This window comes from Lolium rigidum, chromosome 1, assembly GCF_022539505.1.
Source record: "Lolium rigidum isolate FL_2022 chromosome 1, APGP_CSIRO_Lrig_0.1, whole genome shotgun sequence".
Classification (NCBI taxonomy): Eukaryota; Viridiplantae; Streptophyta; class Magnoliopsida; order Poales; family Poaceae; genus Lolium; species Lolium rigidum.
Window position 1 is genome coordinate 235,063,593 of NC_061508.1, and position 138,629 is coordinate 235,202,221.

Below are 138,629 nucleotides of genomic sequence, written 5' to 3' on the forward strand. Positions count from 1 at the left end.
CAAGAAGAAAACCAACTCTGATGTGAAGCATGATTAGTACAAGCAGCAGGGATTATGGTGTGATTAGTGGGGTGTTAGGGTGTGTGAATCAGTTTCAGTATTTGTGTGAATTAGTGTCCTGGGTTGTGTATGGCCATATCAAACTGGTACTGAAAAGCTTTTGCCTTGCTATTTGTGTTCTTTTGGATGTGGATGTGGACAGTGATAAATGTTCTTCTATGTTAGTTATGGATGGTGTGGTCAGTACTGATGAAGGAAACTGGTCTATGTGTTGGTTACTGCTTTTGGCTGATATTATATGTCAGTTATTGTCTTCTGTCTTTGTTATACTGTTTAATTATGAGTACATTCCATAAAAGAAAGTGGCGTATACTTTGTTGGAATGTTAGAGGAATTAATGCTGATAATAGACAAAGGCAAGTAAGATCAAAAATTGAGGAAGGTGAATGTGATATCATCTGTCTGCAAGAAACAAAGTGTGAGAGTTTTGATTGGCGTGCTATTCGAAAATTTTGTCCTAAAAGATTTGATTGCTTTGCCTGTGCTCCCTCAGTAGGTGCATCGGGGGGTATTTTGGTGCTCTGGAATTCAGCTATTTTCTTAGGAGTCTTGGTGCAAACTGAAAAATATGGCATAATCATTAAATTCACTTCCTTGCATAACAATGAAACTTGGACTCTGGTGTGTGTTTATGGGCCTTGTCAGGGTGTGGAACGAGATAATTTTGTCACTTGGTTATTTAATCTGCATGTCCCTTCTGATGAAAACTGGTTATTTCTTGGTGATTTCAATTTCATGCGCTCACAAGATAATAGAAATAAACCTGGTGGGGACATCAATGATATGTTTTTATTTAATGAAATCATTGGACACTTGGGGCTTCTGGAACTTACTATTAAAGGGAGAGCATATACTTGGTCAAACATGCAGAAAGATCCATTGCTAGAACAATTGGATTGGTTTCTCACTAGTGCAAATTGGATCACTACTTTTCCTAATACTATGGTTCTTCCATTGGCCAAAAATGGATCTGATCATGTGCCATGCATTGTTAACATTGATACAGATATACCCAAGGCTAAGATTTTCAGGTTTGATAATTATTGGGTCAGTATGCCTGGGTTCTTGGAGTGTGTTTCTAATTCATGGGAAAAAGGTTCACATAAATCCTATAGTTCAGCTATAGTGGCAGATAAGATGAAAAGGCTAAGATATGAGCTGAAAAAATGGCATGTTAGCTTGGCAAAATTAAAAGCTCTGATACAAAAATGCACTGAAGTGATCTTGGTCTTGGATACATTGGAGGAAAAGTGACCTCTTTTCAGAGTTGAATTTAACTTCAGAAATATTGTCAAAATACATTTGGATGAATTATTGTTGGCAGAATGTAACTACTGGAGGAAAAGATGCACCATCAGATGGATCAAGCAAGGAGAGGATAATACCAAGTTTTTCCATGCGATGGCAACTGAAAGATATAGGAGGAACACAATTGCTATGTTGATAGATGAGGAGGGCAATGAAGTAAATGATCATGAAACCATGGCAGGGATGTTATGGGCAGAATATAAAGGAAGAATGGGATGTTCTGAGGGTATTTCCATGCAATTTGATCTAGGCAGAATTCTTCAGAGGGTGGATGATCTAGATGATCTTACAAAACCTTTTGATCAAAAAGAAATGGATGAAGTAATTAAAGAAATGCCAGTTGATAGGGCACCTGGACCTGATGGTTTTAATGGCCTATTTCTTAAGAAATGTTGGCACATAGTGAAGCATGACTTTTATAAGTTGGCTGCAGATTTCCATGTTGAAAACATACAATTAGAAAATATCAATGGGTCATACATTACATTAGTACCCAAGAAGCAAGTGCCTGCCAGGGTGAATGATTTTCGTCCCATTTCTTTGACTAATGTATGTGTAAAATTCTTGACAAAGTTGGCAGCTAACCGTTTGCAAGGGAAAATTTTGAGATGCATTCATAAAAATCAGTATGGCTTTCTCAGGTCCAGATCTATCCAGGATTGCTTAGCTTGGTCCTTTGAATATCTCTATCTTTGTCAGCTCTCAAAAAGACCAATTGTCATATTGAAATTGGACTTTGCTAAGGCCTTTGATACAATTGAGCATGAAGCCATTCTTAAAGTGATGGAGTTTAAAGGGTTTAATAAAAAATGGATTAATTGGGCTAAGACTATAATGTCTACTGGGACATCTGCTATTTTGTTAAATGGAATACCAGGGAAACAGTTTCACTGTAAACGTGGTGTTCGTCAAGGTGATCCAATTTCACCTTTGTTCTACATTTTTGGCTCTGATCTGCTTCAGTCTATAGTTAATGATATGGTGCAGCTAGGCACTTTGTGTAGACCCATTGAAACTAATGATGATGATTTTCCCATAGTACAGTATGCTGATGACACTTTGTTGATCTTGCCTGCTGATGAGAAGCAGTTGTTAGCTCTTAAGGAAACACTGCAGAAGTTTTCACTTTCTACAGGTTTAAAGATAAATTATGAAAAGTCTTATATGCTGCCCATCAATGTGTCTGAAGATAGAATTCAACATTTGTCTCGGGCATTTGGGTGTCAAGTGGGTAAAATGCCTTTCACATATCTAGGTTTACCCCTGGGTACAACGAAGCCGACGATCACAGAATTGTCACCTCTAGTATGTAGGCTGGAAAGGAAATTGACAGCAAGCTCTTGCTTTTTATCTCAAGGTGCTCGTTTACAGCTGATAAACTCTGCTCTGGCCTCCATGCCATTACATTTCTTATGTACCCTGCAACTGCCAGTGGGTCTATGATACGTCTCCGATGTATCGATAATTTCTTATGTTCCATGCCACATTATTGATGTTATCTACATGTTTTATGCACACTTTATGTCATATTCGTGCATTTTCTGGAACTAACCTATTAACAAGATGCCGAAGTGCCGATTCGTTGTTTTCTGCTGTTTTTGGTTTCGAAATCCTAGTAACGAAATATTCTCGGAATTGGACGAAATCAACGCCCGTGGTCCTATTTTGCCACGAAGCTTCCAGAAGACCGAAGAGGAGACGAAGTGGGGCCACGAGGTGGCCAAACCCTAGGGCGGCGCGGCCTGGCCCTTGGCCACGCCGACCTGTGGTGTGGGGCCCTCGTGCCCCCTCCTGACCTGCCCTTCCGCCTACTTAAAGCCTCCGTCGCGAAACCCCCAGTACCGAGAGCCACGATACGGAAAACCTATGCGAGACGCCGCCGCCGCCAATCCCATCTCGGGGGATTCAGGAGATCACCTCCGGCACCTCGCCGGAGAGGGGATTCATCTCCCGGAGGACTCTACGCCGCCATGGTCGCCTCCGGAGTGATGTGTGAGTAGTCTACCCCTGGACTATGGGTCCATAGCAGTAGCTAGATGGTTGTCTTCTCCCCATTGTGCTTAATTGTCGGATCTTGTGAGCTGCCTAACATGATCAAGATCATCTATCCGTAATTCTATATGTTGCGTTTGTTGGGATCCGATGAATAGAGAATACTTGTTATGTTGATTATCAAAGTTATGTCTATGTGTTGTTTATGATCTTGCATGCTCTCCGTTACTAGTAGATGCTCCGGCCAAGTAGATGCTTGTAACTCCAAGAGGGAGTATTTATGCTCGATAGTGGGTTCATGTCTCCGTGAATGCTGGGAAGTGACGAAATCTCTAAGATTATGGATGTCTTGTTGCCACTAGGGATAAAACATTGGTGCTATATTCGAGGATGTAGTCACCGATTACATTACGCGCAATACTTAATGCAATTGTCTGTTGTTAGCAACTTAATACCGGAGGGGGTTCGGATGATAACCTCGAAGGTGGACTTTTTAGGCATAGATGCATGCTGGATAGCGGTCTATGTACTTTGTCGTAATGCCCAATTAAATCTCACAATACTCATCATAATATGTATGTGCATGGTCATGCCCTCATTATTTGTCAATTGCCCAACTGTAATTTGTTCACCCAACATGCTGTTTATCTTATGGGAGAGACACCTCTAGTGAACTGTGGACCCCGGTCCAATTCTCTATACTTGAAATACAATCTACTGCAATACTGTTTTACTGTTTTCTGCAAACAATCATCATCCACACTATACATCTAATCCTTTGTTACAGCAAGCCGGTGAGATTGATAACCTCGCTGTTTCGTTGGGGCAAAGTACTTTGGTTGTGTTGTGCAGGTTCCACGTTGGCGCCGGAATCCCTGGTGTTGCGCCGCACTATATCCCGCCGCCATCAACCTTCAACGTGCTTCTTGGCTCCTACTAGTTCGGTAAACCTTGGTTTCATACTGAGGGAAAACTTGCCGCTGTACGCATCACACCTTCCTCTTGGGGTTCCCAACGGACGCGTGCTGTACGCGTATCAAGCACTTTTTCTGGCGCCGTTGCCGGGGAGATCAAGACACGCTGCAAGGGGAGTCTCCACTTCCCAATCTCTTTACTTTGTTTTTGTCTTGCTTAGTTTTACTTACTACTTTGTTTGCTGCACTAAATCAAAATACAAAAAAAAATTAGTTGCTAGTTTTACTTGCTATCTTGTTTACTATATCAAAAACACAAAAAAATTAGTTACTTGCATTTACTTTATCTAGTTTGCTTTATTTACTGTTGCTAAAATGGCCACTCCTGAAAATACTAAGTTGTGTGACTTCACAACCACAAATAATAATGATTTCTTATGCACACCTATTGCTCCATCTGCTACTACAGCAGAATTCTTTGAAATTAAACCTGCTTTACTGAATCTTGTTATGCGAGAGCAATTTTCTCGGTGTTAGTTCCGATGATGCTTGCTGCCCATCTTAATAATTTTGTTGAATTATGTGAAATGCAAAAATATAAAGATGTAGATGGTGACATTATAAAATTAAAATTGTTCCCTTTCTCATTAAGAGGAAGAGCTAAAGATTGGTTGCTATCTCTGCCTAAGAATAGTATTGATTCATGGACTAAATGCAAGGATGCTTTTATTGGTAGATATTATCCCCCTGCTAAAATTATATCTTTGAGGAGTAGCATAATGAATTTTAAACAATTAGATACTGAACATGTTGCTCAAGCTTGGGAAAGAATGAAATCTTTGGTTAAAAATTGCCCAACACATGGACCGACTACTTGGATGATCATCCAAACCTTCTATGCAGGACTAAATTTTTCTTCGCGGAATTTATTGGATTCAGCTGCTGGAGGTACCTTTATGTCCATCACTCTTGGTGAAGCAACAAAGCTTCTTGATAATATGATGATCAACTACTCTGAATGGCACACGGAAAGATATCCACAAGGTAAGAAGGTAAATTCTGTCGAAGAAACCTCTTCCTTGAGTGATAAAATTGATGCTATTATGTCTATGCTTGTGAATGATAGGACTAATATTGATCCTAATAATGTTCCGTTAGCTTCATTGGTTGCCCAAGAAGAACATGTTGATGTAAACTTCATTAAAAATAATAATTTCAACAACAATGCTTACCGGAACAATTCTAGCAACAACTATAGGCCATATCCTTATAATAATGGCAACGGCTATGGTAATTCTTATGGGAATTCTTACAACAATAATAGGAGTGTACCCCCTGGACTTGAAGCTATGCTTAGAGAATTTATTAGTACACAAACTGCCTTTAACAAATCTGTTGAAGAAAAGCTTGGGAAAATTGATATACTTGCTTCTAAAGTCGATAGTCTTGCCTTTGATGTTGATCTTTTGAAATCGAAAGTTATGCCTAGTAGGGATATTGAAAATAAAATTGTTACTACAGCAAATGCCATCCAAGTTAGAATTAATGAGAATATAAGATTGATGGCCGAATTGCGTGCTCGGTGGGATAGAGAAGAAAATGAAAAACTAGCTAAAGAAAAGAATGTAGCTAAAGTTTGGACTATTACCACCACTAGTAATGCTAATGTTACACAAGTTGCTGCACCTCCTACTATTATTAATAAAAGAATTGGTGTTAGCAATGTTTCCACTTCTAATGCAAAGCGCGAGAAACCGCTCGAAATTGCTAAAACTGCTGAAACTGCCTGTGATAAAACTGCTGAAATTTTTTTCAACATTGGGGATGATGATCCCATTGATTTAGATTATAATGGTTTGAATTTTGATGATTGCCACATCTCTGAAGTTATAAAGTTCTTGCAAAAATTTGCTAAAAGTCCTAATGCTAGTGCTATAAATTTGGCTTTCACACAACATATTACAAATGCTCTCATAAAAGCTAGAGAAGAGAAACTAGAGCGCGAAGCCTCTATTCCTAGAAAGCTAGAGGATGGTTAGGAGCCCATCATTAAGATGAAGGTTAAAGATTTTGATTGTAATGCTTTATGTGATCTTGGTGCAAGTATTTCCGTTATGCCTAAGAAAATTTATAATATGCTTGACTTGCCACCGCTCGAAAAATTGTTATTTGGATGTTAATCTTGCTGATCATTCTACAAAGAAACCTTTGGGGAAAGTTGATAATGTTCGCATTACCGTTAACAATAACCTTGTCCCCGTTGATTTTGTTGTCTTGGATATTGAATGCAATGCATCTTGTCCCATTATATTGGGAAGACCTTTTCTTGAACTCGTTGGTGCTACTATTGATATGAAGGAAGGTAATATTAAATATCAATTTCCTCTCAAGAAAAGTATGGAACACTTCCATAGAAAGAGAATGAAGTTACCTTATGATTCTATTATTAGAACAAATTATGATGTTGACACTTCGTCTCTTGCTGATACTTGATACACACTTTCTGCGCCTAGCTGAAAGGCGTTAAAGAAAAGCGCTTATGGGAGACAACCCATGTTTTTACTACAGTACTTTGTTTTTATTTTGTGTCTTGGAAGTTGTTTACTACTGTAGCAACCTCTCCTTATCTTAGTTTAGTGTTTTGTTGTGCCAAGTAAAGTCTTTGATAGTAAAGTTCATACTAGATTTGGATTACTGCACAGTTTCAGATTTCTTTGCTGTCACGAATCTGGGCAAAATTCTCTGTAGGTAACTCAGAAAATTATGCCAATTTACGTGAGTGATCCTCAGATATGTACGCAACTTTCATTCAATTTGAGCATTTTCATTTGAGCAAGTCTGGTGCCATTTTAAAATTCGTCAATATGAACTGTTCTGTTTTGACAGATTCTGCCTTTTATTTCGCATTGCCTCTTTTGCTATGTTGGATGAATTTCTTTGATCCATTAATGTCCAGTAGCTTTATGCAATGTCCAGAAGTGTTAAGAATGATTATGTCACCTCTGAACATGTTAATTTTTATTGTGCACTAACCCTCTAATGAGTTGTTCTAAGTTTGGTGTGGAGGAAGTTTTCAAGGATCAAGAGAGGAGTATGATGCAACATGATCAAGGAGAGTGAAAGCTCTAAGCTTGGGGATGCCCCGGTGGTTCACCCCTGCATATTCTAAGAAGACTCAAGCGTCTAAGCTTGGGGATGCCCAAGGCATCCCCTTCTTCATCGACAACATTATCAGGTTCCTCCCCTGAAACTATATTTTTATTCCATCACATCTTATGTGCTTTTCTTGGAGCGTCGGTTTGTTTTTGTTTTTGTTTTGTTTGAATAAAATGGATCCTAGCATTCACTTTGTGGGAGAGAGACATGCTCCGCTGTAGCATATGGACAAGTATGTCCTTAGTTTCTACTCATAGTATTCATGGCGAACTTTCTTCTTCGTTAAATCGTTATATGGTTGGAATTGGAAAATGATAAATGTAGTAATTGCTATAATGTCTTGGATAATGTGATACTTGGCAATTGTTGTGCTCATGTTTAAGCTCTTGCATCATATACTTTGCACCCATTAATGAAGAAAATACATAGAGCATGCTAAAATTTGGTTTGCATATTTGGTCTCTCTAAGGTCTAGATAATTTCTAGTATTGAGTTTTGAACAACAAGGAAGATGGTGTAGATTCTTATAATGTTTACAATATGTCTTTTATGTGAGTTTTGCTGCACCGGTTCATCCTTGTGTTTGTTTCAAATAAGCCTTGCTAGCCTAAACCTTGTATCGAGAGGGAATACTTCTCATGCATCCAAAATACTTGAGCCAACCACTATGCCATTTGTGTCCACCATACCTACCTACTACATGGTATTTCTCCACCATTCCAAAGTAAATTGCTTGAGTGCTACCTTTAAAATTCCATCATTCACCTTTGCAATATATAGTTCATGGGACAAATAGCTTAAAAACTATTGTGGTATTGAATATGTACTTATGCACTTTATCTCTTATTAAGTTGCTTGTTGTGCGATAACCATGTTTCTGGGGACGCCATCAACTATTCTTTGTTGAATATCATGTGAGTTGCTATGCATGTCCGTCTTGTCTGAAGTAAGAGAGATCTACCACCTTATGGTTAAGCATGCATATTGTTAGAGAAGAACATTGGGCCGCTAACTAAAGCCATGATCCATGGTGGAAGTTTCAGTTTTGGACAAATATCCTCAATCTCATATGAGAAAATTAATTGTTGTTACATGCTTATGCATAAAAGAGGAGTCCATTATCTGTTGTCTATGTTGTCCCGGTATGGATGTCTAAGTTGAGAATAATCAATAGCGAGAAATCCGATGAGAGCTTTCTCCTTAGACCTTTGTACAGGCGGCATAGAGGTACCCCTTTGTGACACTTGGTTAAAACATGTGTATTGCGATGATCCGGTAGTCCAAGCTAATTAGGACAAGGTGCGGGCACTATTAGTATACTATGCATGAGGCTTGCAACTTGTAAGATATAATTTACATGATACATATGCTTTATTACTACCGTTGACAAAATTGTTTCATGTTTTCAAAATCAAAGCTCTAGCACAAATATAGCAATCGATGCTTTTCCTCTATGGAGGACCATTCTTTTACTTTCATTGTTGAGTCAGTTCACCTATTTCTCTCCACCTCAAGAAGCAAACACTTGTGTGAACTGTGCATTGATTCCTACATACTTGCATATTGCACTTATTATATTACTCTATGTTGACAATATCCATGAGATATACATGTTACAAGTTGAAAGCAACCGCTGAAACTTAATCTTCCTTTGTGTTGCTTCAATACCTTTACTTTGATTTATTGCTTTATGAGTTAACTCTTATGCAAGACTTATTGATGCTTGTCTTGAAGTGCTATTCATGAAAAGTCTTTGCTATATGATTCACTTGTTTACTCATGTCATATACATTGTTTTGATCGCTGCATTCACTACATATGCTTTACAAATAGTATGATCAAGATTATGATGGCATGTCACTCCAGAAATTATCTTTGTTATCGTTTTACCTGCTCGGGACGAGCAGAACTAAGCTTGGGGATGCTGATACGTCTCCGACGTATTGATAATTTCTTATGTTCCATGCCACATTATTGATGTTATCTACATGTTTTATGCACACTTTATGTCATATTCGTGCATTTTCTGGAACTAACCTATTAACAAGATGCCGAAGTGCCGATTGTCATGTTTCTGCTGTTTTTGGTTTCAGAAATCCTAGTAACGAAATATTCTTGGAATTGGACGAAATTAACGCCCAGGGTCCTATTTTGCCACGAAGCTTCCAGAAGACCGAAGAGGAGACGAAGTGGGGCCACGAGGTGGCCAAACCCTAGGGCGGCGCGGCCTGGCCCTTGGCCGCGCCGACCTGTGGTGTGGGGCCCTCGTGCCCCCTCCTGACCTGCCCTTCCGCCTACTTAAAGCCTCCGTCGCGAAACCCCCAGTACCGAGAGCCACGATACGGAAAACCTTACTGAGACGCCGCCGCCGCCAATCCCATCTCGGGGGTTCGGGAGATTGCCTCCGGCACCCGCCGGAGAGGGGATTCATCTCCCGGAGGACTCTACGCCGCCATGGTCGCCTCCGGAGTGATGTGTGAGTAGTCTACCCCTGGACTATGGGTCCATAGCGGTAGCTAGATGGTTGTCTTCTCCCCATTGTGCTTAATTGTCGGATCTTGTGAGCTGCCTAACATGATCAAGATCATCTATCCGTAATTCTATATGTTGCGTTTGTTGGGATCCGATGAATAGAGAATACTTGTTATGTTGATTATCAAAGTTATGTCTATGTGTTGTTTATGATCTTGCATGCTCTCCGTTACTAGTAGATGCTCTGGCCAAGTAGATGCTTGTAACTCCAAGAGGGAGTATTTATGCTCGATAGTGGGTTCATGTCTCCGTGAATCCGGGAAGTGACGAAATCTCTAAGATTATGGATGTCTTGTTGCCACTAGGGATAAAACATTGGTGCTATATTCGAGGATGTAGTCACCGATTACATTACGCGCAATACTTAATGCAATTGTCCGTTGTTAGCAACTTAATACCGGAGGGGGTTCGGATGATAACTCGAAGGTGGACTTTTTAGGCATAGATGCATGCTCGGATAGCGGTCTATGTACTTTGTCGTAATGCCCAATTAAATCTCACAATACTCATCATAATATGTATGTGCATGGTCATGCCCTCTTTATTTGTCAATTGCCCAACTGTAATTTGTTCACCCAACATGCTCGTTTATCTTATGGGAGAGACACCTCTAGTGAACCGTGGACCCCGGTCCAATTCTCTATACTGAAATACAATCTACTCGCAATACTTGTTTTATTGTTTTCTGCAAACAATCATCATCCACACTATACATCTAATCCTTTGTTACAGCAAGCCGGTGAGATTGACAACCTCGCTGTTTCGTTGGGGCAAAGTACTTTGGTTGTGTTGTGCAGGTTCCACGTTGGCGCCGGAATCCCTGGTGTTGCGCCGCACTACATCCCGCCGCCATCAACCTTCAACGTGCTTCTTGGCTCCTACTGGTTCGATAAACCTTGGTTTCATACTGAGGAAAAACTTGCCGCTATACGCATCACACCTTCCTCTTGGGGTTCCCAACAGACACGTGCTGTACGCGTATTAGTCTAACTAAACAGTTGGATAGAATTATTAGACAATGTCTATGGAGAGATAAGGATGGAGAACCAAAACAGTCACTGGCAGCCTGGGAAATGGTGTGTAAACCGAAACTTAAAGGTGGTCTGGGGATTGTGGACTTCCAGAAGCAAAATGCTGCACTGCTGATTAAATTTCTTGATAAATTTTACAATAAGCAAGATTTGCCATGGGTGAATCTGGTGTGGGATGCTTATTATCAGGACAAAATTCCACATGCTGAGAATATTTGTGGATCATTTTGGTGGAAAGATGTGATTAAGCAAGTGGATAATTTTAGAGGGGTGGCTAGGGTGCATCATGGCAAAGGGGATACCTTACTTTTCTGGTCTGATAATTGGGTGTTACAGAATTCCTCTAGGCCAATGTATAGAAGATTTCCAAGATTATATTCTTTTGTGATTAATGAAAATTGTTCAGTGGCTCATATGTATCAAGCCCAAGACTTGGGGAATCTGTTTCATACACCTCTCTCAACACAGGCTTATCAAGAGCTTTTGGAGCTGCAAATCATTATGCAAAATAATCCATTAAATGAGAATAAGGATGTTTGGAACTACTGTTGGGGTGAGAAATATACTTCTAGAAGCTTCTATGAGCATATACATTCACATATACAAGTGCCCAGGGTATATAAGTGGTTGTGGAAGTCTGGTTGTATGATGAAGACAAAGGTTTTTGCATGGTTGCTACTGGTGGACAGGCTGAATACCAGGGATTTGTTGCAAAGAAGGAATTGGAAGGTGACAGATGATACCCACTGTGTATTATGCCCAGGAAGGATCTATGAGGATAGAATACACCTGTTTTTTGAGTGTAACTTCAGTGTGAGAATATGGAATTATTTGCAGATAGAATGGCATCCCCATGATCAGATGCAAGAGGTGTTAGACCAGGCAAGGAGAAGCTTTGGACATCCTTTCTTTATGGAAGTCATGATGGTTGCCTCATTGGAACATTTGGATAATCAGGAATGAAATTTTTTTCAGAAGTGAGAGGAGCTCTTTCACTAAGTGGAGAAGCAAGTTTATTCATGAAATCACTTTGTTACAATATAGGATTAAAGTCAAGCACAGGGATAGTTTTTTTTCTTGGTTAAAGTCTCTACCTTAGAGGCCTAGTACATTGTTTGGTAGTTTTTTTTTTGGTAGTTTTAGCTTCCTTTCTTTTTTGTATATATTGCAGACTTTTTTTGCTTTTTAAATAAAGAAAATATACTGTGAGGCTTTGCCTCACAGTCCAGGGTCAAAAAAAAAGACTTAGAGGAGTCAACTCCTGTCAACAGCCCCCGTGCCCCTTCGCCGAAGAGAGCGAGAATTGAACTTGGTGTTGACCAAAACCTCTTGGCCGGGAGTTTGGCGACTCCTTCCTTGGATGATGTAAGAATTCTTACCACTATTTTGTCTTCTGTCGAGTTTTTCCCTTGTTGACCTTGATCACTTTCTTTTTTGAGCCTCTGATGAAAGAATTCATTCGTCTTGGTACTCAATTTATTGGGTACCGTGATACTGTTGATACTTTGAAAGGTACTCCTCTTCTATCATCCCTTTTATCGAGTAAAATTCTTCTTGCTATTTTTATCTTAACACTGCTGCCCTTTCCTTTGTTAGAGGCTCTCGCCAAAGCCAACAAGCGTGCCGATGACCTTGCTCTCAAGCTGGAGCAAAGTGAAAAAGCTCGCGAAAAGGCTGAACTGGATGCTGCTTCTGCCGAAAGTCTTCGAAAGAGGCTCCATGAAGCTGAAACTGCCTTGAGCGACAAAACAACTCAACAAATCGCTCGTGAGGAAGATGTCATCGCTCGATTGGAGTCGCAGAATCGGCGTTTTGTCAGTAAGTTCGCCAATCACTTTGATCAAGTTGCCTCCAACATTGTTTTTCCCTTATATTTGTTGATAACCCGAAATTTGTTTCAGCAGGGAAGATGAGCCAGGATTTTGAACTTGCGAAGCCTGCAGATGACCGCCTTCTCGACGCTCTTTCCCTCCTCGAGATTGATGGGGATTTGGTGTGCCGCACTATCTCGGATGCAAAGATGGCTTTTTCGCGCCTTTTCCCCTACTTCTTCCCGAAGAAAGAGCAGCCAGACACCTTCGCTGCCGTTACCAAGCATTTTATTCCCGAAGAAGATCTTGGTCTGACTCTCCGGCATGAGAACTTGAAGATTGGCGTTGAAGGCACCATAGCTTTGGTGTCCGAGAGCCAGCAAAACATCGACTGGGCGAAAGCTGGTGAGGTGAAGAGGATGAAGACAGAGAAGTGGCAATCCTTGATTAGGGTGCAGCCTCTACAGGCTCGCAAAAACCCTATGTGGATGTATGCTGGCGAGAAAGACATCGACCGCCTATCCAAAGATCTCTCTGTGAAGGATTTGGAGAAGCTTGTTCGACGTGTTTCGTCGTTAAACAAAAAGGACTCGGTGCCAACTTCCTGCCGCGTGGAACCATACAGTGGTGCCCATGCTCTCCCCAAAGTAAGTAACCTGACTCTCGAGTGTTTTGATTCTTATCCGGATTAACTTGCTTTTTCTCGAATCTGATTCAAATTTCGACTGCTATTTTGCTTCCAGCTTCCGTCGTCAAGTATACCTTGCTATTGTTTTTCCTCTTACAGAACCACCAAGTCACCTCTTCTCTGCCCCCTTACCTGAAGGTGGGGAGGTTGAGGATCGAGCCATCGTAGCCGACGATGCGCAGGGCACTTCTCGCCTTGAGAGTGAAACCGCAGCATCTCACAAATCCGCGGCTTCCTCTGAAAGAGAAACTGAATCTGAGGCTTCCGAGTCAATACATTCTCTTGCTTCCGCTGCTTCCCCCAGGAACAAAAGGAAGAGGGGAAATGTCGAAGACTCCGGCACCTCCAAAGCCGGTGAATCACCTGCCAAAGAAACTTCCCCCGAGGAAGAGGACGCCTTCAACCCTTACACTGATGCTCTTGTTAGCTCGTAAGTTACTATGTCCCCTCTTTCATTATATGTTGTTTTTTGAATATTCTCATGCTATCTTTTGTACATAGTGGCGACGAAGAAGAAGAACCCACTGTTAATGTGATTGCTCCTACGAGCACATCACAAACTTTAGTTCTTTCAGAAACTCGCCGTGCAACGGAGGAAACCTCGCCTCCTCAGCAAGACTTAGAGGAGTCGACTCCTGTCGGCAGCCCCCGTGCCCCTTCACCGAAGAGAGCGAGAATTGAACTTGGTGTTGACCAAAACCTCTTGGCCGGGAGTTCGGCGACTCCTTCCTTGGACGATGTAAGAATTCTTACCACTATTTTGTCTTCTGTCAAGTTTTTCCCTTGTTGACCTTGATCACTTTCTTTTTTCAGCCTCTGATGAAAGAATGCATTCGTCTTGGTACTCAATTTATTGGGTACCGTGATACTGTTGATACTTTGAAAGGTACTCCTCTTCTATCATCCCTTTTATCGAGTAAACTTCTTCTTGCTATTTTTATCTTAACACTGCTGCCCTTTCCTTTGTTAGAGGCTCTCTCCAAAGCCAACAAGCGTGCCGATGACCTTGCTCTCAAGCTGGAGCAAAGTGAAAAAGCTCGCGAAAAGGCTGAACTGGATGCTGCTTCTGTCGAAAGTCTTCGAACGAGGCTCCATGAAGCTGAAACTGCCTTGAGCGACAAAACAGCTCAACAAATCGCTCGTGAGGAAGATGTCATCGCTCGATTGGAGTCGCAGAATCGGCGTTTTGTCAGTAAGTTCGCCAATCACTTTGATCAAGTTGCATCCAACATTGTTTTTCCCTTATACTTGTTGATAACCCGAAATTTGTTTCACCAGGGAAGATGAGCCAGGATTTTGAACTTGCGAAGCCTACAGATGACCGCCTTCTCGACGCTCTTTCCCTCCTCGAGATTGATGGGGATTTGGTGTGCCGCACTATCTCTGATGCAAAGATGGATTTTTCGCGCCTTTTCCCCTACTTCTTCCCGAAGAAAGAGCAGCCAGACACCTTCGCTTCCCTTAACAAGCATTTTATTCCCGAAGAAGATCTTGGTCTGACTCTCCGGCAGGAGAACTTGAAGATTGGCGTTGAAGGCACCATAGCTTTGGTTGCCGAGAGCCAGCAAAACGTCGACTGGGCGAAAGCTAGTGAGGTGAAGAGGATGAAGATAGAGAAGTGGTAATCCTTGAATAGGGCTGCCAAACCGCACTCGAAGAAAATCCTCTCCTTCCTCGGATACAAGCCAGCTCCTTCTCCCAGTTCTGCGAAGCCGGAGGTCAAGTAGACAATCCTGTCCTTGTTTTTCTCTTCCCTTCTTCTTTTGTTGTTGTGGCCTTAGTAGTCTTTTGCGACAGCCTGCCATTGGTTTACTAGGAACCACCTCTTGTAATGGCCATGTAAATATCCAAATGAATGAATGAAATGCTATTTTGCGAAATGATTGATGTCGGGATTTTCTTTCCAGTTGGTTTTTGACAACTATACCGCGGCTCCTCGTTCCTCGGATGCCTCGCCCGCTTCCTCCTACTCGAGGAAAACTTCCGCTGACAATTTCATCGAAGATTCTTTGAACGCTGATCCAGTACAAGATTTGAACGAACTTCGACAACAACTCCAGTCAATGAAGAAGCAAGCAATTGTAATAATGGAACAATCCCGAAAATCATCCGAGAAGGAGAAAATTGCCCTTCAGCAGGCCCAGGAAGCCTTAGCTTTAAAAGAGGCTACAGTCGCTGAAGCTGCACAGGCTGCTTCCCGAGAAAATTATATGCTTGAGTTGATGACTGACGCCAGTCTGTGGCGGGTACGCTTCCTATCTTTGAAATTCCTCTCCTCTATTTACTTGTTTTTCATCTCTCACTATGATACTTCTGTCGAATAGGTTCGTTTTTGGATGCTGCTGCCGAAGACCAACGAGTGGACGCGAGATCAAATCTTCTTGTCAAGCTTGCTCTGGATCATGGTTCCAGCTTTTGGGCTACACCAGATCGTACCCGAGGAATCGTCAGATTTCAAGATCGCGCAGGTCAAGTCCGTGATTACCTTGATTTCTGCACTAGGACATTGGCCCTGGTTTACAACACCATGTTTCCTCAAAACTCCCCGCCGAAGACCCTTCCTGATTTGATGAATAAATTCAGAGATGCTCCTCGAATTCATGACTTTGTGAAGGCCCAATTGACTGCTGGAGCTAGGTTTGCTATGATCATGTTGCAAATCGTCTACCCGAAATTGGATCTGACCAAAATCGTTGAACTTTGCCATGCCAAACTGAAGAAACAAAGGAGGAATATCGACAAAATCAACGAAGTTGTTACTCCCGTGGCCGAGGAAATGATGGACGGTTTACTTCGGATGGATGCTGAGTTTTTTGTGAAGGGTAACTATGCTGATCACATGAGTGTCGCTGTTGACGATGAAAGAGTGAACATAGATGACCTGCTGGGTCGTGAATAAAAGTATGCTTCTTCTGTCGAATTTTTTCTTTATAAAAGGACCCTGTATATTGTAAGCACTATGTATATTGTAAAACAACTTGTATGTTTTTCCTTCCTTTTAGCCCCCGAGTGTTTCGGTGGCTAGTGTTTTTTTATTTTTATTGGTTTGCGAGGTGTTATAGACCAAGGCAAATAACTTTGTAGTTTGTATATTGTAGAGACTTGTGTATGTATATTGTATTTGCGGGTTGCAAACCCCCGGGCCTGTCGAAGAAAAAGATGTATATCACCAATATCTTTACTATATTGCAGCACCGCGAGTCGCCTCATTAAAAACCTTCCAGCACCACTCGGTGCCCTGAAAGGAAAAGAATGCGTCTGAAAACTCGCAGGCGTTTCAGTACATTGTATGTTTACATAAAGGACTATATTTCGACTTAAGCGTAGAAACGCCTAAGCTGCGCCACGTTCCAGGGATTTGGCTCGGCGATCCCTGTCTTCTTGTCCTTTATCCTGTATGCTCCTCCTTCAATTACTTCGGTGACGATGTACGGGCCTATCCATGGCGACTCGAATTTCTCGTGGCTATCTTGCGTAATCCGAAGAACTAGGTCACCTACCTGGAAAGATCTTGGTCGCAAACGTCGACTGTGGTAATTTTTCATATCTTGCTGGTACTTGGTGACCCTTGACAATACCTCATCTCGAGCTTCGTCGAGTGCATCCACATCATCTTCCAGTGCCTTTCTCGAGGTTTCTTCATTAAATTCCGCCACTCTCGGGGAATTGTGTTCTATTTCTATCGGCAGCACTGCTTTAGCTCCGTGGACCAAAAAGAACGGAGTTTCTTGTGTCGTTGTATTGGTTGTTGTTCGTATGCTCCATACAACGCTAGGCAACTCCTCTGGCCACGTGTGTCGGGCTTTTTCCAGTGGTGTTAACAGGCGCTTCTTGATGCTATTGGAGATGATACCATTTGCTTTTTCGACTTGACCATTAGTTTGCGGGTGCGCAACTGAGGCAAATTGTAACTTGATGCCTACCTCTGCACGGTATCGCTTAAATTCCTTGGAAGTGAAATTGCTACCGTTGTCTGTGACGATGCTATGAGGAACTCCAAACCGAAAAACGATACTCTTGATAAACTTGACCGCCGATGCTGCATCTGGTGAGTTTATCGGCTTCGCCTCAATCCAGTTTGTGAACTTATCGACATCTACGAGCATATACTCGTATCCTCCTAGCCACGCTTTGTGTAATTTTCCCACCATATCAAGACCCCATTGAGCAAAGGGCCATGACAATGGTATTGGCATTAACTCCGCGGCCGGAGAATGAGGTTTTGCGGCAAAACTTTGACACGCATCGCAGGTACGCACTATGTCCTTTGCATCTTCGATTGCTGTTAGCCAGTAGAATCTTGCTCTGAAAACCTTGGCTGCTATAGCTCGACTACTTGCATGGTGTCCGCACACTCCTTCGTGCACATCTTTTAAGAGTAATCGACCTTCTTCGGGTGTAAAGCACCGCTGCAATACTCCCGATATACTTCGCTTATACAGCTCGCCCTTAACCACGGTGAAGGCCTTAGATCGTCAAATAACTTGCCTTGCTTCTACTGGATCTTCAGGTATTTCTTTATTTAAGATATATGCGATGTAAACTTGCATCCAAGGAACCTGGACCACCATCACCTCATGCGATTCCTCTTCATCGCCTGATGTACTTGCTTCCGATATTGCCGGAGCCTCCGAGCTTTTCTCGACCTTCTCTTTTTTCTTTGTCTGTTTCTTTGCCTTAGTCGACCTTTCGCTTATCTCTTCCCAAAATACGCCGGGTGGTATTGCTAAACATTGCGACCCGATGTTTGCCAGAACATCGGCTTCATCATTGTTGAGTCTGCTGATATGATTCACTTCGCACCCGTCGAAGAGTTTCTCGAGTTCGTTGTATACCTCCTTATATGCTATCATACTATCGTTGACTGCATCACATTGGTTCATCACCTGTTGAGCTACCAATTGGGAGTCGCCCAAGATTTTTAACCGTGTTGCACCACAGGCTTTTGCCATCTTCATCCCATGTATCAATGCTTCATACTCTGCTTCATTGTTAGACGCGTTGGGGAACGTCATCCGTAGTACATATTTCAGTTTATCTCCTTGAGGTGATACTAATATCACGTCTGCCCCAGCTCCTTCTAACCTTTTGGACCCGTCAAAGTTCATAGTCCAGGTTCTCGATAGGTCTAGGGGTCCTGTATTTTGCAGCTTCATCCACTCTGCGACGAAGTCCGGTAAGATCTGCGACTTGATTGCTTTCCATTTTTCATACGTGATGTCCCGAGGGGAAAGCTCTATTCCCCAAAGGGAGACACAACCCGTAGCTTCCGGGTTATTTAATATATTGGACAAAGGCGCCTCATTGACTACTATTATCGGATGTGCCGAGAAATAATGTCGCAGTTTTCTTGCGGTTGTGAATACTCCGTATGCCAACTTTTGGTACTGCGGGTACCGCTGTTTTGAGGGCGATAAAACTTCGCTGATGAAGTATACCGGCCGCTGGACTCCATGGAGTTTTCCTTCTTCTTCTCGCTCAACCACAAGTACTGTGCTGACCACCTGGAGTGTGGCCGCGATATACAACAGGAGAGGTTCCTTTTCCTTGGGTGCCACCAATATAGGAGGTGTCGAGATTGTGCGTTTAAGATCTTCAAAGGCTCTGTCTGCTTCTTCATTCCACTCGAACTTTTCTCCCTGTTTGATCAAAGCATAGAACGGCAACGCCTTTTGTCCCAACCTGGCGACGAATCTGCTCAAAGCCGCGACTCGCCCAGTTAGCTGTTGTATTTCCTTTAGCTTTGTTGGCTTCCGCATTGTCACGATGGCTTGGATTTTCTCCGGGTTAGCTTCGGTTCCTCTTGCTGACACCAGAAACCCGAGAAGTTCTCCCGCAGGAACGCCGAAAGAGCATTTCGTCGGGTTCAGCTTGAGGCAGAATTTATCGAGGTTGTCGAAAGTTTCCTTGAGATCATCAATCAGGGTTGACCCTTTCTTTGTTGTTATGACGACATCGTCGATGTACACTTGAACATTTTTGCCAATCTATGTGGCAAGACATTTCTGCATCATCCGCTGATATGTTGCTCCTGCGTTTTTCAACCTGAAGGGCATTGTTCTATAGCAGAACACGCCATATGGTGTTATAAAAGTTGTTTTGACCTCATCTTCTTGTTTTAAGCGGATCTGGTTGTAACCAGAATACGCGTCCAGGAAGGCAAGACGTTCACAGCCTGCCGTGGAGTCGATAATTTGATCGATCCTTGGGAGGGGAAAGTGATCCTTTGGACAATGTTTATTGAGACAAGTGAAGTCGACGCACATGCGAATGACCTCTGTGTTTTTCTTCAGGACCAGCACTGGGTTAGCTACCCACGTGGCCTCTGTATGTAGTTCTTTGATAAATCCAACTTCTCGAAGTCGATTAATTTCTGATAGCATAGCTTTGCGGTTTGGTTCCGAAAAACGCCTCAAAGGTTGTCTGATTGGCCTGGCCAATGGATCCAAGTTAAGGGGGTGCTCGGCAAGTTCCCTGGGTACTCCTGGCATGTCTGCTGGACACCATGCGAAGATTTCCCAGCGCTCACGAAGGAACTCGATGAGCGCGCTTTCCTATGCGAGGTCCATATTTGTGGCGATAGCTGTCGTCTTCTTGGGATCCGTCGGGTGGATCTGCACCTCCTTTGAATTTTTGGTTGTGTTGAAGGTTGGCTCCTTTAGCGACCTCCCTTTATCAGGCAACACGTCATAGTCAGTTGTTAACTTGGACGCCATATACTCCGCTTGCATCCCAAAGGTTTCTGATAGTCGATGAAAATCCTTGTCGCACTTATACGCTAGCGTGAAACTGCCTTTTACTGTGATTGGGCCTCTGGGTCCAAGGAGTCTCAGTAACAAGTATGTGTAACGTGGTACCGCCATAAACCTGGCATACGCGGGTCGTTCCAGTAGAGCATGGTACTGTGATGGAAAATCCACGACTTCAAACTCCAGCCTTTCTATCCTGTAATTCTCTCGGGTTCCAAACTGAACGTCGAGATTGATCTTTCCCAGCGGATAACTTGGCTTGTCTGGTGTGATACCATGGAAATGTGTGTCGGTTGGTTTTAAGTTCGCCAGGGATATGTTCATCTTCCTCAATGTATCTGCGTACATGAGGTTTAAGTTGTTGCCTCCATCTATGAATACTCGTGAAACGTCGAATCCTGCGATCACCGCTGGTAAGATCAAAGCTGATTGCCCTGGTCGAGGAACTTTCTGTGGATGGTCCGCTATGGTGAAGCCAATGTCCTATCCCGACCAATTCAAGTACTCGATTGTTGGTGGAGGCATCTTCTCTGCCATGAAGACTTGTCGCGAAATTACTTTCTGAGCCCTGTCCGATGGCCTGGCCTTCTGAATCATCGAGACTGCGCCATTGGTGTCGATATAAGGAGGCGGGTGCGGAGCTGCCGCTATTTGTAACTGATGTCGATTTTCGTCCGTGATCGCGGGAGGAGGTGGAAGGTGGATCTCACTCCTTGGCCCCTGAGGGTTTCTATGTGCTGCCTGTGCGTTGGCATGTCCCACGTATCTGTTCAACGCCTGGAAAGTTCGGCAATCCTTCTGCAAATGCCCTGACTGCCTCTTCCCGTTGTTGTCGAGATAGAAGTGCATTTGACATGGTCCGTTCATCATATCTTCGGGAGATATGTATGGCCTCTGGAACCTTGGACCATTATTTTGCCTGTTAGGATGTGGACTATCCATGTAGTCGCTACGTTGTTCACCACTCTTTTGATAATCATCTCGATTGTTATTTCCGCTATTTCCTCGGAAGCCAGCCGATATTTGGCCAGGACCATCATAGTCGGAGAACTGGCGAGAGCATCGTCGTCTATTTTGCATATTTCGATGTCGATCATCCTCAGGCGACCTATGCCGCTTATTGTGAACAACATCTTCTCCATCTGCCCAGCGATTCGCTATTTCCATCAGTGCTGCTATTGTTTTTGGATTAGTCCTTCCCAAATCCTCGACTAGATCCTTCCTTCGGATTCTGGCGACAAACGCATCTATCGCTCATTCATCGGATATGTTTTCTGCCGAGTTTTTGATGATGTTCCACCTCTGGATGTACGTCCCCATCGATTCATCATACTTTTGTTCACAGGCTCGCAGCTGCTCTATTGACGCAGGTTTCTTGCGTGTAGACAAGAAATTTTTCACGAACATATCCTCGAACGTTTCCCAGCTGTCGATGGATCCAGGTGGTAACTTTTTGATCCATGACAGCTCTGCTCCACTTAAGTGCACTTGGATGCTCTGCATGGCAGTTGCTTTGGTTCCTCCCGTCAATTTCACCATTTCCAGATAATCGACTAGCCAATCCTCTGGATCTTTGATACGTTTCAAACGTATCTATAATTTATTATGTTCCATGCTACTTTTATGATGATACTCACATGTTTTATACACATTATATGTCATTATTATGCATTTTCCGGCACTAACCTATTGACGAGATGCCGAAGAGCCGATTCTTTGTTTTCGCTGTTTTTGGTTTCAGAAATCCTAGTAAGGAAATATTCTCGGAATTGGACGAAATCAACGCCCAGGGGCCTATTTTTCCATGAAGCTTCCAGAAGTCCGAAGAGGAAACGAAGTGGGGCCACGAGGCGACGCCACACTAGGGCGGCACGGCCCAAGCCCTGGCCACGCCGGCCTGTTGTGTGGGCCCCTCGTGACGCCCCCTGACCTACCCTTCCGCCTACATATAGTCTTCGTCGCGAAACCCCCAGTACCGAGAGCCACGATACGGAAAACCTTCCAGAGACGCAGCCGCCGCCAATCCCATCTCGGGGGATTCGGGAGATCGCCTCCGGCACCCTGCCGGAGAGGGGAATCATCTCCCGGAGGTCTCTTCATCGCCATGATCGCCTCCGGATCGATGTGTGAGTAGTTCACCCCTGGACCATGGGTCCATAGCAGTAGCTAGATGGTCGTCTTCTGCTCATTGTGCTATCATGTTCGATCTTGTGAGCTGCCTATCATGATCAAGATCGTTTATTTGTAATCCTACATGTTGTGTTTGTTGGGATCCGATGGATATTGAATACTATGTCAAGTTGATTATCAATCTATCATATATGAGTTGTTTATGTTCTTGCATGCTCTCCGTTGCTAGTAGAGGCTCCGGCCAAGTTGATACTTGTAACTCCAAGAGGGTGTATTTATGCTCGATAGTGGGTTCATGCCTCCATTAAATGCGGGACGAGTGACGAAAGTTCTAAGGTTGTGGATGTCTTGTTGCCACTAGGGATAAAACATCGATGCTATGTCTAAGGATATTTGTGTTGATTACATTACGCGCCATACTTAATGCAATTGTCTCGTTGCTTGCAACTTAATACCGGAAGGGGTTCGGATGATAACCTGAAAGTGGACTTTTTAGGCATAGATGCATGCTTGGATAGCGGTCTATGTACTTTGTCGTAATGCTCTGATTAAATCTCATAGTACTCATCATGATATATGTATGTGCATTGTTATGCCTTCTTTATTTGTCAATTGCCCAACTGTAATTCGTTCACCCAACATGCTATTTATCTTATGGGAGAGACACCACTAGTGAAGCTGTGGACCCCGGTCCTATTCTTTACATCTGAAATACAATCTACTGCAATTGTTCTTTACTGTTCTTCGCAAACAATCATCATCTTCCACACAATACGTTTAATCCTTTGTTTTCAGCAAGCCGGTGAGATTGACAACCTCACTGTTACGTTGGGGCAAAGTACTTTGGTTGTGTTGTGCAGGTTCCACGTTGGCGCCGGAATCCCTGGTGTTGCGCCGCACTACACTCCGCCACCAACAACCTTCAACGTGCTTCTTGGCTCCTACTGGTTCGATAAACCTTGGTTTCTTTCTGAGGGAAAACTTACTGCTGTGCACATCACACCTTCCTCTTGGGGTTCCCAACGGACGTGTGTCTCACACGCATCAATCTTGTAGGCCATCGAACTTCTTGTAATTATCGGGTAACTTGAAACCAGATGGGACTCGCGTTTTGCGAACTCTTCGAGTAAAACAGGGGAGCCCGCACATCTCCTCTTCGTCGACTTCTGGTGACTGCCGACGTTCCCTCCTTTCTTGCCGTGCCCTAACAACTCGCGCCTGTGTCGATGTATTTCTTGCCACACTTGTTCTTGGCGGGTCCTGTACTACCACTGTTGGTCGTGGACTATTTTGCCTTGGAGCACCTTCAGGAGGTGTGCCTGTGTTTGCGAACGCTGTTCCCATGACTCCAACTCCTGCCATAGCCATGTTATACAATGCTTCCCTCGGATCACCGGGAGGTGGTCTATTTGCCAGTATGAAGGCCTGAGTCACCATATATCCAGCTTCCAGTGTTTTGGGAATAATGTTCCCTCTTGTGTCTATTGACATAAAGGACATGTCGAGATTCTGGATCAAATTTTCCCTCTCGGCTTCAGGTATGTTCTGCAGCCTGGATCTTCCCCTATTACGGGCTGCTCCGTGATTGGATTCCGAAGTTCCTGAATGTCGGCTGAGCTCTGCCCTTCTTCGGCTTGATGCAGAAGCTGCGGCTTTCCTCCTATTAAGCTCAGCTGTTTGCTTTTCGAGTTCTCGTCCATCACGGGCAAGTCTATATTGGTATGCTTGCAATTCTTTGACTCTAGCGGTTGTATTCATCGGCTCTGTACCGTCCATAGATTTTGCGGCTCTGTCCTATGCCGCTTGTGGAAGTTGCACCATCTATCGTTCCGCAGGGCCGACATATTTGGTGCCCAAACCTCGCGTAAGATCAGCGGGATCGACATATGGATTTCCCAAATTATCGAAAGCCTCTGATGTCTCCTCCTGTGGGCGACTTGGCTCCCCAACTACATAAACTTGATGATATTTTGAAGCTTGATCTTTGCTGGGGTTGGTGACACCGTTGCATAGATCGGTGAAGACCTCCCGAACATAAGTAGATATGTCGATGAAGTTGTAGCTATCGACGCTGTCTGAGTCGCTGCTTATATTGGAGTCCGCAAACGACTCGAAGGACATGCCGCCGAAGATCTGGACAAGTTCTCCGCTTGTTGCCGAATTGGCAAAGCGCGGCGACGAGATTTCCTCGGCGTCGATCTTGAACGATGACGATGATCCCGAAAAATCGGAATCAGCCGCCGACGATCCCGACGAAACCGGAACCTCGAGACGATGCGACCCCTCTTTTCCGACGCGGAAGTGGAACCTCCCGAACGTCATCTCCATAGGCTCCTCTGTCCATTGAGTTGCTTGCCACCGAAGACGTCGACGATGTTGAGCGTGCCATCGAGATCAGATCCTTGTCGCCTTCAATTCCCACAAACGGCACCAATTGACAACGTATCGACTTGTCAATGCCTACAGATTGTAGACTAGGGTTTTCAAGGAAGTAAAGGGCAAGTAGATCTCGAAGGTTCAGCCGGAAAAGTACTCGACTGCTATGAAACTAGGGTTGTGTTGACAATGAAATCGATCCTCTCTTTATCCCTCGACTCCCCCTTATATAGGAGGCGGAGCCAAGGGTTTCGTGATGTACAAGTTACAAAATCCGGGAGACTCTTTGAGTTCGTCCCGTAATAATTACAAGTCAATATTCCTACTACAACTCTATCTTTCCAAACTATCTCTTAACTGGGCTTACGGGCTTCATAAACATCGGGTCGTGGGCTTTCAATAAACCCCGGGTACTATCTTCGGCAGGCCCATTGAGAATGCCTATGTCACCATCTGTCATCGAGTCCAGCTGCCGCGATCCAGTCGTCGTGGACTGATGAAGCATGAAGGAAAATTGATGGCACTGTCCAGTACATGATCCTTTCACACACGGAAGCTGATGACTGATCGCACAACATGTACTTAAACGGTGCCAGATTGCATATAAAGTAATTGTGTGGCAACTGGTTTCAGCGTGAAGGGAAGATGTCTTTGGTGTTTTTATGTGCCTTGCAGTGTAGTCCTTTTGCTGGCGCGGACGGGTGCTTGTCCGACTGGATGTACACGAAGATAGCTCCGTAGAGGTCAACGTGTCGCCCCCACCGACTCCCGACTGTTATGAGCATGCCGACCATGAGGACCTCTTGGTCAGGCGGGATCTGCAGTGTCTCCACCCGTCAACGATTAACCTTTGCATTTTGGTTCAGATGTGCTATAAAAGTTATATACTCCCTCCGATTCATATTAATTGACTCCAATATGGATGTATCTTGAACTAAAATGTGTCTAGATACATCCATATCGGAGTCAATTAATATGAACCGGAGGGAGTAGTAAATTTAATCATTCAAGGGCATGAGCAGCATGATAATGCCCCTTACACAAGGATCACTTGAAAGCAAATGATTTGATATATCTTTCCTTGAAATCCGGAAATTATACGATATCAACCTTTTAACTGTGTGCATTTTTGTTTTAATTTTAGGAGCCAAGTTGATTATGTAAGATGGTCAGTATATTATATTAAATTAGGCTTATTGGTTCAAATATCATGGGTATTTCACATCCTGACTACATATTTTCTGAAAAAAGTAGCAATATGCAAAGAAGGTAATACTTGGAGAGCACAAGTAACATGTTCCTAATCAGGCAACCATCTTTGATGCAGAGAATGATTTATTTGTGGACTGGAAGTCCTTGAAGATGGATGGATACAACAGATGCAGAGAACTACATGTTTTCCGGGCATAATGGAAATGTCAGAAGAAATGTTTAACATTGTTATCTGCAGAAAAATAAATGATGGTATGATTTTTGTTTTGGATCATTAATTAGAAGTTTCAGCCCATGTCATGAGTCATGATTAAGTTTGTAAAATTCTTGCTTATGATAGGACTAATATATTGCCAACAGTAGGCTTTTGCCAGTTAGGTGAAGAGTATTTATTATCAGGATGAGAGAAATAATTACATTTACCTTTCACGCTAAAACATTGTCTTGAATTTTTGTACAAAAGAATCTGAGTGATGTTGCTCTTTGATCTATTACACTGTAATATAGACATGGGAGGGTACCTTAGAAAACTCTCCACCTCTTATGATTATGAGAACATAATGCTCTACTTTGTCCACCACTTTAAACAACATTTGTGGTTTCTAGCTTTGCTATTTCTTTTGAGCACCAACGAGTGCAGGGGCTGTGTGCACTGCGGTGCAGGTTTGCCAAACCATTATTTTGTACATATACACTTCGTTTCTAAAAGATAAAAAGTATCAAATTTGGAGAGAGATTTATGTTCTTTCATGTGCCGATTGCAAGACTGACAGAATTCTTATTTGAATGGAAGGGTCCTTTGGATGACAGATAGAGTGCGGTGATATAAGGATGACATGGTATGGTTATGTTTGACAATCAAATAAGGGGATTTGTAACATATTTCTTTCATATGAATTTCGAGCTCTTAACATGTATGAGTGATCTGGGTAGATGATGCTCACCGATTTATTTTTGTAAATTTGATGGTAATTCATCATAGTACTACATGAGGAAGAATATATATGATTTCATTACTATTGTTTGCTATTTGTGTACCACACTATTATCGTGCTTCTGGTTGATGACCGCTATCAATGCAAAGTTCGTATACGCCATGTAAACCCCATTCCACTATGTGAGATTTATCTTTGTGATGGATTAGACTATTTTATAGCTATTTGTTTCAAATAAATAAGGAAAATATTTTCAAACATTTTCGAGACGGTACATATATATAACTTCACAATATAGAAAGTGTGACTTATTTAGTATTTGTATTTGCATTAAATAAGACGTACGTGGCACGTGCAAGCTTACAAGTGGTATCTAAAAATTCACCGCCTTACCTCGTATTATTTCCTTCGCCACTTGGCACACCTGCACCGGATCGACGAGCAGATAGAAGCCATCAGAAAAGATACTACGTATGTTTTTTCTCTGCCCATAGGCTTCATCGGTTGTTTTTCGATTTTTTTATTTATGGCACCCAAATAGGCGGTTGCTTGACATGGTACAAGGAAACCAAAAAAAAAAAAAACACGAACCGACAGTACTAATCCTAGACTTGGACACTACTAGACTCAGACTAGGAAACTAATCAAACAGTTCTCAATAGGACACGGACATCGATCGTTTGGTGTGTGTGTGTGTGTCCGATCGAACTAGTGATGCAGGCCTTGAAGCAGACCTCTGTATCTGCTGACCTTGTCTCGGAGCTCTCCGTCCTCCAAGCTCCTGAACACCTGGAGCGCGCGTACGCCGGCGGCGGCGGCGAGCCTGGGGCTGTTCCAGGGCGGATGGAAGCCGAGGTGGGCGGCGATGCGCTCCAGCCCAACGGGCAACTTCGGGCACTCGGCGGCCATCCCCGCGACGTCGTAGACCTGGTCGCCGAGGAAGTGCCGCACCGCGCTGACGAACCCGGCCACGTCGTTCGGTAGCGGGCAGCCACCAGTGACGATCTTGAGCAGGTAGGCGACGTGGTAGGCACCGGTGTAGGTGACCCACGACAGGCCGCGCCAGGGCCCGATGAGGCCGGAGTAACTCAGCAGCATGGCGCCGAGGCTCCAGACGTCGACGCCGTGGTTCGCGAACGTGTCCACGTCGAGGCCACGACCGGCGAGGTAGGCTAGGGAGTTCGCGTCGTGCGGATCAGAGTGGCGGCGGAAGTCCCGGAGGTTGAACTCCCAAGCTTCGGTCTTGCCGTCGCGGTCGCAGACGGCGATCCCGACCTGGAGCGGCTTGAGGACGTCCACGTTGGCCTTGAGGATGGGGTAGCGCTTCTCGTCGGTGAGGGCGTCTTGGTCCTTGCCGGGATGGTGGACGAGGCCCGGGTAGTGCACGTTGACGGCGACGTACCGGGCGCCCTCGGCAAAGTGGCGGAGCCTGGCCGCCTCTTGGTGGAAGCTCCAGGCCCACACGGGGTGCACCAGGACGGGGACGTGTGGCGCCGGCATGGGGACGGGGTGGTCCGTGGTCTGCGGCGGAGGCACGCGGCCGTGGAAAGAAGCCGGCGGCGGCGGAAACATCGAAAACATGACTCGACTGCGCGTTGCTGTTGTTTTGCTTTCGAAGATCTTCCGCTGCTATTGTGTCAACTTCTTCTGAAGTTGTGAGTACTCCGGCGGCGGAGTATATATAGTACTCTCTGAACAGTTGTAGCGGGAATCGGACACACGGTCCGGATCGGGTGGTAATCGTTGAGCAAATCGATTTCTATGGGAAATACGGAGTCGCAGAAGACAGTATTGTATCACATATGTACTATGTGTTAGAAATTTAGAATTTTTTTTTTTTTGACTGTAACTACGGCGGGCGTGAGCCAGCCTGAACAAATATTCAGCCAAGTTGTCTATGAAGCTTTTCAGCCTCTACAAGATGGGTTCAAATGAACCAGAGTACACGGAGGTTACGAGGGGAGAAGAAGAAATGAAAAACGCACACCACCAACACACAAGACTAAGGAGAGAAAAAAACAAAGTGGCCACCCCACAACCTGGGGACGGTCGGCCGATGAGAATTCTCATCGCGACCCAGGCACAACGATCACGAGGAAGAGCCCCAAGGACATGAAGGAGGGACAACCCAGCTCGAGGACTCGTCGGAGTAGTCGAACGGCATTGGTCCGCCGAGACCCAGCACCGGCACTGCACCATCGACGTAATCGAAGGGCAGCGCGCATCCGAGACCACACTACGCACCGACACCACCTGTGTCGAGGGTGTGGCCGAAGGTCGCGCGCGGCCGAGACGACGCCACGACGCCTGTGTGCCACCGGCTGAAGTCGAAGGGCATCGAAGGCAGAGACACCCATAGATTACTCTCGCATGGAGAACCCGCCGCGCGCCGAAGAACCCCACCAAGAACCCGACACCGGAGCCTAGCACCGGCAAGAAGACGCCACCACCACCACTGCCACGGCTCGCCTCGCAACGGAGAGGAGACCGCACCCATGGCCGCCATCTGCATCACCATGGGGCACACCAGCACAGACAGAAGCAGCGTCCTCCGTAACTGATGGCAGGACAGAGGGGCTCCAAACCCAACCACGACGGCTTCCCGCGTGGGAAGCGCGTCACCACCATGGCCGCCACTGCGAAACCAAGGCACTTGTCAACCCCAGCGGCGAACTGCTGCAGGCTGATGGCTGAGAAAGAGGCGACGACCCTCGTAGCCACGCCACTGACCAGAAGCCGGCACACCGCAAGCAGGCACACGCCGCCCGACACCACGCCGGCCAGCGGAGCCTAGGGGGTGGTGCCACACTGCCACCGAGGCAGGCAACGACAACCACCGCCTCAGAAAAGCCGAACCAGAAGGCCGAGACGCCACCCACCACGGGCTCGCCTGGCCCGCGGCAGGCCTAGCTCTGGCCTGAACTGAAGCGCCGCCCTGCAGCCGCTCCCTCCACCGACGCCTGCCGCCAAGAGCCGCCAAAGCGCCGCCCGGAGGCCACCTTGCCCGCCAGGAAGCAGAAGCTTCACTGCGCCGCCATGAGTCCGACCACAAGTGGCCGGCACCCCGCAAGCAGCCTCTCCGCCGCCCAACACCACGCCGGCCAGCAAGGAGGCCACTCACGTCCGCTGCCGCCGATACGGACGAACGCCGGAGCCTGGGGGCCGCCGCCCTGCCACCAACGCTGGAGACGGCAACCGCCGCAGCAGATCTGGGCAGAGCCAAACCCCGGAAGCAGCCGGACGTCACCGTCGCGAGCGCCCAGCAGCAGCACCTCGAGGCCCTCCACGCCGGCGCACAGCCCCTGCAGCTCCGCCGCCGGAGGCCGCCACCGCGCCGCCGCGCCCCACGCTAGCGCGCCGCCGCGGCTCGAGGTCGGCCGCCCGCGCCGCCACCACCCGAGCGGGGGGAGAAAGGGGCCCCGCCACCGCCGACGCTGACCGGGCTTTGCCCGCCAGCGCGCCCCGCGGCGGCGAGGAGGGGGAGGGAGGAGGTGGGGGGCGAGTGGCGGCGCTAGGGTTTCCCCCCGGTCGCTCGCGGGAGCGACGCGGGAGGGGCCGTCAGTAGGAGTACTGTTCACTTCCTAGCTAGAACATGAAGATCTAGAAATTTAGAATTCACTACCATGCCGTCTTTGGTTCAGATTAGGAGACTAACCGACTCGTTTTGGTGCCAGAAGAAAAAGAGAGATGAGGCTTGTGGGCTCGTGGCGATCCATCGCATCGTTTCTGTTGGAATTTGTGGCTTTAATAATTTACATACAGTATTTACTACGTTATTATACTTCTGATATTAAAAGAAAATATATTCATGATGGAATAATTGAACCGGAATTGTAGTTAAGGAAACAAAATATTAAAGTAAGCCGGCACGGCTATACTAGAACGGCGACTCAGACCTACGTGTTTAGGACCTAATTGATTAACAGTTGGGCTCATTAGATAGATAACTATTAATGATTGTGATTGGTTTAACAGTCACTGAGTTTAATCTGAAAATAGATAAAAATATCTGAAATTTGGACTCTATATAAAAGATCCTCAGAGCATCTTCAACAGGCATTATGTAAAGCGCATGCGCTGAAAAAAATCGCTTATTTAGCGCGCGACAGGCGAAACTACTAATCACGCAAACGCTGTAAAATCGTGTGCGGGGCAAAGTTTTACGCCAGCTCCAGCAAGTTGAAAAACAAAACGCGAGGCTGCACGCGAAGAGCCAACTACCGAGCTAAAACATCTGCAAGCTTGTGGCGGTGCCCCACTCCATTTCCTCCGCAACTCCTTGCAGTGGAACTGATCAAAATCAACTCCCACATATGGTATAACATTGGATCATCAAGATCAGCAAACAAACATAACAACGTGTGGTCACAAATATAACACTTTTCAAGGCTATTCTTTATCTCGAAACATGTCTTAATAGTTAATACACATACCCGCAGCCAAAACCCTTTTATAGGGTGACTGGACTAGTAGCTCGGGACAAAACCCCAAACCGAACCACACAAACAATGTCGAAACCAAATATTGTCCGAATCAAACACAATAGAAACAATCCTAGATGGCCGACAACTTGATCTGGCTAAAATAAGTACTCAATCGCCAAATAAATGCAGTAACTTAACAAATTTAGTGCTAACGCGAGGTCCTTGGCTAACCCAAACAACAATGGAGATGTTCTGAAGTTTGGATTCATCTCATCTTCGGGGGAGGAATCTCAACGCCGAACTTCAGAACATACTATGACTGAACTTTATTGGTACTACAAAGAAAATCAAATGCTTGACTTGACCCTATGTAAGTGTAGTAGTACCAAATTAATCTTGAGGCTTGAAAGACAGGATCGAAACGTTCAATGACGCGAAGTCCAACCGGCGGGCGCATCAGTCTGTTGCACGAAACACTAAAGATAAACTAGATGGTACCCCGCACGTTGTTGCGAGATTTTGTACACATAGAAATTATAGACTTACAAGCTGATTTTTATACATGTATTGAGTAGTGAAGGAAACTTTAAAGAAAAGATTATGCTAAGTGCCTCATAGTTGTCGCGATCGGGATTACCACAACCACAGAATATCTCCCATATATTAGAAGTCTCAGATTACAAAGTAAATGGTGGCAAGTAGCCAACTAAAGATCGACTTTGAAAAAAGATGAGTGGCGTCATTCTTAAGATCGACTTTGAAAAAGCCTATGATAAAGTTAAGTGGTCTTTCCTTCAGCAGACTCTCAGAATGAAAGGATTTTCTGATGAGTGGCAAGCTCTAATCCATAACTTTATTTTTGGAGGAAGTGTCGCCATCAAAGTCAATGATGACGTTGGTAGATACTTTCAGACAAAAAAAGGTTTACGGCAAGGTGATCCGCTATCTCCCATACTATTCAATATAGTGGCAGATATGCTTGCGATCATTATTGAGCGTGCTAAAGCTGATGGGCAAATTGAAGGGGTGGTTCCTCATCTAGTGGATGGTGGGTTATCTATCCTTCAATACGCCGATGATACAATCCTTTTTATGGAACACAACCTTGATAAAGCACGAAATATGAAACTGATCTTATCAGCTTTCGAGCAACTATCAGGTCCGAAGATCAACTTCCATAAAAGCGAATTGTTCTGTTTCGGTGAGGCCCAAGACGAAGCCAACCTGTATGCCGAACTTTTTGGCTGCAGGTTGGGCCAGTTTCCAATCTCCTACTTAGGTATCCCGATTCATTTCCGGAGACTAACGTTGGCAGAATGGAAACATGTCGAGAAAGGTTGCAAAAACGGTTGAGTAGCTGGATGGGTAAATTGCTATCCCTTGGTGGAAGATTGGTACTCATTAATTCAGTACTTACCAATATGGTACTGTATATGATATCATTTTTCCAGATTCCTAAAGGAGTTTTGCATCGTTTGAATTATCTACGATCAAGATTCTTTTGGCAAGGGGATAGCGAGAAAAAGAAATACCGGCTAACTAAGTGGGAAGTTGTGTGCCGACCAAAGGACCAAGGAGGGCTAGGGGTTCATGACCTACAGGTTAAGAACACAGCCTTACTTAGTAAATGGTTGGCTAAATTGCTCACTGAGGATGGGGTCTGGCAAACCATTCTGAAGAGAAAGTATGTTGGCTCAAAAGCAATATCCCAGGTATCATGGAAACCAGGGGATTCTCACTTTTGGGCTGGCCTAATGACGACGAAGAGACACTTCTTCCCATTTGTTTCTTTCTCCATCAAGGATGGAACACAGATTAGATTCTGGGAGGATAAGTGGCTCGGAAATACATCTCTCCGAGAACAATATCCGGCCTTATATAATATTGTGCGTCATAAAGGAGACACCTTAGCTAAGGTCATGGAGTCTTATCCACCGAATATGACTTTCAGAAGGAATCTTATTGGAACAAGGCAAGCATCTTGGGATGCCCTGGTGTTGGGGTTGGCATCTATCCACCTAACACAAGGGCCGGATGAACTTCATTGGAGTCTTAATGTGAATGGCAAATTCTCAGTTGATTCCATGTATAAAGCTTTGATCCAACCTATTGGGCCTGTTTCTAGTAATAAATTAATTTGGAAGATGAAGATACCTTTAAAGACTAAGGTCTTTGCTTGGTATCTCCGTCGAGGGGTCATCCTCACCAAAGATAACCTTGCTAAACGCAACTGGCAAGGAAGCAAAACGTGTGTATTTTGTCATCATGATGAGACAATTAAACACTTATTCTTCCAATGTCGGTTTGCCAAATCTATATGGTCAATCATCCAAATGGGTTCTACCTTGTATCCGCCACGTAGCGTTGCCAATATTTTTGGCAACTGGCTAAATGGGATAGATCATAGGTACAAAACTTTTATTAGGGTGGGAGCGATTGCAGTAATTTGGTCGCTTTGGCTATGTAGAAATGACAAGGTTTTTAATAACAAAAATATTACTCTGTTGCAGGTTATCTACCGGTGCACCAGTTTGCTCCGTTCGTGGTCGTCACTTCAGCGTACGGAGGATCGCGGCCTCTTTATGGAGGTGTGTACACGGTTGGAGGATACGGTGAAGGACTTTGTTACCCTACATGGGTGGCAGCATAATCGCAGAATTGCTCCTCCTGATTCTTAGTTTTCCGGGCTGCGTCCTGAGTATTCCTCCTTTGTTGTTTACTTTGTCGCTTCTCTATAACTTGATACCTTTGGTTTGCGGCTGTGTGCATCTCAGTTATGCAGAGGCCGGGTGTAATGCTTAAACCTTTTAAGTAATGAAATCGCCCTTTATCAAAAAAAAAAGTAGCCAACTAAAATGTGTCTGAGACTACTTGTGAAATGCTGCTCAACGTTACAGTTTATCCTGATCCTTAGTACTCAATGTATGAAGAACCTTGGAATAAAAAGGTAAGAGTTAGAAACTTGAATAAATATGATTAGCTACCACAAATAATTTGGAGCTGTATTAACAACGAATGACCATCTGAAAGTGGATTAACAACAGATAATAGCATGGAGTACATATATTACAACAATGCGTAATGAGGACACTACAATCATATATATGTTAAATGGAAATATCATAACAAAATTGAAATCTTTTTACAACAAAACTATGTGAAACTTGTTTTAGCTGTGAAGCATGGAATTTCCTGAAAGAGGTAATAGTACATTTAGTTGTGAAATCTATTTTGAAGAAAATTTGAAAGAGGTAACAGATCGATAAAACTCAAACCACTGACCTCATCTTCTTAAACTGGTTTTTGCTTGATAAGAAACAACACAACGCATCTTCTCTTTTCCTGCATTCTGCTAGAAACAAATGAATGCTACGCATTTAATTAACCAATGCATGAACGAACAAAGAAGACAAAATCGCATAGACTGAGGTTAAAAAATAGTTATCATACCTTCTCCAAATGAGCATGATGATGCTTAAGTTAAGATTTTTTTCTACGGAACCTAAATCTAGCACCCATATGTATCTTCCGTAAGTAACTTATTTTTACCTTGGTGAATCATTCTTGAATCAGTCAATAGGAATTCTCTTTACATGTGTGTTGCAATTAAAAAAGCAGGTTCGATCGTAACATGCTACTCCGTATTTAAGATGTTCATGTATTAAGTTATGCAAACTAAAACACATACCTTGAATTTTGAGCTCTAATACAATGACCTGTTTGGAAGAGCACTTGTACATTAACCTGTTGGAAGGAGCAGAGTTTATGCTACTGTCAGAAACATCATAGATCCAAATTCAGAGGAAAACCGGCAACACAACAAAAAGTAGAAAGGCTTGATAGGGAAGAAAACAAAATTAAAGCTACTACCAAAACAAATCCAATCCAGGTGCAAGAAAAGAAGCAACGATGATGCTCTGCTTGTCAGTTTTGGCGAACACTTGGTACCCATCGTGCCATTTGAAGTCATTACTATTTCTGAAAAAGCATGAGCAAAACAAAGGCAAATCAGCTACCTTGTGGTTCATGGGGAGGGACGATGGTTGGAGCGCACAGAACATATGCTTCCTCAGCTTCTTCACCGGCTGCATCCACGCAGTCCATGCGGGGGCAACCATAGTCGATAGAACTGGTCGCAGAGTGTTGATGGGAAGGAGGCCTGGCGCAGAGCTGTGCGGATTGGGAGTGAATTGGGAGGCATATATATAGGCAAAAACAGGGAAGCTGAAAGGTGTGTCTTGGCTTTGTAGGTTGCAAAGTGGAATCGAGGGAGAGGGACAGTCAGCTTCGCTTGATCGAGAACATGCAGCCATGCAGGTGGTGATTGGTGAACGGAAGAAACTTCAGGAACTCACCTGCCTGGCTTCATCGTCGGTTACATATACTTGAATCGTCGTTCGTTTCTAGAGAAACACGTGTAGAATCTATGAGACGAATACAGAAGGATTATTTCCTTTCAAATAAAAAATGAATGTCGTATAATTTGCTGAAGTGGCAAGCATGCTTAGGTGGACATCCTGCATGTAGAGGCTGAGGTGCATGTGCTTATCAGTTTATGCAGTTTTGGTGGGACCGCTGAGGTGGCATAGTTGCATGTTGAGAGAAATAAGATAGTGGGGATGAACTTCTTAGTTATATAGGATTCTTGTGCTGGTGTCCGGTCGAACTAGTAATGCAGGCCTTGAAGCAGATCTATGTATCTCTCGACGTTGCCTCGGAGCTCTCCGTCCTCCAAGGTGCTGAACACCAGGAGCGTCCGTACGCCGGCGGCGGCGGCGAGCCTCGGGCTATTCCAGGGCGGGTGGAAGCCGAGGTGGGCGGCGATACTTTCCAGGCCAACGGGCAACTTCGGGCAGTCGGTGCCCATCCCCGCGACGTCGTAGACCTGGTCGCCGAGGAAGTGCCGCACGGGGCCGACGAACCCGGCCACATCGTTCGGGAGCGGGTAGCCACCGGTGACGATCTTGAGCAGGTACGCGACGTGGTACGCACCGGTGTAGGTGAGCCACGATAGGCTGCGCCGCTTCCCGATTAGGCCGGAGTAACCCACACTAGTAAAAAAGAGGGCTTTTGCACCGGTTTGAAATGGCCATATATACCGGATGTGCAACCGGTGCAACCCATCCGGTGCTAAAGACTGTAGGATAACGTAGCATAGAAAACAAAAAATTTCCTACCGCGAACACGAAATCCAAGCCAAGATGCAATCTAGAAGACGGTAGCAACGAGGGGATTATCGAGTCTCACCCTTGAAGAGATTCCAAAGCCTACAAGATGAGGCTCTTGTTGCTGCGGTAGACGATCACTTGCCGCTTGCAAAAGCGCGTAGAAGATCTTGATCACGGCGCCACGAACGGGCAGCACCTCCGTACTCGGTCTCACGTTCGGTTGTTGATGAAGACGACGTCCACCTCCCGTTCCAGCGGGCAGCGGAAGTAGTAGCTCCTCTTGAATCCGACAGCACGACGGCGTGGTGTCGGTGGCGGTGGAGAACTCCGGCGGAGCTTCGCTAAAGCACGCGGGAGCTATGGAGGAGAGGGGGGCGGCTAGGGTTTGGGAGGGGGTGGCCGGCCACTCAAGGGGGGCGGCCAGGTTGTGCTCTTGGGGTGGCCGGCCCCCCCCCCTTGGCCCCTCATTATATAGGTGGAAGCCCCAAGTGTTGGACTACAAGTCTCCGAATAAGACCCGAACCCAAAACCTTCCATGTGATAGGGAAACCTACCCAAGGTGGGAATCCCACTTGGGTGGGATTCCCCCCTTCCATGTGGGGGGTGGCCGGCCCCCATGGGGGAGTCCACTTGGGACTCCTCCCCCACTAGGGTTGGCCGGCCATGGAGGTGGAGTCCCTCCGGGACTCCACCTTCCTTGGTGGTTTCTTCCAGACTTTTCTAGAACCTTCTAGAACCTTCCATAGAACCTTCCGCATCATTTTAATTCACATAAAATGACATCCTATATATGAATCTTATTCTCCGGACCATTCCGGAACTCCTCGTGATGTCCGAGATCTCATCCGGGACTCCGAACAAATATTCGAACTCCATTCCATATTCAAGTTCTACCATTTCAACATCCAACTTTAAGTGTGTCACCCTACGGTTCGCGAACTATGCGGACATGGTTGAGTACTCACTCCGACCAATAACCAATAGCGGGATCCGGAGATCCATAATGGCTCCCACATATTCAACGATGACTTTAGTGATCGAATGAACCATTCACATACAATACCAATTCCCTTTGTCACGCGATATTTTACTTGTCCGAGGTTTGATCTTCGGTATCACTCTATACCTTGTTCAACCTCGTCTCCTGACAAGTACACTTTACTCGTACCGTGGTATGTGGTCTCTTATGAACTTATTCATATGCTTGCAAGACATTTAGACAACATTCCACCGAGAGGGCCCAGAGTATATCTATCCGTCATCGGGATGGACAAATCCCACTGTTGATCCATATGCCTCAACTCATACTTTCCGGATACTTAATCCCACCTTTATAACCACCCATTTACGCAGGTGGCGTTTGGTGTAATCAAAGTACATTTCCGGTATAAGTGATTTACATGATCTCATGGTCATAAGGACTAGGTAACTATGTATCGAAAGCTTATAGCAAATAACTTAATGACGAGATCTTATGCTACGCTTAATTGGGTGTGTCCATTACATCATTCATATAATGATATAACCTTGTTATTAATAACATCCAATGTTCATGATTATGAAACTAATCATCCATTAATCAACAAGCTAGTTTAAGAGGCATACTAGGGACTTCTTGTTGTCTACATATCACACATATACTAATGTTTCGGTTAATACAATTATAGCATGGTATATAAACATTTATCATAAACATAAAGATATATATATATAATAACCACTTTTATTATTGCCTCTTGGGCATATCTCCAACAGTCTCCCACTTGCACTAGAGTCAATAATCTAGATTACATTGTAAGGTACCTAACACCCATGGCATTCTGGTGTTGGTCATGCTTTGCCCTAGGGAGAGCTTTAGTCAATGGATCTGCTACATTCAGATCAGTGTGTACTTTGCAAATCTTTACTTCTCCATCTTCGATGTACTCGCGAATCGAATGATAACGCAGCTTGATATGCTTCAGCCTCTTGTGTGACCTTGGTTCTTGTGCATTGGCGATGGCACCCATGTTGTCACAATAGATGACTAATGGGTCCAATGCACTAGGAACCACACCGAGCTCTACAATGAACCTCTTCATCCATACTGCTTCTGATGAAGCCTCTGAAGCCGCTATGTACTCCGATTCTGTTGAGGATTTCACCACCGTGCACTGCTTCGAGCTTGCCCAGCTTACTGCAGCACCATTCAATATAAACACGTACCCAGACTGTGACTTAGAGTCATCAGGATCAGTGTTCCAACTTGCATCGGTGTAACTTGTTACAACGAGCTCTTGGTCACCTCCATAACAAATAAACATATCCTTAGTTCTTTTCAAGTACTTCAGGATATTCTTGACCGCTGTCGAGTGTTCCATTCCTGGATCACTTTGATATCTGCTAGTCAAACTAACAGCATGTGCTATATCCGGTCTTGTACATAGCATGGCATACATGATAGAGCCTACTGCCGAGGCATAGGGGATCTGACTCATCCTTTCTCTTTCTTCTGTCGTAGCTGGACCTTGAGTCTTACTCAAGACCTTGCCCAGTAACATAGGTAAGAATCCTTTCTTACTTTCGTCCATTTTAAACTTCTTTAGAATCTTGTCCAGGTATGTACTCTGTGATAGCCCTATTAGACGTCTTGATCTATCTCTATAAATCTTGATGCCTAATATATATGATGCTTCACCAAGGTCTTTCATTGAAAAACTATTATTCAAATAACCCTTTACATTGCTTAATAGTTCTATATCATTCCCAATCAATAATATGTCATCTACATATAATATCAGGAATGCTACAGAGCTCCCACTCACTTTCTTGTAAATACAGGCCTCTCCATGACACTGTATAAACCCGAAGTCTTTGATCACCTTATCAAAGCATCGGTTCCAACTTCTCGATGCTTGCTTCAGTCCATAGATTGAACGCTGAAGTTTGCATACTTTGTCAGCATTTTTAGGATCGACAAAACCTTTGGGTTGTACCATATACAACTCTTCCTCAATGTCTCCATTAAGGAACGCCGTTTTGACATCCATCCGCCAAATCTCATAATCGAAAAATGCAGCTATTGCTAACAAAATCCTCACAGATTTTAGCTTCGCTACAGGTGAGAAAGTCTCATCGTAGTCAACACCTTGAATTTGTCGGAAACCCTTTGCGACAAGTCGAGCTTTATAGACAGTAATATTACCATCAGCATCTGTTTTTCTCTTGTAGATCCATTTATTCTCGACAGCCTTGCGGCTATCAGGTAAGTCTACCAAAGTCCATACTTTGTTATCATACATGGATCCCATTTCGGATTTCATCACTTCTTGCCATTTGTTGGAATCTGGGCTCATCATCGCTTCTTCATACGTCGTAGGGTCTTCATCATTGTTATCCACAATCATGACATTTAGACAAGGATCATACCAATCTGGAGTGGCACGTTCCCTTGTCGATCTACGAGGTTCAGTAGCTATCTCATTTGAAGTTTCATGATCATTATCATTAGCTTCCTCTGTTGCCGGTGCAGGCGGCACGAGAACATTTTCCAAGATCTTGCGCTACTCTGATCAACGAGCAGAGATTCTTCAATCTCATCGAGTTCTACTTTTCTTCCAGTCACTTCTTTAGTGAGAAATTCTTTCTCAAGAAAGGTTCCGTTCTGTTATCGCCAGAATTTGACCGCATTGGAGTTGGGCCGTGATGAAGATGAGCTTGGAAGATTTACATCTAAGAGGAGTTTCTGAATCGGCCCTGGGGCTAGAATTTGGGCCAGCGTGCCCGTGTATCTGTAAATAATAGTAGTGTACGTGTTGGTTAGGAAACAGAGTCTAGCTCGTACACGGTTGGGTTTATGCCCACGTTAGACAGTCTACGGACTATAAATATGTATCTAGGGTTATTGAGAAAGGAGGACAATCACGTTCACAACAAACACAAACCAGGCGCATCGCCACCCCTTATTTCGAGGGTTTCTTCCGGGTAAGCATCATGCTGCCTAGATCGCATCTTGCGATCTAGGCGATACACGTTTATTCGATTACCTTGTGTTACTCATGCTTTGAAGCGTTGTTGATGGCGAGTAGCACTATTTATCGTAGATGTCTTGGGGCTTGCATTGATGCTTTTCTTATGCATATTTGCTTAGCAATGCCGTCCCTCGATATCTAGCTGTCCTTGCACCTATTCAGGTGTAAGGGCAGCACCTTGCTTATTCGTTACTTAGTAGATCCAATCTGTTATAGTTGATCCTTGTTTCAGGGATTAGTTTAATATCTGCATGATTAGGCCTTATGCTGGGGTTGGATGATCCGGTAGTGCGTGAGGTGTTGTTTTACCGTTCCTATAAGGGATGTTCCGGAAATTGACTTAACGTTGGTTTTTAGGCCTCTTTTAGGGATAGTTTCCATCATCTTTCGTATACTGCTAGGCCCAACTACGCGTAGGATGTTCCGATTATGCGGTGAAAACCCTAAACTGTCGTAGATTGGTTTAGCTTTGTTTTGATCAAGCGGGAGCCCCATGTCATCGTAAATCCAACGTGAACCATGGGGCGATCGGCTCTTTGAGCCGATCCACGAGGCAACCCGAGAGCCGATCGGGCTCGTATTTAATGTTTACGTGTCTACCATGCGGGAGACTAGTCGAAGCAATCCAACACCTTCCTGATCAGGTATAGGTCAGGTGGCACGCCCTTGCAACCGCCAGGACGTGTGCTGGGACTTTGCGGGACGACGCGAGGCGCCAGGGCCCACTAAGCGGTCGTGGGAGTCTCCCGGCTCTTCGTGTTGCTTAACCACTGCTCGCCGGTGAGTTTTGGTAGGCAACACATTCTGGCACGTCCGGTGGGACACTTTCTACAACAACCACGTCAACATCGGCAGCCAAGATCTCGGACGAACAGATCAAGTACGAGGATCTACCTGCAGAGCATAAGAAGAAATACGATGAGCTGAAGGCCATCTTTGAAGCCGATCTCATCGGCTCTTTTGAGAAGACCCGTTCGCACGGCATCAGGTTCAAAGGATTCACACCCGAAGGCGCATTCGAGAGATTAGATCTGTCTCTCCCTTCGGAGGAACGTACCAGAGCCCTGCGCCAAGAAATTAACTATGCTGTGGCTCATTCTCTACATCGGCATTCTGAGAGCCTGGTGAATACGCTTGAGCGAGTTGCGCTTCATGTGGTGCAAGAAATCATGAAACATCAGTATTCTCCGTCAGGACCTGCTTTAGGGACTTATCAGGGAGAGATACCGTTCCACACCAGGCCACCACTGCCATTCGCGATGGCAGCTCAACAGCAACAAGGTTCACCGGCATACGTTGTTTACAAGGTTGGAGGTGATCCTGGCGACTACCAATTCTTGTATGAGCCGCCCAAGGAGATCCCATATGGATACGTGTGCACATACGTGTCGGACTGCAACAACTGGACGCGCGCGATCCAAACTTCGGCAGGAGGAATTGCCGGAGTAGGAGCGATGGTTACGGCAGGAGGGATTGCTGGAGCAGCGGGGAGTTCTGGAGCAGATGCTGAGAAACAGGCGTGGCTAACTAAATATGCCACTACAACGAGTCCGGACAGCTCAACCTCTATAGCTCCTACTGTGGATCAGATCAGCGCAATCTTGAGAGATCAGTTCGGTATCCTGCCGAAGAAGAAAACAATCGGCTATTCCAAGCCTTATCCCAATGAGTATGACCTGATCCCGCTGCCACCTAAGTATCGGCTCCCTGACTTCACAAAATTCGGTGGATCGAAGGATCTAGCTCCATCGAGCACGTGAGCCGATACTTGGCACGGTTGGGCATGGTTTCGACATCGGAACCGCTACGTGTGAGGTTCTTTGCCCAATCTCTCACGGGTCCAGCCTTTGGGTGGTACACCTCGCTACCCCCAAACTCAGTTCGGACATGGAAGCAGCTGGAAGAGCGGTTTCACATACAATATCATTCGAAGCTACCGAAGCGGGCATTGCCGATCCGACGCAGGTTCGGCAAAGGCGAGGAGAGACGGTGTCCGAATACATTCAACGTTTCAGAAGCTGTCAAGAACCGATGTTATTCGGTTCATTTATCTGAGAAAGAAGCAGTCGAGCTGGCCGTGGCAGGCCTCGCAGCGCCACTCAAGGATCTGACGTTCCAAGTGGAGTACAATTCGTTAGTGCACATGGTCCAGAGACTAACTTCGTATGAACAGCGCCACCCAGAATTGTACCAAGACAAGTTCAAGCGCACGATAGGCCTGGTCGACGCTGAGGAGGATGAAGACCCTGCGGAAGATCAGGAAGTCGCTGTGGCTGAATGGACTCGGACGGCAGTTCCCGTGTCCTGCAAATGGGTGAAACAACCAGGGCCTCCAAAAGGGTTTGACTTCGATTTAAGCAAAACTGAGCAAATTTTTGATTTGCTGCTGAAGGAGAAACAGCTGAAGTTACCCGAAGGACACAAGATTCCTACGTCACAAGAGATGAACGGTAGGCCATACTGCAAATGGCATCACACGTTCACCCACGCCACCAATGATTGCAAAGTGTTGCGCGCACAGATTCAAATGGCGATAGAGTCAGGCCGATTAATCTTCGGACAATTTGCCATGAAAGTAGACACACATCCGTTTCCTGGCGTCAACATGGTGGATCTCAGTCACTCCCTAAGACGCGAGCCAGGTTTCTCTTTTGGTGTCAACATGGCAGGGCTTGGGACCCGCCATGGCAAAGATAAAGCAGAGAGCAGTCACTCCCGTGGCAAGGAGAAAAAGGAGGCCGATCCACGCGACCGGCCCCAACATGATAACAGACGGTACCTGACAGAAGAAGAAGTGAGAAGCGTGCGGTATCAACGACCACTCTCCGCGCATCTCCTTAACAAATATGAGCAGCAGTATGACCGACGTCGGTGCTACGACGTGGATGACGAAAGATATCGTCGGTCTGATGCAGATGACAGGAGGTATCGTCGATATGATAGAGACAATGAAGGGTACGAGCGTCACGCTAGAGGGAAATCAAGAGAGCAAGAAGACTTGGATAGGCATTGGAACTGTCCTTTCTTTAAACACTGCTGGGACTCGGGAATGAGCCGATTGCCTACAATCGAGAGCTGCCCAGAATGTAGCCAGCAGAGGAAGGGAACAAATGAAGTTTCAGTGTTCAAGCGTCTAGGACCTCTCCCACCTCAGACCAAACAAGCTGAGTCATCTCAAGATGAAGACTTCGAGGAGTCGGATGAAGAAGAAGATAGGTACCACCGGCCAAGGTGGTGCCCTGATGGACTCAGCCATTCTCAGAAGCGTAGGGTGCATCGGCTACGAAACCTGGAGGAAGCCGAAGCACAGTACCTGTACACGTTGAGAAAGGCACGGCCCGATCTGGCCGTGAAAATTCAACAAACGTTGGAGTCAGAGATGCGCCCGCCAAAGAAAGTGTGGCGCCCTAAACAGACAAAAGCCGATGCAGAGGCATCGGCTGATACAAACATGGTGTTTATACTCCCGTCAGAGTTTTGTGCTCCAAAAGACGAGGAAGTATCGGTGGCTCAATTCGACTGCGGTCCACGGCCAGTGATCTTTGAGAAGCCACGAGAGAGGAGCTACAGGCACTTGAAAGCTCTATACCTAAAAGGTTACATCGATGGGCAGCCTGTCAGCAAGATGTTGGTTGACACGGGAGCGGCAGTCAACATAATGCCGTATTCCATGCTACGACGTTTGGGACACTCCAACGATGATCTGATCAAGACCAACGTCACGTTAAGCGATTTCAACAGCCAAGCATCAGAAGCAAAAGGTGTTCTGAATGTAGATCTGACCGTAGGCCGAAAAACCATACCTACCTCGTTCTTCATCGTCGATAGCAAAAGTAATTACGCTGTCCTGCTAGGAAGGGATTGGATCCACGCCAACTATTGCATCCCATCCACAATGCACCAATGCATCATACAATGGGATGGAGATGAAGTGGAGGTTGTTCAGGCAGATGACTCAATCGAGATCTCACTAGCTGCCATGAATATTTGGGATGCAGACGACCAAGAGCCGCTCTCTGGAATCAGTTTGGACGGTTGTGAACGCATCGAAGCTTCAAAAAACGGGGTGAGGCTGGTCTTATCCACCGGCCTGACAGAGTAGCAAGATCTAAATCAGTAGGTGTACGTGGCAAGGCCGATCCCTGCGATCGGCCCCAAAAAATAAAAAGCACGAGTCTCATCTCGAGCATGTCACGTAGCCATAGTGAAGCACCAAGAAGTTGTAAACCCTCATCAAGCATTGCAATGAAAAAGGGGGCCGATTCTGGCAATCGGCCAAAATTATCCTCGACATGCATTTTGCCTGTGTTGAGCATTGATCTAAGAAAGGATGCCTGAAGAGCCGATATCTTCAATCTATTTGAAAAAATCGGCTCGGGGGGCACTTAAACGGATAAGATACGAGGTTACGAAGTATGAAGTGGCTGTCAATGGCCAACAGCTCAAGATATATTCCTCGAAGATGATGGACATTGGAATACCGGGGCCGATGCATAAGTAGAACGACCGGAAAAAAATATAAATTTTTTAAGCACAGCCGATGTACAGCCATCGACTCTAGAATTACAAGCACAAACTGCCACATGCGCAGGCCCTACTGAAGGAAAATTTCTAAGGCATGGAGTGCACCAGCACGGACGTGATCCACCTCTGCGATTTCGGCCTTGTCGTCATCATCCTTGCCTGTCACCAGTTGCTTGTTCAGGGCACGTATCTCTGCCAAGTCAGTTTTCAGTTCAGCCTTGAGGCCTTCTGCTTCCCGTTGGGAGCGAGCAATGGAAGCTTCCTTGTCATAGATGAGCTCTTTGGTGACCCGCACCTTTTCTTCGAGATCCTTCAGCTCCTTTCGCAAGATCTCAAGCTCAGCAGTGCTGGTAGAGGTGTCAGTCTTGGCATCCAAAGCTGCCTTTTTCTCGTTAAGCCGTTGACATTTGTCTGCAATATCGGCTCTCAGCAGGAGTTGGGTGTGGCGTAAGTCGATTCTCTGACGAGCCAACCGCACCCTTGACACGAAGGCGGACAACGTCACGACCGGCCAGAGCTTCAACTGCAGCATCACTGGGACGTGAGGCTGGATTTCTTCAAGAATGTTCTTCACCTCCTCAGAGTTTTTGACTAATGTCTCAATGGGTGAAGAAAGCAGAGCTTTGAGGCGTTGGAGTTGGTCAGCGATGACACTGGGGCTCGGTTCATCACGTGCTGTGGAGTGGGCCGGCTCGATAGATTCAGGATCGAACGACAGCAAGCCTGAGAGATCACAGCCCTGACAAACAACAAAAAGCAACATAAGTCTGCAGATCAGGGTAAAGGCAAGCCCAACAAAGGGAGCGTACCTCTCCTATAACCATGGGAACGGCCGATGACGAAGCAATCGGCTGTGGCGTCTCTGCCTGGGGGTTGGCCAAGGTGGCAACTTGGTCGATGTCACCTTTAGAGGTTGTTACCTCCAGAGTTGTGGAGGGCATCGGAATTTCCTCGACATCCCCACTGGAAGTTTCATCAGTCTGCAAAAAAAATGGTGAGCCGATCTGAGCAGCAAAGCACAAGAACAAAGCTAGGAGGAGTTGGAGAGCCGTTACATTTGAAGCTTCTTGGTTTGAGGAAGGGGTTTGCTGATCCTTCCGAGCCCTCTTGGTGCATTGACTCTTTGTGCGTAAGCTTCCTTGCCCTATTTTGATGGGAGCTTGAAGGGCAGCAGGTTCAGGGGCTGACCTTTTCTTGGAAGCCGATGGTGGCACATCTGGCTGTTTTTGCGTGGTGGTGTCCTCAGAGGTGCCCGAGCTTGAGCCTCGTCGGCTGGACTGCGTCTCCTCGCTGGTATTGTCTTCAGTAGAGGTCTGCAAGAGCAGGATTAATGGACACTGACATGTTATAAAATCCTAGAAGGATGAATGGGACAAGATGGGGTATAGAACAGCTTACATATAAGCTTTCTGGAGCTGGCGCAGGGTTTTTTCCCTTCAAAGTTTTCCTCGCAGCTACTTTTCTCACTGTCGTTCTCGCCCTGACTGAGGCTCGGGGGGCAGCTGGCCCTGAAGAATCTTTACTCTTGGGAGCCGATTTTATTGGAATCGGCTGGCTCTGCATCACAACCTTTTTAAAAGGTGGTGAGTTCTTGCAGAAGAGGACCACTGGAGCTGGTGGGAGGAATTTGAAGGGGGATCCATCATCATTGACAGGCTCTGGGCCATCTTGTTGCTGCAAAGAAACAGAGCAGGGTTATAAAGCATCACTGGAAACTATTGCACGGAAATTTGCGAGCAAGTGGTACCTGTTCTGCAGAAGTATCAGCTTCAGCGTCAAGTTGTTTCAGCAACGGTCCTAGGGCTCTCCTGAAGGCATGCGTCTTCCACATTGTCCACCAGATCTCAAAGTCATCAGTCGAAGAGATGAAGGATAGATTGTGAGGGATTGGGATGACTAGAGCATCAAAAAAGGAGTAACATCTTTGACTGGTGAAAACATCAGGCAAGTCAGCCCTGCTCTCAGTTAGATGGTGGAGAAAGAGGTGAGGAGACACCTGCCCAAGACCGAATTGCCGGCCTACTATGACCGGCTGGTAAGATTCATAACCAGGTTTTATGATCCTGTTTGAGGTGCTCATGCCAACTGGGAGGAAGCACGGACGGATCATAATGGAATATAACTGCCGAGTGCTGTCGTCATCGGCAAAGCTGTCTAACCTGAAGGAGACTGGGTTTTCAAAATTTTCAGACTCCTGATAAGGAAAGAAGAGAGGGTCATCCAGGCCCTGGTAAAAAGTTCTGAACCATCCTGATGCTTCCTTGGGGTTCAGTTTGCTGCCTGGAAGACTGTACAAGGCTTGGCCGTAGCTGGTACAGCGGATTGGCTTCCCGTTGGTGTTTGGAAAGGTGCAGGTAGCCAAAGGTGGAAAGTTAGGGATGTGGTTCTGGAAGTACAGTTGAGCCCATAACTGAATAAACCACCAGGGGCCTCCCGTTTTAACTGTCTTTTGGGAGAATAGTTTGACAGACATCAGTTGGAGGTATCGATAGACTTCTCCCAGAAACAGCTTGCCAATGCCAAGTTGGGTGCCTTTGGCAAGTTCATAGGCCAAAGAGAGATAGTTCTTGGTGGGAGCAAGGGAAGGACCACAGAATATGAAATGCTCCAACCAGAAGTTCAAGAAGGCCGTGTGTTCTTTCTCGGTTACAGGGCCCTTGGTTTTCATGTGGCGTCTAAGATAGGCACCCCAGTTAGTGCACTCTTCCTTAGAGGAGAGTTTGAATGGCACCTTTGGCAGCATGAAAGCAGAGGGGCTGGGGGATGAAATGTCTAGGCCAGTGATCATGGCCACGTCCAGCAAGGTTGGCGTCATGGGGCCATGGCCAAACATGAAGCAGTTTAGCGCGTCAGACCAAAAGTAGCCGATGGTTTTCAGGAGATTTTCATGTTTCTCAAGGGGAGACAATGACAAAGACAGAGCATCGGCTATTCCTGTGGTTTCCCATTTGGCTTGGTGAGTTTTGGCTACTCTGTTGTACCAAGAAACCCAGTCCTCGGGAGGGTTAGGCCAGGCTCGTAAGCAGTCGGCCCAGGAGGTTAGATCTAGGTTTTGGTTCACGAAGGGAATCCTATTGACCTCGCAGGAAATCAAATTGGATGGATTTTCGGTGGAACGGGGACCAAGGCAAAGGGAATTTGGAAGAGAAGGATGCGGCAGAAGAATGTCTGAAACCTAAAATTAATAATGAGACCAGGCATTAATTCAGGAGTTTTGCCGTTAAATCTAACATTACGCTCAGGTGACTTGGGGTAGTTAAGGATTACCTTCAGGCCAGAGACCGTGGCGTTGGCGCTGGATGATTCCGCCATTGGTTTCGCTGCGGAGTTTGGTTTTGCGTCCAAGATCTAGGGTTCGCACGACTGCGGTCTGGACCTGTTCGATTGGAAATTTGGGGATCTGAATTTGAGCAAGGTTTGCAGGTTACCGTTTGAGGAGGTGACTAAATTGACCTATCTCGTAATTTATCGTGAGGGACCGATGCGTTGCCATCGGCTCATTGAGAATGGACTAAGTTGACAATCGGCAAAGTCAGTGTGAGGGGAAATCGGCTAAATTCGCATAAAGGAAATCGGCAAAATCATATTGAAGGAAGTTCTTCATTGATAACGGGATTTCTTACATAAAGAGCTGATTGCTCTCAAAAGGAAGTGCCAGGGGATACATTGCCCCATCTACTACTACTGATCCTATGCTAAGGATCCTATCTATGGGCCGTCGCTGCCCTCGTCGTCGCCGTCGTCGCCGCTGTCGGCGCTACTCCCGGCGGGCTCGTCGTCGCTGCTGCCGCGGCCGCCGGCAGGGCCCTCGTTGTCCTCGTCCTCCTCGTCAGCGTCGTCGTCATTGTCGAAGTCGCTGAGGTTTCCCGGCCAGGGGCAGAAGCGCTTGGCCGGCGGCTCATCGGAGGAGGTGTCGTCCTCCTCCTCCTTCTCCTCCTCCTCCTCGGAGGAGGAGGTGAAGTCATCCCAGGAGAAGCGATCGTCATCGCTCTCCTCCTCCGTTTCCCCGTCGGCAAGGAAGCGGAGGTCACTTTCCCCGTCGGTCGAGGACTTATCGTCCTCAGACCAGACGGAGAAGTCGTGGCTGGACTCGTCCCCGTCTTCTATGGCGCGGCAGATGTTGGCCTCGTGGGCCTCCTGCGGGTCCCACTCCGGCATCGGCTCGCGGGAGGGGGAGGACTGGACGGAAAGACCCGATGAGGCAGAGGAGGAAGAAGACATGGTGGCAGAGGAGGGCTTTTGGAGTGCTAATGCGAAGGGGATGAAGAAGTGAACTGCAGGATGCGGTTAAAATAGAGGCGATATAGTGGAGATGATTCAATGCTGCAGCGGTTCCCGAAGAGGTGGTGCCAAAACCGTCAAATCATGCGGAGAAGTTGAGAAGGCAAGGTATCATGATGAAGGGAGACCGTGGCGGTCCTGTTCTGCCCCGATTTGACACGACGAAGAAAGGGAAAAACAGAGTGGTTTTGGAATTACTATTGCCAAAACCAGGGGGCATGTGTTATCGCCAGAATTTGACCGCATTGGAGTTGGGCCGTGATGAAGATGGGCTTGGAAGATTTACATCTAAGAGGAGTTTCTGAATCGGCCCTGGGGCTAGAATTTGGGCCAGCGTGCCCGTGTATCTGTAAATAATAGTAGTGTACGTGTCGGTTAGGAAACAGAGTCTAGCTCGTACACGGTTGGGTTTATGCCCATGTTAGACAGTCTACGGACTATAAATATGTATCTAGGGTTATTGAGAAAGGAGGACAATCACGTTCACAACAAACACAAACCAGGCGCATCGCCACCCCTTATTTCGAGGGTTTCTTCCGGGTAAGCATCATGCTGCCTAGATCGCATCTTGCGATCTAGGCAGTACACGTTTATTCGATTACCTTGTGTTACTCGTGCTGAAGCGTTGTTGATGGCGAGTAGCACTATTTATCGTAGATGTCTTGGGGCTTGCATTGATGCTTTTCTTATGCATATTTGCTTAGCAATGCCGTCCCTCGATATCTAGCTGTCCTTGCACCTATTCAGGTCTAAGGGCAGCACCTTGCTTATTCGTTACTTAGTAGATCCAATCTGTTATAGTTGCTCCTTGTTTCAGGGATTAGTTTAATATCTGCATGATTAGGCCTTATGCTGGGGTTGGATGATCCGGTAGTGCGTGAGGTGTTGTTTTTCCGTTCCTATAAGGGATGTTCCAGGAATTGACTTAACGTTGGTTTTTAGGCCTCTTTTAGGGATAGTTTCCATCATCTTTCGTATCTGCTAGGCCCAACTACGCGTAGGATGTTCCGATTATGTGGTGAAAACCCTAAACTGTCGTAGATTGGTTTAGCTTTGTTTTGATCAAGCAGGAGCCCCATGTCATCATAAATCCAACGTGAACCATGGGGCGATCGGCTCTTTGAGCCGATCCACAGGGCAACCTGAGAGCCGATCGGGCTCGTATTTATTGTTTACGTGTCTACCATGCAGGAGACTAGTCGAAGCAATCCAACACCTTCCTGATCAGGTATAGGTCAGGTGGCACGCCCTTGCAACCGCAAGGACGTGTGCTAGGACTTTGCGGGACGACGCGAGGCGCCAGGGCCCACTAAGCGGTCGTGGGAGTCTCCCGGCTCTTCGTGTTGCTTAACCACTGCTCGCCGGTGAGTTTTGGCAGGCAACACGTTCTTAGCAACAAAGATCTTGGCTTCGGATCTGTGATAGAAAGTGTACCCTATAGTTTCCTTAGGGTATCCTATGAAAGCGCATTTCTCCGCTTTGGGTTCTAGCTTGTCCGGTTGTAACTTTTTTACATAGGCTTCGCAACCCCAAACTTTCAGGAACGACAGCTTAGGTTTCTTATTAAACCATAATTCATACGGTGTCGTTTCAACGGATTTTGATGGTGCTCTATTTAAAGTGAATGCGGCTGTCTCTAATGCATAACTCCAAAATGATAACGGCAAATCAGTAAGAGACATCATAGAACGAACCATATCTAAGAGAGTTCGATTACGACGTTCGGACACACCGTTTCGTTGTGGTGTTCCCGGCGGTGTCAATTGTGAAAGTATTCCGCATTTCTTTAAATGCATGCCAAACTCATAACTCAGATATTCACCTCCACGATCGGATCGTAGAAATTTAATCTTCTTGTTACGTTGATTTTCTACTTCACTTTGGAATTCCTTAAACTTCTCAAAAGTTTCGGATTTATGTTTCATGAAATAGATATACCCATATCTACTCAGATCATCTGTGAAGGTTAGAACATAACGATAACCACCGCGCGATGCTATACTCATTGGTCCGCACACATCGGTATGTATGATTTCCAATAAGTCAGTAGCTCGCTCCATAATACCAGAGAATGGAGTCTTAGTCATTTTTCCCATTAGACATGCTTCGCATCTATCAAGTGACTCAAAGTCAAGTGATTCAAGTAATAATCGGTATGGAGTTTCTTCACGCGTTTCACCCCAATATGACCAAGACGATGATGCACGTATAATTGACACGTTCGTTGGGAACCCCAAGAGGAAGGTGTGATGCGCACAGCAGTAAGTTTTCCCTCAGTAAGAAACCAAGGTTTAATCGAACCAGTAGGAGTCAAGAAGCACGTTGAAGGTTGATGGTGGCGGAATGTAATGCGGCGCAACACCGGGGATTCCGGCGCCAACGTGGAACCTGCACAACACAACCAAAGTACTTTGCCCCAACGAAACGAGTGAGGTTGTCAATCTCACCGGCTTGCTGTAACAAAGGATTAACCGTATTGTGTGGAAGATGATTGTTTGCGAGAAAACGATAAAGAACAAGTATTGCAGCAGATTTGTATTTCAGTATAAAAGAATGGACCGGGGTCCACAGTTCACTAGAGGTGTCTCTCCCATAAGATAAAAGCATGTTGGGTGAACAAATTACGAGTGGGGCAATTGACAAATAGAGAGGGCATAACAATGCACATACATGACATGATAAATATAGTGAGATTTAATTGGGCATTACGACAAAGTACATAGACCGCTATCCGAGCATGCATCTATGCCTAAAAAGTCCACCTTCAGGTTATCATCCGAACCCCTTCCGAGTATTAAGTTGCAAAACAATAGACAATTGCATTAAGTATGGTGCGTAATGTAATCAATAACTACATCCTTAGACATAGCATCAATGTTTTATCCCTAGTGGCAACGAGCACATCCACAACCTTAGAACTTTCCGTCATCGTCCCGGATTTAATGGAGGCATGAACCCACTATCGAGCATAAATACTCCCTCTTGGAGTTAAGAGTAAAAACTTGGCCGGAGCCTCTACTAATAACGGAGAGCATGCAAGATCATAAACAACACATAGGTAATAACTTGATAATTAACATAACATAGTATTCTCTATCCATCGGATCCCGACAAACACAACATATAGAATTACGGATAGATGATCTTGATCATGTTAGGCAGCTCACAAGATCCAACAATGAAGCACAATGAGGAGAAGACAACCATCTAGCTACTGCTATGGACCCATAGTCCAGGGGTGAACTACTCACTCATCACTCCGGAGGCGACCATGGCGGTGAAGAGTCCTCCGGGAGATGAATCCCCTCTCCGGCAGGGTGCCGGAGGAGATCTCCAGAATCCCCCTAGATGGGATTGGCGGTGACGGCGTCTCAGTAAGGTTTTCCGTATCGTGGCTCTCGGTACTGGGGGTTTCGCGACGAAGGCTATTTGTAGGCGGAAGGGCAGGTAAAGAGGCGGCACGAGGGGCCCACACCATAGGTCGGCGCGGCCGGGGCACGGGCCGCGCCGCCTGGTGTCTGGCCACCTCGTGGCCCCACTTCGACTCTCCTTCGGTCTTCTGGAAGCTTCGTGGCAAAATAGGACCCTGGGCGTTGATTTCGTCCAATTCGGAGAATATTTCTTTACTAGGATTTCTGAAACCAAAAACAGCAGAAAACAGCAACTGGCTCTTCGGCATCTCGTTAATAGGTTAGTTCCAGAAAATGCATGAATATGACATAAAGTGTGCATAAAACATGTAGATATCATCAATAATGTGGCATGGAACATAAGAAATTATCGATACGTCGGAGACGTATCAGCATCCCCAAGCTTAGTTCCGCTCGTCCCGAGCGAGTAAACGATAACAAAGATAATTTCTGGAGTGACATGCCATCATAACCTTGATCATACTATTGTAAACATATGTAATGAATGCAGCGATCAAAACAATGGTAATGACATGAGTAAACAACTGAATCATAAAGCAAAGACTTTTCATGAATAGTACTTCAAGACAAGCATCAATAAGTCTTGCATAAGAGTTAACTCATAAAGCAATAAATCAAAGTAAAGGTATTGAAGCAACACAAAGGAAGATTAAGTTTCAGCGGTTGCTTTCAACTTATAACATGTATATCTCATGGATAATTGTCAACATAGAGTAATATAACAAGTGCAATATGCAAGTATGTAGGAATCAATGCACAGTTCACACAAGTGTTTGCTTCTTGAGGTGGAGAGAAATAGGTGAACTGACTCAACATTAAAAGTAAAAGAAAGGTCCTTCAACGAGGAAAGCATCGATTGCTATATTTGTGCTAGAGCTTTTATTTTGAAAACATGAAACAATTTTGTCAACGGTAGTATAAAGCATATGAGTTATGTAAATTATATCTTACAAGTTGCAAGCCTCATGCATAGTATACTAATAGTGCCCGCACCTTGTCCTAATTAGCTTGGACTACCGGATCATCACAATACACATGTTTTAACCAAGTATCACAATGGGGTACCTCCATGCCGCTTGTACAAAGGTCTAAGGAGAAAGCTCGCATTTTGGATTTCTCGCTTTTGATTATTCTCAACTTAGACATCCATACCGGGACAACATGGACAACAGATAATGGACTCCTCTTTAATGCATAAGCATGTGGCAACAATTAGTGTTCTCATATGAGATTGAGGATATATGTCCAAAGCTGGAACTTCCACCATGATTCATGGCTTTAGTTAGCGGCCCAATGTTCTTCTCTAACAATATGTATGCTCCAACCATTAAGGTGGTAGATCTCTCTTACTTCGGACAAGACGGACATGCATAGCAACTCACATGATATTCAACAAAGAGTAGTTGATGGCGTCCCAGAAACATGGTTATCGCACAACAAGCAACTTAATAAGAGATAAAGTGCATAAGTACATATTCAATACCACAATAGTTTTTAAGCTATTTGCCCCATGAGCTATATATTGCAAAGGTGAATGATGGAAATTTCAAAGGTAGCACTCAAGCAATTTACTTTGGAATGGCGGAGAAATACCATGTAGTAGGTAGATATGGTGGACACAAATGGCATAGTTGTTGGCTCAAGGATTTTGGATGCATGATAAGTATTCCCTCTCGATACAAGGTTTAGGCTAGCAAGGTTATTTGAAACAAACACAAGGATGAACCGGTGCAGCAAAACTCACATAAAAGACATATTGTAAACATTATAAGACTCTACACCGTCTTCCTTGTTGTTCAAAACTCAATACTAGATATTATCTAGACTTTAGAGAGACCAAATATGCAAACCAAATTAGCAAGCTCTAAGTGTTTCTTCATTAATGGGTGCAAAGTATATGATGCAAGAGCTTAAACATGAGCACAACAATTGCCAAGTATCAAATTATTCAAGACATTTTAGAATTACTACATGTAGCATTTCCCGATTCCAACCATATAACAATTTAATGAAGAAGATTCAATCTTCGCCATGAATACTATGAGTAAAGCCTAAGGACATATTTGTCCATATGCAACAGCGGAGCGTGTCTCTCTCCCACACAATGAATGCTAGGATCCATTTATTCAAACAAAAACAAAAACAAAAACAAACCGACGCTCCAAGCAAAGCACATAAGATGTGACGGAATAAAAATATAGATTCAGGGGAGGAACCTGATAATGTTGTCGATGAAGAAGGGGATGCCTTGGCATCCCCAAGCTTAGACGCTTGAGTCTTCTTAGAATTTGCAGGGGTGAACCACCGGGGCATCCCCAAGCTTAGAGCTTTCACTCTCCTTGATCATATTGCACCATTTCCCTCTCTTGATCCTTGAAAACTTCCTCCACACCAAACTCGAAACAACTCATTAGAGGGTTAGTGCATAATAAAAATTAACATGTTCAGAGGTGACACAATCATTCTTAACACTTCTGGACATTGCATAAAGCTACTTGGACATTAATGGATCAAAGAAATTCATCCAACATAGCAAAAGAGGCAATGTGAAATAAAAGGCAGAATCTGTCAAAACAGAACAGTCCGTAAAGATGGATTTTATTGAGGCACCAGACTTGCTCAAATGAAAATGCCCAAATTGAATGAAAGTTGCGTACATATCTGAGGATCACGCACGTAAATTGGCTTAATTTTCTGAGCTACCTATAGGGAGGCAGGTCGAAATTCGTGACAGCAAAGAAATCTAAAACTGCGCAGTAATCCAAATCTAGTATGAACTTTACTATCAAAGACTTTACTTGGCACAACAAAACACAAAACTAAGATAAGGAGAGGTTGCTACAGTAGTAAACAACTTCCAAGACTCAAATATAAAACAAAAATACTGTACTAAAAACATGGGTTGTCTCCCATAAGCGCTTTTCTTTAACGCCTTTCAGCTAGGCGCAGAAAGTGTGTATCAAGTATTATCAAGAGATGAAGCATCTTCAGCGGGGTTTGGAGTTTTCTCAACCATGCATAATATATTAGATACATAAGTTTCAGCGGCTCCCTTTTCATTAGTCTTGGGCTTGCTACTCTCATCAAACAAATTTTCAGGAACAAGCCAAGCATAGTTATTTTCTAACGCTTCATTCATTGCTAGGAGCTTACATGGTATTGGTGCTTTGATATCCCCACCATCATTAATGTTATTAGTGTACCTTACTCTCTCCATGTCCATCTTTTCAAGAATACTAACAAAATTGGTATAAGAACCAAGCATCTTATATTTAATAAAGACCTTTCTAGCCTCTCTAGCTATACCACCAAATTCTCTAAGAAGGGTTTCTAAAACAAAATCTTTCTTTTCCCCTTCTTCCATATCACCGAGTGTAAGAAACATGTGTTGGATTATAGGATTGTGATTAACAAATTTAGTTTCCAACATGCGAACTAAAGCAGCAGCAGCTATTTCATAAGTAGGAGCAAGTTCTACCAAGTGTCTATCTTTAAAATCTTCAACGGTACTAACATGATTGAAAAATTCTTCTATATTATTTCTCCCAACTATAGACCCACGTCCTACCGGTATGTCTTTTGTGGTAAAATTAAAAGGAAACATGATGAATCAAGTAAAGTAAATGCAAGTAACTAATTTTTTGTGTTTTTGATATAGAAAGCAAGACAGTAAATAAAGTAAAGCTAGCAACTAATTTTTTTGTGTTTTGATATAAGTGCAGCAAACAAGTAAGTAAATAAAATAAAGCAAGACAAAAATAAAGTAAAGAGATTGGGAAGTGGAGACTCCCCTTGCAGCGTGTCTTGATCTCCCCGGCAACGGCGCCAGAAAACAGTCTTGATGCGCGTATAATTGACACGTTCGTTGGGAACCCCAAGAGGAAGGTGTGATGCGCACGGCGAGTAAGTTTTCCCTCAGTAAGAAACCAAGGTTTAATCGAACCAGTAGGAGTCAAGAAGCACGTTGAAGGTTGATGGTGGCGAAATGTAATGCGGTGCAACACCAGGGATTCCGGCGCCAACGTGGAACCTGCACAACACAACCAAAGTACTTTGCCCCAACGAAACAGTGAGGTTGTCAATCTCACCGGCTTGCTGTAACAAAGGATTAACCGTATTGTGTGGAAGATGATTGTTTGCGAGAAAACGAGTAAAGAACAAGTATTGCGAGCAGATTTGTATTTCAGGTATAAAAGAATGGACCGGGGTCCACAGTTCACTAGAGGTGTCTCTCCCATAAGATAAAAGCATGTTGGGTGAACAAATTACGAGTGGGGCAATTGACAAATAGAGAGGGCATAACAATGCACATACATGACATGATAAATATAGTGAGATTTAATTGGGCATTACGACAAAGTACATAGACCGCTATCCAGCATGCATCTATGCCTAAAAAGTCCACCTTCGGGTTATCATCCGAACCCCTTCCGGTATTAAGTTGCAAAACAACGAGACAATTGCATTAAGTATGGTGCGTAATGTAATCAATAACTACATACTTAGACATAGCATCAATGTTTTATCCCTAGTGGCAACAGCACATCCACAGACCTTAGAACTTTACTGTCATCGTCCCAGATTTAATGGAGGCATGAACCCACTATCGAGCATAAATACTCCCTCTTGGAGTTAAGAGTAAAAACTTGGCCGAGCCTCTACTAATAACGGAGAGCATGCAAGATCATAAACAACACATAGGTAATAACTTGGTAATTAACATAACATAGTATTCTCTATCCATCGGATCCCGACAAACACAACATATAGAATTACAGATAGATGATCTTGATCATGTTAGGCAGCTCACAAGATCCAACAATGAAGCACAATGAGGAGAAGACAACCATCTAGCTACTGCTATGGACCCATAGTCCAGGGGTGAACTACTCACTCATCACTCCGGAGGCGACCATGGCGGTGAAGAGTCCTCCGGGAGATGAATCCCCTCTCCGGCGGGGTGCCGGAGGAGATCTCCAGAATCCCCGAGATGGGATTGGCGGCGGCGGCGTCTCGGTGAGGTTTTCCGTATCGTGGCTCTCGGTGCTGGGGGTTTCGCGACGAAGGCTATTTGTAGGCGGAAGGGCGAGGTAAAGAGGCGGCACGAGGGGCCCACACCATAGGTCGGCGCGGCCGGGGCACGGGCCGCGCCGCCACGGTGTCTGGCCACCTCGTGGCCCCACTTCGACTCTCCTTCGGTCTTCTGGAAGCTTCATGGCAAAATAGGACCCTGGGCGTTGATTTCGTCCAATTCCGAGAATATTTCTTTACTAGGATTTCTGAAACCAAAAACAGCAGAAAACAGCAACTGGCTCTTCGGCATCTCGTTAATAGGTTAGTTCCAGAAAATGCACGAATATGACATAAAGTGTGCATAAAACATGTAGATATCATCAATAATGTGGCATGGAACATAAGAAATTATCGATACGTCGGAGACGTATCAGACGACAGTGCCACATATAAGTAGAATTATCATTCAATTTAATTCGCTTAGCATCAATGTTATGTATATGTGTATCACTACAATCGAGATCTAACAGAAATAAGTCATTCTTTTCAGGTGCTCGACCATAAAAGATATTATTCATAAAAATAGAACAACTATTATTCTCAGACTTGAATGAATAACCATCTTGCATTAAACAAGATCCAGATATAATATTCATGCTCAACGCGGGTACAAAATAACAATTATTGAGGCTTAAAACTAATCCCGAAGGTAGATGTAGAGGAAGTGTGCCGACAGCGATCACATCGACTTTGGATCCATTTCCAACGCGCATGGTCACTTCATCTTTTAGTAGTCTTCGTTTATTTTTTAGTCCCTGTTTCGAATTACAAATATGAGCAACCGAACCAGTATCAAATACCCAGGTACTAGTACAAGAACCAGTAAGATAAACATCTATAACATGTATATCAGATATACCTTCTTTCGTCTTCTTGACAAGGCCGCTCTTCAGATCCGCCAAATACTTGGAGCAATTACACTTCCAGTGTCCCTTCTCCTTGCAGTAATAGCACTCAGCATCGGGCTTAGGGCCGGTCTTAGGTTTCACGGGAGGTGTGGCAGCTTTCTTGCCACCCTTCTTGAATTTTCCCTTAGACTTGCCCTGTTTCTTGAACTGGTGGTCTTGTTGACCATCAACACTTGGTGCTCTTTCTTGATCTCAATCTCAGCAGATTTCAGCATGGAGAAGAGTTCGGGTAACTCTTTGTTCATGTTACGCATATTGTAGTTCATCACAAAGTTCTTGTAACTAGGTGGCGGTGATTGAAGGACACGATTAATCCCGAGTCTATTAGGAATCACTATTCCCAAGTCAACGAGTTTCTTCGCATGCCCGGTCATGGCGAGCATGTGCTCACTAATGGAGCTGCCTTCTTCCATCATGCAGCTGAAGAAGTGTTTCGATGCTTCATAGCATTCCGCGGCCGCATGAGTCTCAAATATAGTCTTCAACTCATTGATTAACTCATGTGGATCGTGGTGCTCAAAACGTTTTTGAAGATCGGCTTCCAGACTGCATAAGATGGCACACTGAACTTGAGAGTACCAAGTTTTTCGAGTCTCGTAAACAGTTTTTACTTCATCGGTTTCAGTTTCTGCAGGAGGGTCACCTAGCGGTGCATCAAGCACATATTGCAGATTTCCGCCATTGAGGAAGATCCTCACATGACGGAACCAGTCGGTGAAGTTGCTACCGTTGCTCTTAAGCTTTTCTTTCTCTAGGAACTGGTTAAAATTGATTGGGGACGCCATATCTACAACATATTTGCAATAGTTTAGACTAATGTTTATGACAAATTGAGTTCAAATTTTAATTCAATATAATTAAAAACTAGGTGAACTCCCACTCAAAACAATATCCCTCGCATTGTCTTAGGGATCACACGAACCAAATTCACCACACCAAGTCCGATCATCACGAGACAAGATGTAACTTCAATGGCGAACACTCAAAGTGTTCATCATATCAATCATATGATTCATGCTCTACCTTTCGGTATCACGTGTTTCGAGACCATGTCTGTACATGCTAGGCTCGTCAAGGCCACCTTAGTATCCGCATGTGCAAAACTGGCTTGCACCCGTTGTATGCACTTGTTGATTCTATCACACCCGATCATCACGAGATGCTTCGAAACGACAAGTCTTGGCAACGGTGCTACTAAGGATGAACACTTTATTATCTTGAGATTTTAGTGAGAGGGATCATCTTATAATGCTACCGTCGCGATCTAAGCAAAATAAGATGCATAAAAGGATTAACATCACATGCAGTTCATATGTGATATGATATGGCCCTTTTGTCTTTGCGCCTTTGATCTTCATCTCCAAAGCACGGACATGATCTCCATCATCAACGGGCATGATCTCCATCATCGTCGGCGAAGCACCAAGGTCAATGGCGCCGTCTTCATGATTGTCCTCCATGTAGCAACTATTACAACTACTTTGAAATACTACTCAACATGAAATTTAAAGACAACCATAAGGCTCCTGCCGGTTGTCACAATACAATAATGATCATCTCATACATAGTCATCATCACATTATGGCCATATCACATCACCAAACCCTGCAAAAACAAGTTAGACGTTCTCTAATTTGGTTTGCATATTTTATGTGGTTTAGGGTTTTCAAGTAAGATCCAATCTACCTACGAACATGAACCACAACGGTGATACTAGTGTTGTCAATAGAAGAGTAAATTGAATCTTCACTATAGTAGGAGAGACAGACACCCGCAAAGCCACTTATGCAATACAAGTTGCATGTCGAGCGTGGAGCAAATCTCATGAACGCGGTCATGTAAAGTTAGCCCGAGCCGCTTCATCTCACTATGCCACAAAGATGCAAAGTACTCAAACTAAAGATAACAAAAGCATCAACGCCCACAAACCATTGTGTTCTACTCGTGCAACCATCTATGCATAGACACGGCTCTGATACCACTGTAGGATAACGTAGCATAGAAAACAAAAAATTTCCTACCGCGAACACGAAATCCAAGCCAAGATGCAATCTAGAAGACGGTAGCAACGAGGGGATTATCGAGTCTCACCCTTGAAGAGATTCCAAAGCCTACAAGATGAGGCTCTTGTTGCTGCGGTAGACGATCACTTGCCGCTTGCAAAAGCGCGTAGAAGATCTTGATCACGGCGCCACGAACGGGCAGCACCTCCGTACTCGGTCACACGTTCGGTTGTTGATGAAGACGACGTCCACCTCCCGTTCCAGCGGGCAGCGGAAGTAGTAGCTCCTCTTGAATCCGACAGCACGACGGCGTGGTGTCGGTGGCGGTGGAGAACTCCGGCGGAGCTTCGCTAAAGCACGCGGGAGCTATGGAGGAGGGGGGGCGGCTAGGGTTTGGGGGGGGTGGCCGGCCACTCAAGGGGGGCGGCCAGGTTGTGGTCATGGGGTGGCCGGCCCCCTCCCCTTGGCCCCTCATTATATAGGTGGAAGCCCCAAGTGTGGGACTAAAAGTCTCCGAATAAGACCCGAACCCAAAACCTTCCATGTGATAGGGAAACCTACCCAAGGTGGGAATCCCACTTGGGTGGGATTCCCCCCTTCCATGTGGGGGGGGTGGCCGGCCCCCATAGGGGGAGTCCACTTGGGACTCCTCCCCCACTAGGGTTGGCCGGTCATGGAGGGGGACTCCACCTTCCTTGGTGGTTTCTTCCGGACTTTTCTAGAACCTTCTAGAACCTTCCATAGAACCTTCCGCATCATTTTAATTCACATAAAATGACATCCTATATATGAATCTTATTCTCCGGACCATTCCGGAACTCCTCGTGATGTCCGGGATCTCATCCGGGACTCCGAACAAATATTCGAACTCCATTCCATATTCAAGTTCTACCATTTCAACATCCAACTTTAAGTGTGTCACCCTATAGTTCGCGAACTATGCGGACATGGTTGAGTACTCACTCCGACCAATAACCAATAGCGGGATCTGGAGATCCATAATGGCTCCCACATATTCAATGATGACTTTAGTGATCGAATGAACCATTCACATACAATACCAATTCCCTTTGTCACGCGATATTTTACTTGTCCGAGGTTTGATCTTCGGTATCACTCTATACCTTGTTCAACCTCGTCTCCTGACAAGTACTCTTTATTCGTACCGTGGTATGTGGTCTCTTATGAACTTATTCATATGCTTGCAAGACATTTAGACAACATTCCACCGAGAGGGCCCAGAGTATATCTATCCGTCATCGGGATGGACAAATCCTACTGTTGATCCATATGCCTCAACTCATACTTTCCGGATACTTAATCCCACCTTTATAACCACCCATTTACGCGGTGGCGTTTGGTGTAATCAAAGTACCTTTCCGGTATAAGTGATTTACATGATCTCATGGTCATAAGGACTAGGTAACTATGTATCGAAAGCTTATAGCAAATAACTTAATGACGAGATCTTATGCTACGCTTAATTGGGTGTGTCCATTACATCATTCATATAATGATATAACCTTGTTATTAATAACATCCAATGTTCATGATTATGAAACTAATCATCCATTAATCAACAAGCTAGTTTAAGAGGCATACTAGGGACTTCTTGTTGTCTACATATCACACATGTACTAATGTTTCGGTTAATACAATTATAGCATGGTATATAAACATTTATCATAAACATAAAGATATATATATATATATATAATAACCACTTTTATTATTGCCTCTTGGGCATATCTCCAACAAAGACCCCCCATTTAGCACCGGTTCAGTTGCGAACCGGTGCTAAAGGCCACCACGTGGCCCGCAGAAGAGCGCCCGGGCGGAGGACCTTTAGCACCGGCCGCGGCAGCGTTTTGGGGCCCTTCCCTGCCGCGGCAGGGAATTGCACTAAAACGCTGCTGCGGCAGACTGTGCCGTGGCAGAGAATTACACTAAAATGATGCCGCGGTAGACTCTCTGCCGTGGCATAGAATTTCACCAGAACGTTGCCACTGCCTCCATTTGAAACACGTTATAATGCACACATATATATATAGGAAACCATTATATTACATAAAAACGTTATGAATATATTGATTGAAGTCACACACGTTCGTGCATATATGTCTACATCAACTTCCAAAATAATTTCTATCCAAAATTGGGGGGGGGGGGGGGGGTGTGATAGTATGCTCCGTCTGGAGCTATGACTTGCCCAAGTAAGAATCCCGCCAGTTCTTCTTAAATTGCACGTACACGTTCGGTTGCTAGAAGACCGTTCCGCAACTGTTGGATCTAATAATTTCAAGAAAGTGGTCAGTATATATATGTATGTGAATGAAGCACAAGGTGATAAAATAAAGTTATGAATGTTGTTTACATACTTCAAATTGATCTAAAATTTTGGCCCCTGGTGGGATGTCTGGTGAATGAACTCGTAAACGTAGAACCCGCATAAATTATTGTCGTCCTCTTGCCTCGAGCACTTTACGTGAACAAAGTTCAATCAAAAAAAATAATCGAGGATGGTAATAATGGTACTGAAACGAGAATCAAAGAGATGCGCGGCCTAGCTAGTAGTACTTACCGGTACAGGTCTAATTTCAAGCTCTTTTTTCTAAAAACCCGGAGCCTTGTTGGTGAACCATTTTCAAGCCCTCTGGAGCATATCAGCCATGTCCCCCCACGCCGCAAGGGGTTTACTTTTCGAGTCCATGACTTCTACTACTCCGGCGTCAGGTTCAATGACTAGCAGGATATAGTGAAACCTGCGGACATATGCATAACTCATCAATTACACTTAACACATGAAGAAAGCGAAAAATATTTAGTGTGTGAAGACAGTAACACTCACACGAAGTTGTAAGAAAATAGTATTTTCCTTTTGTATGAGTATTTCCTTAAGGCATATACCAAGTTATCCTCCGTGTCGTTGGGAAAGCGGTTGACAACATACTCATTCACGGTATAAGGGTCAACGAACCTAATGTCATAGATTTGCCCAAGTCGGCATTCGCGGATCTTCATTCTGCATAATATAGTGAGTATAGTTATATGCATGCAATGGACGAGCCGCGGTAGAGACTTAATTACATAAATAATACTTATAGATAATAGACACTCATGATAGATTTGTCGAGGATGTCTTGATTGAATAACTGAAATAATACAGAAAATTCAATGTTTATCACGTCATTTCGCCCGTAGTGCTCATATTTGATTGCCATCATGATCTAGTTCTGACCGTACTCACATGCATCCAAGTACCACTTATGCATTCTTCGCAGTTGTGTTGATAGATAAGACAACTCCTCAGATCTGACAAGAGGTTGCCCGTACTGGTACTGGTATGCTATTTGGACATCATCTGTGTGCACGAATTCGATGTGGCTTAAGTACTTAGGAATACTCATATCGGCCGCATCTTCCTCCTCTTTGTATAGTGCTACCAGCGTCGGATCAAGGCACTGTAGGACATCGGGATACTCTTGGAGCGGGGGGCACGAGTTTTTCTGGTTTCCAAGATGGGGAATTGGTTTCCCTTCTACCTTAATTTTTTCCCACCTCTCTTTTGCTACCACATTTGACTTGCGAATAGAGCAATCATAGTTTGATGAAAGACTTGGCTCAGGTTGATGAAGGTATTTCAGCATTTTCAACTTTTTTTCCCTAGATATAGGCGGCTCGGGCTCAGGCTGGGGCTTTTTCTTGCCAAACATGGATTTCATGTACTTGTCCTTTGCGATCTTGTCACTTTCCTCTTCTGTATAGTCGTAAGGTCTCTTGGGAGGAACCTTAGGTACTCTTGGGAGGGGCTCTTGTCGGCGTTTTGGTGATCGTTTACGACTCATTGCCGGAGCGCTCCACTTTTTGCTCTTAGACTTAGTGATGGGCTGCGGCGGCGGAGAAGGCTCACGCGGCGGCGGAGTAGGCTGGCGCGAAGGAGACAGCTGACGCATTGGAGACGGCTGAATCGGTGGAGAATGCTGGCTCGGTGGAGACCTTGTTGGCGCTGTCCAACCCAGAATCACAATGAATTCCTTTCGCCATAGAACTGTAGATTTCTTGGCTTCTCCCAGCTCTAGCAAATCCCCTCCACTGGCAGGATGGTCAAGCTTCAGCGGCCCATACCCATCCATAACTTGATCCACCCCAGCAACAGCGTAGCCATGTGGAACCGATCCCCAGTGGCATCTTTGATCAGGTACTGGCGGTAAGACATAGCCGATCGCCGCCTTGAGCGATAAGTAGCCCATCACTTTGATATGTAGCTCACAAGGTGTCAACTTTGTGATATGATCCACAAGGTAGCGAGGAGCCATCTGCGGATCCACATCTGCATCATCACCCGACAGCTACATGGAAGCCACGGTGCTTTTCCGTTGAGATCCCTGGCCGCTAGCATCGAATGCAGCTTCTTCTATCTGCGGATTAGCTTAAGGTTGGGTGACCATTTGGGAGGTTGACATTATCTGCCTCACTTGCTCCTCTAGCTTAGAAACGCGTTCTTGAACCACGTCATTTTCCTCTGACGGCTTCTATCGGGATATGTCTTCGTTTCTGCAGGAAACCCAATACACCACGGGTTGGAACTTGGTATGGTTCGTGTTCGTCCTGGGTGTTCAGGATTCCCAAGCGCACGTGCGAGCTCGTCCTTCTCTCTTTCGGGATGGAACTTCCCCTCTTCAACTTCCTTTGCAACATTTCTAAAGGCTTCGATGGGAAGTGGGTTTCCCTTATGTCTTGGTGTATATATACATTTACCTTGTGAGTTCAACGTGCCCCCCATGCGCGTAAAACCAATCCCTTGACCGCTGGTTCCATTTCACTACCTCTGGCTGGATCCCATTACCAATTAGTTCATTCTCCCATTTCTTCCACTTAGGCCTACTAGCCTTGTAGCCTCCTTGCCCCATGGTATGGAAGTATATCTTATTAGCAGCATTTTTCTTATTGGTGGCTGACCTTTTCTTTTCCCTCTCTGATGTCTTGTACTTCACAAATTCCTCCCAGTGGTCTTCTATCTTCTCATAGGGGCCATTGAAATTCGGAGTCTTTTTTCCTTGACAAATAAGTTGTCCAATTTCTTCTTGTAGCCATTGAACTGTGTTGCCATCTTCTTAAGAGCCCACTTCTTGACTCTTAGATGTAAGATATTCAGCTCGGGATCCTCATGGTCTAGCCTATCATTCTCACGTTCAGAGTCAGTTGGCTCCGGTAAGATGAAATTTACCAGAAGCTTCCTAAACATCAGAATTTTGGATCTCGTGTCGACATAAGTAACTCCTTCCGCATTATTTGCAGGTTTCTTCCATTCTTGAGTGGTGATCGGGATGGTGTCCCTAACAATAACTCCGCATTGACTTACAATTTTTTTGCGTGAGCCTTGGGAGCAATCGGTTCGCCATCTTCAGCGATTTCCGTGATGGTGCACCTTTCATGGTCTTGCATGTTTCTGGCTGCGCCTCATTTACTTCCAGTAGATTTTGTTGATCGGGAGGTCTAAAAGAAGAAACAACGTTATATATGTATATGCACAAATCTGGAGGCTTAGTTAATTAATATAAATATACCTCGGCGCCATCAGCTTCTCCCTCATCGGATTCGTCGCCTTCTCCCTCACTGGAGCCATCTCCATAGTGGTCTTGCTCATCTCCCTCACCGGAGCCATCTCCACGGTTTTGCTCGTCTCCCTCGCCGGATTGGTTCAGATAAAGAGAGGTGATATCGTCATCATCACGGATAATGTCATCGATGATGTATTCCTTTTCTAGGTCCCGTTCCATAGTTTCCGCAAAGACTTACAAGTTATTCTAATGCTATAAACAAAACAAAGCAGTAATTAAGGATAATGCTCAAAACATGATCAAATATTAGAGTTACAGATATATATAAGTACTAATTAAGGATAATGCTCAATACATAATCAAAGATTGGAGTTACACATATAGCTCGATCGGTTTATTTAACCCTAATACATCACTAGAACCTCTCAACGGCGCCGACCGGGTCCTGAGCCGCGCCGGCTGAACACCCAAAGCCACGGAACAATAACAAGATCATAGCTAATGTGAGATCCCTGCATAACTAACCATCCGCTTCTATACATGGTGTCTAACGCATACAGGTAACGGCGAACATGCTCGTCCTCCTCTCTAATGCGCTGAGCTACCACCTCCTGCGGGGCCGGCTCCCTCTGAAACGATGGTGGCCCACGTGACCTCCACTAGAGAATATCCAGGTCAACGACGGGACTCGGATTCCGCACCAAGGTGCGCGCCCCCGAAGATAACACCTTCCAGTGCCACCCCCGCGGAGCCAGTCCCGGACCTCCCCCATTAGCAGCATCTGGTCCAGAACGGTCCCAGGTCCACGACGCGGCTGGCGCTGATTCGTAGCTATGCAAACTAAATAATATATGTAGTAACATAATTAAAAAAACATAATATTGAATTTGAATAACTTATGAATATATATTACTAACAAATATTACTAATTTTCACTACTTTTTCTAACGTATACATTTTTATCTAACAAATATTTCTAACTATTTTTTCTAACTAATACCCTTAAATTTATATAAATTTCACTACTTTTTATCAAACAAAAAATTTCTAACTATAATTTTCACTACTTTTTTCTAACATATAAATTTTTATCTAACAAATACTTCTAACTAATTTTTCTAACTAATATTTGTAATTAATATTTCTAACTAATTTTTATAACTAATACCACTAATTTTATATAAATTTCACTACTTTTTACCTAACAAAATTTTTCTAACTATTATTTCTAACTAAATTTTCTAACTAACTAATACTACTACTTTTATACAAAAAAATTCTAACTAAATAAAAAAACCTAACTATACTAACAATATACTAAAAATTATACTAACAATATACACACTAACAAATAAATAACAAATTAAAAGTAAAAAAAAGAGGTGTGTGGTCGGGGCCGGCGCCTCATCTTGCCGGCGGAGGAGGCGGTGGCGGCGGCGTCGACTAGTGGGGGTGGCGTCGTGCGTGGGGCGGCGGCGTCGTGCGGCCGGCGGCGACCATCGATGGAGAGCGGCGGGCCGGCGGCCCGCGGGTGGAGAAGAGGAGAAGGGCCGGGCCGCGCGGGAGAGGACCCGGGCGGCAGACGGGCGGCGCGGGCGGACGGCGCAGCAGCGGGACGGACGGCAGCGGCGCTCGAAATTTTGGGAGCCTGCCGGTGTCAAGTTTGTCCTCGCGCGATTTTGGTCCTTAGCAGTTTTTCTGGTGATCTAGGGAAGAAGGAGGAGGGGCGCGCGTATTTAAGGGGATGGACCTTTTGCACCGGTTCGTTGCTGGAACCAGTGCTAAAGACCATTTAGCACCAGTTCCAGCCACCAACCGGTGCTAAAGGTCTACCCTTTAGCACCGGTTCGTGGCTGGAACCGGTGCTAAAGGGCAGCCCACCCTTTAGCACCAGTTCCAGCCACCAACCGGTGCTAAAGGTCAAATTTTCAGAACTTTTTTGTGTTTCATTGTTTCTCGCTTTTTTTCTCTTTCATTGGTTCCGGCCGCGCGGGATAGGTTCCCGCCACGTCGCCACGCGGGATATTTTCCCACCACAACGCGCTGCGCGGAGATTTCCCGCCTACACGCCCTCTATAAATAGTACGTCCCTGTCTCCCACTTCACTCACCGAACCCTACCTCATTTCACAATGCCCCCAAAGCCACACCCGCCGCCGGTGGAGGTGGACCCGCAGCTCACGAAGATAGAGGATTGGAAGGAGCTGCAGCAGCTGCTGCGGCAGGAGGCGGCAACCAGAAGGGCAGCAGTGGATGAGGTGGACCCGCAGCTCGCGGAGATAGAGGAGTGGGAGGAGGTGGCGCTAGCGGCTACCATACAAGCATTTGAGAGGCAGAGTCTCCAAGAGCTGCATAAGCTGCGGCATGGGCAGGATCTGGATAGTGAGGAGATGCATAAGCGTCGTGATGGCGTGTAACACACATGTTCGTTCGGAACCCCAAGAGGAAGGTATGATGCACACAGTAGCAAGTTTTCCCTCAGAAAGAAACCAAGGTTTATCGAACCAGGAGGAGCCAAGAAGCACGTTGAAGGTTGTTGGTGGCGGGATGTAGTGCGGCGCAACACCGGGGATTCCGGCGCCAACGTGGAACATGCACAACACAACCAAAGTACTTTGCCCCAACGAAACGGTGAGGTTGTCAATCTCACCGGCTTGCTGTAACAAAGGATTAGATGTATAGTGTGGATGATGATTGTTTGCGAGAAAATAGTAAAGAACAAATATTGCGATAGATTGTATTCGATGTAAAGAATAGGACCGGGGTCCACAGTTCACTAGAGGTGTCTCTCCCATAAGATAAATAGCATGTTGGGTGAACAAATTACGGTCGAGGCAATTGACAAATAGAGAGGGCATGACAATGCACATACATGATACGATGAGTATTGTGAGATTTAATTGGGCATTACGACAAAGTACATAGACCGCTATCCAGCATGCATCTATGCCTAAAAAGTCCACCTTCAGGTATTTGGAATGGCGGAGAAATACCGTGTAGTAGGTAGGTATGGTGGACACAAATGGCATAGTGGTTGGCTCAAGGATTTTGGATGCATGAGAAGTATTCCCTCTCGATACAAGGTTTAGGCTAGCAAGGTTATTTGAAACAAACACAAGGATGAACCGGTGCAACAAAACTTACATAAAAGACATATTGTAAACATTATAAGACTTTACACCGTCTTCCTTGTTGTTCAAAACTCAATACTAGAAATTATCTAGACTTTAGAGAGACCAAATATGCAAACCAAATTTAGCAAGCTCTAGGTGTTTCTTCATTAATGGGTGCAAAGTATATGATGCAAGAGCTTAAACATGAGCACAACAATTGCCAAGTATCAAATTATTCAAGACATTTTAGAATTACTACATGTAGCATTTCCCGATTCCAACCATATAACAATTTAACGAAGAAGATTCAACCTTCGCCATGAATACTATGAGTAAAGCCTAAGGCCATATTTGTCTATATGCAACAGCGGAGTGTGTCTCTCTCCCACACAATGAATGCTAGGATCCATTTTATTCAAACAAAACAAAAACAAAAACAAACCGACGCTCCAAGCAAAGCACATAAGATGTGACTGAATAAAAATATAGTTTCAGGGGAGGAACTCGATGATGTTGTCGATGAAGAAGGGGATGCCTTGGGAATCCCCAAGCTTAGACGCTTGAGTCTTCTTAGAATATGCAGGGGTGAACCACCGGGGCATCCCCAAGCTTAGAGCTTTCACTCTCCTTGATCATATTGCATCATTTCCCTCTCTTGATCCTTGAAAACTTCCTCCACACCAAACTCGAAACAACTCATTAGAGGGTTAGTGCACAATAAAAATTAACATGTTCGAGAGGTGACATAATCATTCTTAACACTTCTGGACATTGCATAAAGCTACTGGACATTAATGGATCAAAAAAATTCATCCAACATAGCAAAAGAGGTAATGCGAAATAAAAGGCAGAATCTGTCAAAACAGAACAGTTCGTAAAGACGAATTTTAAAATGGCACCAGACTTGCTCAAATGAAAATGCCCAAATTTAATGAAAGTTGCGTACATATCTGAGGATCACGCACGTAAATTGGTATATTTTTCTGAGCTACCTACGAGAGAGGCAGGTCGAAATTCGTGACAGACAAAGAAATCAGCAATCGCGCTGAGTAATCCAAATCTAGTATGAACCTTACTATCAAAGACTTTACTTGGCACAACAAAACACAAAACTAAGATAAGGAGAGGTTGCTACAGTAGTAAACAACTTTCAAGACTCAAATATAAAACAAAGTACTGTAGTAAAATAAACACATGGGTTATCTCCCAAGAAGTTCTTTCTTTATAGCCATTAAGATGGGCTCAGTAATTTCAATGATACTATCGCAAGAAATAAGAGTTGAAGCAAAAGAGAAGAAAATAAGAAACACTTTTAAGCCTAACCCACTTCCTATGAAAAGGAATCTTGTAAATAAACAAGTCATGTAAGCACAATGCAACAAGCATAGGAAGGCAACACAAGCGCAACTTCAAGATTCTCAACATAAAGAGGGGAAACTTAATATTATTAAGATGCATATAACCATGTTTCCCTCTCTCATAATAACTTTCAGTAGCATCATGAACAAACTCAACAATATAAGTATCACATAAAACATTCTTGTCATGAGCCACATGCATAAACTTATTACTCTCCACATAAGCATGATCAATTTTATTAGTTGTAGTGGGAGCAAATTCAATAAGATAGCTATCATTATTATTCTCATCACCATAATCATCATATGTAGAAGGTATATTGTAATCATAATTAATTTTCTCCTCAATAGTAGGTGGACTGAAAATATCATATTCATCATTGCAAACATCATATATAGGAGGTAAAGTATCATCAAAGTAAAATTTCTCCTCCATGCTTGGGGGATTAAAAATATCACAACTAGCTTCCCCAAGCTTAAATTCTTCCATAGCATTAGCAACAATGGTGTTCAAAGCATTTATACAAATAACATTACCATTAGCATGCATATAAAGTTCCATAGATTTTTTAATTTTCTCTTCAAACACCTCATGTCCTAACTCAAGATAAATACTATAAAGATCTCTAATTTTTTTGTTGTTTTCCATTAAGCCTAACTAGTGAAAATAAAAACAAGTACAGGACTAGACATGATAACAAAATAAATTAAATGCAAGTAACTAATTTTTTGTGTGTTTAATATGGAGAGCAAGACAGTAAATAAAGTAAAACTAGCAACTAATTTTTTTGTGTTTTGTTTAAGTGCAGCAAACAAAGTAGTAAATAAAATAAAGCAAGACAAAAACAAAGTAAAGAGATTGGATTGTGGAGACTCCCCTTGCGAGCGTGTCTTGATCTCCCGGCAACGGCGCCGGAAAAAGAGCTTGATGGCGTGTAACACGGACGTTCGTTGGGAACCCCAAGAGGAAGGTATGATGCACACGAGTAGCAAGTTTTCCCTCAGAAAGAAACCAAGGTTTATCGAACGAGGAGGAGCCAAGAAGCACGTTGAAGGTTGTTGGTGGCGGGATGTAGTGCGGCGCAACACCAGGGATTCCGGCGCCAACGTGGAACCTGCACAACACAACCAAAGTACTTTGCCCCAACGAAACAGTGAGGTTGTCAATCTCACCGGCTTGCTGTAACAAAGGATTAGATGTATAGTGTGGATGATGATTGTTTGCAGAAAATAGTAAAGAACAAATATTGCAGTAGATTGTATTCTATGTAAAGAATAGGACCGGGGTCCACAGTTCACTAGAGGTGTCTCTCCCATAAGATAAATAGCATGTTGGGTGAACAAATTACAGTCAGGCAATTGACAAATAGAGAGGGCATGACAATGCACATACATGATACGATGAGTATTGTGAGATTTAATTGGGCATTACGACAAAGTACATAGACCGCTATCCAGCATGCATCTATGCCTAAAATGTCCACCTTCGAGTTATCATCCGAACCCCTTCCAGGTATTAAGTTGCAAAACAACGGACAATTGCATTAAGTATGGTGCGTAATGTAATCAATAACTACATCCTCGGACATAGCATCAATGTTTTATCCCTAGTGGCAACAGCACATCCACAACCTTAGAACTTTCCATCACTTGTCCCAGATTTAATGGAGGCATGAACCCACTATCGAGCATAAATACTCCCTCTTGGAGTTAAGAGTAAAAACTTGGCCAGAGCCTCTACTAATAACGGAGAGCATGCAAGATCATAAACAACACATAGGTAATAGATTGATAATCAACATAACATAGTATTCTCTATCCATCGGATCCCGACAAACACAACATATAGAATTACGGATAGATGATCTTGATCATGTTAGGCAGCTCACAAGATCCAACAATGAAGCACATAAGGAGAAGACAACCATCTAGCTACTGCTATGGACCCATAGTCCAGGGGTGAACTACTCACTCATCACTCCGGAGGCGACCATGGCGGTGAAGAGTCCTCCGGGAGATGATTCCCCTCTCCGGCAGGGTGCCGGAGGTGATCTCTAGAATCCCCGAGATGGGATTGGCGGCGGCGGCGTCTTAGTAAGGTTTTCCGTATCGTGGCTCTCGGTATCGGGGGTTTCGCGACGAAGGCTTTAAGTAGGCGGAAGGGCAACGCGGGGGCCACACGAGGGCCCCACACGCCGTGGCCGCGCGGCCTAGGGCTTGGCCGCGCCGCCCTGTTGTGGCGGCGCCTCGTGGCCCCACTTCCTTTCCCCTCGGTCTTCCGGAAGCTTCGTGCAAAAATAGGACCCCGGGCGTTGATTTCGTCCAATTCCGAGAATATTTCCTTTGTAGGATTTCCGAAACCAAAAACAGCGAGAAAACAGACAGCGGCTCTTCGGCATCTCGTTAATAGGTTAGTGCCGGAAAATGCATAAATATGACATATAATGTGTATAAAACATGTAGATATCATCAATAATGTGGCATGGAACATAAGAAATTATCGATACGTCGGAGACGTATCAGCATCGCCAAGCTTAGTTCTGCTCGTCCCGAGCGGGTAAACGATAACAAAGATAATTTCGGAGTGACATGCCATCATAAACTTGATCATACTATTGTAAGCATATGTAATGAATGCAGCGATCAAAACAATGGTAATGACATGAGTAAACAAATGAATCATAAAGCAAAGACTTTTCATGAATAGTACTTCAAGACAAGCATCAATAAGTCTTGCATAAGAGTTAACTCATAAAGCAATAAATCAAAGTAAAGGTATTGAAGCAACACAAAGGAAGATTAAGTTTTAGCGGTTGCTTTCAACTTATAACATGTATATCTCATGGATATTGTCAACATAGAGTAATATAACAAGTGCAATATGCAAGTATGTAGGAATCAATGCACAGTTCACACAAGTGTTTGCTTCTTGAGGTGGAGAGAAATAGATGAACTGACTCAACATAAAAGTAAAAGAAAGGTCCTTCAAAGAGGAAAGCATCGATTGCTATATTTGTGCTAGAGCTTTTATTTTGAAAACATGAAACAATTTTGTCAACGGTAGTAATAAAGCATATGTATTATGTAAATTATATCTTACAAGTTGCAAGCCTCATGCATAGTATACTAATAGTGCCCGCACCTTGTCCTAATTAGCTTGGACTACCGGATCATCGCGATACACATGTTTTAACCAAGTGTCACAAAGGGATACCTCCATGCCGCCTGTACAAAGGTCTAAGGAGAAAGCTCGCATTTTGGATTTCTCGCTTTTGATTATTCTCAACTTAGACATCCATACCGGGACAACATGGACAACGAGATAATGGACTCCTCTTTAATGCATAAGCATGTGGCAACAATTAGTGTTCTCATATGAGATTGAGGATATATGTCCAAAACTGAAACTTCCACCATGATTCATGGCTTTAGTTAGCAGCCCAATGTTCTTCTCTAACAATATGCATGCTCTAACCATTAAGGTGGTAGATCTCCCTTACTTCAGACAAGACGGACATGCATAGCAACTCACATGATATTCAACAAAGAGTAGTTGATGGCGTCCCCAGAAGCATGGTTATCGCACAACAAGCAACTTAATAAGAGATAAAGTGCATAAGTACATATTCAATACCACAATAGTTTTTAAGGCTATTTTGTCCCATGAGCTATATATTGCAAGGCGAATGATGGAAATTTAAAGGTAGCACTCAAGCAATTTACTTTGGAATGGCGGAGAAATACCATGTAGTAGGTAGGTATGGTGGACACAAATGGCATAGTGGTTGGCTCAAGGATTTTGGATGCATGAGAAGCATTCCCTCTCGATACAAGGTTTAGGCTAGCAAGGTTATTTGAAACAAACACAAGGATGAACCGGTGCAGCAAAACTTACATAAAAGACATATTGTAAACATTATAAGACTTTACACCGTCTTCCTTGTTGTTCAAAACTCAATACTAGAAATTATCTAGACTTTAGAGAGACCAAATATGCAAACCAAATTTAGCAAGCTCTAGGTGTTTCTTCATTAATGGGTGCAAAGTATATGATCCAAGAGCTTAAACATGAGCACAACAATTGCCAAGTATCAAATTATTCAAGACATTTTAGAATTACTACATGTAGCATTTCCCGATTCCAACCATATAACAATTTAACGAAGAAGATTCAACCTTCGCCATGAATACTATGAGTAAAGCCTAAGGCCATATTTGTCCATATGCAACAGCGGAGCATGTCTCTCTCCCACACAATGAATGCTAGGATCCATTTTATTCAAACAAAACAAAAACAAAAACAAACCGACGCTCCAAGCAAAGCACATAAGATGTGACTGAATAAAAATATAGTTTCAGGGGAGGAACCTGATGATGTTGTCGATGAAGAAGGGGATGCCTTGGGAATCCCCAAGCTTACATGCTTGAGTCTTCTTAGAATATGCAGGGGTGAACCACCGGGGCATCCCCAAGCTTAGAGCTTTCACTCTCCTTGATCATATTGCATCATTTCCCTCTCTTGATCCTTGAAAACTTCCTCCACACCAAACTCGAAACAACTCATTAGAGGGTTAGTGCACAATAAAAATTAACATGTTCAGAGGTGACATAATCATTCTTAACACTTCTGGACATTGCATAAAGCTACTGGACATTAATGGATCAAAGAAATTCATCCAACATAGCAAAAGAGGCAATGCAAAATAAAAGGCAGAATCTGTCAAAACAGAACAGTTCGTAAAGAAGAATTTTAAAATGGCACCAGACTTGCTCAAATGAAAATGCCCAAATTGAATGAAAGTTGCGTACATATCTGAGGATCACGCACGTAAATTGGCATATTTTTCTAAGCTACCTACAGAGAGGAAGGTCGAAATTCGTGACAGCAAATAAATCTGTAACTGCGCAGTAATCCAAATCTAGTATGAACCTTACTATCAAAGACTTTACTTGGCACAACAAAACACAAAACTAAGATAAGGAGAGGTTGCTACAGTAGTAAACAACTTCCAAGACTCAAATATAAAACAAAGTACTGTAGTAAAATAAACACATGGGTTATCTCCCAAGAAGTTCTTTCTTTATAGCCATTAAGATGGGCTCAGTAATTTCAATGATACTCTCGCAAGAAATAAGAGTTGAAGCAAAAGAGAAGAAAATAAGAAACACTTTTAAGCCTAACCCACTTCCTATGAAAAGGAATCTTGTAAATAAACAAGTCATGTAAGCACAATGCAACAAGCATAGGAAGGCAACACAAGCGCAACTTCAAGATTCTCAACATAAAGAGGGGAAACTTAATATTATTAAGATGCATATAACCATATTTCCCTCTCTCATAATAACTTTCAGTAGCATCATGAACAAACTCAACAATATAAGTATCACATAAAACATTCTTGTCATGAGCCACATGCATAAACTTATTACTCTCCACATAAGCATGATCAATTTTATTAGTTGTAGTGGGAGCAAATTCAATAAGATAGCTATCATTATTATTCTCATCACCATAATCATCATATGTAGAAGGTATATTGTAATCATAATTAATTTTCTCCTCAATAGTAGGTGGACTGAAAATATCATATTCATCATTGCAAACATCATATATAGGAGGTAAAGTATCATCAAAGTAAAATTTCTCCTCCATGCTTGGGGGATTAAAAATATCACAACTAGCTTCCCCAAGCTTAAATTCTTCCATAGCATTAGCAACAATGGTGTTCAAAGCATTTATACAAATAACATTACCATTAGCATGCATATAAAGTTCCATAGGTTTTTTAATTTTCTCTTCAAACACCTCATGTCCTAACTCAAGATAAATACTATAAAGATCTCTAATTTTTTTGTTGTTTTCCATTAAGCCTAACTAGTGAAAATAAAAACAAGTACAGGACTACACATGATAACAAAATAAATTAAATGCAAGTAACTAATTTTTTGTGTTTTTAATATGGAGAGCAAGACAGTAAATAAAGTAAAACTAGCAACTAATTTTTTTTGTGTTTTGTTTAAGTGCAGCAAACAAAGTAGTAAATAAAATAAAGCAAGACAAAAACAAAGTAAAGAGATTGGATTGTGGAGACTCTCCTTGCAGCGTGTCTTGATCTCCTCGGCAACGGCGCCAGAAAAAGAGCTTGATAGCGTGTAACACACACGTTCGTTGGGAACCCCAAGAGGAAGGTATGATGCACACAGTAGCAAGTTTTCCCTCAGAAAGAAACCAAGGTTTATCGAACCAGGAGGAGCCAAGAAGCACGTTGAAGGTTGTTGGTGGCGGGATGTAGTGCGGCGCAACACCGGGGATTCCGGCGCCAACGTGGAACCTGCACAACACAACCAAAGTACTTTGCCCCAACGAAACGAGTGAGGTTGTCAATCTCACCGGCTTGCTGTAACAAAGGATTAGATGTATAGTGTGGATGATGATTGTTTGCGAGAAAATAGTAAAGAACAAATATTGCAGTAGATTGTATTCGATGTAAAGAATAGGACCGGGGTCCACAGTTCACTAGAGGTGTCTCTCCCATAAGATAAATAGCATGTTGGGTGAACAAATTACGATCGGGCAATTGACAAATAGAGAAGGCATGACAATGCACATACATGATAAGATGAGTATTGTGAGATTTAATTGGGCATTACGACAAAGTACATAGACCGCTATCCGAGCATGCATCTATGCCTAAAAAGTCCACCTTCGAGTTATCATTCGAACCCCTTCCGGTATTAAGTTGCAAAACAACGAGATAATTGCATTAAGTATGGTGCGTAATGTAATCAATAACTACATCCTCGGACATAGCATCAATGTTTTATCCCTAGTGGCAACAGACACATCCACAACCTTAGAACTTTCTCGTCATCGTCCCAGATTTAATGGAGGCATGAACCCACTATCGAGCATAAATACTCCCTCTTGGAGTTAAGAGTAAAAACTTGGCCAGAGCCTCTACTAATAACGGAGAGCATGCAAGATCATAAACAACACATAGGTAATAGATTGATAATCAACATAACATAGTATTCTCTATCCATCGGATCCCAACAAACACAACATATAGAATTACGGATAGATGATCTTGATCATGTTAGGCAGCTCACAAGATCCAACAATGAAGCACATAAGGAGAAGACAACCATCTAGCTACTGCTATGGACCCATAGTCCAGGGGTGAACTACTCACTCATCACTCCGGAGGCGACCATGGCGGTGAAGAGTCCTCCGGGAGATGATTCCCCTCTCCGGCAGGGTGCCGGAGGTGATCTCCAGAATCCCCCGAGATGGGATTGGCGGCGGCGGCGTCTCAGTAAGGTTTTCCGTATCGTGGCTCTCGGTACCGGGGGTTTCGCGACGAAGGCTTTAAGTAGGCGGAAGGGCAACGCGGGGGCCCCACGAGGGCCCCACACGCCGGGGCCGCGCGGCCTAGGGCTTGGCCGCGCCGCCCTGTTGTGGCGGCCCCTCGTGGCCCCACTTCCTTTCCCCTCGGTCTTCCGGAAGCTTCGTGCAAAAATAGGACCCCGGGCGTTGATTTCGTCCAATTCCGAGAATATTTCCTTTGTAGGATTTCGAAACCAAAAACAGCGAGAAAACAAGCAATCGGCTCTTCGGCATCTCGTTAATAGGTTAGTGCCGGAAAATGCATAAATACGACATATAATGTGTATAAAACATGTAGATATCATCAATAATGTGGCATGGAACATAAGAAATTATCGATACGTCGGAGACGTATCACGTCGTCACGAGGAGGAGCTGCAGCTGCTGCTGTGGCAGGAGGCGGCAGCCAGGAGGGCAGCAGCAGATGCGCGGAAGAACTAGTAGAAGTCGTTATTTTAGTTTAAATTTAGTTAATGTATCTTGTTAAATTTCAATAAAGTCGTTGTCGTTGTTTTAGTTTAAATTTAGTTAAAGTGATCTGAGTGAGCCTTATCTGAGATGCTGGGTTAGCTTATATACCCCTTTTATCTCGGTTCGTGGCTGGAACCGGTGCTAAAGATGGGGGCTTAATCTGGGGGAGGCTTATCTAGTGTTTGCCTTATCTGGGGGGGAGGGGATTATCTGGAGGTACACCGCTATATATAGCCCCTCCGGGGAGAGCAGAGAGAGCAGGCCAGGAGCAGAGAGAGGAGAGGCGATGACCAGGAAGGAAAGAGCCTCTCCGGCGGAGCTTCTCGAAGATGTCTTAGATGGTCGGCCGTCTTAGACATCTTCGGAAGCTCCACCGAGGAAATCTTCCCGCAGGCAAGGAGTCCCACTTGGAAGCTGCTAGTATACACCCAACAACCAGTAGCTCAGGGTACAAAAGGAGGTGAGAGCAGAGAGAGCTTCCCGGGAGCTGGTATACATCCGACGACAGCGACCTGGAAGGAAAGAGCCTTTTCGGCGGAGCTTCTTGAATATGTCTTAGATGGCTGGCCGTGTTAGACATATTCGGAAGCTCCTCCCGAGGAACTCTTCCCGCAAGTAGGACTCCCGCCCGGGTGCTGCTAGTATACACCCAACAAGTTTAGCAGGAGGAAGTTTTCCTTTTAATCGCGCGAAAAAGCCATTTTCCATTTTCGAGGTGACGAAAAAGGGGTGTTTTGTGAAGCAACCACCAAATTAAAGTTTCACATTGGTACCAACACATTTTTCAAAAATACTAGACCACCTAAGATGGATAATTTCCCAACCGGTGTATCTGGAACCTTTCCGTCCACCCCTCGTGAAAAAGACAAACCCCTACCGAATCGGCAGGAGGCCGGTCAGATTTGAACTACAGGCACATGATGTAATGCTCAAGATTTTTTGTAAAAATCTTTGGGTTCACAACATGCTATTTCATCAGAGATCCAGTGCAACTTTAGCGAAGGATCTTCATGCCCGCTGTTTTGAATGTAGTTTGAAATGAGCATAAAAAATTCAAAAACGATCCAAACAACGGAAAACCTTCGCGTGCTATCATATAATGTGTCATAGTTGCAAGGAAAAAAAATAAACTTGGAGAATTGCATACATCACAAAAAAATCCTTCACAATATGAACTATCATGTTCGAGGATTCATGTCATTTAGGTCAAACGACCAATGTTACTGATGGCGCGTGAAACACACGTCTGTTGGGAACCCCAAGAGGAAGGTGTGATGCGTACAACAGCAAGTTTTCCCTCAGTAAGAAACCAAGGTTATCGAACCAGTAGGAGATGAAGGCCACGTGAAGGTTGTTGGTGGAGGAGTGTAGTGCGGCGCAACACCAGGGATTCCGGCGCCAACGTGGAACCTGCACAACACAATCACAATACTTTGCCCCAACTTAACAGGTGAGGTTGTCAATCTCACCGGCTTGTTGAAAACAAAGGATTAAACGTATGGTGTGGAGAATGATGTTTGCTTGTAGAAAACAACAGAGAACAGAGATTGCAGTTGATTGTATTTCAGATGTAAAAGAATGGACCGGGGTCCACAGTTCACTAGTGGTGTCTCTCCAATAAGAAATAGCATGTTGGGTGAAAAAATTACAGTTGGGCAATTGACAAATAGAGAGGGCATAACAATGCACATACATATCATGATGACTACTATGAGATTTAATCAGGGCATTACGACAAAGTACATAGACCGCTATCCAAGCATGCGTCTATGCCTAAAAAGTCCACCTTCGGGTTAGCATCCGCACCCCTTCCAAGTATTAAGTTGCAAACAACGAGACAATTGCATTAAGTATGGTGCGTAATGTAATCAACACAAATATCCTTAGACAAAGCATTGATGTTTTATCCCTAGTGGCAACAACACATCCACAACCTTAGAACTTTCTCGTCACTGTCCCAGATTCAATGGAAGCATGAACCCACTATCGAGCATAAATACTCCCTCTTGGAGTCACAAGTATCAACTTGGCCAGAGCCTCTACTAGCAACGGAGAGCATGCAAGAACATAAACAACACATATATGATAGATTGATAATCAACTTGACATAGTATTCAATATTCATCGGATCCCAACAAACACAACATGTAGCATTACAAATAGACGATCTTGATCATGATAGGCAGCTCACAAGATCTAAACATGATAGCACAAGAGGAGAAGAGAACCATCTAGCTACTGCTATGGACCCATAGTCCAAGGATGAACTACTCACGCATCAGTCCGGAGGCGGGCATGGTGATGTAGAGCCCTCCTGTGATGATTCCCCTCTCCGGCAGGGTGCCGGAGGCGATCTCCTGAATCCCCCGAGATGGGATTAGCGGCAGCGGCGTCTCTGGAACTTTTTCCGTATCGTGGCTCTCAGTAATAGGGTTTTCGCGACGAAGAGTTTAAGTAGGCGGAATGGCAGAGTCGGAGGAGGCACGGGGGGCCCACACCATAGGCCGGAGCGGGCCCCATGCTGGCCGCACCGCACTATGGTTAGGGCGCCTCGTGGCCCCACTTCGTATCCTCTTCGGTCTTCTGGAAACTCCGTGGAAAAATAAGACCCTCGGCGTTCGTTTCGTCCAATTTCGAGAATATTTCCTGTGTAGGATTTCTGAAACCAAAAACAGCACAAAACAGGAACTGGCTCTTCGGCATCTCGTTAATAGGTTAGTGCCGGAAAATGCATATAAATGATGTAAAGTGTATATAAAACATGTGAGTATTGTCATAAAACTAGCATGGAACATAAGAAATTATAGATACGTTTGAGACGTATCAAGCATCCCCAAGCTTAGTTCCTACTCGCCCTCGAGTAGGTAAACGATAACAAGGATAATTTCTGAAGTGACATGCTGCTATCATAATCTTGATCAATACTATTGTAAAGCATATGAAATGAATGAAGTGATTCGAAGCAATGGTAAAGACAATGACTAAACAACTGATCATATAGCAAAGACATTTCATGAATAGTACTTTCAAGACAAGCATCAATAAGACTTGCATAGGAGTTAACTCATAAAGCAATAGATTCTTAGTAGAAAGTTTTGAAGCAACACAAAGGAAGATATAAGTTTCAGCGAGTTGCTTTCAACTTCAACATGTATATCTCATGGATAATTGTCAACACAAAGTAATATGATGAATGCAAATAAGCAAGTATGTAGGAATCAATGCACACAGTTGACACAAGTGTTTGCTTCTAAGATAGAAAGAAGTAGGTAAACTGACTCAACATAAAGTAGAAGAATGGCCCTTCGCGAGGGAAGCATGGATTACTATTTTTGTGCTAGAGCTTTTATTTTGAAAACATAGAAACAATTTTGTCAACGGTAGTAATAATTCATATGTGTTATGCATAAGACATCCTATAAGTTGCAAGCCTCATGCATAGAATACCAATAGTGCTCGCACCTTGTCCTAATTAGCTTGGATTTACATGGATTATCATTGCATAACATATGTTTCAACCAAGTGTCACAAAGGGGTACCTCTATGCCGCCTGTACAAAGGTCCAAGGAGATAGATCACATTTGATTTCTCGTTTTTGATAGATCTCAACTAAGGACATCCATACCGGGACAACATAGAAAACGAGATAATGGACTCCTCTTTAATGCATAAGCATTCAACAACAGATAATATTCTCATAAGAGATTGAGGATTGATGTCCAAACTGAAACTTCCACCATGATCCATGGCTTTAGTTAGCGGCCCAATGTTCTTCTCTAACAATATGCATACTCAAACCATTTAATCATGATAAATCGCCCTTACTTTAGACAAGACAAACATGCATAGCAACTCACATGATATTCAACAAAGGTGTAATAGTTGATGGCGTCCCCAGAAACATGGTTACCGCTCAACAAGCAACTTATAAGAAATAAGATACATAAGCTACATATTCTTTACAACAATAGTTTTTTAGGCTATTTTCCCATGAGCTATATATTGCAAAGACAAAGAATGAAATTTTAAAGGTAGCACTCAAGTAATTTACTTTGGAATGGCAGAGAAATACCACATAGTAGGTAGGTATGGTGGACACAAATGGCATAAGTTTTGGCTCAAGGATTTGGATGCACGAGAAGTACTCCCTCTCAGTACAAGGCTTTGGCTAGCAAGGTTGTTTGAAGCAAACACAAGTATGAACCGGTACAACAAAACTTACATAAGAACATATTGCAAGCATTATAAGACTCTACACTGTCTTCCTTGTTGTTCAAACACTTCAAAATATCTAGACTTTAGAGAGACCAATCATGCAAACCAAATTTCAACAAGCTCTATGGTAGTTCTTCATTAATAGGTGCAAAGTAAATGATGCAAGAGCTTAAACATGATCTATTTGAGCAAAACAATTGCCAAGTATCAAATTATTCAAGACATATACCATTTACCACATGAAGCATTTTCTGTTTCCAACCAAATAACAATGAACGAAGCAGTTTCAACCTTCGCCATGAACATTAAAAGTAAAGCTAAGAACACCAGTGTTCATATGAACGAGCGGAGCATGTTTCTTTCCCACACAAAGAATGCTAGGATCCGAGTTTATTCAAACAAAAACAAAAATAAAAGCAAACAGACGCTCCAAGTAAAGCACATAAGATGTGACGGAATAAAAATATAGTTTCACTAGAGGTGACCTGATAAGTTGTCGATGAAGAAGGGGATGCCTTGGGCATCCCCAAGCTTAGATGCTTGAGTCTTCTTGAAATATGCAGGGATGAACCACCGGGGCATCCCCAAGTTTAGACTTTTCACTCTTCTTGATCATATTGTATCATCATCCTCTCTTGATCCTTGAAAACTTCCTCCACACCAAACTCAAAACAAACTCATTAGAGGGTTAGTGCATAATCAAAAATTCACATATTCAGAGGTTACATAATCATTCATAACACTTCTAGACATTGCCCAAAGCTACTGAAAGTTAATGGAACAAAGAAATCCATTCAACATAGCAAAAGAGGCAATGCGAAATAAAAGGCAGAATCTGTCAAAACAGAATAGTCCGTAAAGACGAATTTTTTAGAGGCACTTAACAGGCTTAGATGAAAAAGCTCAAAACTAATGAAATTTGCCTACATATCTGAGGATCACGCATGTAAATTGGCAGATTTTTTTGATTTTTCTACAGAGAGATCTACTCAAATTCGTGACAGGTAGAAATCTGTTTCTACGCAGCAATCCAAATCTAGTATCAACTTTACTATTAGAGACTTTACTTGGCACAACAATGCAATAAAGTAAAGATAAGGAGAGGTCGCTACAGTAGTAACAACTTCCAAGACTCAAATATAAAACAAAAGTGCAGAAGTAAAATAATGGGTTGTTTCCCATAAGCGCTTTTCTTTAACGCCTTTCAGCTAGGTACAGAAAGTGTGAATCAAGTATTATCAAGAGATGAAGCATCAACATCATAATTTGTTCTAATAATAGAATCAAAAGGTAACTTCATTCTCTTTCTAGGGAAGTGTTCCATACCTTTCTTGAGAGGAAATTGATACTTAATATTCCCTTCCTTCATATCAATAATAGCACCAACAGTTCGAAGAAAAGGTCTTCCCAAAATAATGGGACAAGATGCATTGCATTCAATATCCAAGACAACAAAATCAACGGGGACAAGGTTATTTTTAATCGTAATGCGAACATTATCAATCCTCCCCAAAGGTTTCTTTGTAGAATTATCAGCAAGATTAACATCCAAATAACAATTTTTCAATGGTGGCAAGTCAAGCATATTATAGAGTTTCTTAGGCATAACGAAATACTTGCATCAAGATCACATAAAGCATTACAATCAAAATCATTGACCTTCATCTTAATGATGGGCTCCCAACCATCTTCCAACTTCCTAGGAATAGAAGTTTCAAGTTTTAATTTCTCTTCTCTAGCTTTTATAAGAGCATTTGTAATATGTTTTGTAAAGGCCAAATTTATAGCACTAGCATTAGGACTTCTAGCAAGTTTTCGTAAGAACTTAATAACTTCAGAGATATGACAATCATCAAAATCTAAACCATTATGATCTACAGCAACGGGATCATTTTCCCCAATATTTTTAAAAATTTCAGCAGTTTTATCACAAACAGTTTCAGCAGTTTTAGCAGTTTCAGGCAGTTTTGCACGCTTTGCATTAGGAGTAGAAACATTGCCAACACCAATTATTTTACCATTGATAGTAGGAGGTTTAGCAACATGTGAAGCATCAACATTACTAGTGGTGGTAATAGTCCAAACTTTAGCTACATTATTCTCTTTAGCAAGTTTTTCTTCTTTTCCTTCTCTTTCCCACCTAGCATACATGTAACAACCCAAAATTTTCAAAACAAACAAAATGAATTTCCCTAGTTCCAAATTTTGGAACCAACAAAAACTTTTATTAAAATGAGATTGATACAAATAGATCTTGTTCAAATCTTGTGTTTTGCCATGATGAGTGTTATTATGTTTATGTGCTAAACCCTAAAACCCCAAAGTGATCAAGTGAAGATCACCAACCCAATAAAACAAAGGAGAAAGAAATCAAATAAGAAAAACCTTAAACCCTAATCTTCTCCTTAAATCATTGGGATCTTTTTTTTTGAGAAACCCAAAATAAAATAAAAGACCTATGGGAACATATAACCCCAATAGGTAAATCTTGAACCCTACCTTTATTAATTATGCTAAATGGTGGTGAACCATTGTGAACCCCACAAAACCCTAAACCTCACCCCTCTTTTCACCACTACTAGTTAAAATGAAATAAAAAGAAATTAAATAGGAAGAGGCATATGTGCCTATGGCTATTTTTATAAAACTTTACCCTAAGCCTTTCTACTTTGCTTAGAGGTTTGGAAAAATCTTCATACACCTTACCTAGTACCTATCAAACCTTTTCCAAGTGGTTTCCAAAGAAAATAAAAAGAAACTAAAAATGCCATAGAGGCATATGAGAGAAAAGTGCAAATTTGTGAATTTGAGAAGGTTGACCCTAGGACTTGTTGTGAATGGTTGGATCACTTCCATTTACCATTTCAACACTCAACAACATCTTTTGGGTCAAGCCAAGTCAAATCAAAAATCAAATGCAACATATGCATAGCGGCATATGAGACACATAGCCATTTCACCAAACTTTGACCTATGGCTTTAAACCTTGACCAAATGATGGGAAACCATCTCTCAACCCTTTTATAACCCTAAATTGACCCTAACCCATATCCAAGTGAAGCAAGGGGAACAATTTAGAAAAATAATAAAACTTAACACATCACCTCTTATGTGTTATGGCCAAGTTTGCAAATCTTTGATCAAGACCTTTTGGAATGGATTCAATGGTTTGATAATGTTTCTAAACTAATAAGAATCACATTAGAGTCAACAAAAGTCAAAACAAATGGAGAGAAATCAAATGGTGAGAAAATCCCATTCTCACTCACATACACATAAAGCCAAATTTGCAAATCTTCAACCAAGGCCACCAATGCTTGATCCTTTGCTTGTAGAATACTTATATATGATAAACAAACACAATTGCATCAAAGAAACAAGAATCAAATCAAAGGAAATCTCAAAACCATCTCACATATGATAATGGTCATATGTCACTTTGATATTTTTCTTCACCACTTTGCACCCCTGGTTTTGACTTTTCTTCAACCAAACTTGGTCAACTCTGACCATGTCATCCAAGACCATGTCAAGGTCAACAACTTCCATGTTGACCACCATATCTCATGTTGACTAGGTTGACCAGAATAGAGGAGACAAGTGATGACTTTGAAATAAAGAGAAGATCATCTCCCTTTTGCCATTTTGCAATTCTTCACCAAATTGAACCCCACCACCACCATTCTATCTCTATGGATATATAAATGAGATCCACCAAAGGATTTTCCAAAATTTGACAAAAACTTTCTTTCGGGCATTCCCACAAACACCTTGTGGGCAGAGTGAAATTTGAAGCCCATGCTGCATTTTTGGTTTGGACCAAGTCCAATCCTGACCATCTCTGAGGCCCTGGAGCTCCATCACCCCTCCCATCATCAGTCCAAGCCACTACATTTCTCTCTCTTGGTCACCATGACCCAAAATCCAAACCATGCCGGCCCCCATGCCATCACCTTGTCACTTCCCCTCTCGGTCTTCTCAACGCCGCACCTCCATGTCCCGGACTTCCCCCTACCTCTCCTGGACCAGCCCTTGCCATCCCGTGGTCAAACCGACGCTTGCACACGCCAGCAGCCGCGCGCCCAGACCACGCCCAGAGACGTCCACGCGCGCCAGGACGCGCACGCTGGCAACCCTGGACGCGACCGGACGCCGCTGTGCCCCATCGCCTCACTCGTCCCCTCGCTCTACCCATGCGCACGTCGACTCACCACGGTCCCCTCAACCTCACGGACACCGCCGCGTTGGCCGCGGACGAGCTGCGAGACGACGCCCACGACGCCGACTGTCCGCCACCGTGCGCGGGTACATGGTGATGACGCCGACGCTCCAGTGCTCCATTTTCAACGCCAGGACGCCTGTCGTGTCCGCGGTGACATCGCCAACACGTCCGAACCTTCGCCGGTGACGCTAGCCCACCGTAGCCATCCCCACACCGTCGACCTGCCCCGCACCCCTCGGCCTCGACCGCAGCTATAAAAGGAGACCTGCCCGTGCCCAACTCTCCACACCAATCTTGCTCACCTCCCCCTTCTCAAGCTCCTCGTCCACCCGCCTTGCTCGATTAGCCTCCGCCGCCGTCCAATTTGACCACCGGAGCCCGCGGAGGTGCTGAGAAGGGCGCCGTCGTTGCAGCGCACCCCCGGCGACGAGACCGCTACGAGCTGCCTCCCCTTCCTCGACAACGTCTTCTCCGCGCCTCGCCGACCCTCGCCGCGCCGCCGGTAAGCCGCCGACCCCTGCCAGCGCCGCCCGTGCCCTCCATTCTCGTCGGAGACGACGACGCACGCCGTGCGTCCGATCGGCATCTAATCCTACGATCCACAACACAGCTTACCGCTTCGGTGTTTTAAACGCCCTGACAGTGGACCCCACTGTCAGGCGGCCCGCCCGCATCGCCAGCGAAGCTGGGCCGGCCTGTTTAAGTTCCCGCCCCCGTTTGAATTCAAAAATTGTTTATTTCTTTTTCAATTAAATTGCAAACTGATGCCTTTTTCAAATTTTAATAGGGATTAAATAGCATGAGGTATGGAACCTCATTTAAATCTTTTTCTTGAATGATAAGTGTGAAGAGGTTGACTTTGGTCAACCTAGGTCACCTATTATTCATAAGAGAAATTAAATCTTAATAAGATAATGAGAGGAAATTATTTCTCTAAGTAATTAAAAGCAACACCTTATTTACTATGAGAGGAAATTATTTTTCCTAAATAAGATAACAACACTTTTACCCACTTAATAGTAATGTGTGATGCTAGTTTAACTTGTGTAAATTATATGAGGTGTTTCACTTCATTTAAATCTTGTCCCAAGTACTTTCATATGAAGTTTGAACCCCTGGTCAAATACTCTCACATGAAATACTTGGAGTTTTTAAATCATAATAGGCCCTATTAAATGGTATGAGGTATCCCTACCTCATTTAAATCATTTTCTCAAATGATGATGATGAATGGTTGACTTAGGTCAACATAAATTCATGTGTAATGATTTGAGAAATTAAAACTTAAAGAAGATTCAATGAGAGGAAATTATTCCTCAAGAACTATATGGAAACTATCATTTACATATAAAATGAGAGAAAATTATTCTTCCTCAAAGCAATACCACCAATGCACCAAATTGTATTAATTGTGTGAATAGAATAGTTGGTGTGAATATATGGGATGTTTGGAATAGCCAATAAATTGTTTGGTGATTGTATCCTCGTATTCGTATTTTAGACGCTAGTACCGGGGACTATCAAGAGGAGGAGGTTTTCTACCAAGAAGAAGGAGAAGAAGACCACCTTGATCGAGTACACCACTCAAGGCAAGCTAGACTAATGCAAGCTATATTACTGAAAGCTATTACCAATGCAAGCTAACATTAATGCAAACTATTTCGGTTGCAAGATAATACTCTTGCAAAGTGCAAAGCTCACCATGAGCAAGGCATTACCCCATTTACTTTATGCTTATGATCCTATTTCCCAGTTTTTACTTTACAAGCTTTATTTACTTTTGTTTTATCAAAGTACTTTTTGATTTATGATTCACTTGGTTAGTATTGGATTAGTACAAGAGTATCAAACTTAGCCTAGAAAGCTATAAGCTAAGTTAGCACCCCTCATGACTAGTTGCTAGTGCTCAATATAAAAAGGGACTACTCTAGATGGGAACTTGTGAAATGAAATGACTTTGAAAACCTTGGAATGACGAGTCATTCTATTGAGAGATTTTGAAGGTGAATATGATCGGTGAATGACTTGGTGAATTTTACCAAAACTGATGGTTGGGTTCGGATGCGATACCATTCCAATTTTGCAAGTACCCCCACAATACCTGATATGGGTAGGGCTTAACTAGAAGTTTATGTATCTTAGTATGGGTTCCCTCTAAACAAGCATCATTGGGGTTATGCTGGAGGCTGCCTCTACAAAAGTGAAGTGATATGAAATGACGTGAAATGAGGTGAATGTCCGGCCCAAGCCCTGTGCAGTTCCCAGGCTGACAGTTTGTCTTCACTGGGAGGCCAAGCTCATGGGGAGAGGTGCCTATACTAGGGTATGTAAGTGAAAGGTTATGGTTGGTAGTCCGCACACGGAGTGTGGTAAATCGGGGCCGATTAACCCGACGGATTATTGCAAATGTTGTGGCACAAGTGTACGACCTCTGCAGAGTGTAGAACTATTCGAATAGCCGCGTCCACGGTTATGGACGGTTGGAAAGGCCATACTGTTCCGTCATCAGACCATTTTCAAAAATGTGACATGTGAATGGTGACTGGTGACTTGAATTGAACGGTGACTTTGACTTGAATCACAACTGAGTTGTGGGAATGACACTAATGTTCCCACTTGAGTTAGTCGAGCAAATGAAGGTTTTTGATTATTAAAGTGTTTATGAAATAAAACTGGCTTTCTGCAAATGAAACTAGAGCTTAGCATCCCCTTCTATAGTTGATAGTGTGTACCTTAGTATTAGTTTGCGAGTACTTTAAAGTACTCATGGCTTTGTCCCTGGCTATTCAAATGGCCAGACTATGAAGGAGAACAGCAGTACGAAGAAGATGGACAGCAGGACGTCTACGACAACTAGGATCACTCCTGACGTCAACAGTTGCATGTGGAACAGATGGACCATGACCACTACTACTACGCTACTTCGCTTCCGCTATGTGTTTTGTAATTGATCACTAGATCAACTAGTATTGTAATGAGACTGGATCATGTGATCCTTTGTTGTAAGACAATTATGCGTTGTAATGAATGATGGGTTGTGATATTAATCTATTATGTCTCGCAAAAACAATATTCCTGGGATTGCGATGAATGGCATAATAGGCATCTGGACTTAAAAATCCGGGTGTTGACAAGTTGGTATCGAGCCATTGTTGACCTTAGGAGACCCTAGTTAGAATGGACGTCTGTAAAACTTAGTTTCAAAACCAAAGAAGTGAATATTTGTGAAAAACTTATTCTCACTCTTAACCTTGAAATCTTTTTCAAAATGAGAAATTTATGCTCTACTTTTTCTTTGTAGCACTATCTAAAATTTTGCACACTTGACTACTTCTTTAACTTACTTATCCTACTTGCTCACAGATGAAGTACCAATGGGAGTCCTATCAGCTTGGTTCCGGAGGCGACCCAAGGTTCGAAAAGGAGTTGAAGCAACTGGTGGACTATCTAGGACACCGTATCCCGAGTTCTTCGGAATACCCCTCAAGGCTCAGTTAGGAGAACCACCTCAGTGGGATGTTTCTACTGATCTACGAAGGAAGCTTGATGCCCCGGTATGGGAAACCATATGGTTTTATGTAACGGGAAACACTTGGAAGGAAGGACTAGACAAAGCTATGCAAGAAGCAATTTCCCGTCTGTGTGGACAAAATGAGGACAAGATCAAGAACACTCGTTTCATCTACTACCCAAGACATGACTCCATGGGAAGACCGATGACCATGCCCCCACCACAACCAAAGATGAACCCCTCTGAGGCACCTCAGGACTTCAGGCAGTACAAAACCCGCAGGGATTTGGACAACGCCCTCGCCTCTCGTCAAGCACCTCACCCGTGAAGAAGAAGAATCCAACCGGAAGAGTAGTATCATTTAAGCACTTAAGTAGGTGTGAGTTGTATCAGGATCCCCCTTGTATCGTAGAGCGATGAATGGTTCTTCAAACCAACGGTGTGTTAGCTTTGTAATGTATGATGCTTGGTATAAATGAAAAAGTGTTGTTGGTTTTTACCCCCGCAACACCTACTCAAATTTTCAATTTGTGAACTTTTAAAAATTTAACAAAACAAACCATAGAAATTTCCCTCTTATCTTATCATCTACCCCAATGTTCAGATGGCCCCACCAACCCGCAACACCACCCAGGATGCCATGATGCAACTGCTGCGAGACGATGATGGCGGACCGAGAAGTCGAGAGAGCTGAACGCCAAGCCAACATTACCGCACCGCAACGGATAGCTCGGAACAACCAAGGCCATGGAAACCACGATCACCGGGGTCAAAGCTGAAGAACTTTCAGCACACCAACCCTCCGATGTTCAACAAGACTGAAGAGCCCCTTGATGCTGATGACTGGCTCCAGACCATGGAGAACAACCTCGAAGTTGCGGGAGTAGAAGCCGCAGAAAAAGTACTGTTCGCCACCCACTACTTAGCAGGACCAGCTAGAGCTTGGTGGACCAGCACCCGTGCCATGAATGCAGGACAGATGATGACCTGGGAAGACTTCAAGCTGAAGTTTAACAAGTATCATGTGCCCCAAGGACTGATCAAGAAAATGAGAGACGAGTTCCGTGAACTCAAGCAAGGAAGGATGTCCGTGGTGGAATACCGCGACAGGTTTCTCACTCTGTCAAGGTACGCCCCGGATGAGACCGACACCAATGAGAAGCGGAAGGAAAGATTTCTGAACGGACTGCACGACGAGATGCAGACTGTGTTAGTGAACATTCCGTTCGCTGACTTAGAAGCCCTGGTGGACTCAGCCATACAGATGGAAGGAAAGCTGCACCAAGCCAACGAGAACCGCAAGAGAAGGATGATGAACCAGAATGGACCCCACCATACCCAGAAGTACCGCAATAACTCCTCTGGAGGATTCACCCCAAGATACAACAAGCCCCCTGCCCAGAATTATCGCCCCAACTACACCAACAACAACGGAGGACCCCCGAAGCCCGGAGGGAACAACAACAACAACAACAACAACAACCGCCCCAACAACAACAACAACAATGGAAACAACAACAACCCCAATACTGCCCCAAAGACTGGAAGCAATGCTACCCCCGTAATCCCCAAAGACAAATCCACCGTCAACTGCTACGAATGTGGAGTTGTGGGTCACTTCTCCAATGAGTGCCCCAAGAAGCTTGCCAGGATTGCCGCCAATACCGCTGCACCTGCTCAACAACAGCGTCGCTTTGCCGGAAGAAGGAACCAGAACAACAACAACGGCCGTCTCTACCACATGACTGCCACTGAAGCTCAGGAAGCACCCCAGACCATGCCAAGTATGTCCTCCTGTTATTAAAATGCTCAATCTCTCTTAGGAACCTAACTTTTCTTAAAATCTCGGGACGAGATTTGTTTAAGGGGGAAGGGTTTGTAACAACCCAAAATTTTCAAAACAAACAAAATGAATTTCCCTAGTTCCAAATTTTGGAACCAACAAAAACTTTTATTAAAATGAGATTGATACAAATAGATCTTGTTCAAATCTTGTGTTTTGCCATGATGAGTGTTATTATGTTTATGTGCTAAACCCTAAAACCCCAAAGTGATCAAGTGAAGATCACCAACCCAATAAAACAAAGGAGAAAGAAATCAAATAAGAAAAACCTTAAACCCTAATCTTCTCCTTAAATCATTGGGATCTTTTTTTTGAGAAACCCAAAATAAAATAAAAGACCTATGGGAACATATAACCCCAATAGGTAAATCTTGAACCCTACCTTTATTAATTATGCTAAATGGTGGTGAACCATTGTGAACCCCACAAAACCCTAAACCTCACCCCTCTTTTCACCACTACTAGTTAAAATGAAATAAAAAGAAATTAAATAGGAAGAGGCATATGTGCCTATGGCTATTTTTATAAAACTTTACCCTAAGCCTTTCTACTTTGCTTAGAGGTTTGGAAAAATCTTCATACACCTTACCTAGTACCTATCAAACCTTTTCCAAGTGGTTTCCAAAGAAAATAAAAAGAAACTAAAAATGCCATAGAGGCATATGAGAGAAAAGTGCAAATTTGTGAATTTGAGAAGGTTGACCCTAGGACTTGTTGTGAATGGTTGGATCACTTCCATTTACCATTTCAACACTCAACAACATCTTTTGGGTCAAGCCAAGTCAAATCAAAAATCAAATGCAACATATGCATAGAGGCATATGAGACACATAGCCATTTCACCAAACTTTGACCTATGGCTTTAAACCTTGACCAAATGACGGGAAACCATCTCTCAACCCTTTTATAACCCTAAATTGACCCTAACCCACATCCAAGTGAAGCAAGGGGAACAATTTAGAAAAATAATAAAACTTAACACATCACCTCTTATGTGTTATGGCCAAGTTTGCAAATCTTTGATCAAGACCTTTTGGAATGGATTCAATGGTTTGATAATGTTTCTAAACTAATAAGAATCACATTAGAGTCAACAAAAGTCAAAACAAATGGAGAGAAATCAAATGGTGAGAAAATCCCATTCTCACTCACATACACATAAAGCCAAATTTGCAAATCTTCAACCAAGGCCACCAATGCTTGATCCTTTGCTTGTAGAATACTTATATATGATAAACAAACACAATTGCATCAAAGAAACAAGAATCAAATCAAAGGAAATCTCAAAACCATCTCACATATGATAATGGTCATATGTCACTTTGATATTTTTCTTCACCACTTTGCACCCCTGGTTTTGACTTTTCTTCAACCAAACTTGGTCAACTCTGACCATGTCATCCAAGACCATGTCAAGGTCAACAACTTCCATGTTGACCACCATATCTCATGTTGACTAGGTTGACCGAATAGAGGAGACAAGTGATGACTTTGAAATAAAGAGAAGATCATCTCCCTTTTGCCATTTTGCAATTCTTCACCAAATTGAACCCCACCACCACCATTCTATCTCTATGGATATATAAATGAGATCCACCAAAGGATTTTCCAAAATTTGACAAAAACTTTCTTTCGGGCATTCCCACAAACACCTTGTGGGCAGAGTGAAATTTGAAGCCCATGCTGCATTTTTGGTTTGGACCAAGTCCAATCCTGACCATCTCTGAGGCCCTGGAGCTCCATCACCCCTCCCATCATCAGTCCAAGCCACTACACTTCTCTCTCTTGGTCACCATGACCCAAAATCCAAACCATGCCGGCCCCCATGCCATCACCTTGTCACTTCCCCCTCTGGTCTTCTCAACGCTGCACCTCCATGTCCTGGACTTCCCCCTACCTCTCCTGGACCAGCCCTTGCCATCCCGTGGTCAAACCGACGCTTGCACACGCCAGCAGCCGCGCGCCCAGACCACGCCCAGAGACGTCCACGCGCGCCAGGACGCGCACGCTGGCAACCCTGGACGCGACCGGACGCCGCTGTGCCCCATCGCCTCACTCGTCCCCTCGCTCTACCCATGCGCACGTTGACTCACCACGGTCCCCTCAACCTCACGGACACCGCCAGTTGGCCGCGGACGAGCTGCAGACGACGCCCACGACGCCGACTGTCCGCCACCGTGCGCGGGTACATGGTGATGACGCCGACGCTCCAGTGCTCCATTTTCAACGCCAGGACGCCTGTCGTGTCCGCGGTGACATCGCCAACACGTCCGAACCTTCGCCGGTGACGCTAGCCCACCGTAGCCATCCCCACACCGTCGACCTGCCCCGCACCCCTCGGCCTCGACCGCAGCTATAAAAGGAGACCTGCCCGTGCCCAACCCTCCACACCAATCTTGCTCACCTCCCCCTTCTCAAGCTCCTCGTCCACCCGCCTTGCTCGATTAGCCTCCGCCGCCGTCCAATTTGACCACCGGAGCCCGCGGAGGTGCTGAGAAGGGCCCCATCGTTGCAGCGCACCCCCGGCGACGAGACTGCTACAGGCTGCCTCCCCTTCCTCGACAACGTCTTCTCCGCGCCTCGCCGACCCTCGCCGCGCCGCCGGTAAGCCGCCGACCCCCTGCCAGCGCCGCCCGTGCCCTCCATTCTCGTCGGAGACGACGACGCACGCCGTGCGTCCGATCGGCATCTAATCCTACGGTCCACAACACAGCTTACCGCTTCGGTGTTTTAAACGCCCCCCCACTGTCAGGCGGCCCGCCCGCATCGCCAGCGAAGCTGGGCCGGCCCGTTTAAGTTCCCGCCCCCGTTTGAATTCAAAAATTGTTTATTTCTTTTTCAATTAAATTGCAAACTGATGCCTTTTTCAAATTTTAATAGGGATTAAATAGCATGAGGTATGGAACCTCATTTAAATCTTTTTCTTGAATGATAAGTGTGAAGAGGTTGACTTTGGTCAACCTAGGTCACCTATTATTCATAAGAGAAATTAAATCTTAATAAGATAATGAGAGGAAATTATTTCTCTAAGTAATTAAAAGCAACACCTTATTTAGTATGAGAGGAAATTATTTTTCCTAAATAAGATAACAACACTTTTACCCACTTAATAGTAATGTGTGATGCTAGTTTAACTTGTGTAAATTATATGAGGTGTTTCACTTCATTTAAATCTTGTCCCAAGTACTTTCATATGAAGTTTGAACCCCTGGTCAAATACTCTCACATGAAATACTTGGAGTTTTTAAATCATAATAGGCCCTATTAAATGGTATGAGGTATCCCTACCTCATTTAAATCATTTTCTCAAATGATGATGATGAATGGTTGACTTAGGTCAACATAAATTCATGTGTAATGATTTGAGAAATTAAAACTTAAAGAAGATTCAATGAGAGGAAATTATTCCTCAAGAACTATATGGAAACTATCATTTACATATAAAATGAGAGAAAATTATTCTTCCTCAAAGCAATACCACCAATGCACCAAATTGTATTAATTGTGTGAATAGAATAGTTGGTGTGAATATATGGGATGTTTGGAATAGCCAATAAATTGTTTGGTGATTGTATCCTCGTATTCGTATTTTAGACGCTAGTACCGGGGACTATCAAGAGGAGGAGGTTTTCTACCAAGAAGAAGGAGAAGAAGACCACCTTGATCAGTACACCACTCAAGGCAAGCTAGACTAATGCAAGCTATATTACTGAAAGCTATTACCAATGCAAGCTAACATTAATGCAAACTATTTCGGTTGCAAGATAATACTCTTGCAAAGTGCAAAGCTCACCATGAGCAAGGCATTACCCCATTTACTTTATGCTTATGATCCTATTTCCCAGTTTTTACTTTACAAGCTTTATTTACTTTTGTTTTATCAAAGTACTTTTTGATTTATGATTCACTTGGTTAGTATTGGATTAGTACAAGAGTATCAAACTTAGCCTAGAAAGCTATAAGCTAAGTTAGCACCCCTCATGACTAGTTGCTAGTGCTCAATATAAAAAGGGACTACTCTAGATGGGAACTTGTGAAATGAAATGACTTTGAAAACCTTGGAATGACGAGTCATTCTATTGAGAGATTTTGAAGGTGAATATGACTGGTGAATGACTTGGTGAATTTTACCAAAACTGATGGTTGGGTTCGGATGCGATACCATTCCAATTTTGCAAGTACCCCCACAATACCTGATATGGGTAGGGCTTAACTAGAAGTTTATGTATCTTAGTATGGGTTCCCTCTAAACAAGCGTCATTGGGGTTATGCTTGGAGGCTGCCTCTACAAAAGTGAAGTGATATGAAATGACGTGAAATGAGGTGAATGTCCGGCCCAAGCCTCGTGCGGTTCCCAGTCGACAGTTTGTCTTCACTTGGGAGGCCAAGCTCATGGGGAGAGGTGCCTATACTAGGGTATGTAAGTGAAAGGTTATGGTTGGTAGTCCGCACACGGAGTGTGGTAAATTAGGGCCGATTAACCCCGACGGATTATTGCAAATGTTGTGGCACAAGTGTACGACCTCCGCAGAGTGTAGAACTATTCGAATAGCCGCGTCCACGGTTATGGACGGTTGGAAAGGCCATACTGTTCCGTCATCAGACCATTTTCAAAAATGTGACATGTGAATGGTGACTGGTGACTTGAATTGAACGGTGACTTTGACTTGAATCACAACTGAGTTGTGGGAATGACACTAATGTTCCCACTTGAGTTAGTCGAGCAAATGAAGGTTTTTGATTATTAAAGTGTTTATGAAATAAAGCCGGCTTTCTGCAAATGAAACTAGAGCTTAGCATCCCCTTCTATAGTTGATAGTGTGTACCTTAGTATTAGTTTGCGAGTACTTTAAAGTACTCATGGCTTTGTCCCTGGCTATTCAAATGGCCAGACTATGAAGGAGAACAGCAGTACGAAGAAGATGGACAGCAGGACATCTACGACAACTAGGATCACTCCTGACGTCAACAGTTGCCTGTGGAACAGATGGACCATGACCACTACTACTACGCTACTTCGCTTCCGCTATGTGTTTTGTAATTGATCACTAGATCAACTAGTATTGTAATGAGACTGGATCATGTGATCCTTTGTTGTAAGACAATTATGCGTTGTAATGAATGATGGGTTGTGATATTAATCTATTATGTCTCGCAAAAACAATATTCCTGGGATTGCGATGAATGGCATAATAGGCATCTGGACTTAAAAATCCGGGTGTTGACAATACAATTCAGCCATCAATCTAATATTTTCATTAATTCGAACTTGGATAGCGTTTGCTGTAGTAACAATTTTGTTATCATTATCCTCAGGTTTAGCATACATTTTATTAATTAAAGAAGATTGTGACTCAGACATGTATGAGATTCGGTTTTCAGCATTTGAAAGCTTAGTTTGCAAACCGGAAATCTCCATATTCAAATTTTCAAGTTGATTCCCTATATTTTTCAACAAGGCAGATTGTTCATTCATAGTTTTAGTAAACAATTGATTTTTCTCATATTGTGATTGCATAAAGCTCTTAGTAGCTCTTTCAATTTCTAGCTTCTTTTCCTCATTAGGCAAAACAGATCTACCATAAGAATTACCATAAGGATTACCACTAGCTGGATATGGCCTATAGTTGTTACCAGAATTATTCCTATAAGCATTGTTGTTGAAATTATTACTTTTAATGAAGTTCACATCAACATTCTCTTCTCGAGCAACCAATGAAGCTAAAGGAACATTATTAGGATCAACATTAGATCTACCATTCACAAGCATAGACATAATAACATCAATCTTATCACTCAAGGAGGAGGTTTCTTCAAAAGAATTTACCTTCTTACCTTGTGGAGTTCTTTCCGTGTGCCATTCAGAGTAATTGATCATCATATCATCAAGAAGCTTTGTTGCGACGCCTAAGGTGATGGACATAAAAGTAGCTCCAGCAGCTGAATCCAATAAGTTCCGCGAAGAAAAATTCAGTCCTGCATAAAAGGTTTGGATGATCATCCAAGTAGTTAGTCCATGGGTAGGGCAATTCTTTACCAAAGATTTCATTCTTTCCCATGCTTGAGCAACATGTTCATTATCCAATTGCTTAAAATTCATTATGCTACTTCTCAAACATATAATTTTAGCAGGAGGATAATATCTACCAATGAAAGCATCTTTACATTTAGTCCATGAATCAATACTATTCTTAGGCAAAGATAGCAACCAATCTTTAGCTCTTCCTCTTAAGGAGAAAGGAAACAATTTCAGTTTTATAATGTCTCCATCTACATCCTTATACTTTTGCATTTCACAAAGTTCAACAAAATTATTAAGATGGGCAGCAGCATCATCAGAACTAACACCGAGAAAATTGCTCTCTCATAACAAGATTTAGTAAAGCAGGTTTAATTTCATAGAATTCTGCTGTAGTAGCAGGTGGAGCAATAGGAGTGCATATAAAATCATTATTATTGGTGCTAGTGAAATCACACAACTTAGTGTTCTCAGGAGTATTCATTTTAACAGTAATAAAAATAAGTAAAGCAAACTAAATTAAGTAAAGTAAAACAAGTAACTAATTTTTTTGTGTTTTTGATATAAGGAAGCAAACAAAACAGAAAATAAAATAAAATAAAGCAAGACAATAACAAAGTAAAGAGATTGGATGTGAGAGACTCCCCTTGCAGCGTGTCTTGATCTCCCCGGCAACGGCGCCAGAAAAATTGCTTGATGGCGCGTGAAACACACGTCCGTTGGGAACCCCAAGAGGAAGGTGTGATGCGTACAGCAGCAAGTTTTCCCTCGGTAAGAAACCAAGGTTATCGAACCGAGTAGGAGATGAAGGCCACGTGAAGGTTGTTGGTGGAGGAGTGTAGTGCGGCGCAACACCAGGGATTCCGGCGCCAACGTGGAACCTGCACAACAAAATCACAATACTTTGCCCCAACTTAACAGTGAGGTTGTCAATCTCACCGGCTTGCTGAAAACAAAGGATTAAACGTATGGTATGGAGAATGATGTTTGCTTGTGGAAAACAACAGAGAACAGAGATTGCAGTTGATTGTATTTCGAGATGTAAAAGAATGGACCGGGGTCCACAGTTCACTAGTGGTGTCTCTCCAATAAGAAATAGCATGTTGGGTGAACAAATTACAGTTGGGAAATTGACAAATAGAGAGGGCATAACAATGCACATACATATCATGATGACTACTATGAGATTTAATCAGGGCATTACGACAAAGTACATAGACCGCTATCCATCATGCATCTATGCCTAAAAAGTCCACCTTCGGGTTAGCATCCGCACCCCTTCCAGTATTAAGTTGCAAACAACAGGCAATTGCATTAAGTATGGTGCGTAATGTAATCAACACAAATATCCTTAGACAAAACATTGATGTTTTATCCCTAGTGGCAACAGCATATCCACAACCTTAGAACTTTCTGTCACTGTCCCAGATTTAATGGAGGCATGAACCCACTATCGAGCATAAATACTCCCTCTTGGAGTCACAAGTATCAACTTGGCCAGAGCCTCTACTAGCAACGGAGAGCATGCAAGAACATAAACAACACATATATGATAGATTGATAATCAACTTGACATAGTATTCAATATTCATCGGATCCCAACAAACACAACATGTAGCGTTACAAATAGACGATCTTGATCATGATAGGCAGCTCACAAGATCTAAACATGATAGCACAAGAGGAGAAGACAACCATCTAGCTACTCGCTATGGACCCATAGTCCAAGGATGAACTACTCACGCATCAGTCCGGAGGCGGGCATGGTGATGTAGAGCCCTCCGGTGATGATTCCCCTCTCCGGCGAGGGTGCCGGAGGCGATCTCCTGAATCCCCGAGATGGGATTGGCGGCGCGGCGTCTCCGGAACTTTTTCTCGTATCGTGGCTCTCGGTAATAGGGTTTTCGCGATGGAGAGTTTAAGTAGGCGGAAGGGCAGAGTCGGAGGAGGCACGGGGGCCCCACACCATAGGTCGGCGCGGGCCCCATGCTGGCCGCGCCACCCTATGGTTAGGGCGCCTCGTGGCCCCACTTCGTATCCTCTTCGGTCTTCTGGAAGCTCCGTGGAAAAATAAGACCCTGGGCGTTCGTTTCGTCCAATTCCGAGAATATTTCCTATGTAGGATTTCTGAAACCAAAAACAGCACAAAATAGGAACTGGTGCTTCGGCATCTCGTTAATAGGTTAGTGCCAGAAAATGCATATAAATGATGTAAAGTGTATCTAAAACATGTGAGTATTATCATAAAACTAGCATGGAACATAAGAAATTATAGATACGTTTGAGACGTATCAGTTACTGATAGAATCGTGACATAGTTTGTGATAACGTGCCCATATTTTGCACACATTTGCATCTTGGGATGTCTTACGATGTTACATGATGAAGTTTTCCTTTTCATCGCACGAAAAAACCATTTTCCAATTTTGAAGTGCCGAAAAGGGGGTGTTTTGTGAAGCAACCACCAAATTAATGTTTCACATTGGTACCAACACATTTTTAAAAAATACTAGACCACCTAAGATGAATAATTTCCCAACCGGTGTATCTGAAACCTTTCCGTCCACCCCTCGTGAAAAAGACAAATTCCTGCCGAATTGGTAGCGGGCCGGCCAGATTTGAACTACAGGCACATGATATAATGCTTAAGATTTTTGTAAAAATCTTTATTGGGTTCACAACATGCTATTTCATCGGAGATCCAGTGCAAGTTTAGCGAAACTCCGCCCCGAGCGAAGGATCTTCATGCCCGCCGTTTTGAATATAGTTTGAAACGAGCATAAAAAATTCAAAAACGATCCAAACAACGCGAAACGTTCGCGTGCTATCATATTATGTGTCATAGTTGCACGGAAAAATAATAAACTTGAAGAATTGCATACATCACAAAAATTCCTTCACAATATGAGCTATCGTGTTCGAGGTTTCATGGCATTTAGGTCAAACGACCAATGTTACTGTAGAATCGCGACATAGTTTGTGATAATGTGCCCATATTGTGCACACATGTGCATCTTGGGATGTCTTACGATGTTGCAGGAGGAAGTTTTCTTTTTCATCGCACGAAAAAACCATTTTCCACTTTCGAGGTGCTGAAAAGGGTGTGTTTTGTGAAGCAACCATCAAATTAAAGTTTCACATTGGTACCAACACATTTTTCAAAAATACTAGACCACCTAAAATGGATAATTTCCACACCGGTGTATGATCTATCGTGTTCGAGGTTTCATGGCATTTAGGTCAAACAACCAATGTTAATACATCACAAAAAATCCTTCACAATATGAGCTCAAGGTACAGGATAATAATACATTTATGATCGCTTCGACCGTAACCATGGAGCAGCTTCAGCATTTAACGCGATGGTTGGGTCAATGTTCACTCTGAAGGGCGGAATTTCACCAAACTTATTATAATCTTCTGACATGTCTGTCTTGTCCTCGACTCCCACGATGGTTCTTTTTCCTGAAAGAACTATGTGACGCTTTGGCTCATCGGATGAGCTTGTTTCCTTATGTTTTCTTTTCTTCGGTCTGGAGGACATGTCCTTCACATAGAAAACCTGAGCCACATCATTGGCTAGAACGAATGGGTCGTCTCGGTAACCAAGATTGTTGAGATCCACTGTTGTCATTCCGTACAGCTGGTCTACCTTTACCCCTTTTCCATCCAGCTTGACCCATTTGCACCGAAATAAAGGGATCTTAAAAGAAGGTCCATAGTCAAGTTCCTATATCTCCTCTATGTAACCATAATATGTGTCATTTTCCCCATTGTTAGTGTTTGTTGCATCAATGCAGACAACACTGTTTTGGTTGGTGCTCTTTTTATCTTGGGCGATCGTGTAGAAGGTATTTCCATTTATCTCGTACCCTTGGAAAGTCACTACAGTCGAAGATGGTGACCCCGCCAACAAGTACAACTGATCTCCAACATCGTTGTTATTAATGAGATGTGTTTGCAGCCAACCGCCGAAAGTCTGCATATGTTTATGTGTCATCTAGTCTTCTGACTGTCCCGGGTGTTTGGAGCGTACAATATTCTTGTGTTCAGTGATATGGGGCCACCAAGGTGGAACTTTGTAGAACTGTGTAGTGTGCTTGAGTGAAGGAAATCCCGTCCCTACATATCATTGATTTTCTTCCTAGCGTGTCTTTTCCACTTAGTCTCCCCTCATGCTGCGATTCAGGAACACCAAACGACTTAAGGTCGGGAATAAAGTCAACACAGAACTCAATGACCTCCTCTGTTCACATAGCCCTTGGAGATGCTTCCATCTGGCCTAGCACGGTTATGAACATATTTCTTTAAGACTCACATGAACCTCTCGAAGGGGAACATATTGTGTAGAAATACATGACCGAGGATGGCAATCTCTTCGACAAGGTGAACCAGGAGATGCGTCATAATATTGAAGAAACATGGCGGAAACACCAACTCAAAACTAACAAGACATTGCACCACATCCTTTTGTAACCTTGGAAGACTAGCTGGAGCGATTAACTTCTGAGATATTGCATTGAGGAATGCACATAGCTTCACAATCGGTATTCGAACATTTTCCGGCAGAAGCCCCCTCAGTGCAATCGGAAGCAACTGCATCATAATAATGTGGCAGTCATGCGACTTCAGGTTTTGGAATTTTTTCTCTGCCATATTTATAATCCCCTTTATATTTGATGAGAAGCCGGACGGTACCTTGATACTGTAAATGACTTCAAAAAAGATTTCCTTCTCTGCTTTGGTAAGAGCGTAGCTGGCAGGACTTAAGTGACGCCCTGTATCCGTCTTGTAATTCTCTTATTGCTTGTTTCTTGGGACTTCCATACGATACTGGTCCTCCCGTACTTCTGGTGTATCTTTTGCCTTCCCATACACGTCTAAGAAGCCTAGCAGGTTCACGCAAAGATTCTTCGTCACGTGCATCACATCGATTGAAGAGCGGACCTCTAGGACTTTCCAATAGGGTAGCTCCCAAAATATAGATTTTTTTCTTCCACATGGGTGCGTGTTCGGTAGCGACGTCATTCGGAACAGATTGACCGCCAGGACCCTTTCCAAAGATTACTTTTATGTCCTTTACCATATCAAGTAAAGCATCACCGGTACGGAGTTCACGCTTCTCCCGGTGATCTGCCTCACCTCCGAAATGATTGCCTTTCTTTCTGACGGGGTGCCTCTTTGGAAGAAATCGACGATGCCCCAGGTACACAACCTTCTTACATTTATCCAAATATGCACATTCGGTCTCATCTAAACAGTGCGTGCATGCATTGTATCCCTTGTGTGTCTGTTCTGAAAGGGTACTAGGAGCAGGCCAATTATTGATGGTCACGAAAAGCAACGCTCGTAGGTCAAATGACTCCTGTTTGTTCTCATCCCACGCATGTACACATGGTTTGGCCCACAACTGTAAGAGTTCTTCAAATAATGGCCTTAGGTACACATCATTGTCGTTGCCGGGTTGCTGTCAGGGACTAGTAGTGCTATGGGTATGAGTAGTGGGTTTACTAGTGGCTTAATAGTTGTAAGGGTAGTATCAGTATTCCACCTATGCTATCATGTTGTAGTGGTTAGGTGTATAAAATCCTATCCTTGTATCTTGTTGGTAAACACTATGTATCGTAGCCCGGCAGGAAACAAACCATCGGACGAGCCCGTCGCCGTCCATCTCTGCCCGATCAAACGGCTCACGCAGCTTTTCTTCCCAGGAACAAATGGGCCAGTTTTTTTTTTTTTTTTGAGATCACAAATGGGCCATCCCCAAATTTTTCGCCCGTGCATTGTGCTCCTCTGCAGACCGATCTTCTGCTCGATGCCTCTACTCTCCACCGCGCCGCCGCCAGTCTGTCCGTACTGCGCTGCACCCTCGCATCTGACCTGCACCTCCACCTGGATCCAGTCTTGCGCCGGCATCCATGCTGCTCCGCCATGGGGAATCGCCGTCGGAGCATATGCTTGATTGTCGTCGTCTGCTACAGATCACCCTGTGCGCCGATTCGCAGATGTTCTGGAATCATAGCACCTCATCACCCTCCAACACGTATGATCCAATGCTGACCGCTGGCGGAACCGACTCAATCGGGCCTTCAAGGCTACACTCGGGAGAAATCAGTGGGCTGCGTTGATTCGATCCTCTACTACACGATTTGGTAATTGCATCTCATCTAGTTCTGGAAGTGCTTATCCTTGTATTTCCAGGTCACAACGTGCTCCTTTTTTGTGTAATGTATGATGATGCGCTGGAATGATTTTTATGCCTAGGCTTGATCATGCTTCCTAGCCATGGATGATTTGGCAGCAAACAAATGTTTTAGTTTTATTTAAAATCTTCTAGCTTCTACGTAGTATTTGTTATGCTGCCTATCAATAATTTTGATGCTTCTAATCTGATCATGCTTCCCAATTCTATTCATTTGTTTCTTTAGTATTTCATACCTGCTCCCACACCAAACTTATATATTGAAGGTTCCATATGTTGTTTTAAAGGCAAATATAGTACCTGGCTTTTTCACATATGTTGCATATGGTTTCCTTTGATCAGTACACCCTGTTTGCATATGCTTTTTTTCAAAAATTTCAATGCAATTCGTGCTTCCTGCATCCATGTCACTAGTGTATCGTTCTTTTGAAGCAGTATTGTTTTGAAGTTTGTTATGCTTCCAAATATTCAGCTTTTTTGTGCTTCCATGGGATGACATTTATGCTACAACTTGATCATGCTTCCTAGTCACGAATATTTATTTACAGACAAGGAAGTTTGTTTGATTCTTCTGTTTTGACCGTGCTTCCCAATTACTGATCATTTGTTTCGTCAGTGTTGCATATTTGCTTCAATACTCACCTATTTTATCAAAGGTTCCTTGGCGTTTTAAAGGAAAATATATTACATGCTTCCATTTTTCCATCCATGTTTTTTATGAAGTTATGATTACCTGGCTGGGTATCTATTCTTTGCATATGCTTTTTCCCAATGTATTGAATTCAGTTCATGATTCCTGTATGCATGTCGCTAATGTATATGCTTCAGATTACTTTTATGCTTCCAAACATAATACATATTTAGCATGATACTTATTCATCCTACCACTTATTCACAAAAACCACGATTATGTTGGATGAAATTGGTCTGTAGATCAATTTTTTTACAACCATACATTGCTGACAATTGCATGCTATTTTGCACTGTCAAATCCATGCTTCCGATATGTGGGTTAGAAACAAATTACCACTTCAGAGAATCGATGCTTCCTTTGTCTCATATGTGGGATTCCTAGTACGTATGTACGCCCCTATAATCATACCCATACGATCATGCTCCCTGTAATTCCCGTTTACTTACAATCATTCAACTAACATATTTATTTTATGCTTCAAATCAATATTAACGTTGCTTCCAATGGAATTATGTTTTTCTTCAAGCCATCTGAGATTTTTTTGGTAGTTTTTGTGTGCTTGTGTATGCGCTTGGTTTTTTTTTTCAGTAGAAGGACATGTCGTGGTCTGCTCGGGAGCAAAAGAGAGGGTATATGAACTTGTCGATGACACCCATGATGAGCATGTTGAGGTTCATCTCACGTGGTTGATGAGGGCATATTTATGCTGGTAAACAACTATGTTTCAAGAACCAATGCGGCAATGTTGGACCAACAATTAATAGCCACGGGTGGAAGCACATCGGAATGCTGCGGAATGGTGGTAACAATACTCCGTATTGTTGTGTCACAGAGGGCTATGACGGAGACAACGAATTTATTTCTTTTCGAATCAGCGCCCATGTTGTCATAGGCCCTAGAAAAGTATGAAGCAACTACCAATTACTTTGAAGCATGGAATCGGTTTTATTGTACATCAAGAACAAATGAGCTCCTTTGTATTTCTTGGAATCATATCACTAGTTCCTTTGTAGCTTGTGTACTCATCATAATGGCTATTTTTTATGCAAAGAAGTTTGTATTTGGTAAGAAGAAATTCTAGCCCATGGATGTTTTAAATCGAAGCAAACTTAATTCACCATGGAATACAATTCGTTGCAGGATACAAGCATGAATTTGCTTCAAAGAAAACCAAAATTACACTAGAAAAAATGACCAGCATGTCTAAGCAGATTCCAGTTTACATTGGCAGCACGCTACATTCATCTGGATGTTTTTTACAATATACAAGGATTGTGCTTCTGAAATTCCTAAATTTCTTCCTTACCAGACCATGGATTCGAGTAGCGTCAAATGTACTTCATATGCTCGTGAAGCTAAAAATAATTCATTGCATCATCCAAATTTGCGGAGCTACCGATGTAATATCGCATGCTTCTTACACTAGATAATTGTGCTTCACACAAGTTTTCTATGGAAGTTAATCCTGTGTGTTTGTCTTTCCTTTTTTGAAGAAGAAGCTACGTATTATATACAGAAAGAAGGACCCAAGAAAGAAAGGAGACGCACTCCAGACGTAAGATCCGGGAGCAGTTAATGGAGCAGTTTTAACAATAGAAGCATGCAATTGACCGCTCAATTCGTGGAAACAACCGCGTGGACCAGGTTGAAATCGTATGGTCAAGCTGCCTCAAATCCTACGGCTCAGCCCTGGTCCGACGGGAAACAAATATCGGGATCCGATTGCTAGCGCTGCCCTATCTTGTTGGAATCAACCAAGAATATGAACCCTAATTTTATCTTTATTTTGCTGCATTTATTTTAGATTTAATTTCTGCAATTTATAGATCTGAGCCTCGAGTGCTCCAACTTCCCTCTTTTCCATCGATTTATCGTCAGTGATCCATCGGGATCCTGACAAAGTGGTATCAGAGCGGTCGATCGATTGGCCTGCTCCCCCACCCATTCCTCCCTCGTCTCAGATTTCATCGAGAAATCCTCCTCTTCCAGTCGCACCGGCGATCCCCACCCTCCCTTCCCCAAATCGTTCAAGGTTTGCTCCGGATTCGCATCCATGGTGAGCTCCCCGTCGTCCTGCCCTTTCTTCTCCCCTACCACCGCACCCACGTACGCGCCCACCGCCGTTTTTTCCCCGACCCCATGTGGCTGCGGAGCGCCGCCGTACGCCCCCTACAGCTTTTCCCCCGCCGCCGTCTACCCACCTCCTCTTTCCCACGGCGGTCACTCCACCTCCCCTTTCCCCTTCGTCTACAGCGCCCCACCCGCCGGCCGCCTCCCCCTGCGCCAGCACATACCCCTACCAGCCTCCCGCCTCCATGTACACACCTGCGTACGGCTTCTCCCCGTTCCAGCAACCACCAACCCCGACCTCTACCCCAATCCCCACCAACGTTCAGCCAAATTGGCCACCGCCTGCTCCGGACCCGACTTCTCCCATCCCAACCTCAACACCCTCGAGTTACTGGTCAAGCTCAACGACCACGCACGTGCCTCCTCCTCATCCGGCGACCGCAAGACGGATGCTTTCCAGCGCCGCTCCGTCGAGTTCGTCATTGGCTTATTCCCCTCGACCGCCAACCACAGGAGCTCCGCCCAACGCAGCGAGGCCGGCCACACCACAGCCCAACGCCGCCTCGACCTATCCAAATTGGAAATACCGGTCGCCCCAGTGCCACGCCGCCACAGGTGTTGTCTCCTCTGATGCATGTCTGTTCGAGCTCCCTGACGCCAGTCCGGTCCTCATGGAGGTGGAGCCCGTGCTCACTACCTCAACTGCCCAGCAGAACACATTGTCTGTTTCGCCCACGCCAGGGCTCTTCTCAACATCCACTGGTCCAACAACTAAGCCAGTAGCAGAAGCACAGGCTCGTGCAAAGGCTGCCATCAGCAAGAATATGCCCAATGTGCTCTGCGATATCAATCGGCGATTGGATGAGCATCAAACCCAATCACGGCGTTCTTTTGCATCCTTGCAAGGTGAGCTCTCCAAACTGATGGACATGGCATTTTCTCTGAACAATTCCATGGAGAAAGCCATTTCCATGGTACCTTCGTCCAGGTCACGCACCGCCACTACCCCGACACCATCAGTCGGTTTTGCACCGTTCCATGGAAGCACAATGATGGCTGCATCTGCTCCCGCAGTGTTCTGTGCAGTTTCTAGCTCTACAGCGACCAGTGCTACAATAGTGTCTGCAGCTCCTCCTTATGTTGCCTCCCAGGCGTTCACTGAAATTTCCCAACCTTATGGTTTTAACAATCTCAATCTCCAAACTGTTTTCCGAGCTGATGGTACTGAGTACAAATATTTTACTCTGCCGGCGAATTATCCACTAGAGCGGGATGTTCCCAAGCCAGTGTTCGTTGTCTCTGATGACGAGTCAGATGGATGCTCAGTTGAGTCTGTTCAGGTGTTCGCTGAAGAAAAGCAACATGAAAGTCGTCATCTTGTCGAGCGTTTCGGCAAGGCACAAGAAATTGAACAAAAAAACTGCTTGTATGAATTATACCTCTGATGCCTTTGGTTTCATTCTTGATCTGCAACAACAAGATGATGAGATGGCAGGCAATTGTTCAGTCCTAAAGGCCTCTAATTCATTTGTCACATGGTCCAGCCAGCTCAGTATTGACCATAGCCTGAGAGAACTGAGGCTGCTATGGGATCCAGGAGCAACCAAATTACCTATCATGTTCATGACTGCTGCTGGTGCTACGAAATTGCCGTGTGTAGATATCTACAAGCCTACAATGGTACAAATACTGCTGTGCAGTTTTGTGCAAGAAGGGTATCCATTTTTGAATCTGCTATGAAGTGTTCCTATGCTTTTGGTCTGGGATGGACAGAAGTAAACTTACAGCAGCTAAGAGACCCATCGTTGAAGGTGTTGGTAACTCATGAGAGTAGAAAAGAATGGGATCCAGGAGACAATACAGTTTCGAGTTCAGCACTGAACAGAGATACTGTAGTTGTTCTTCAAACCTTAATGTTGACAACAAATGGAATTTTTACACTCCCGTATGTGATCACAGTGAGAGTCCAGTTTGGATTGCCCACTTCTGTACCACAACAAAGCTGCTATGGCAGAGTGCTATACAGCCAAGAAAATTATGGAATTCAATTCTTATGGGATCCAGGCATTTTGAGATGGAGGACCATTTCAGCACAGCATATTCTTGAGTCAGGCACTATCTTCTCAACTGAGCGCATGTTGCCTTGGAATCCAGGGTATTCAATATTGCTTCTCCACCATTTCTTGTTGGAGTTCTCGATGGAGAGGGTGCTAAGCAAAAGTGCGGTGCTAAATCTGATGAACCTGAAGCGTCTCTGCGCTCAACTGTCGTTACAGTGTCATTCTTGGTGCACTATTCTGGATGTTTTACTTCATGTACAGTATTATTGCTTGCCAATCGTTTTGGACTGCCTATATCCAGAACCAGTCCAACAGCTAGTCTGCTCCTCTAGCCTATTCAGTTCGACTGCAATGTCTATGTCAACTGCTACTACCGTGGACATGAGATTGGTTTTGTGTTCTGGAAAAATATCTCAAGAAGAAAGAGATGCAGCAGTTTTGTACAAAGTCTTAAAAATTCTATTACCAATGAGCAACACCGCTCATATTTGGGATCCTGGTATTGAATCATTCCCTTTTCCAAACAACCGGCTGAACATAACAGAGCTTATTCAAATTAAGGGCTGGACTAGTATGACATATAATGGCATCTTCTTGTCTGAATATCCATACATCTTGATCTTCCTTCATGAACAATGGGAGCTTCTACATCAGCAAGGTGTCCAGAAGAATTACAATGCAAAGAAGCTGCTATCTTCACAGAACTATCTTCAGATATGTGAAATGGATATTATCTTCATTACATTTCTCCCTCCTTGATACAGTGAATGCATTTGGAAGGATAATTTACAAATGATAAAAGTTTCTGAAGAAACTTGTCCATTGCTGAGCAATGGTCTTGAGGGGGGAGTAATGTCAGGGACTAGTAGTGCTATGGGTATGAGTAGTGGGTTTACTAGTGGCTTAATAGTTGTAAGGGTAGTATCGGTATTCCACCTATGCTATCATGTTGTAGTGGTTAGGTGTATAAAATCCTATCCTTGTATCTTGTTGGAATCAACCAAGAATATGAACCCTAATTTTATCTTTATTTTGCTGCATTTATTTTAGATTTAATTTCTGCAATTTATAGATCTGAGCCTCGAGTGCTCCAACTTCCCTCTTTTCCATCGATTTATCGTCAGCGATCCATCGGGATCCTGACAGTTGCTTTGGGTCTTGGGTGAGCACTGACATTATAATGAATTTCCGCTTCATGCACAACCAAGACGGAAGGTTATAGATACATAGAGTTACAGGCCATGTGCTATGACTGCAGCTCTGCTCTCCAAAAGGATTCATGCCATCTGTACTTAGACCAAGCCTTAAGTTCCTCGCGTCACCTGCAAAGTCCGGGAACTCTCTATCGATTTTCCTGCACTGCGACCCATCAGCGGGGTGTCTCACCATCTCGTCTTTCTTACGGTCTTCTTTGTGCCATCGCAACAACCTGGCATGCTCTTTGTTTCTGAACAAACGTTTCAACTGTGGTATACCACATAACCTTGGCAGGAACCCTCTTCCTGGGGGAATCGCCCTCAACATCATCAGGGTCATCTCGCTTGATCTTATACCGCAGTGCAGTGCATACTAGGCATTTTTCCAAATTTTTGTACTCAGCGCGGTAGAGGATGCAGTCATTAATGCATGCATGTATCTTCTGCACCTCTAATCCTAGAGGGCAGAGAACCTTCTTTGCTTCGTACGTACTGTCAGACAATTCGTTATCCTTTGGAAGCCTCTTCTTCATTATTTTCAGTAACTTCTTAAATGGCTTGTCACATATACCAGCCTCTGCCTTCATTGCAGCAACTCCAGTGTGGTACCGAGATTTGTGTTACTATCTTCGCAATCTGGGTATAACTTTTTTTGTGATCCTCAAACATGCCCTTTAACTTTCGCTTCTCATTTTTAGTTTCTGCTTCTCTATGTGCATCAGCGATGGCCCGACGAAGATCATCATCAACGGGCTCATCTGATGCCTCTTCATCTTCAGCTCCTCCTGCCTCTTCATCTTCATCATGCCCCGTTGCAGTATCACCGTAGTTAGGGTACATATCATCATCCTCTTCTTCTTCTTCATTGTCTTCCATCATAACCCCTCTTTCTCCATGTTTGGTCCAACAATTATAGTTGGGCATGAAACCTTTTCAAATTAGGTTGGAGTGAATGACTTGCCATTCACGTTATTGCTTTAAGTTCCGGCTACCAACACATGGACAACATATAAAACCATCCGCCTGTGGGTTTTATGCAGCCACACGGAGAAATCTTCCAAGCCCGAAGTGAACTCGGGTAGGCGTCGGTCAACATACATCCATTGCCGCCAGTTCATCTACATCAAATAATTAAGTTTATCAAAAAACCATTACAAAACACCATAATATATATAAATAGTGGAAATTACCACTGTACAAATGAAAGGGTAAAGTTGCTTAACCTTGATTGAGGAGGAAAGAAAGAGGAGAAAGCTTAAGTGTCGCTTCGGCCCTCATATCATTTTTATTTTGTGTGAAATCAAGCGGCATCATTCTCTCAGACATTTCATCGAGCACCTCATGTGCATGGCAAAGAAAAGCAAGCAAGCGCACAACACTCACACCTTCCACAAAGAAAATATGAAGTGATGGCTGATTGAGGGGTGAGCTGAATATATAGGGCAAAGGGGTGCTTTAGCACCGGTTCGTGACACGAACCGGTGCTAATTGTTTCCTTTAGCACCGGTTCGTGACCCGGTGCTAAAGGTTTCGCGGCTGCCACGTGCCTGACGATAAATCTTTAGCACCGGTTCGTGTCACGAACCGGTGTTAAAGATACCGCATGAACCAGTGCTAATGCCGCGGCTGGTCCCTTGGACATCCAGATCGCACAAACCGGTGCTAATGACCCCCTTTAGTCTGGGTTGGTGCCAAAACCAGTGCTGATGCTCTTTGGAGCAAAATTTTTTTACCAAAACCCTCTTTTCTACTAGTGCCAGCAGCATGGCGCCGAGGCTCCTTGCGTCGACACCGTCGCTTATGAGTGTATCGACGTCGAGGCAGCGGCCAGCGAGGTAGGCGAGAGAGTTCATGTCGTGCGGGTCGGAGTGACGGCGGAAATCGCAGAGGTTGAACTCCCCCAGGATTGGATCCTGCCTTGGCTGTCGCAGACGGCGATGCCCACCTGCAACGGCTTGAGGGCGCCCACATTGGCCTTGACGAGGGCGTAGCGCTGCTCCGGGGTGAGGGCGTTGTGGTCCTTGCCAGGGTGGTGGACGATACCCGGGTAGTGCACGTCGACGGCGACGTAGCGGGCTCCCATCGTGAAACTGCGTAAGATGGAGGACTCTTAGTCGAAGTTCCATGCCCACACGGCCTGCACTGCGACAGATGAAAAACTAGTCTGAACCAGATCAACTGTGCATGATCGGCGTTCCTCCTCCAGTTCTGACATTGATTAGTCCAACATGGTACTTCTGTTTCTGTGATTGTGCTGTGAACTTGTGAAAGAAGGTAATTTTCTCGATTATTTGTCACAGTTGGAGCAGGGCTTTTGCATCGGGTTCATCATCACACTCGAGATTTGGCACTTGGAATGCTATTTTTATGTATTGATCTGGAAAGCACAGTAAGTTTCACAGTTCACAAATATTGCAAATTTCAGTACTCCCTCCCGCCGTGAATACTTGTCACACACATAGAAATAATTTAAGCTAGAATGTGTCTAGATTTATTCAACCCCGTGTGATAAGTATTTAGAGCCGGAGGGAGTGCCAAAAGATTCATATTCCATCGGAATAGCCAACAAATCACACGGCTAACATGTTCCAATTTGTATTAACTTTCCATGTACAACACTATCCTTTTAGATTGATTCTTAGAACATCTTCACGGGCACCTCAAGAAAGGGCGTCGGCAATAGCGCTGGACATGGTTTTTTTTCGGGGGCACACATTGCCATCCTTTTGGGAGTGTCTACCCATGGGACGCCCGTAAGAAATTTGGCATCATAAAATTTAAACAAACCAACAACATTTCATTCGAACTTTAAGGATTTAATATAAGATTGCACTATTTAATATAAAGTTCAATAAAATTGAAATAAAACCCTAATCTAGGGGCCTGATCGAAGGCATTATAGTCTAGCTTGCCATTGTAGCCGTCATTATAGCCCGCAGTCGTTGTCGTTGTTTTTATCACAAAAGTATGAACAGAGGACGATGTCATTGACCTTGTTGCCTTCGAGATCGATGACCGTGCTCATCTCCTACACAACCCATCGTTCATCGTGCTCGTGTGTCATTCGTAGAACAACAACTGTCGACAATCACGTCCATTCCATCGCAGCTGCGCCTCCTCCTTCAACTTCTTTGATGGCCATTGCAGTGTGATCTTCTGCGTGGGGAGCTTGAGGAAAAGGCGCTCGGTGGTGGTGACATGGAGGCATCTTCTCTTTCTTCTAGAGGAGCGGCGGTGGCGCCCGAAAGGTGACAACTCTGGACTCCTTAGAAAACGATCTTGACGAAACTCCATCACGACGATCTTAACGAGTCTCCCGGTATCTCACCTTGGTACCACCTCTCCCATCAACGATCATCCACCTTCATCGCCTCGCCGACTACATCACTCTATCATTTCTTCTGTGTCGCTCTGTCGAGCAACGATCACCCACCGCTTCCGCTTCCGCTTCCCTAACGACGGCACACCCCTGTCTCCACCTGACCGCTCTGCTGAGTGACGGCCGTCCGCCCCGAGGCGCTAGTATGATTGCCTCCTCGAGTCAAACGTGCATCCTCGACCTACTCAGCATCCAAGCACAGAGCTTGGTCGATTTCAGCTGGCTTGACCTGCACATCCCTTGCCGAAACGCACACCTGAACCAAATCGACGAGCAGACACAAGCCACGAGAAAAGATATGTTTTTCCTCTGCCCGTAGGCTTCATCGGTTTTTTTTTTGATTTTTTATTTATAGCACACAATAGGCGGCTGCTTGACATGGTACAAGGAAACCAAAAAAAAAAAAAACACAAACCGACTAGCACTAATCCTAGACTTGACACGAACTTGTACTAGACTCAGACTAGGGCATCGATCGATCGCTGGTGTGTGTGTCCGATCGGACTAGTGATGCAGGCCTTGAAGCAGGCCTCTGTATCTGCTGACCTTGCCTCGGAGCTCTCCGTCCTCCAAGCTCCTGAACACCTGCAGCGCGCGCACGCCGGCGGCAGCAGCGAGCCTCGGGCTATTCCAGGGCGGATGGAAGCCGAGGTGGGCGGCGATGCGCTCCAGCCCAACGGGCAACTTCGGGCACTCGGCGGCCATCCCGGCGACGTCGTAGACCTGGTCGCCGAGGAAGTGCCGCACCGCGCCCACGAACCCGGCCAAGTCGTTCGGGAGCGGGCAGCCGCCGGTGACGATCTTGAGCAGGTAGGCAACGTGGTACGCACAGGTGTAGGTGACCCACGACAGGCCGCGCCAGGGCCCGATGAGGCCGGAGTAATGTAGCAGCATGGCGCCGAGGCTCCAGGCGTCCACGCCGTGGTTCGCGAACGTGTCCACGTCGAGGCCACGGCCGGCTAGGTAGGCTAGGGAGTTCGCGTCGTGCGGATCAGAGTGGCGGCGGAAGTCCCGGAGGTTGAACTCCCAAGCTTCGGTCTTGCCGTCGCGGTCGCAGACGGCGATCCCGACCTGGAGCGGCTTGAGGGCGTCCACATTGGCCTTGAGGATGGGGTAGCGCTTCTCGTCGGTGAGGGCGTCTTGGTCCTTGCCGGGATGGTGGACGAGGCCCGGGTAGTGCACGTTGACGGCGACGTACCGGGCGCCCTCGGCAAAGTGGCGGAGCCTGGCCGCCTCTTGGTGGAAGCTCCAGGCCCACACGGGGTGCACCAGGACGGGGACGTGTGGCGCCGGCATGGGGACGGGGTGGTCCGTGGTCTGCGGCGGAGGCACGCGGCCGTGGAAAGAAGCCGGCGGCGGCGGAAACATCGAAAACATGACTCGACTGCGCGTTGCTGTTGTTTTGCTTTCGAAGATCTTCCGCTGCTCTTGTGTCAACCTCTTCTGAAGTTCTGAGTATATGTAGTAGTACTCTCTGAACAATTGTAGCGAGAATCGGACGTACACACGGTCCGGGTCGGATGGTAATCGGTGAGCAAATCGATTTCCATGGGAAATACGGAGTCGCAGAAGACAGTATAGAATCAAGTATGTACTCCGTATGTGTTAGAACTCACTACGATGCCGTGTTTGGTTCAGATTAGATGACTAACCGACTAACCGATTCGTTTTGGTGCCAGAAGAAACAGAGAGATGAGGCTTGTGGGCTCCTGTGTCGATCCATCTCATCGTTTCTGTTGGAATTTGTGGCTTTAATATTTTACATATTTACTACCTTATTATACTTCTGAAATTAAAATAAAATATATTCATGAATAACATGGAGCAGTTGAACCGGAATTGTAGTTAAGGAAATATATTTAAGTAAGCTGGTACGGTTATACAAGAACCGTATACTAGAACAGTGTATATGAGTAAGCTGCAATTATGTACGGGATGAGTATAGTGTGGAATGTCAGGTTGTCGATAGAATTGGCTCTATGGATTGTTAAAACAGGTGAATTTAATTTTAAATTCAAACTTGACGCACGACTCACACGTATGTGTGTTAATGATTGTGGTTGGTTTCCTCCAAGCCTGTCAGACGACCGAGCCCCGCTAAATAAATCGCTACACGACTCCTGCCGCGGTCGTTCCCCAACGTCCTACGGCCACCTCCATTTGCGCGGCCGCCCGGGATCCATCTTCTCTACGCCCCCCCCCCCCACCGACGGCTTGAATCGTTCGATTTCAGCGTGGCGCGACGCCGGAACTAGGCGCCACAAAGTGTTTGGTGAAACCATTGCAAGGTATGTATCATTGCTGACTCGCCGCTAATTTTCGCGAGTGTTGTGCTAGTTCAAATAATTTATTAGATGAAGTCCGAATTATGTGGATGAGTTCCTCCTACCATTCTTCCTATGAAGAATGGGATCTTGAAGAAAAAAGAAATATAGCTTTGCTATTGGCTATGGCCAAGATTGTGTGATCTAGGAGAGAAGAGAGGGTGGCATGCTTCATTGTGTTGTATCATTCGATTCGACAAACCAATGTACATGATGATCTTGAAAAGGATCTTATCGACGAGTGGTGGGCATGGAACGGCCGCCAAAACAATTAGTTTCATTTTTGTATGCTTGTTTTATTGTTGTAGGACTATCTGATGTATTCTTCAGAAACTATTTGTTGTATCGAGGTACTATTTATTTGTGTTGTAAAAATAACTAAACTATTTATTGTTGATTTTTTGTATGTGTTTGATATTTGTTGTTCTATGTTTGTGTGTGTTTGGTGTTTGTGCTTCTGCGCGCTCTGGTAAAGCGCTGGTTGCCGGCACCATTTTATAGTGCCTGGAAAAAGCTGAGCATAGCCACGCGCGCTAAAACAACTGAATTGGTGCTGTAAAACATTTTTACCTATTAGTGCCGGGTAAACTCATATTGGCTAAAGTGAAAAAGAAGAAAATGGTAGAGAAATTCGGCATGGTGCTCACTAAACCTCCATAATATCTAACAAGTCGAGTCTTATGTCGGTCAGTGCTGGCCGCCCGATTTAGGTAGAAATTGGACTTCCCGCCCAACATACGAATTAGGATTAACATGAAACGTGACATCTGGCTCGTTCAACCATGTTCATCTCAGCATACCCTCCACTCGCGTAGTAAAAATTTGCGCTATCACAAAATCATGGTAACAATTTTTCCAGGACGGCATCAAAACAATGAAAAGAAATCAATCAATATTTTGAAAACACCAATGCATCACAAATGATGTGACTGTTTAAAGATGATTCCCCACACAGGCAACAGCGCATATCAGAACACTTTTCTGTTTCTTTCCCGCCACATCTCTCTCCAAGGACAAGGAGACCCATAGGAGCAGCGACTGAATCATCTTTTTAACATGTTCAGAAGCCGTTTCACTAACAACCGAACTCCAAACCTCGTCAAATGTTGCCTTGCCGCCTCCAGGGGTTTGGATTGAGGGAGGAACAGCCCTGCCATAATGATACCAGGCACCAGATACACAAGAGACAGGAAGGACAGGAACAAATGGCAAGCAGACTCGAGCTCCCGGTTGCACATGTGACAAAATTAGCAGTTTGGCAAGCTTCTGCGCAACAGCCGATCAGCACACTACAGACAGTTCTGAAGGAGCAAACCAAGAGAAGACCTTGCAGAGCAACAGAGCCCAGACCTGCCACATGAGCTTCTTCAAGGCAGAACCGCAATGGCCATCGAACTGCAGGAGGTAGGCGACTTAGCTGAGTAGCAATTTCAACTTCATGTTCCCTGAGCTGCGGAGAACTATCCGAACTGAGGCAATCTTTTCGGATTCACTCCACCTTACATCTTTGTGCGAGCTAGGCCATGTCAAGTCCTTAGACTGTTTGATGTGATTATTACTTTTTGTAATATTAGTCGAGTTTTGCCAGCCTGGTGACTCGCCACTTACACTGTTAATGACGATGAAGAAGAGAAGGCTGTCATCAATCTAACTGTACATGCTCTACACAGTAGTATGATTGGTCAAAAAAAAAAACACTAAGAAACTCAGCTACAAAGTTGTTCATTGCTATAATTCAGGACAGCCTATTTCCAAATTTGTTCACAAACCAATTCACGGAGATATAAGGTTCAGTCTAAACACAGACCTCACTGGGAACTCAAAAATTGTACGCTTCTCATGAAAGACAATATTCTATTCGGGTCCTTACTTATACCATCAGTAGAACATATTCCACTGCTAACATCCACGCCATTTGGTTTTAGAGCAGAAGCGGCTTGGCAAACATTATCCGCATGAAGGCCTCCTGCTAACAGCCAGCCATTCTTGCTTTTGGCTGGCGGCATTCGAAATTTCTCCCAGTTGAATCCTTTGCCACTGCAAACAGATACAGAACGATTTAAAATACCTATAAATTTCAGATCAATATATCTTTCCAGACAAAAATAATTACATAGTAATAATATTCGTGCGAACAAATGTAAAAGAAAAGGTAGTTTTGTGAGGAAGTATATCAAAGGAAGCAATATCCGTGCGTCCGTGTCCACACACACACTAGTACTTGCCTTGGGTCATGCAGTTTGCAACAGAACACACAAGCGTGTGTGCACTCTGTTTAAAGATTGACTCGATGATGTCTATCCTATTGACCAAACCCGCACAGGACCGCTACTCGGACTACTAGACCCCGAGAGAATCCATTGTAAGAGAAATACTGCTCTTCTTTGGTTGGTAATTGGTATGTTCAATAAGAGCTTCACTAGTTTCCATTGTTAACTAATTACAACAACAAACACTAAGATAGCATCTGAATGAGCAACATTATGTACCTTCCACCCTCTGCGCTATCCACCAAAAACCAGTCTATGGCATATTTTTCGCTGGGAGGAGAATTGATAAGTTTTCCATCCCCATCAGCATTCAGAACGTACACAATTCGGTTGTTCTTGGCAAGAGCAGGAAGTAGTGCTCGAGAGCTATCTCCATGAAGCTGTGTAAATGCAACAGATCAGTAAAGCCTATGCACAAATGCCCATTGTAGGTCTACCAAGTAAAAAAGCTCTGGGAAAATGTACCTGAATGAGTTCAAGGTTGCATGAATCGGATAACCTTAAGATGGTCTCTTCGTCGTCATCGACAAACACACCAACAGGTTCAGCCCCGTAAGACTTTGCTACTCTGGATATTTCTTTGGCTTCTGACAGCTGGACAGATCGCTTGGAGTTGGGCCAAAGAATCATCCCGATAAGTTTAGCTCCAGCCTTTGCAGCACATTCTGCATCTCTAGCAGATGTGATGCCACACATTTTGACTACGGGCTCGTTTCTTGCCGCATCCACCGCACTGGAAGTTAAGGAAATGGAAGGGCTAGCTCGTTTGCTGGACGAATATTGCATTTTAACTAGAGGCAACCTTGGACGCCCTGAACAAAGAAAATGAGGGTAAGAATTAAGCATAGTTGGGAATCTTGGTGAGGCTGGGAGTTCGAGTTTGTACTGGTAAACCCCAAGAAGTGCCAAACTTGCAGTAACCGAAAAGCACCCGACAAAGCGGCCCGAATGGATGAACATAGAAGGGCCAGAAAAGACTCACCTTTGCTCGAAGGTGTGGCCACCCGAAGCGGATGCTTGGTTGAGAACGCTGTCGACATGGCTGTTACAAAGCACAATCAAAGGAACATGTAAGGTCTAGGGTCGCACAAACAGGGCACACAGCGAGTAGAACGCAGCGGCGCAAGCATTTTATCGAACAGGTGCCGTGCAACCTGGGTGACTAGAAAAATCGACCGCTAGAAATAGAACCTGAGGAGGAGAAGGGGCCGCCGGGAGCGCCTGGTTGGGCAATCTGCAATCCAGATGCAAGCAGCTCTGCTCTGCGGTCCCTCGACGGCGTGGACAAGCGACGAGAAACGGAATTTAAACGAGGAATGAAGAAAGGAAAGCAGCAGCCCCGTCCGGCCAGTAGTGCCGTACCGCCACCGTTGTGTCGCTCACCTACCGCTCACGTGGCTGAAATTGACTTATCAAAAAAAAAAAACGTGCCTGAAATTGATCTCCACCAGTAAAAGAAATAATGTCCTCATTTCAAATTAACTGAAATTCTAATGAACCAAAAGGTAACTTCCAACTAAATTTGTAAAAATGTATCCATAATACCGCATGAAATTATTTCTTTTACAACCATACTCCCTCTTGCCCATTTTATATTGTGCATAATTTTTCATGCAAGTCAAACTGTGTAAACTTTGACCAAGAATATAGATAATAATATAAAGATCTACCATGTCAAATGCATATAATATGAAAATATATTTCATAATAATTCTAAAAATATTATTATTTTATTGTATATGTTTATATTTTTATCAATATAGATGATTAAACTTTACGAAGTTTGACTGTGACCAAAGCTTATATACAACATATTTTGGGTAGGAGGAAGTAATAAGATAATCTATTCGTCCCATCCAAAAATATATGTCTTGTTAGACTAAAATAGCGTACCAAAACATATTATAGTTGGGAACAGAGTTAGTGTGTGATACTCTCTCCGGTCAATGGGGGGCCTCTCTGACCCTCGCGTCGCTCGCATGGGGCAGCTCGGGCGACACCCTAGCCCTCCCCCCTCGCACCACCACCACTTACCCACACCCCTGCTCCCCCGCATCTCCCCGCCGATGGTAGGCCATTCCCAAGTAGTGTCCCGGCAAATGGCAGGCTCTCATCTCCGAGCGAGTCTAGCAATGACGGGGCTTTCTCTTCCTCGCGTGGTAGGATCTCTAGCCGGAGCGCGGCAGCCTTGGACGATGCAACTCATCTGACGGAGATGGACGCCAGGGCGGTGGACCCAGACTTCTTTGGTGACCTTGGCGATCGATGTGGCTGCAAGGGTAGCACGACGCCCGGTTCGGGGAACTTGGTACATCTCAGCCCCCCATTTTCGTGTGGTGCAGGTGGTCTTCGCGGTCCCCGCTGAGATCTCAGGTCTGTTGTTGGGAGCTGACAGATGGCGGCGTGGGGGCCTACCGATCTGCCCAATAAATGGAAGGATGTGATCCTTGGGTTCTTATCGTGCCAAGAGCCCAAGACAGTGTTCTGCTTGATGCCAACCCTCATTGATCTGGCCCATGCATACCTGACCATGGGAAGCCCGGCCCAAATTTTCCGGGCTTGGGCTAGCCCGAGCATGTATGTGGGTCGGGCCTGGGCCGAAGATTTAGGCCCGATGGTCGGGCCAGGCCTGGGTCTAAAAAATGTGTGAAATAGGGAAGCGGCCCGGCCCGAGTCCCGATGCCCGATGGGCCTTTGTAGTGATGGGCCGGGCTTGGGCCTGAAAGTTAAGCCCGATGATCGGGCCAGGCCGGGCCTCGTCCTGGGTTTATTTTGCGTCGGGCTTTGTTAGGCCCGGCTCGAAGAATTCTCAGGTATAGGCTCATGACATGTTCCGGAAGGCTCCGCTGACGATCTCCTTTGGGCGTAGATTGCTGGATCGGATATGATTTCTTGGTATGTACCCATATTTCTAACTGTGTGACTTCAGGAGGTTGTGACGTGAAGCTTCGTTGTCAGTTGCCATCATCGGACATGTCGGTTTTTGATTTTCATGGAGACAATAGTGGAAAATATGGGGGCTAGGGTCTAAGATCTAGTAATGATGGACTGAGTCTTCATGGAGAAGAGGACTTTTCTTTGTGTTTCTTGTCTTGCAACACTGACATCGGCAAGCGGGCAGCAACATAGGCGGAGTACATAATCTTATCTTTCTGGGTGAAAATGTAAGGTCTGACCTTAATTGATTATGCATGATAATAGTATTATTGAAAGGATTGTTTTGAGAGAACTTACTTGCTCCAAGCAAAACATTCAAAGTATGGTCTTAATTGATTGTGCATGACAATGTTCTTGTTAAAGGTAATATTTGAGAGCGCGGACTCTAGGTGATATCTTGAGTGCTGCAGCAACAAGGTTTTGATCACTGTAGAGGGATCTTTTATTTGTTTTTAGTAGGAATGTGCGCATCCGTAATATTTTTCGAACACGTCGTTGTGTCAGAGAGGCGGGGAGTATTTGATATGTTCATAATATGAAAATACATTCCCTTTTCGGAAAAAATGTGATACTCCCACTATCCTATAATATGTTGCATATAAATTTTTGTTAAAGTTGAACTTTACAAATTTAGATTGACTATATAGAAAAAAATGTTATTGTCTATGATATAAAATGTATATAGTATGAATATATATTTCACTGTGATTCGAATATTATCGATTTCAGATTATAAAAAATATGTTTGATTATATAATTAATCGAACTTACAAAGTTTGAATTTTATTTTATTATATAACTAATCAAACTTTACAAAGTATAACTTTTACGTAAAATTATGCGCATTACGTAAATTGGAACAGAAGGAGTACCTGGTGTCCTATGTATAGAACGTTTTCTATTTCTCATGTGTCTCAGCTTCAAACAAGGAGGTGTAAGGGTATTTATGCCCTCAATATTATTTTGGTGTTTGGTGAATACAAGGTTAGAGAGGACTAACATTTCCGTCAAGATCATCTACAAGTTTAGTCCCCTCTCCCTCTTATGGTATCGGCTCGTAAACGCAAAAAAGAAAGGGAAAAGAAGAAATGAGGAACGGACTCGAAGCCGAAGTTCGGAGGAGTGCTTCACGATAGCCTGAGCTATGCGAGGGTAGATCTTCTTTTTTTGGTTCGCTCTTAAGTATAGGACCTCCCTCTATTAAGAGGGGAGGGGATCGAAGTTTTTATTAAGAGGGGAGGGGACGGTAGATCGAAGTTTGCTCAGTTCTTATCCAAAAGAAACCAGCAGAAAACAGCAAATCGGGCTGGTCTAGACCGGCCGGCCAGCTTTATCCTTGGCCCAGCGCTTTCCATAGAAATGGACTGGGCCCACAGCCGGTCATACTGCCTAGCCCATTGGGCCTGGCATTCCTCCCGCACGCAACGCATCGCATCGATCGCGACGCCGGCACTGTATTTCCTACGCTCGCCCGTTGTGCCTCGCTCGCACCGCACGTGCGCCGATGCCGCTGCTGCAGCGCGCGCTTTGCTGTCTGTCGCTCGCTCCACGAACCCTCTATTTCTGACAATTTTTCTAAATCTGAACAAAAATAGATTTTGAGCAAATTTAATCTGAAACAAAATTTTGAATTTAAGCAAAAAAATTAAACCTGAGCAAACCTCGAAACCGAACAAAAATTTAAATTTGCAATAATTTTAAAATTTCTTAAATTCGATATTTGCTCCAATTTAAACATTGCTCCAATTTAAAATTTGTTTGAATTTGAAATTTGGTCGAATTTAAAAATTGCTCCAGTTTAAAATTTCCTCGATTTCGAAAAATAAATAAGCAAAAAACGAAAAAACCTAAATAGAACAAAAAAATGAAAAAAAAAACAAAAAAGAGAAAACCCAATAAAGGAGAAAAAATTAACCCGTCCGAAAATCGACTGGACCGGAAAAGAAACAGAAGAAAAAAAAGAAAACACGAAAGCGATCTAGACGGGCCGCGGCCCGCTGGCTCCCGCACGCTGGCGGGGCTTAATTCGCCCCACTAATGGGCTGGAAATAGGGTTTAAGTAGCTGCCAAATTTTGCAGTACTTTTTAGTCTGATGTGTTCCAGACGAACAGACTATATTGTTCTCCGTATACAAAACTCTGGTGTGCTGATGCTTCAAAGATCTGGCTATATTATATAGGCACCAGCCCCGCTAACGCGCACTTTTGGCTCTCAGGTGCGCACGTACCCTATATTGAAAACACGTCAAAAATTTACTAAAAAGATATATCATAAATTAAATGGGTAGGGAATGTATGCAAACATTGGTACGTCAAATCGGGAACTTAAATATTAAATTATGTAGCCTACACAAAAATAACAAGATCTACTGTTCTTAGCAGTAGATACCTACTATTCACAATATAGCGAAAATCCATCTTCTCTTTTTTGTGTAGGTCACATAAATTTGAATTTTTCCTTGAAAATTGACATGAGTAAGTAGCATTGTGACATTTACCTCGTGCATAAATTATTTCAAATAAATTGATACATTTATATAGTGTTATTCAAATGTTTTTGAATATCAGGGTATGGTACACCCGAGTGCACCACCCTATCTATATTCGCCAGCCCCGCCCTTTTCTCTTCCTTACCGAGGTGGTACACACGAGCTATGAGAATATGGGCCTATTGCTTCTTGACTAAATGGGCTGCCATCTTTTCTTTGCAAATAAGAACATCACTTTCTTCTCGCCCTCAGCCACGAATCGGCCTGCTCAAGAACCACAAGAAGTTTCACACGTTGCTATGCCTGGACACCACACTCATCGCCGTTTCATGTTTTTCTATCTTTTTTACCCTGTGTCTTCTACGCATATATAGGACTGATACTACCTCAGGTCGCAATTAATTGACGCACCAAAAACATATTGATGTGCATGTGGAAGCCTCCCTCCACGTCGATTAAATCCGACCGGAGGGAGTACATGCTAAACTAGACCAGTGAGTGTGTATATGCATGTGCATGTGATCCACTTGTTATATTAACCGGGTTATCCATCGGGTAACCCATGGGCATAGGCTTATACCCATGCCCGATCCACAACTAATCGGGTCGCCTGCAGGTCGCACCCATGGGCGCAACTAAGGACCCATACCCTACCCATCGGGTTGGGTGCCCGTGGGCGTGCGTGCCCATGGGTCAAACTGCCGGCTTGAGGTGCCGCACACCCCCAGTGACCAGCTCAGGTATGATTTTTTTTTCCTTTTTTCTTCTATTTTTTCTGTTTCTTTTATCTTACTAATATTTTTCTTTTTTAAAATCTAACATTTTTTATGAAACTCTTTTTCCAGATTTTTTCACAATATGAACATTTTAAATTTTGAACATCTTTTGAAATTTGTTTTTTCGAAATTTGAAAAAAAATTATGTTTGAACATTTTAAATTTGAACATTTTTTTAGATTGAACATTTTTGAAATTTGATTTTTTTATATTGAAGATTTTTAAAATTTGGACATATTGAACATTTTTGAACCGTGAACATTATTTGGGATTGAATTTTTTTGAGTTTGAACATTTTTTAAAACCTATTTTTTTAAAATATGAACAATTTTTTGAATATGAATACTTTTCAAAACCTCAACAATTTTTTTTAAAATATTAATATTTTCGAATCTAAAAAATAAAAAGAAGCAACAGAAAAAAAGGAAAATAAAAGAAAAGAAAAAACAAAAAAGAAGCAGAAAACGAAGTACACCGCGAATTGGGCTGACCAGGCCGGCCCATACCACGGGGGGGGGGGAGGGGTGCACCGTGCGGTAACGGTCGAACTGGTCGGTGTATAGGAATTCCCGGCTATACCGGCCATCCTCTATTCTGCCCGAAGAACACACAAAAACAACTACTTTGCCTATATATGGAAGGGGATGATGTCGTTTTTGTTCACCTTGGCTATTCTTTGAGATTCTGATAAAGTTTGGGAGTGATGTTTTGGCACATGGGAGCGTATGCTCCCTTTATTTTGAAATACATATTAGACACATTTTAAAATGTCAAAAAAATTGAAACAAAAATTTCGCACGTACATCTCCATCTGCTACGCGCTCACAAAGTCGTTTCATGAAAAATTGACATGTTATGTGGCGTGTGTAAAAAAGACAAAATTCGGTGCTGAAACAAAAACTTGTAACAAGATAAATTTTCTCCTTTTCGCTTAGACTACAAAAAATATCATTTTTTCGTGAAACTTGACGAATACACATATATTATGGAGATGTACATGTAAATTTTTTTGTCAAAATTGTTTAACACTTGGAAATATGTTTTTATGGTAGAGAGATCATACGCACCCGGGAGCCGAATTGAGTTTCTGATAAAGTTTGTTCATCTCTAATACTCTCTTGAACTCCACTCCACAAATCCCTTGTTCTAGAAAGATTCATCCAACGAAATTAAGAGAGGATCCATTCATTTGAAAGATCTATTTCTCCTCTCTCATTCCACCAATCAAATTCGTGATTTGAGCTCTGTATCAAGTTTAAACTTTGATCTTGTTAGTCTTCGAGGTTGAGGACTTCTAGACGGTATCGGTCGTCCGGAGCAATCGACTTGTGATTGCACGGATAGTTTGTACGAGAACGGAGGCCTCCCTAAGGTCTCCACTAGTGGATCGAGTGTCTACTTCGTGGAAGAAACTCACGGAGAAAACTATGAGCTTTCGTAGTGTTCGGGATCCTTCGTGGTAACCGCACCACTCGAACAGTAACTAGCTTCCTCTCAAGGGAGTGAACATCGGGATAAAATCATCGCCTCCGCGTGTTCTTCCTCTGAAGGAAGTGAACATCGGAATAAAATCATCGTCTCCGCGTGTTTCGGTTATTTCTATCATTTTTCTTTACTTTGATTGTCTTTGCTTGAAGTCGTATATCGCATCATATAGGTTGTTCATCTAGCATTGCTAGAGGCAATTTATTTACCCACACCAAGCCTAAAATTGCTAAAGAATTGCGTAAATTTTTATAGAACCTAGCCTAAAATTGCTAAAGAATTGAGTACATTTTTATAGAACCTATTCACGCTCCTCCAGGTTAGTACATTTAGCTTGGAATATGAAATCCATGGATTACCTTTCGGTAAGGTACTCATTCCGTTTCTAAATAGAAGATATTCGCTTGAACTCTTAAAACATCTTATATTTCGTAATTTATTACTTGTCGGTGCTTTTGAATGCCTAGCTTTAAAAATATAGGAAGGTTGAACCTCTCAGTTTGTACAATCGTGTCTTCAAAGGAGGGCTAGTATATTTCGTTTCGAATTATCACCGTCTACACTACACATGTATGTACATGAAATATATGGATCCACCAATTTGTTCATTACCCATTCTTTGCCCAAGAAAAACTACATTACCTAATATACTGTAATGACTGTTCATCCGAGATCACATGCAAATCTCACAGCACCGCCGATTCTGCTGCCTTTTCTGCGTGCTCTCTACACGTTACATGCAGACGCATCACAGCAATATAATATATAAATTAGTGGCTGTTGCATTCAGCAAGGCTTTCATTTAAGAACATCCACGACACAACACCAGATGTATCTACAAGGAACAGCAGTAGTAGAAACGTAGCATTCGAAAGCTTTTAGGGTCGCAAAGTCATATACAGTAGCTAGATACGTGCGCAGCACAAGGCAAAGAGCGATATCTTGTGATTACGGAACCACAAACGACCCATAATGCATGCATGAGAAACCAGCCTTCTAAGTTTGCTTCTTTGCCTTGGCCGGTCCCCTGGGTATCTTGCTCAGAACCTTGGTATCCAGCACCTCGTAGTGCTTGCATGCCTCGGTATGGGCCTTTCCAGCGAAGTGATCCACCTTGTCCTGGTACTTGTCGTACAAGATCGGTATGGTGTGGATCATCAGGACAGCTGTTCAGGATCTCAAATGTATCAGTACACTAGCATTTAACACCAAACTTTCTGATAATGGCATGTGAGTTAAAAAGATGCATTACCAACGTAGACCAGGGTGAGGAAGTCACAGCAGCTTCCTACTTCAGAGAGAACCCAGAGAGCAGCAATGACCTAAAGAACACAAGTTAACTGTTAGACATCCCTCAATCAACAAACAAAGTAAAAAACATTATGTGTAATTGTGATGGCAGAAGCGTACACCAAGAAACTTCTTCAGATCATGCCCCAGTGCAATCTCCCGAAACAAATGAAGGGCCCTGTTGACGTCGTTGCGCAATGCCCGTGCCACATTCACAGCGGCATCTTCAGATATCTGAATGACAGGAAAATCCGGTGGACTCCTGAAACATAACACTTGTTTGTATGATGGAAGCAGTATCAACCAAAGCACGGAAAAAAATAACCATATATTTCACTCACTTCTTGATAAAGGTCATAGCTTTGGACCACAGAAACAAGACGGCCAGGCCTCCAATCATCACATGGGATATCAGAGTTAAGAGGTGGTAATCAAGCACTTCAAACAAAACCCAAAGGACAGTTGCGCCACCGATCACTACAGCAGTTGTCTTCTTGTCTTTCCATAACAGTACGTCAGCAGCTGCACAAGATGGTACCAAAACAAACAAATAGAGCCAATCAGAACTGTCACAATGCAGCTATGACTTCATAATTTTGTTTATAATACTGCAAGATGCAGTGTCCTCATCATCAATGGATCTGACTGTAGCTAAGTGTGGCTATAGCAAGCGAAAAAACTTCACCTTTCTAATGTACGAACTATTTCATAAGAACGACAACATAACCTACAAATCAACAGCTTAAAATATCTAGGAGCTTATGGAACATCTATCACTTTGCGATCACCAAACAGAGCAGGATTAAAAAGGAACAGCAGGCATGCAAATTTTGGGACTCGGGTTCTTGATTTCACAATAGTTTGAAGCTTAATTTAAGTATAATTTGAAGCTTAATTTTAATATTTTGGTGTCCTGTGCCTTGTGTGCCATCGTTAATCACTTTCATAATCCTGAGTTTGAAACTAACACCCTCATGTCTAATCCGTACCTTCCCTAAACTTCCAGAAAACGTGCCAGTACCCCTTCAATAACAAAGAAACAAGCTTAGCAAGAGAGAAGATGATGCTTCTCCAAGGATCAGTTATACTTCTGCTAAAATCTAAGGTATGTGCTTTTCTAAGGATTCTCCATTCAGCATACCAGACATCATTTGCTTAGATTATTAATGGCAAGAAGCTTTTTTTAGGAAAATAAGGTTCTAGAAGATAATAATGGACACTTAAGCAAAGTGGACCTAGAAGGTCCATAAGTCCATGTGCGTTTTTCCTTTTTGAAAGACGGCTCTCAATCGATGTGGATCTTGATAAAGTAGAATCAATAACACCTAAATTCAAGTGTGGATTCCGAGTTAAAATATAATTGATGCTGCCACTTGCAAGAAGTCACCAACAAGAATCATTACGATTCTTCCAGGGTAACATATCATCCATAGAAAACTGGATTAAAAGGTGGTGATTCCAACAGGTAGGCTCAACTTCCTATTTCACAGATATCATCATGATAACACCTACTGGGTCAACAAAAAAGGTGCATATAGCTTCAGATTGTAGAAAATTGCTTTTACATGCTCAGGAAGCTGCATATAGCTTCAGATTCTCTATTAACAGTAGAAGATAAAACGAAAATTGGTCTGTGCCAACAGCTCGTGAAAGCAACACTTTATTCAGCCCAGAAAGTAACAAGGAAACGTTCAGTGACAACACGCCCCATTTATTGACAGAAGTGAGGTACTCCCTCCGTCCACAAATAAGTGGACATCTAGCCATAAACTTTGTCCACAAAAGAGTGTACTCCTATCTTCTCAATGCACTTTAATTGCTTCTCTCTCATCGCACGGAAATCAAACCCAATAATATTGAGCATATGTTCTCCTTGTTTTCTACAAGCACTTAGCTTATTGGAGGTGAATTAATTAAAGAGGGAAGATGCATCTTTCCAATGCATTTTTTACTTCACTTCATAATGTATCTTGAAAACCCCGCACGTACACTTATTTGTGGACGGAGGGAGTAAGTGCGTAGCTTATCTTCAGGCCGAGGTATCTCAAAAGCTAGAAGTCGACCAAAATATTCAGAAAATGATAGGTGGGTGTTTTCTTGTGGTAACGAAAGATGTCTCCCGATCTCATAAATTCAGACCCAGTGATGTAGACGGATTAAAGGTTTTAATGGCTCGCGGCCTCACTAAGTTAAGCACCCATCCTCAAATTAGACAACGAGAGTTGCAGATAATAGAAGAACTAAGCCGATGTTGTTAGAGCAGGCAGCCAGGCACCATGGACTAAAAAGAAACCAAAAGGAAGCAACCAAATTACCGATCTGGCCAATTGTTAGGTAAACAATTCGGAGCTGAACCACACCACACAGAATAAATAATAAAATAGAAACCGCCCGCCTGTAGCACAAACTATTATTTGAACAATGAAACCAAATCCAGTAATAACAGTATCGAGCAGAAATATTATCATGGTTTGGTACTACACAAAAATAAAGGAAAATAAAAAGAAAAAGGAAAGTTCGTACCTTTACCGCCTCCAAGCACCTTATGCACGGAGGTGTCCTCCCCAAGCAGCTTGAACCCGCGGGACCTCACCGTCGTCTCCGGCGCAGACGCAGACGCAGGCGGGGCCGCCTTCTCCGGCGAGGCCTCGGCCTCTTTTTCCGTGGTCGGCTCCACTGGCAGCGGCGGTGCCAGGCCGCCCTCGGCGGGCGCTGCCGGGGTGGGCGGGGGCGCGGCGACGGTCTCCTCGGCTGGATCGGCCATGGATGGAGCGGAGCAACCGAAGCTACAGGAAAGCTAAACACGAATTCCCCTCTGCTCTCTCGTAAAGCGTGCAGTGTGTGTGTGTGTGTGTGGAAGTGTGCCTTGGCTGCCTCTTTTTGGTTGGGTGAAGGAGAGATGGGTGGAGATCTCTAGAATATGAGGAGAGTGGGACGGGCCGTCAGCCGCCGTCACGGCGCGCTTAGCGCCTTTCGGTGGTGGAGCAGGTATGTGTACCCGGGAAAAGGCTAGTTTTTCAGCCACATCTCATGTAAACACCTTTTTGTAACTTATAAATGGAAATTCTGTGGCACACCAGGAAAAGCACTGAAATATTTTAAAAAATTATCAAAACCTCTTTGATTCAAAGAAGTTCATATAAACTTTGGGGGATGCATTTCTTGTGATCTTTTAGCGAGGCCTTTTTGCGCAATTTGACTGGATTTTTGTATGCATTTAAACTATCTATTTTGCGTGCAAAGAAATTCACATAGATTTAGACTCTATTTTATCGGTTTAAAAACCGAAACAACGTCGCTATATCAGTTGGCGTTAAGTTTACGGAAAACTACGTTATATGCGGTAGCGTATAGCGACACTATTTTTTCACGAAAAACCAGCAACACATCGAGTCCAAGTGTCCAATACGCTACTCCAATGCATCTATTCTAACCTAGACCAAATCCTAGACTGCCCATACGATAGTTCCTCCCAGATAGTCCAAGTGTCCAATATGCTACATCACTCCATTGGCTTCCTATTTACCGTGATGATGAGCTTCAATTTAGGAATTCTTCTTCTAAATCGGAAGATGATGCTATTCAATCCAGTTCATCTGAATAAATACTTCTCCTATGTTGTTGCCCACTTAGCTTTTCGTGTTATGCTACACTATCTTAAAAAAGTTGTCTTTCAATTCAGACTATGGTTATGAATTTATGCCTCACAATTGTGTTTATGCCATGGATTTAGCTCTTGTAGACAATAGGAGAACTGTTTTAAACGATGTGGTTAAGCATGTCTTCTCGTTGATGAAACTTTAGCTGCTAAAATCCTTAATATCTTCCTTTTTTAGCAAAATGCTATTTTAAATATAACACGTTGTAGCATGCTATAGCTTGTATAGTGTCTGAAGAAGGGCCTCGCTAAATAAAACAGCTCTCTATTTTAAACCTCGATTCTGTGAGATTTTGCGCACCATTTTTGGGTAGTTCATCTTGTGGTTACATTTAAAGAGAGTCTTTCCAGAATTGCGAGTAACTCTATAGAAATTGGCTAGACTTTGTATTATAAAAAAATTGCAACCTTGGGTTACTCGAAAGAAGTTTACGGAGAAATTAAGAGACATCTTACCCTAGGCTAGAGTTTTGTGGTCTAGAATACGACCATCTTCGCCAATCAATTAACAGGTGGCGGTTAGAATTTACCAAATACCAGCAACAAAAGACTATTCGAATTTTGAAACTCACCTCTGTATTCCAGGCGAAGAAGTAATGTCTACTTGCTCAGTTCTGAAATATTCTACTTTGTACGTTTAAACGTTGGTTAAATTAGTCTATATTTTAGTTTTATAATAAAAAAAAGTAACATACAAGAAAACGAGGCAGTTCTGTCTATCGGATGTCATTACTATTTTGTTTGATTTTTCTACTCCCGCCAACATAGTTTAACAGACGCCGCATGTAGATCCAAGACGTAAACTAAATGAAAAATGGAGGGGGTAGATTTTATAAAATAGCACTAGCCCTAGAAACTGGATGTGGTACGTGTAGCTGTTTTAGGTCTGCCGATGGAAAGTAACGGAGCCTGGAATCCGTCGGCACGGAGTTGGCCGCAGACGGAGATGCAGTGCAGAATCCTGGTGCTGTGCGGATGTGGCAACCGCTGAGGACGACACGCGAACCCCTGAATTTGCTGGAAAGGTCGGACCGGACACGTGCTACTGTTGCTCTGGACTAGCTGAACCGATAATGTGTGGTGCTGGCTCTTCCGATGCTACGCGTGGCCGTGGCCACCGCCTGCCTGCCTGCAGCCAAACCACCAAAGGCGTGAGTGATTTGCCCCGATTGATACCTTGAAAGGGTTTTTTGTGAAAAGAAAAGGAAGGATTGCAACTAGTGGTATTTTTTTCGATAGAACCTTTGCATAAAAGAAACATAAACTAGTGGTATCTATCTGTTACGTTATTAAAACAACAAACAAAAAACGATGTGTATTAGCTGGAGACAAAACATTGGCAAGATTAATTTTCTTTTGTCCTGCCAGTGTCGATTCCAACATACCCATACAAAATGTTTTTAGACTACTATGGTGAAGTATCATAGCTACTATAATGTATTTTACGCATGTAAAAATCTAATATGGTTATACATTTAAAAACGGAAGAGATGATAGTAGTATCATAGGTAGATATTACCGTATTTAATACTAAAAAAATTATTATTAAATAAATCTTGTATATATATTTACATTGAGATTCTATAAATCAATTAATATAAGAAAACTATGATACTAATATATGATACAATGCAGCACGTCCACAACAAACAACAACTAGGAAGAAAGGAAGTACTGTACATCTCCACTTTTATCTCAGCAATAATTCTATACTTTTGTGTCAAAAAATAATTCTATACTTTTATCTCAAAAATAATTCTATTCAAGTGCCCAACTTTAAATTAACAAAGCCACCAACGAAAACGATACAAAGTGTTGAATCCAGCTAACAAATCGAAATCACACACCCACACGAACTACCAAAAAAACTACAACCGGAAGCGCGACCAACGTGCTTAGCCAACACGCCTACGAGGACTCGGAGCAGAGCTGGAAGCTACAATGTCGGGCCGGAACTCACTCGAGAGCGAGCCATTTTTCACGCGTGCCTCGACAGAACTCCTCCGTCGCAGAAATGCCACCGGAAGCCGACCACCACCGGGGACCAACCCACGTTGCTCACAGACCGAAGAAGAAGCGCCAAGGAAGCTCGACAAGGGAAGGGCACGAAGCAAGCTTTGCCGAGGATCGCCAGACGAAGAGCCAACACCAAGAGGCACCGCACCTCCGCCGCACAACGGAGAGCCACACGCCATGAACTCCAAGGCGGTATCTTCAAGAAGAGCATGACGCCAAAGCGTCGCTACCGCCCGATCCAAAGATCTTGGCTTTTCACCTGGAGGACGTGAATGAACCGAGCGCCGCCACACCGACGCCGTCAACAAGGGAACGACGTCCACGGACGTCGCCGTTGTGGCCCAACAGGCAAGGGTTTCCCCGGCAATAGCACTCTGCCCATCCACACAGGGAAGCGGTCGCCGCCGTAGCAACATCCGCCCCGCTGTCACAGCATGTGACTCGCCGGAACCACGCCGTCCACACGGCCGAGGCTCTCAACCAGCACCCGAGTCTCTGGCTTGCCCGCTGATGCGCGTAGATGACACGTCCGTTGGGAACCCCAAGAAGAAGGTGTGATGCGCACAGCAGTAAGTTTTCCCTCAGAACGAAACCAAGGTTTATCGAACCAGGAGGAGCCAAGAAGCACGTTGAAGGTTGATGGTGGCGGAATGTAATGCGGCGCAACACCAGGGATTCCGGCGCCAACGTGGAACCTGCACAACACAATCAAAGTGTGGTGACCCTGCATACCACTGCATGTTGTAGTATGCCAGTCGTTGATATAACATTCACGAAGTACCATTCCACAAATATTACATCCCTCAGAGTAGTACAACAGAACATAGCAGGGTCCATAACTCATTCACTTATTATTACAAGCATCAAACATATATTGTCTTGGAGCTCCTCTTGGGTCCTAAGAGGAATACTCCTGGGTTCAAGGTGAACCCAACTTAGCTTACAATATAAGAGTCTCATTATACTATACATTTATTGCCTCGAGCAGCTAAATACTAAGAGTTCGGGCTGCTCGGTTACTACTACTACTGGATGTCTCTAGGCTTGATCTCCTCCGGAAGCCTCTCCGGATCCGTAGACGATGAGGTAGTCTACGCCTTCTATACCTCCGGAGAGGTGCGGTTCTTCATAGCCGATGATCTCGGCTCCTTCATTGTTGTCGTAGTCCTCCTCCAGGACGATTCGGACAATCTAAGCATGGGATTTAAGAGTGGTATGAGTACGAGCGTACTCAACAAGTTCATTATAGAGAAGAGGTGTTTAATGCTCTAGCTACGATATTAGACCGAGAAAGTCTAATACCAATGCAAGTTTTGGTAAACATTTCTTCAAGAGATTGCTTTTATTCCAAAGAGCTATGTCCGTCGGCCTTCACCGGTTTACTAGAACTTCATGGAGCTCCTTTCCGGCCGCGTTCGCGATTCCTTATCCCGGAACAGGGAGTGACGGAGTCACGATTCTTTACACTCTGCGAGAGGTGTGTTGCTTTACCCATAAGAGATCTTAACCTTGGTGCCAACCGGGCAGCTTTCCCGTCCACACTTCCTTTGGTGTGAGGCCCGGTATAAGGTCTAGCCAATCATGTTCCTCCGCTACCTCGAACACCCACCCGTTGTTGCATGCCCCGACCATGGGTCCACGCCGGTCCCATTATTCCCGTAATTTCGAGGGTGGACCCCGACCACGACAACGATCTCTGGGCTCTACCATACACTCCTACGCCGGTAGCTGCAACCCATCATAGACCGCATTACCGTGGGGAATTAGAATGGGATCCCCACCCTCCGGTTGTTCGCAAGACACAAGCGCTACGGCAAGCAATGCTTTACCGTGGGGAATTAGAATGGGATCCCCACCCTCCGGTTGTTCCGCCGGATACAAGCCTGCTACGGTAAGCGCATCCGTTGATGAACGAGAGGTGGAAACACTTTTGACTACTCCGTCCCACTCCGGATCTTATGGTTAACACGGGTATTACGGCACAAGAATCACTTGGCGACATTTGTTGTTTAATCCTAGATGGATATAAACCCGTGCAATGGAACCTCCACCATATCAACACAATCCATGGTTCCATTGCCCACCACATAGTCATATTCATAGTTATGAAAGTAGTGGTTTTGATTTTTTATGCAATAGTGATAACCATAATACTTTGCAAGTAATTTGATAGAAATACTCAAATGACATGCGCAAGTGATGAACTTGCCTGAACACTGCAAAGTTTTGCAGTTGGATGGTGTGGACTGACCCTTGTCCTATGTCTCTGAAAAATAGCATCATTGTCCGATAAGGGCAATGGTTAAAGAAACAATTATGCATGATTCCAGTTTTAGGGTTTGTTCCCCCCTTCCGATGTCGTTGTTATTTTATGAGAGGTTAATACTAAGATAGATTTGGAGATACTCTGTTTAGGATAAATACAACCTTGAAATATTATCAAGGTGTTTTTTAGAATCCAATTACATTAATGGACTTATTTTTCTTTATTGAAAATAATATGTGTGATTTAAATTATTATTTAAATCATCAAATTAAGACTTATTCATAATTGTCTTTAAAAATTCTCTTTGATATTTTATTTGGATAGAGAATTTTATGCTGTGATTGATTTTCATATTTTTAATTATTTTTTTAGAGCTCTTATCAATTTTCTATTTAATTTCAAAGTTTCTTGTTTTAAATGAAATTGTGAAATGTCTATATTGCCCCTGGGCCCACCTGTCAGGGTGGCCCAGTGGGTTGGGCTAAACCAGCTCGGGTCCAACCGACCCGAGCGGTCGCTCACTCGCCCACCTCGCGCCGCTCGACCTAACCCTAATCCCTTTCTCTGTGGCTCTCGCGACGCCGTGGTCGCCTCGCCGTCGCCGAATTAATCCGACCAACTCCGGCGGTCGCCGCCGGCGAGATCAAGTGGATCTGATCCGCCTCTCGACGGCGGACACGGTGGTCCGCGTCGATCTGACGCTGGCGTCCTTGTTCGCTCGCCCTCGTCGCCTCTGCTCGCCTGCTGTGGGAATCCATGGTGATCCCCTCGCCGCCGATGCTCCTGGTGCTGAGGCGGTCTTTGGGGCGCTCGCGCTCGGCGACATCGAGCCGAGCGTGGCTTAGCGGCTGCCGTGGTGGGCCGTGCCGCCGTGCCGCCGTGGCACGCTGTGGTGCTCCGCTCCAGGTACGTGCGCCTCCATCCTCTTCCTTCTTCCTTCTCTCCTGCTAGTTCATCCTTCTCTCCTGTTCTTCTGAGCTAGTTCTGGCCACTGCCTTGTTGTGCTAGTTGCTACGGCCTACATGCGCCATGAATTCTGGCTGTTGTGCTTGTGCTGTTGCCATGCGTATGCTGCTATGTGCTACTGCTATCTCTGTGTTCTAGCTTGTGCTGCTCTACTTGATTATTAGTGTATGCTTCTGTGCTTCATAACTACTTCTGTTCATGTTGTATCCCTGCTGTGGCCCTTCTGTAATTGCTCATGAGCATCCATTGATGCTCATGGCCTTCTGGCTTGCTCCAGATATGACTACTGCCACTAGGGTATTCTGTGTGTGCAAAATCTTGGCCTTGGCTTGATCATGATGCATGATCCTTGCATTATGCAAGTGCCAGTGCCACTGTGTGATGCTTATTGAGTTGTGATTCATAGGAATGTTCTATTGAGCATGACTGTTGGCTAGACAGCTCCATCCCTTGTTAGTGTGCTTCTGCATACAATTTATATTTCATAAATTTGATTATTTGTGATGCAATGGTTGGTTAATTTGTGGCTTTGGATGATCCTGTGATCACCAGGACTTACTGTTGGCTTATCAATTTGTATGAATTCATTTCAATTGCTGCTGTTGCATGAGGATCTAGCTCCTCACCAAATACTGGTGGTTGCTGTTGCTTGTGAAAGCAATACTGGTGGTTGATTGAAGGATTTGATACTCTGGATGCATCTGTGTGTGTTGTTTTATTTATCTATGCTTGTCAGTGAAGCTTGGCTTCCTATTACTGATAGCAGACAAGATCTACCTGATGCAGTAGTGATTGGGTGCATCCTATGCACTATCTGGATGGAAACCAACATGTGTTGGCACCTCCTGTGATGCATGAACTCCTTGGAGTGATGATATGCTTCTCTTGTGGCTTTTCTGTGTGGCTAGGTAGTTGTTGTGACCCTAGCAATGCTTGGTATGGTAGTAAAGGTTGCTCCTACCTCTTATGTATCTTTGTTGAGCAATATTACTGGTAGTCAATCATGGCTTTCAGTATAATTGATGTTGAAATGAAAATAGACATATAAATGTCTATATTCTGATGGTGTAGCTAGCTATAGGGTGCTAAGTGAATCTGTGTGGCTAGATGGGGATTAAATCCTTGTTGGATTTCTCTGGTTGTGTCACTGTCTTTGACACATCCAGTGTTCCCTGGATAATTTCTTTCTGGCTATTCATTCTTTTTGCTTGCACCACATGGCTTGGTAGCCAGATGATGATACAAACAGGGTTTCTACCCTTTTCTTTTGCTGTGATGAATGCATGTGCTTATGATATGAGCAAAACTGTGGCTTGCTCATGATTATCTGTGTATACCTCACTCCAGCTCCTAGTAAGGTTGTTGGTGTAGAGGTTTTGCTTCTGTGATGATCTTATGCCTGCCCTGCTCCTCCTGACTTGTTGGTGATGCTTGGTTGATTTCTGGTGATGGGAAATAGGTGAGACAGCTCTGGCTGTTCACCTGTTCTTGATGTTCTAGAGCTTTTCTTGCTAGTTCTTACCCTGAAGCTTGTGTCGATGATAATGACTAGGGTTTTGGCTGTGAAAAGTCTTTATATGACTGGCCCTTGCTTCACTGGTCGACATCACTGCCTGGCATGTGTTGGTGACTCACCAGCTGTGTGTGTGTGGTGTGCTGCATGCACACTGCTGTGTGAGCAGCCTAGCTGTGTGTGTGCGCTAATGCTGTGCACTTGGACTTGGTTACATACGTGGCATGGATGCGCTCGGCGGAGACTTGATCATATCCTCTTTATTTCCATTATTTGCTAACACCTCGAAGTGGCAATGCCACTTGGCATAATGTGATCTTTGTTGTTTTATGTGCAGGAATCAAGAATTGATCAAGATGACTATGGAGGTCATCAAGTCCAAGATCAAATGAAGATGATCTTGTAGTATTTAGGATATATCATTGAATTGTAATTTCATTTTCTTTTCTTTTTCTAAATATTCAATTCTTGTAATTTGTTGTAATTCCATAATTCAAATCTGAATATTGTAAAGACAATGTATTATGTGTGTGATGATCAATAAAGCCCAAGTTTTCCTTATTGAGCTTAGTGTAATAGTTGTATTACTTATATTATTGCTTAATGGTAATTGTTTGTGAATT

General features: G+C 44.0%; 4 protein-coding genes, 1 long non-coding RNA gene and 1 pseudogene across 5 annotated transcripts; 1 reads left to right on the plus strand and 5 right to left on the minus strand.

Annotated features, from left to right (window-relative positions):
* Positions 1-26,078: 26,078 nt before the first annotated feature.
* On the plus strand, positions 26,079-26,978 carry LOC124683333. The gene is made up of 2 exons (XR_006996639.1): positions 26,079-26,211; positions 26,753-26,978. It is a non-coding gene; the product is annotated as an uncharacterized LOC124683333 (long non-coding RNA).
* Positions 26,979-27,602: 624 nt separating this feature from the next.
* LOC124656195 (probable CCR4-associated factor 1 homolog 11) lies at positions 27,603-28,475 on the minus strand. Its single transcript, XM_047194986.1, has one exon. The coding sequence runs from the start codon at positions 28,473-28,475 to the stop codon at positions 27,603-27,605; it is 873 nt and encodes a 290-aa protein (XP_047050942.1).
* A 7,509-nt stretch (positions 28,476-35,984) lies between these two features.
* Positions 35,985-112,852, minus strand: LOC124656205 (annotated as a pseudogene).
* Positions 112,853-114,509: 1,657 nt separating this feature from the next.
* On the minus strand, positions 114,510-115,393 carry LOC124656216 (probable CCR4-associated factor 1 homolog 11). The gene has a single exon (XM_047195002.1). The coding sequence runs from the start codon at positions 115,391-115,393 to the stop codon at positions 114,521-114,523; it is 873 nt and encodes a 290-aa protein (XP_047050958.1). The 3' UTR covers positions 114,510-114,520.
* A 2,672-nt stretch (positions 115,394-118,065) lies between these two features.
* Positions 118,066-119,915, minus strand: LOC124683334 (N-(5'-phosphoribosyl)anthranilate isomerase 1, chloroplastic-like). The gene is made up of 5 exons (XM_047217873.1): positions 119,802-119,915; positions 119,593-119,652; positions 119,076-119,422; positions 118,830-118,990; positions 118,066-118,377 (listed from the first exon to the last, which is right to left on the minus strand). The coding sequence occupies exons 2-5, from the start codon at positions 119,648-119,650 to the stop codon at positions 118,149-118,151; spliced, it is 795 nt and encodes a 264-aa protein (XP_047073829.1). The 5' UTR covers positions 119,651-119,652; positions 119,802-119,915; the 3' UTR covers positions 118,066-118,148.
* Positions 119,916-127,062: 7,147 nt separating this feature from the next.
* On the minus strand, positions 127,063-130,422 carry LOC124683335 (reticulon-like protein B2). The gene is made up of 5 exons (XM_047217874.1): positions 130,111-130,422; positions 127,929-128,109; positions 127,708-127,849; positions 127,550-127,619; positions 127,063-127,463 (listed from the first exon to the last, which is right to left on the minus strand). Exons 1-5 carry the CDS (start codon positions 130,349-130,351, stop codon positions 127,294-127,296), a joined length of 804 nt encoding a protein of 267 aa, XP_047073830.1. The 5' UTR covers positions 130,352-130,422; the 3' UTR covers positions 127,063-127,293.
* Between the last annotated feature and the right edge of the window lie 8,207 nt (positions 130,423-138,629).

Excerpts from the sequence above, each read along its gene's own strand:
- LOC124656195 (XM_047194986.1), bottom strand. The coding sequence starts at position 28,475 with ATGTTTTCGATGTTTCCGCCGCCGCCGGCTTCTTTCCACGGCCGCGTG.
- LOC124656216 (XM_047195002.1), bottom strand. The coding sequence starts at position 115,393 with ATGTTTTCGATGTTTCCGCCGCCGCCGGCTTCTTTCCACGGCCGCGTG.
- LOC124683334 (XM_047217873.1), bottom strand. The coding sequence starts at position 119,650 with ATGTCGACAGCGTTCTCAACCAAGCATCCGCTTCGGGTGGCCACACCT. Across the intron at positions 119,423-119,592 it reads GGCCACACCTTCGAGCAAAG|GGCGTCCAAGGTTGCCTCTA; the intron begins GTGAGTCTTTTC and ends TTCTTTGTTCAG. Across the intron at positions 118,378-118,829 it reads GATAGCGCAGAGGGTGGAAG|TGGCAAAGGATTCAACTGGG; the intron begins GTACATAATGTT and ends ATCTGTTTGCAG.
- LOC124683335 (XM_047217874.1), bottom strand. The coding sequence starts at position 130,351 with ATGGCCGATCCAGCCGAGGAGACCGTCGCCGCGCCCCCGCCCACCCCG. Across the intron at positions 127,850-127,928 it reads GCTATGACCTTTATCAAGAA|GAGTCCACCGGATTTTCCTG; the intron begins GTGAGTGAAATA and ends GTTATGTTTCAG. Across the intron at positions 127,620-127,707 it reads ATCTGAAGAAGTTTCTTGGT|GTCATTGCTGCTCTCTGGGT; the intron begins GTACGCTTCTGC and ends TGTGTTCTTTAG.